We start from the raw sequence: 144,179 nt of genomic DNA, 5'->3' as shown, positions 1-144,179 counted from the left end.
TTGCCACTTTACGTCATCATAACAAGTTAGTCGTTAACTGGAATGACGTTAAACTAGCGTAATTTAACCACAAGGGACAGCTGTTTAATATATGTATAATGAGTATTAACAATTATAAAGTTTATTATTATTCTTTGTTAATTATAAATTGTTGCTAAGTTAACTTGAATAAATCAGGCTTGATGACATATGCAGCCTGCATATGGGACCTCCGGTGGGTAACAGGGAAATGTAAAGCTATATTCACAGTCATTGTTCATTACACTTTGTTTTATATAAGCCTGAGGCCCTATTTTGTTACACCTGTGGTGTTCACTGCCTTTTATGTATTTTTTTCTCTCACAGATCTCATGCCGGAGAACCGTCGGCGTTTGCCTTTGGAGGAACAGTTGCTGATCCTGCAGGCACGTTATGATGAAGTCATGTCAGGAAAGCACAGCATCGGTCAGTCCCGCCGAGCGAAAGCCTTGAAGAAGGAGATGACGGTTATTAAGCGGAAACTGGCCCAGGGTGTATGTGGTTTGGGCAACCACGAGTCAGGTGTGTCGCTGGAACGTAGCTCAGTCCTCGCTCATCACGCCTCTATGAGTGGCCGTCACGATGATGGAGAGAGCAGCAGTCACGAGATCAGTGGTAAAGGTCAGAAAAAAAATTTGCATTTTCAACTAAAGCCAACTGATTTGCTGTTATAAGCCCTAAATACAACAGATGAATGTGAAGGTGACACACACACACGCAGAGCAGTGGGCAGCCATCACTGAAGTTCCCGGGGAGCAGTTGGTGATAGGGTGCCCATGCTTTGCTGATGTAATTAAAGAGACATACAGAAAATTGATGTTATAAATATAAAAAACTGACACTCATTACAGAGCACAGGCTGCAAGATTAAAAAAAATTAATATTGTTGATTATAGCCCTTAAATTGTAAACATGATTTAAAAGGTTTTGCACACCGTAGCCTCACAGTCTGCACAATAATACAAACTCTGAGAAGGATTCATGAATGACTTTACTGCTATTCAAACTGGGAATTAATAGTATAATAATAAAATTATTTAGTAATAGTACAAATATCAGATTAATAAATTAATAATAGTCACATTCTTGGCTTTGTCATTATCATAATTTTTAAATAAAAATGTGATTTTTTTTTTTCTTGCTTTTCTTTGTAGATCTTAGTGTGTCCTCTTCTGCGCTGGCCCCTGAAGTTGGTCGTCGTACATCTGTCCTCTTCTCGAAGAAAAATCCCAAAGCCGCGGGGCCTCCTAAGCGTCCAGGCCGACCACCTAAGAACCGAGACTTGTTACATGGACCGGGGGTGCTGAGCTCCAATCAAGTGGGTCCACCTCAGCTGCCCTCCCTCACCCAATCACGCAAGAGACCCCACAGCCCACAGTCCAGCTCCAGCTCGGAGTCTGACAGTGAACATGATCACCTCATACTGGGTACGTTTTTAACTAAAGTCTGCAAGTAGGAAAGCTGCATTAATAAAATAGTAAAAAAAAAAAAAAAAACGTTTTCAGTGCAGTTTGATGCAGTGAGCACATTTGAGATATGAATAATCATTGGATTTGTCAAAGTTTGCCTGGATATTGACTATTCAAAGAAATGACCAATTGCTTAAGAAAACGTGACACTATAAATTTTTATATAGTCAAGTTAGTTTTGCATCAAATACAGTGTGATTTTTGGTCATGCATGTGGCAACAACAGCACATTTTGGCAACAGTAATAATGATTCATAGGAATAAAGCCCAAGTACCAAAGCTATTGTAAGCCACTTGTGCGATCTCTTCATAATACGGACACATTTGCAGGAAATTACAATGGTTTAGCAAATAAATATTTTACGGACACTTATATATGTATTCCCAAAATCCACTTAATGGCTTGGGTATGCAAAGCAGTTTAAATGGGCTGCATGCCCCTTTTCCTTAAAAAAAATTGTCTGTCCAAAAGATGTTTGCTCTCCTAATGTATATGATCGTGACGGATGAAGATTTAGGTTTTATTCTTGTAATATCTTCCACAAGCTATTTTTCATTTTTTTTCAAAAAGTGGTGGGGATATGTCTCACCTGCAAATTACACCCATGTTGACAACAGAAGAGTCTTTATGCCACCATTTAAGAGGATTTACTAGATTTAGCAGTGCTTATCTTATCTAAATAGTGTCTAAACTTGGTGTGTATGGCAATACTAAACTTAATTGTTTAGCATTTGTACATGCTAACAAGTTTACATTTATAATTCTTTGGAATAATATTTGTCTTATTTGTTTCTAACTCTTCATTTAATAAAGAACTAGATTTTAGTCAAGGTTTCTATTATCAGTATATATATCATAGGCACTCATTGGTTATGATTCAGCATGGGAACTTACACATGTTTGAAAGCTTGAAAATCCCTACCAGTGTCAGATGATAGGTGATACGTTATAGCTGTACTTTGTAGAAGTCAATCTCAGATTGTTGGTTTACTCTATTGTGAAGTGTTGTGGTGTTCTTCTTTCAGATCTACACAGTAATGGTTTTGGTGAAAGCAGTCGGCCGGTGACTGAGAGTTTTCTGGTGTACCGGAATGAACGCAGTCTGCCGCGCTCCAGCTCCGACTCTGAATCCACCAGCAGTAGCAGCAGCAGTGCTGCATCTGACAGGACCAGGTACGCATTTCACTGAGAAGTATAAGGTTATAAAGTCAAATACAGTCAGAATCTGGAATATAATAATCAAAGCATGTACAGAAGGATAAATATATGTAACTCTGCCTGAAAAAAACCCATTCTGTGAAACTTAATCTTGATATCTTTAATACTGACCGAAACCCCATTCATACAGAACGTTGATCCCAGACAATTCCCCAAAAATTGCCAGGGTGGATTCTGTGTGAAACCAAACACGTCCCGTAATTGATTTCGAGATCTCTTCCATGAAGGGGACCTAGTAACATTCCTATAACATTTACAGAACGCATTCTGTGTTAACAAAAAGCAGAAATAATTTAGAGAGATTCAAGTGTTATGTGATTGTGTTGCTTTTTCTATTGCAGTACTACTCCCTCTAAACAGGGCCGTGGAAAAGCCTCATTCTCCCGCTCAACATTTCAGGAGGACAGCAGCGAGGAGACGTCTGGGACAGAAAATGACTCTTACTCCATGGGTGGAGCCAGAGGGGTTTCTCACTGTAAGTACAGTAGACACACATCAAATGACCTGGCCTGTGTGTAAACTCTTCATAGACTGATGTGATGTGTGTGTGTTTGTATGCAGTGGTTCGAGGCAGAAGCCGCTCGGGATGCTGGATGAGTTCTGATGAGTACAATGCTCTAGACGCTCTTGTTCTGGTGTGGGCCAAATGCAGAGGATACCCCTCTTATCCTGCACTGGTGAGTTACACCTTGTACTACTTGTACCTTGCATTAAGTATTAACATATCAAATAGGGTAGTTGTGGTTACTTTAAAAGTTTGTTTTATGTAATACACTAGTTTCACTTAACTGACTTAGTTAAGTAAAATGACAGTTATGAGTTATTTGTGTGTGTGTTACTCTCTTTGACCAGCAGAGGGCTGCTTCAGTCCATGTCTAACTAACTAATCTGCATATATTCCCCCAGATCATTGATCCTAAAATGCCACGAGAAGGAGTGTTTCACCGGGGTGTCCCGATCCCTGTCCCACCTCTAGAGGTGCTAAAACTAGGAGAGCAGATGACCCAGGAGGCACGGGAACATCTATTCCTAGTGCTGTTCTTTGACAACAAGAGAACCTGGTTAGTCATGCACATGCACTTATGTTTTCTTTTTTTATTTATTTACACATTCTTATGCACTCGGCATATTAAAAGTGATTTAGTTTTAAATATCCCTGCATATTTGTGATAAACATGCACATTTATGGCAGTGATGTGACTGATTTCATGTTGACAAAAGGAAGCTGATCCTGATTGGTGCTCTTGTGTGCATTCAGAACGTGCTAATTAGCTCACAAATATATTATTATTACTTATTATACCGCAGGCCTGTTGAATAAATAATGAACCATTGGTGTTTATTATTTTTCTGTAAACCGCACACCTAACCTGTCAAATTTCTTAAAAATAGGCACCAGAGCAATGTTTGTGGTAACCGTGGTATAAAACCATGGAATAATTGACTCCGGTCCTTTGAATTATTTGAAAATATCATTTGACGCTTATTGATTATTTGATGCTTCGCGTCGTGCCGCATTATCACCTTGGGTGTGCATTATTTTCTAAGAATTCAATAGCTTGTCGACAATTATTCCTTACTAAAAACCAAGTTAGTGTTCGACTACTGTAGATTAAACCTTCTTGATTAAACTTAAAAATTTCAGTTTCCCAAAATGTTCCCAGGGTTTAGATTTATCCCGGACTAGACATTTAAGTAGTTTTTACAAACTTCCAAGATCACCATCTGGCAACACATTTGAAGTCATGGTCTTTTTGTTCCTTAACAACAATAAGTCCTAAGAATAATTTTTGTGGTACAATGCTAAGAATTTGTATCTTACATATTTATCAGACATCCTAGACAAAATTTTTACAACTTTAGCCTTTTTCTTGCTGGGCAATTCCAGTTTTTACCTAAAGTTTTTAACCATACTGATATCTTAAATATCAGTTGTATATGGTTTTAAATATGTTTTAAATACCCATGCAAAGTTTCTGTTAAAGATTTTTAAGCATTTTTTGTTGTTTGGTTTTCCATATTTAAATAAATGCTAATTGTCGCGCCCATAACGGAGAAATGTCTTTTCCTCATAAATGCACATACACAAATTAAATTAAAATAAATAATACATGTACTTTGAAGATCCCTCACTTCTCCATTTGTAGGGTATTATTGCATTTTAATTCTCAGAATGTATGTTGTCTCCCAGAAACTTTTGTCCTTTTTTGTCACATTTTTTGTGCGTGTTTTCCTCATCTTAAATATAAAACATGGATATAGACTGATTTTTTTTTACTGATGTCTGGACTTTCATCATGGGTTTAGGAAAATATTTACAAGTGGTTCAATATATTGGTAATAAAAGTTTTGACTGCAAATGTCAATTGCTCAGCTGTCTTTGATTCGAATAGTCAGCATCCTTCACTCTAGTAAAAATTAGTAAAAAATTTTAAAACCTTTATTTCATTAAAAAGTCATTTTGATCTAATGGCTTACATATAAATGCTTAAAATGAGTTTTATAGATAAATATAAATTCTTTAGGTAAGAACTTTTTGAACGGATAACGTGTAGTAGATGAAAGTCGATGACAAGCTTAAATAGTAATACAAAAACTGCAAATTTGTGACTATATTTAAGATTTGGCTAATCTATCACAAGCCTATAAAAGAAAAAATGGACATTTGAAAATGTGTAAAATGTGTTATTTAATTCTAGAAAAATACTTTTTGCCTGAAATGTGAAAAATGCTTTGATCAGTTTTAATTCTAATGATCCTAGTAACTTCTTTGAAGTTTTTGACTGGTTTAAATGTTCGTCTGGTTGTGTACAATAACACATCAGACGTTAACATTTGGTATTACAATTCCAAATTAAAAGGTACCTGTACATGTTTTTGTACATGCCTATGGCCATTTTTGCACACTTTAATTACCTGTATGATTACACTTTGCAATATGTAAAAGGTTTTGATGATGTTCAAAGATGCTGACATCTCATTCTTCTTAAACTCAAGTGGGTCATGAGCGTTTGAGAACAATGGGTTTTGGAGCTGTCAGCATCTTTGAACGTCCTCATCCTGTGCTTGCAAACACCAAGAAATAGGCCAGAGGAAATGAAAATGCTTTTAAGAGCTGAAATGATGTCTGCATGGAAAAAAGAGGGCATTGTGTAAAACAAAAAAAAACATTAGTGTGTTTGTTTGTTCACAGGCAGTGGCTGCCACGCTCCAAACTGGTTCCTCTCGGTGTCAATCAGGATCTAGATAAGGAGAAGATGTTGGAAGGGAGAAAGTCAAACATCAGGAAGTCCGTTCAGGTGGCGTACCACCGTGCCATGCAGCACCGCAATAAAGTCCAAGGCGACCCAAGCAGCGATACTAGTGACAGCGACTGAACACATGCACACACATGAACCCATTTAATGTCCCAAACAGAAAGGACTGCGATGCTTCTGAATTGAAAACACACTTTAATACTTTCTCTACTCTGGTGCTAAACTATCGGATGGTCATGGACACGGGATGGTTGTTTTTACGTGTACACAGAAGATGTATGTGATGTTTTTCAGGTACAGCCACAAATGTAGGACAAATATGTGGTCCATTTACCTCACACTACAGCCAGTATTGTGTATATCATGAACACACTTTTGATGCTCGCATCAAATGCGATTTTAAAATCAACCACACAATTTAGCTATACCATGTGTACTGCTGACTGTATGTGTGTGTGGTGGTTGTGTGAGAGAGAGAATTCATGTAAATGTTGATAAATGAGCTTAAAACGGAAAGCATGCTGTGCTTTCATACAGAGGACCCACGCTTAATAGCGAAAATGTATTTATTATGTTCTTCCAAATGACACAAACTCCCATCTGCCCATAAATGCATTCATACACAGTCTTAACTCGCGAGTCTGTGTGTCTGTCTATGTTTGTTGTGTATATTTCTCTTACACTTGTGTTGTTTATTATGAATGAATGAATACATTGATGACTAACTGTAACGTCTGCCCGTGTGACGGTTCTAGCACTGTAGAACATACAGGCCATAGACTTTAATAAAAAATGTTTGAGATTTTGTACATGTTTCTCCAGTTTTTCTTTGTTTTGAGTGGTGAATTTGCAAGCATTAAGATGGTTGTCCCTGTTGCATAACCAAGTCAACAAGCTAATAAGTCAGAGGTAAACAAATAAACAGCAGCTCTGAGGCACGAAGCATTGATTTGACAAGTTGGCAATTGGTTTTTTCTAAGGAATCTGATACCATAATGTCAGGTCTTGCAGTTCCTGTATATTGTGGGGTAGCGGAAACCCGTTCAAATTTGATTCATGTCAGGTGAATTTGAAATTCACCATTGTTTTCTCCATCATAACGAGGTTCAGATACCTAACAGCTATCTGGGATGGTGCAGTTGTGATAATAACCTTTATTTAACCAGGAGATAAAAACTCACTGAGATTAAAATCTCTTTTGCGGGAGTGTCCTGGCCAGTTTACATAGACAGTTTTAGTTACAACTTACAAAGTTACAAATAAAAAACATACAACACCATTACATACATATGAAAAACATTTACACTCCATTAATTTGCTCTGATATTTGTTTAGTAAATAGTCAAATTGACCATAAGATATTAGGTTAATTAATTTCATCTCAGTCTGCAGAAAGTTCCAATTCAAGGCTGCAGCATATTTAAACAACATTTTACCCATCTCTGTTCTGGCATAAGGCACACGCAGACTGTAGGTCATTTCAGAGCGCAATAAATAGCGTCAGGGCAATTTGTGTTCAATAAGATAAGAAAGATAAGGGGGGCAAATAACCCAATATAGTTTTGCAAATTAAAAGATACCAGTGCTTTTTCCTTCTAACATTCAACGAAGACCATCCGACCATTCTGTATAACTTGCAATGGTGTATTGAAAGTCTACAGCTAGTTATGAATCTCAAATCACCGTGATACAAAGCATCTAGAGAGACAAGAAGATAAGAGGGTGCGTGTTGGTACACTACGTCCCCATAGTCAAGAACTGACAAAAAAAGTAGCGGACACTAGTTTCTTCTTCGAATTAAATGAAAAACATGATTTGTTTAAAAAAATGAAAATCCTATTCTTTTCTTACGTTTTTGCCTCAGATATTTGATATGTGAACCAAAACGTGATCTGCTATCAACAATAACACCAAGATATTTGTACTCCGATACTGATGTAATCAGACTACCTTGAAAAGTGTGAAGAGAAATTGTATTTTCAGTAGAGAATTTAGTGTTTGAAAACAACATGCATTTAGTTTTCTTCTCATTTAAAACCAATTTCAAGGCACAAAACCGATTTTGGATTATATCGAAAGCAGATTGTAAATAAACTACAGACTGGCAATATATAATAGTGTCATCAGCATAAAAATGAAACTTTGTATTTTCAATATTAAAATCTAAACAGTTTATATATATACTGAACAATGGCGGTCCTAACACAGATCCTTGAGGGACTCCCCCTTACAACCTCCAGTGAATCGAATTGAGTACCTTTCACCTGGACACATTGAGATCTTCCCTTTAAATAAGAACTAAACCATAAAATAACATTTTCTGATAAACCTACTGATCGAAGCCTTTTCAGTAACATTTCGTGATCCACTGTGTCAAAGGCCTTTGAAAAGACAACAAAAAGGCATGCACAGTGTTTCTTGTTTTCTATTGACTCCACTATAACAGCCTAAAGTGTCCCATAAAAAGCCTGTGTCCGTCCAACAGTTCATCCAGGTGCTATAGCCTCTGTTGGTAAGCACTGTATCTGCGCTTGACCATCAATGTGATGTACCATGTCACTTTCTTTCAACCATCCACACCCAATCAAAATGATCGGGCCCTCCCTAACTCCCACATTAATAAGTTTCAGATGACACACAAGCTGCGATTTGGTCATCCGTGCACCACTTTTGATATGTGCTCACTACAGTGGCATGCAAACAACCCAAAAGGTGCGCCATTTATGAGATTGAAGTTATTAATCAAATATTAGTTTTTTATGCTTTCATTGATTTAACCTTAATCTGTAATGTGTAATACAGCTGTTGGAGATCTGCAAAGTTACAAAGTCCAGGCAAAAGTAAATTATTGCATCTAACAGAAAATATACAGCTAACACCCCACATTAGTCCTGTAGTCATTTCTGTGACAAAGCTACTTACTGTAGACATGTCAAACATCTACCCGAAAAGATTTAGATTTTGCTTTAATCTCATTTACTTTTAATAAAAATGTCTCCCATTTGTCCAGACCTAAAAGATTGAAAAGAAAGAAAGAATTGTAAAAATGACTACTTTAAATCCAAAACGCAATAGATGTCCAATTCAAGAACGATCTGACTATTTTCAACGAACCTGAATCGTTTCTAAAGACAAAAAGGTTTTTTTGCACACTTTAATTATCAGTAACTTCAATTGAGATTTTAGTATTTTTAGGACCAGATTTACTAAAAAGGACGTGAGAGCTCAATTCCAAACAAGCGCCGAATGGAGTGGAAAATCTGCGTGTGATTTACAACAAAGGTGCAAATAAACTAAAACGGGCACAAAAATGACATAAGCACATTTCCATAATGACCACTGCAATCTACTAAGAGCAGCGCAAATTAGTACAGGGTCGCAAGTAAGCAGAGCTGATGCTCCTTGGCAGGACATTGCAATGTGCGGATTGTAAAATTCCAGCTAACAAAGTAAAAAGTGGCCTACACTAAGAAGAACTGGAGGACGAAAGATGAAGGGTTAAAAGAAGTTTTGGAAGCTGATTTGACTTCTCCTTGTGACTTATTCACCTCTTTTCTCCAGCAAAATAACAATAGCATGCTTGGCAAACTATATTTTTTTAAGAAGTATGTTTCTCTGGCAAACTAAATTTAAATACTCTCCTCTCATTAATGTTGCATCTGAAAGGAAAACTTCTACAAATGCATATGCAATAAGGCCGCAAAAATGACACTTTTTCAGAGCTAAATATCCACTTTGTGTCCTTTTCAATTCAATTCAATTTTATTTATATAGCGCTTTTCACAATTGTTAATTGTTGCAAAGCAGCTTTACATGAGTAGATGTAGAGGAGAACATTGAAAATCAATACATAGTATAAGAAGTAGAATATAGCGGCTAAGGATAAAAAACCGTGTAAGCGAGCATATTAATAATGTAACGTATACAGTAAAGTGCTAAGTTAAGCCAAAGTTGGCTGACTCTCCCTGGGACTAAAAAACCCCCTAGGAGAAAACCCAATGGGAAAAAATCCTAGAAGGACAAAAAACCCTAGGGAGAAATTAATATTTATATATTAGTAAGTTCAGTCTGTTGTAAGCATTCCCAGAGTTCGTATGTGAATTTTTGTCTCAAAACACCCCACAGATAATTAATTTTTGCATGTTAAAATTGCCATGTTGTAGGCCTGAGAAAAAATGTGCAGTTTTTGGGTCTGTGTTTTAAAATGCAAATGAGCTGATGAAATGCAAACACTGAATGCAATGATGCTGGTTTGTTTGAAATTGAAACTCAACTGTGCTGTCAATTATCTTTTCTCTCTTTATTAAGGGGCGGTAATATTGTAATTGGACTTGCTACCTACGTCACAAAACAGGCGAAATCTGAAAGACCTATTTTTTGACATGTTTGCAGAGAATGGTTTACCAAATCAAAGTTACTGGGTTGTTCTTTTTCACATTTTCTGGGTTGATAGAAGCAATGGGGACCCAATTATAGCAATTAAACATGGAAAAATCTGATTTTCATGCTATAACCCCTTAAATGTGTTGATAGTGTGACAAAGTTTTGGTGATAAAAGGTTTGCTTATTTGCAGATCAATGTATATTAAATGTCTGCATTCACTAATCTTTCCTCATAATAATGTCAGACTGAGCTCTAACCTAAGCTCTATTCCCTGGTTTAAAACCTCAAGACGAATAAACATGCTGTCCGTGCTTTTTAACTGGTTTAGTTTCGATACAGGGTACTTGAGCCTTACTGGCTGTGTGGGTACTTACAGTAGGGCTAAAAAGGTTGGGAACTACTGCTCCACCCTCAGAAAGTTCAGTATGTGCTTTTCTTATCTTGTGGAGACGATGTTTCTTTCACTGTAAAGTGCAAAATGACATTGTTTTGACTTTCACAATCAGTGGTTTTTGAAGTGCTTCTGGAACCAGATAAAGTTAAATGCTGGTTTTCCATTGTATACAACCTTTTTTACATTTATCTATCTGACAGACACATTTTATTGTCAGATTATATCTAAAGGTACTGCATGCTGTTACACTGAATGTAGACTGTTTGTGGTTTATACTGTCGTATATGATTTTAAATATTGAGATGGACATGTTTACAATCTGTTGTGTTACATCTGATAACTTGCTATGTAAACACAAGAGACGCACACATTAGTAAAGAACCACTCGCCATCTCTAATGTGTCCATCTGTCTATTTGGAAAAGGATGGGATCTCTTGCATCAATATGATGATATCTAATATTGACATAGACTGGGTCTGAGCAAACACTTCTCTACCTTGACAAAGACATCATTCTCCAGAAGCACACGCTAAATGTGTTTCTGGATGGATTGAGACAAGGTGTATCTGGACTGTTAAAAATGTCTGTAGATATTGCAGTAGTGCTGGCAGGTGTTTGCCAGTAACTAACTGTATAGATTTAATTCAATGTTATTTACTGGCAACAGGTTTGGATGGGTATTTCTGGTTCCCAGAATGCTTTGCATGAGGCTGTAATTTTACAGTTTTATTCTGTAAAGACAAAGACTTGTTAATGTTTAATGTTGTTAATGTTCATTTAACTTTAAACAAACTGTTGCCAGTAAATAACAAACACTGTAAAAAAAAATCTGTATAAATTACAGTATAACTGGCAACTAGCTGCCAGTAACTTACTGTAGATTTTACATTTCTCTTATTTACTGGTAACAATTTGTTCAAAGTTAAATGAACATTAACAATTTTCAGTCTTTATCTTCTACAGTAAGTTACTGGCAACCAGATGCATAATTGCAGCTAATTTTAACAGTGTGTTACGTACTTATCAGGGGTTTCCTGGTAACAACAATTCATTAAACATTGGTTAAAAGCAGTAAGCTATCCGTGGACATGATTTATAGTTATTTATGGCCAGGTTAATGGGGTCTTAATGTGTCTCATCATTACAACACAATCTGAGGTATAATTCTTCATTGCAGTATACACTAAAGTTTAATACTTGTTCAAATCAGATATCAAACAATTCTGAACAATTCTAATAATCTTGTCTTGGCAAACACTAGTATTAATAAAGCAATGTGTTTGTGCTACATCAAAAATCATCTTTTACAGGAGTGGTGATGGTGCAGTGGAGAAGACACACGCCTTCGGTGGGAGAGACCCGGGTTCGAATCCACTGTGACACACCATTGTGTCCCTGAGCAAGACACTTAACCCCTAGTTGCTCCAGAGGCGTGTGACCTCTGACATATATAGCAATTGTAAGTCGCTTTGGATAAAAGCGTCAGCTAACTGAATAAGTATTTGACATTTTTTACACTATTGTAACAGCATAATAACACAAATAACCGAACCCAGACACCCTCAGGCTACAAGGCATTTATGTAAACCAAGCCATCCATAGGAGTACATGTAGTTGCTCAGAGGTCGGCTGTCTGGTTTTCTGATATGTGGTTTGCTCTAAAACGCCAAAACAATTATGATAAACTTCCACAATAATTCAGTCCAAACTGCTCAATATACCTATTATAGCTAGATTTGTGCACATTTTACTTAAAAACTGAATTACATTTTTTATTCACGTGATCGAGTTTTCAGCATTAAAATGTCATTGACAATGATGACATCATCATAATAGTTACACATTTATTTTCTATCATGAGCCCGCTCCTTGATAGTGTTATTGTCTCCTGGTACACAGTCAGAGACGGAGCATGTATAATCATTTTATTACATTTAGATAAGGAGGAAATTGCAATTTGGCTTTGAGTTTCCAAACCACTTTCAAAATAAAATGTCAGGAGGAACCTACACAAGACAGTAAAATGATCATGCAAAACTATCATTCAAAAATGTATATGCTATTAGATAAATGGTATGAACAAATAGCAGTTATTAATTATGCCCTTAAATAAACATGCGGAGTAAACATGTTTGGTGTCTATATTATGTTATAAAGTATACTGTAACGTCAGTAGCAGAACTTCAGCCTAAACATTAGCGTATATATGTTTTCTGTCTTTTGCATGCATGAGGTTTACATAAAAATTAGGAAACAAACTGGTTTGAGGCTTACAATGACTGTGTCCCAATTTAAAGGCTGCAACCTTCTAAGGACGTATTTTAAGGCCGATTGCGTCACAGCAGCACAACTTGAGGCTGGTAAGGCCTTCCAAATTCAAAGGAAGCTTAGAATGAAGCCTCAAAATGTGTCCTAATTTCTCCGCGCTGTTAAAGATAGAACGAATGGATCCTTTACAGCCGAGGCTATCCCAAGATTCATTGCGCGCCTGCAACGGCTGGATTTTACGACTGGATATTCTAAAATAAACAATTAAAACCTTTATAAAATAAAAGTGTCTATTTATCAAAACATTTTTCTTGTCACTGTTTAAGTATTATAAGTTATGTTTTGTGTTTATATTATTCTTTTTATGTTGCGTATATTTCTAAGGTTGATTTATTTAATATGAATAGTTTAATCTACATCAATGTGTCATATTTTCTAAAATAAATGTATTCTGATTAATATTTTTCTGATTCCATATTTTAATAAGTCAGAAACGTTTCCGCTGTGACGCCAATAGGGGTGTCCGAAGGTTAGACCGTCTCATTTCAGTTCTCTTCGCGAACTTCTGAGGCTTCCACTTTGAAAGACCGAGTGCTCACCTTTAAGGTCCTATGCTTATGAGGTCGCAGCCCTTGAATTGGGACACAGCTTATGTCATAACCATGCAGGGTGGCCACTTGCAATTCTGGGCCCAATGAAAGAATATGGGGTTGGGCCACCTACCAGTCCCATTTTGCACCAAAAATACAAGCCTATCTTAAATCTTTGTCAGCAATGTAATAAGACACACCTTTAACATTTGCTATTGTTTAAGACCAGTATCAGTGTTTAGTCAGAAACCTAACATATCTGTAGCTATAAGATGATTTATTCTGCAAATGTAAATTTCATAGAAAAATAAAGTACAGTAATCAAATATTCAGAGACAATGCAACATTCTGCCATACTGCTTATCACTATTGGGAGGCACGAGTAATACAGTTTTTAAGCCAACCATAAGTTGAAGCAACCCAGCATTGCATATCAGCATATTATTTATTAACCCAACATGTGTTCTGTCCTATATTTATCCTGCATCAGGTTAAAAACAACCCAGAGTTTACCTTGAGCTAAGAGAGAAAAACACCTGAACAAGTGGCCAGTCTCAATAAGTTTTATTACTGGGACTAACAGACCCAGCTCCGGCTGCCGTGAGGTCATCACACCACTGATCTACTGGCCTTCCTTCAACTTGATGCCCACCCAGCTGATGTCGGACCAACGACCACTAGCCGCCCCCATCTAATCTACTTATCTGTGTATATATACATATATAAACATTAACAAAAAATGTAAGAATCGTACCTATTATATAACATATCCTCAATAGAATCAGCTATGTCTGGCTCTCTCCCAAGGGTTTTTTTCCCCCCTAGGACTTTTTCTCCCACAGGGTTTTTTTCAACCCCTGAGGAGTCTGCTGACATTGGCTTAACTTAGCACTCTCTTACATACGTTACATATGCTTGCTAGTATGGTAATCTTAACCGCAGTATTCTGCTGTTTATGTTTTAAGATTTTTCTGTGATTTTTCCTGCATCTATAAAGCTGCTTTGAAACAAACAATTGTAAAAAGCGCTAAATAAAATTGAATTGAATAAAAATATGGCAGGGGCTACTTATAAGTGACAATATCAGCATTTTTAGCTATATGCTATTTACTATTTAATAAATAAAATCTATTTAATAAATTAAATTCTCAAAAATTCAATAACTGTAAGTAGTAATTCGATGCTATCTATATTGGCAGATACTATTTGCACCTAAGTATGTTTGTACATTAACAGGATCCAATAATCGGATTCGAACCTGCATCAAAATCTAATCCCACAAGCCATACACTTCACAGCCTGCCCCACTGAAGCAGTCAATTTCAGCACCCCTTTTTTATTTAGTGCTTCAACCAGACATTGGTGGGTGAAACGTGTTAGTAGCATTTGCAAAGAAGATATTTTGATACATGATGGTAAGCACACAGCTTATTGAAACCATTCTCTTCCTTAGTAGTCAAAAACAAAACAAATCTTATGGAATTGAATGGTTACCATCACCTGTGTGTTTACCATCATTTATCAGAATATCTTCCTTTGTGTTCATCAGAATAAAGAAATTGCATTACAGGTTTAGAACAACATGAGGGTGAAAAAATGATGACAGAATTTTTATTTTTGGGTGATTTCAATTTGAAAGTGATTTATCTGATTCACTTCAAACCTTTGCTAACACTTTATTACAAGCAGTTGTTGGTCCTGGTTTGAAATTATTTTCACACAACACACACTGAAAATGTTTTCTGTGACCTTTGTTTAACAAGAAAAACTAAGAAATCTTCATGTTTGTTGCCTTTTAGCACGAGTACATAATCTGATAATCTTTTCAAACATCTAAGCCTACATCTTTAGATCAAAGGTTTTAAAGATCATGAGAAACATCTGAGGGAAGTGACTCTAAACTTTTGACCTGTGCTGTTTGTATACAGACACCACTCATTGTAGAGAGAGTTTTTCTCACATGCTTCTTTAAAATGCAGAAACTCTTTTCCTGACCTATCTGGAGCATACAAGTGATTAAAGCTGCCTTTGTACGCACATTTATTTTGAGGGATTGATACAACAGGTGACTTTGAATATTTCTAAATCCAAAACTTGAGTTATGGGAAAACTTTTCATCGAAGTCAGTGATAAAATCTAATGGTCTAACCAATATTACATACAGGCAGTAGTATTTTGTCATGCTGTAGCTGTGGTGAGATTATCACTCCTGGTGCATTGTTGGTCTGTTATCTAGTTTTCGTGTAGTACAGTGTCGTTGTACAACATTAATAGTGCAAGCTACTGTGTGTGAGCGTGGTGCACCTGCTACCTCAAAAAGATCAGAGATAAACTGCACAAAACATTCCGCTTGCAGCATAAACCTTTTTCCTGTGGTAGACTTTGATGTTTTAATGCATACTGTAACTTCAGATTTGCTAACTATGAGAACTAATACTGTTTCTGAGAAACATGTATGTCACTGCACATTTTACAAATAGTTATACAGGCATAGAATAAGGAAAGCAAACTGCAAAATACAATTTTATTTGATACATTTTTTTTGTTTGTTTGTTTGTTTTGGTGGTGTGGTCTTGTTTAAGTCAATTCTCAAAGTCAAAGTTATGAAAACTCTTTTATCCCTCACTTTTTAGTCCTATTCCAATTTTAGACTTGTGTAGATGATCATATACAAAATGCAAAATACAATGTAATTTACAATTTACGTTACATTTATGATGATCTTGTTTGCAGTTTTCTTGATGATGGATTTAACTTTAAATCGTTTTACTCTATTAAACTTTTTAACATATTAATTGTAGCACGTGTCACATGTCTCTCATGTGTACTTGGTTAAGTGGGCTCATTACATGGATGAATAATATCACAGTCATATCATTACAAACCTTCAGCAGGAAATGTGTCACTTACAACATACATGCTCCTCTATTATTTAACTGCTTAAATGCATGTGCCCACATTCACTGTTTTCTACTGCCATCTTGTAACAATGATGGATTAGTGCTTAGACCCATCTTTGTTGCTTGCAGCTATAATTAGTGTTTTTTCATCTTTACTGCTTGTTATATTAAACCTGGATCCTTATCACTAGTGTGTATGACATTTATTCCATCACAGCATGAAACCATATTAAAAATGTTGAGAGGATTTTCCCAAGGAACACACTCTGGCATCTTTACACTGGCTACCAGTTAAATATCGCATACAATTTAAAATATTACTAATCACCTACAAAGCCTTAAATGGCCTAGCGCCCTCGTATATAAAAGAACTACTATCAGAATACAATCCACCACGTAAACTGCGATCACAAAATTCGGGTTACTTAATTATCCCTAGAATATCAAAAGTGTCTAAAGGTGGTAGATCCTTTTCCTACTTAGCCCCTAAGCTCTGGAATGATTTACCAAATAATGTTCGAGTATCAGACACAGTCGAACAATTTAAATCTAAACTTAAGACATTCTTCTTTAACAAAGCATTCACATAGAATGTCCAGTAAATGTACTTTTCCCGCAGTAGTTATTTTGTCTAGAACAAAGCACTCACATACCTCATACGGGTAATTTACTCTTGCCGCAATAGTTAGCCTGTCTGGAACCGAGCTGAATTAAACCACTATAATGTATGACACTTGCATTACATGCGAACGGCCCCTACGCTAATAGAATTCTGTTTTTGTCTCCCTGTCTCGTCCTCGACTCTGAGGACAATGAGACAAACAGACCCAGTTCCTGTTGCTGTGAAGGTCATCGCACCACTAATCAACTGGCTGTCCTTCAACGTGACGCCCAACCGATGCACGACCAACGGCCACCGGCTGAACCAGTTTAATCCGCTTACACGCTTCCTATCCCTACCGTGTCTATATATTATAAATATAAATATTAATCTCTCCCTAGGGTTTTTTGTCCTTCTAGGATTTTTTCCCATTGGGTTTTCTCCTAGGGGGTTTTTTAGTCCCAGGGAGAGTCAGCCAACTTTGGCTTAACTTAGCACTTTACTGTATATGTTACATTATTAATATGCTCGCTTACACGGTTTTTTATCCTTAGCCGCTATATTCTACTTCTTATACTATGTATTGATTTTCAATGTTCTCCTCTACATCTACTCATGTAAAGCTGCTTTGCAACAATTAACAATTGTGAAAAGCGCTATATAAATAAAATTGAATTGAATTGAATAAAAATGTATACCTTGACACACTATAAGTTAGCATCTGTCAAGTGCGATAACGTGAATGCAGTGTAAATACTTGAAATGTAAGTACACAATATTTATTAACTTGTATAAACATGGAAAGGATTATTTTTTTTAAATGAAGATTTTTATGTTACAATATGAAGTAATTGCACAATGATTATGCTAAAGACACATTTGGCACTGAGGGATTCATCATTTTAGTTCATGTTTAAAAATCATTTTAGTTCATGTGCTGGAATAGGTGCCACTTAATAAAAAACATAAGCTGGTGAGCTGGTTTTTGCTGGTCTCCCAGCTTGGTTTAAGCTGGTGTAGCAAGCTAGTTTAGCTGTGCTTTTGTCACTTTTTCAGCTGGACTTAGCTGGTCTGGCTGGAAGACCAGCTGACCAACCAGCTTAACCGACTTTACCAGGCTGGGAGGACCAGCTTTAACCAGCTACATGCCACCTTTAACCTGCCATCATTTTTTAGTAGGGTTTGCGTACGTTTTTTCCTTTCTGTCAAACAAAATATTTGTTATTTAATACCAACTTTTTAAACACTAAACAAGTTGATTAAATTCCTGTTGGGTGGCTTCAATACTATGTTGATACAGTCCAGTACAATTCTCTGATGTGAATGACGCTGCACTTCTGTATAATTACATTTTTAAAGCTTTATTTCAGAAACATGATTATGATCACATTGCCTACTCCAGGCTTTCAACGTTTGGCACAACAATTCCCTTAGTTCCATTAGTGTCATTCTATAGGCTAGATCAATTTACTATTATTCTTTACCAGGGGCGGTTCTAGGATTTAATTTTTAGGGGGGCTTAGCCCTCAGTGATAATGTGACAAGAGCTTTGTGTAAACTGGTTGCAAATAACCGTCACAAGCCACAAGTTCTGTTCAATATGTTTAGTAATATTACAAATCCTCGTAAATCCTTTCCTGTTACACCTACGCTGGATCTTTGTAATTCTTTTTTAGAATTTTTTGTTGAGAAGGTTTCTGTTCTTCGATCTTCTGTAACCATATCTTGTGATCCTGATCCCTCTGCTCCTCCTGTATGCCTTGCGCTACTAGATCAGTTTGAGCCCATATCAATCCTATCCCTATCTGAGGTGGTGCATAGACTACGGGCTACAAATTGTCCCTCAGATAGCATCCCCTCTCATTTGATTAGAGAAGTCTTTGATAATGTTGGACCGTGTATTTTATTATTGATAAATACTTGTCTTGTCTCTGGTCAGGTTCCGTCTGCTTTTAATTATGCTTTTGTGCAACCGCAGCTAAAAAAGGAAAATCTTAATCCCGCTGTTCTTTCTAATTTCAGGCCCATTTCAAAACCGTCCTTCCTTTCTAAAGTCTTGGAGAAAGTAGTTTCTATGCAGCTGCAAACTTTTTTTAATTAGTAATAATATTTATGAGAAGTTCCAGTCTGGCTTTAGATCCCGTCATAGTACTCAAACGGCATTGTTGAGAGTTTTTAATGATTTGATTTTAACTGTTGATTCAGGAGCCTCTGCTGTCTTAGTGCTTTTAGACCTTACTGCGGCCTTTGACAACGTGGATCACTCAATTCTCCTGGCACGTTTGGAGAGTTGTGTGGGAATCAAAGGTGAGGTGGTTTCAATCTTATAACTGACAGGAGCTTCTCTGTCCAACTCTGTGATTTTTTATCTGAGACGGCTCCATTTATCTGCGGTGTTCCTCAAGGTTCCGTCTTAGGCCCTATTTTACTTTCTTTGTATATGCTGCCCCTGGCCTCCATTTTTGAAAGGTACGAGGTCTCCTTTCACTGTTATGCAGATGACATTCAAATGTATTTGCCCTTGAACGTAAAAAATCTGCAGCCCCTGTTTGATTGTATGAAAGACATAAAAACATGGATGAATTTAAACTTTCTCAATTTAAATGGAGACAAGACAGAGATTATAGTATTTGGAAACCCTAAACCTCTTGATTTAAATTATCTTGGCCCCTTGGGCCAAGATAATTTAAATCAAGATCATTCAACTGTGAGGAGTCTTGGCGTTGTATCTGATGCGTTAGTGCATTTAAGTTTGATAAACAAATATGATCACTGTCAGATCATGTTTTTTCCAGTTGAGAACTATAGCCAAGGTAAAGGCATATCTCCATCCTAAAGATCTGGAAAGGGTGATAAATGCCCTTATAACCTCTCGCCTTGACTACTGTAACTCGTTGTACGTGGGATTAGATAAGTCATCGATTCAGCGTCTACAGTTAGTCCAGAATGCGGCTGCTCGTCTCTTGACAGAAACGAGGAAGAGGGACCATATTACACCTGTGTTGCGTCACCTCCATTGGCTTCCTGTTCATTATAGGATCGATTTTAAAATTTTATTACTGACTTTTAAATGCTTAAATGGCCTGGCTCCATTATATTTAACAGTCTGTACGCTCATATCCCGGCTAGAGCGCTAAGATCCGCTAATCTTGCCCTCTTGGATGTACTGAGAACCAGAGGTGATCGAGCCTTCAGTGTAGCTGCCCCTAATTTGTGGAACATCTTGCCAGTCCATATCAGAACTTGCCAAAGTCTGGAATCCTTTAAATCATTGTTAAAAACTCATTACTTTTCTTTGGCATTTTCTTCGAGTTAGGCTTTGTTAATTTCCTGGTAATTTTTTACTTTTAATTTTATTTTATTTTAAATACACTATATCTTACGTATGTTTTATTGTTGTAAATGTATGAGTAGTAATTTGTTGTTGTTTTAACCTGTGAAGCACCTTGGTCAACCATGGTTGTTTTTAAGTGTGCTATATATAAATAAATTGATTGATTGATTGATTGATTTTTACTTTTCAATTAAAACTTAAAGGAATAGTCTACCCTTTTGCCATATTAAACTATGTTATTACCTCAACTTAGACGAATTAATACATACCTATCTTTTTTCAATGCGTGCACTGTACACCGTGTTATGAATGTGTTAGCATTTAGCCTAGCCCCATTCATTCCTATGGTACCAAACAGGGAAGCCATCAAACACTTCCATGTTTTCCCTATTTAAAGACTGTTACATGAGGAGTTATACTAGTAAGTATGGTGCCACAAAATAAAACTTTTTTTTGGTACCATAGGAATGAATGGGGCTAGGCTAAATGCTAACACATTCATAACACGCTGTACAGTGCACGCATTGAAAAAAGATAGGTATGTATTAATTCGTCTAGGTTGAGGTAATAACATAGTTTAATATGGCAAAAGAGTAGACTATTCCTTTAACATACTGTAGCATGCATAGCCCGAGACATAAATGAACATCAACCTACACTGATTCTAAATATGACTGAAATAAATCATACAGGACTTCTTTAGTTCCTCATAGGAAAATTAAAAGCTGTTATGTTTTGGAGCAACATAAGAGTAAGTAAATAATGTAATGATGTTTATTTTAGGGGCTAATAACCTGTATGACTATGAAACTGCTAAATGCACTTTATTCATCATCTCTTAGCTGTCTCTCACCCAGGCCTAGATATGAGATGAAAGGTGGGCCGAGTGATTTTCCTGGTGGACCGGTCGGATGGGGGTGTCTGTTATGCTTTAACCTCACATGTCTATAGTTTTAATATCATATATTTAAGACAATTGTTAGGGTTGTTTGTTATTGTTGTGTTTTCTTATTTTTTATATTTTTTGGAATTATTTAGTAATATATACATACATATACTTATATGTATGTATGTATGTATGTATATAGGTTACTAAATAATTCCAAAATATGTACAAAAAATATAAAAAATTAAGAAAACACATTTTTTTATATTTTTTGTTTATATTATTCACAGTCACTCAGTATTAATGTTAACTCGAAAAGGGCCTTAAAAATATAGACCTTTTACTCCAAAATGTGTCATTTATGGCGGTAAACTGAAATGCATTTGTTTCAGTCTGCAAAGCATGAGCAAGCAGCCTAATCTTGATCATAAACGGTGAATAACTTTATAAACTTATTTAAGATTGCACATTTTCTTATATTTTGCAGACATTAATGTATTCATCTAGGCTAGCAAACGAAGTAAAACATCCGCGAAAATATCTTCTATGAGCTTCTACGCTGGATATTTTATATGAAACAATGATTTGGAGTTTAAAGCTGCCTCCGGGTGACGCGCAGCACGCGTTCTACTGCACTCTCCAATCTACAATCTACTTTACTTCACTGGCAGCTACCACGCATGAGACTGCGGTCAAGCCAGCCGCCACTCCGAAAAAGACGGTCAAACTAGCCCCCCGTTTTTTTCTGTGTGCAGATAAATGAGACATTACGGTAAACGCACGAGAGGAATGATTTCAAAATAAAAGTTTCTCACTTAATCTGCTGATATTTCTGTTGAATTATGTGTCTCTTTTAAGTCATTGCTAGGGTATTATGGGTGGTTGCTAGGCTGTTTCTCTTGCATTCTGTGTGGTTGCTAGGGTTCTATAAATGGTTGCTAGGCTGTTTTTGTTGCATACTTGCATTATGTGTCTGTTTTAAGTCATTGCTAGGGTATTACGGGTGGTTGCTAGGCTGTTTCTCTTGCATTCTGTGTGGTTGCTAGGGTTCTATAAATGGTTGCTAGGCTGTTTTTGTTGCATTATGTGTCTGTTTTAAGTAATTGCTAGGGTATTATGGGTGGTTGCTAGGCTGTTTCTCTTGCATTCTGTGTGGTTGCTAGGGTTCTATAAATGGTTGCTAGGCTGTTTTTGTTGCATTATGTGTCTGTTTTAAGTAATTGCTAGGGTATTATGGGTGGTTGCCAGGCTGTTTCTCTTGCATTCTGTGTGGTTGCTAGGGTTCTATAAATGGTTGCTAGGCTGTTTTTGTTGCATTATGTGTCTGTTTTAAGTAATTGCTAGGGTATTATGGGTGGTTGCTAGGCTGTTTCTCTTGCATTCTGTGTGGTTGCTAGGGTTCTATAAGTGGTTGCTAGGGTGTTTCTGTTGCATTCTGTTTGGTTGCTAGGCTGTTTCTGTTGCATTCTGTGTCTGTTTTAAGTCATTGCTAGGGTGTTATGGGTGGTTGCTAGGCGGTCTCTCTTGCATTCTGTGTGGTTGTTAGGCTGTTGCTAAGGTTCTTTAAGTTGTTGCTAGGGTATTATGGGTGGTTGCTAGGTTGCTTCTCTTGCATTCTGTGTGGTTGCTAGGTTGTTATTGTTGCATTCTGGTTGATGCTGTGCTATTGTTAGGGCTTTTTAAGTGGTTGCTAGGGTATAGCTTTGGTTTTCTATGCGATTGCTAGACTGTTGCTAGGGTATTATGGGTGGTTGCTAGGCTGTTTCTATTGCATTCTGTGTGGTTGCTAGGGTTCTATAAGTGGTTGCTAGGCTGTTTCTGTTGCATTATGTGTCTGTTTTAAGTCATTGCCAGGGTATTATGGGTGGTTGCTAGGCGGTTTCTCTTGCATTCTATGTGGTTGCTAGGGTTCTATAAGTGGTTGCTAGGCTGTTTCTGTAGCATTCTGTTTGGTTGCTAGGCTTTTTCTGTTGCATTCTGTGTCTGTTTTAAGTCATTGCTAGGGTATTATGGGTGGTTGCTAGGCGGTCTCTCTTGCATTCTGTGTGGTTGCTAGGCTGTTGCTAGGGTTCTTTAAATTGTTGCTAGGGTATTATGGGTGGTTGCTAGGTTGTTTCTCTTGCATTCTGTGTGGTTGCTAGGCTGTTACTAGGGTTTTATGCGTGGTTGCTAGGTTGTTTTTGTTGCATTCTGGTTGATGCTGTGCTATTGTTAGGGCTTTTTAAGTGGTTGCTAGGGTATAGCTTTGGTTTTCTATATGATTGCTAGACTGTTGCTAGGGTATATGGGTGGTTGCTAGTCTGTTTTTGTTGCATTCTGTGTCTGTTTAAGTCGTTGCTAGGGTATTATTGGTGGCTGCTAGGCTGTTTCTATTGCATTCTGTGTCTGTTAAAAGTCATTGCTAGGGTATTATGGGTGGTTGCAGGGCTTTATCTGTTGCATTTTGCATGGTTGCTAGGCTGTTTCTATTGCATTCTGGGTCTGTTTTAATTCATTGCTAGGGTATTATGGGTGGTTGCTAGGCTATTCTGTTGCATTATGTGTCTGTTTAAGCCGTTGCTAGGGTATTATGGGTGGTTGCTATGATGTTTCTGTTACATTCTGTGTCTGTTTTAAATCATTGCTAGGCTATTTCTATTGCATTCTAAGTCGTTGCTAGGGTATTGTGGGTGGTTGCTAGGCTGTTTCTATTGCATTCTGTGTCAGTTTAAAGTCATTGCTAGGGTATTATAGGTGGTTGCTAGGCTGTTTCTATTGCATTCTGTGTCTGTTTTAAATCGTAGCTAGGGATTTATGGGTGGTTGCTAGGCTGTTTCTGTTGCATTCTGTGTCTCTTTTAAATCATTGCTAGGGTATTGTGGTTGTTTGCTAGGCTATTTCTATTGCATTATGTGTGGTTGCTAGGCTGTTACTAAGGTTTTTTTAAATGGTTTTCTCTGTGATTGCTAGACTGTTGTTAGGCTATATGGGTGGTTGCTAGGCTGCTGTTCTGGCATTCTTTCTGGTTTCTAGGTTGTTGTCGTGGAATTCTGGTTGGTTGCTATGCTATTGCTCTTGTTTTCTGGGTGATTGCTAGACTGTTGATAGGGTTTTATTGGTTATTGATAGGCTGTTGTTGAGATATTATGGTGGATTACTATAAAGTTGCTAGCATATTAAGGGTGGTTGTTAGGCTGTTGCTGTGACATTCTATGTGATTGCTGGGCTGTTGCTAGGCTACGGTATTTAAATTGGTTGCTAGGATATTATGTTTTCTTGGTGATTGCGACGTTGAGGCTGTGTCTTTCTAAATGATTGATAGGCCTTTGCTAGGGTATTTTAGGTGGTTTATTAAATTGCTAGGCTGTTCAGGGTAGTTAACACAGAACTGTTATGCATATAATAGAGAGTCAGTGAGTGAATGATTGGTAGTTGATACAGCATTATGGGTGGCTGTTAGTGTTACTAGATGCTGGGTTGTTCAGGGGATTGACAGAGCATTGCTATATAGTTGATAGGGTATTTAAATGAGAAGGCTCTAAAATATCCAACACATGCTGTATTATTTTTATATATTTAGTTAGATGTTAAAGGAACTACATGTTTCCAAAGAATCATTCCATCTCTGAATGATGGTACACCATCTCAGGTTGTCACTCATGCAGTATCAACACAGTCTGATATGCTGTTTTTAAAATAGACACCTCTAAGATGTCCTATACACTCTGTATTTTCTGTACATTCAGTTAGATATTAAAAGAAAACTACCTGTTTCCACAGAATCATTCTACTTCTGAATGATAGTACACCATCTCAGGTTGTCACCCCTGCAGTATCATCACAGTCTGATATGCTGTTTTTAAAATAGAGAGTTCGAAAATGTCCTATACATTCAGTTAGACGTTTAAGGGAAACCACCTGTTTGCGCAGAATAATTTCACCTCAGAGTGACAGTATCCTACCTCAAGGTGTCACAGACAACATATCAGACCAATCTGATATGGAGTTTGTAAAATATAGCTCTCCAACATAACCTAAATACATATTTATTTCTATAAGATCAAATACATGTTTATTTCTATAAGATCAAATACATGTGCAAAGGAAACTACCTGTTGGCACAGAATGATTTTACTTCAGAGTGACAGTGTACCACCCCAAGGTGTCACTCACAACATATCAGGCCAATCTGATATGGAGTTTGTAAAATACAGCTCTCTGAAATAACCTAAATACATGTTTATTTCTATTAAATCAAATAGATGTTTAAAGGAAACTATCTGTTTGCACAAAATAATTTCACTTCAGAGTGACAGTATACCACCTCAATATGTCACTCACACCGTATCAGGCCAATCTGATATGGAGTTTGTAAAATATAGCTCTCCAAAATAACCCAAATACACATTTATTTTTATAAGATCAAATAGATGTTTGAAGGAAACTACCTGTTTGCACAGAATAATTTCACTTCAGAGTGACAGTATACCACCTCATTGTGTCACTCACACTGTATCAGGCCAATCTGATATAGAGTTTGTAAAATACAGCTCTCCAAAATAGCATAAATACTTGATTGTTTCTATAAGATAAAAGAGGTGCTTAAAGGAAACTACCTGTTTGCACAGAATTATTTTACCTCAGAGTGACAGTATACCACCTCAATGTGTCACTTACATTGTATCAGGCCAATCTGATATAGAGTTTGTAAAATATAGCTCTCCAAAAAACCCAAATACACGTTTATTTTTATAAGATCAAATAGATGTTTAAAGGAAACTATCTGTTTGCACAAAATAATTTCACTTCAGAGTGACAGTATACCACCTCAATATGTCACTAACACCGTATCAGGCCAATCTGATATGGAGTTTGTAAAATATAGCTCTCCAAAATAACCCAAATACACATTTATTTTTATAAGATCAAATAGATGTTTAACTCTTTCCCCGCCATTGACGAGATATCTCGTCAATTAAGAGAAAACGCTTCCCCGCCAATGACGAGATTTTCCGTCTTTCCGCAATACCGCTATTATCCACCAGGTGGTGCCCTTCCGCAACTTTTTAAAACCGGAAGTATTGCCCTATGGCAAGCTGCTGCATGTCCGTGTCTGTTTTAAAGATCGCTCTGAATATGATCTCTATGAAAAGTCCGTCATAAAAATGGAATTATCTCTGCTTTTTGCTCAAAATATGGTGTTTTTGCAAAAACCTACCCATATTCAAAAGCTGATTGCAAAAGAACCACTAAAGGTAGGATGAAACGTTTTTTTTTGTTTGAAAGCAGAGGGTCTGTTCTTTCATTTGGTATATTGTATGTTTATATATTTAAAGAAGAACATTTTCTGGAAGGCATTAAACTTTGGTGAAAATCATGAAAAACGCTGGCGCTGGCTGGCAACTTTTTTTAAAAATGCTGGCGGTGAAAGAGTTAAAGGAAACTACCTGTTTGCACAGAATAATTTCACTTCAGAGTGACAGTATACCACCTCATTGTGTCACTCACACTGTATCAGGCCAATCTGATATAGAGTTTGTAAAATACAGCTCTCCAAAATAGCATAAATACTTGATTGTTTCTATAAGATAAAAGAGGTGCTTAAAGGAAACTACCTGTTTGCACAGAATTATTTTACCTCAGAGTGACAGTATACCACCTCAATGTGTCACTTACATTGTATCAGGCCAATCTGATATAGAGTTTGTAAAGTATAGCTCTCCAAAATAACCCAAATACACATTTATTTTTATAAGATCAAATAGATGTTTAAAGGAAACTACCTGTTTGCACAGAATAATTTCACTTCAGAGTGACAGTATACCACCTCAATGTGTCACTCACACTGTATCAGGCCAATCTGATATAGAGTTTGTAAAATACAGCTCTCCAAAATAGCATAAATACTTGATTGTTTCTATAAGATAAAAGAGGTGCTTAAAGGAAACTACCTGTTTGCACAGAATTATTTTACCTCAGAGTGACAGTATACCACCTCAATATGTCACTCACACTGTATCAGGCCAATCTGATATAGAGTTTGTAAAATATAGCTCTCCAAAATAACCCAAATACACATTTATTTTTATAAGATCAAATAGATGTTTAAAGGAAACTACCTGTTTGCACAAAATAATTTCACTTCAGAGTGACAGTATACCACCTCAATATGTCACTCACACTGTATCAGGCCAATCTGATATAGAGTTTGTAAAATATAGCTCTCCAAAATAACCCAAATACACATTTATTTTTATAAGATCAAATAGATGTTTAAAGGAAACTACCTGTTTGCACAGAATAATTTCACTTCAGAGTGACAGTATACCACCTCATCGTGTCACTCACACTGTATCAGGCCAATCTGATATAGAGTTTGTAAAATACAGCTCTCCAAAATAGCATAAATACTTGATTGTTTCTATAAGATAAAAGAGGTGCTTAAAGGAAACTACCTGTTTGCACAGAATTATTTTACCTCAGAGTGACAGTATACCATCTGAGGGTGTCACTTACATTGTATAAGGGCAATCTGAAATAGAGTTTGTAAAATATAGCTTCCAAAATACCCAAATACACGTTTATTTTTATGAGATCAAATAGATGTTTAAAGGAAACTACCTGTTTGCACAAAATAATTTCACTTCAGAGTGACAGTACACCACCTCAATGTGTCACTCACACTGTATCAGGCCAATCTGATATAGAGTTTGTAAAATACAGCTCTCCAAAATAGCATAAATACACGTTTATTTTTATAAGATCAAATAGATGTTTAAATGAAACTACCTGTTTGCACAGAATAATTTCACTTCAGAGGGACAGTATCCCATCTCAGGGTATCAGTCACAACATATCAGGACAATCTGATATAGAGTTTTTAAAATACAGCTCTCCAAAATATCATAAATACTTGATTATTTCTATAAGATCAAATAGGTGCTTAAAGGAAACTACCTGTTTGCACAGAATGATTTTACCTCAGAGTGACAGTATACCATCTGAGGGTGTCACTTACACCGTATCAGGCCAATCTGATATGCACTTTGTAAAATATAGCTCTCCAAAATAATCTAAATACACGTTTATTTCTATAAGATCAAATAGGTGCTTAAAGGAAACTACCTGTTTGCACAGAATGATTTTACCTCAGAGTGACAGTATACCATCTGAGGGTGTCACTCACACCGTATCAGGCCAATCTCATATGGAGTTTGTAAAATACAGCTCTCCAAAATATCATAAATACTTGATTGTTTCTATAAGATCAAATAGGTGCCTAATGGAAACTACCTGTTTGCACAGAATGATTTTACCTCAGAGTGACAGTATACCACCTTAATGTGTCACTCACACCGTATCAGGCCAATCTGATATGGAGTTTGTAAAATACAGCTCTCCAAAATAACCTAAATACACGTTTATTTCTATAAGATCAAATACCTGTTTAATGGAAACTACCTGTTTGCACAAAATAATTTCACTTCAGAGTGACAGTATACCACCTTAATGTGTCACTCACACCGTATCAGGCCAATGCAATATGGGGTTTGTAAAATACAGCTCTCCAAAATATCATAAATACTTGATTGTTTCTATAAGATCAAATAGGTGCCTAATGGAAACTACCTGTTTGCACAGAATGATTTTACCTCAGAGTGACAGTATACCATCTGAGGGTGTCACTTACACCGTATCAGGCCAATCTGATATGCACTTTGTAAAATATAGCTCTCCAAAATAACCCAAATACACGTTTATTTTTATAAGATCAAATAGGTGCTTAAAGGAAACTACCTGTTTGCACAGAATGATTTTACCTCAGAGTGACAGTATACCATCGGAGGGTGTCACTTACACCGTATCAGGCCAATCTGATATGGAATTTGTAAAATATAGCTCTCCAAAATAACCCAAATACACGTTTATTTTTATAAGATCAAATAGGTGCTTAAAGGAAACTACCTGTTTGCACAGAATGATTTTACCCCAGAGTGACAGTATACCATCGGAGGGTGTCACTTACACCGTATCAGGCCAATCTGATATGGAGTTTGTAAAATATAGCTCTCCAAAATAACCTAAATACATGTTTATTTCTATGAGATCATATAGGTGCTTAAAGGAAACTACCTGTTTGCACAGAATAATTTCACTTCAGAGGGACAGTATCCCATCTCAGGGTATCAGTCACAACATATCAGGACAAACTGATATAGAGTTTGTAAAATACAGCTCTCCAAAATATCATAAATACTTGATTATTTCTATAAGATCAAATAGGTGCTTAAAGGAAACTACCTGTTTGCACAGAATGGTTTTACCTCAGAGTGACAGTATACCATCTGAGGGTGTCACCTACACCGTATCAGGCCAATCTGATATGCACTTTATAAAATATAGCTCTCCAAAATAACCTAAATACACGTTTATTTCTATAAGATCAAATACCTGTTTAAAGGAAACTACCAGTTTGCATAAAATAATTTCACTTCAGAGTGACAGTATACCACCTCAATGTGTCACTCACACTGTATCAGGCCAATCTGATATAAAGTTTGTAAAATACAGCTCTCCAAAATAACCTAAATACATGTTTATTTCTATGAGATCAAATAGGTGCTTATAGGAAATACCTGTTTGCACAGAATAATTTCACTTCAGAGGGACAGTATCCAATCTCAGGGTATCAGTCACAACATATCAGGACAATCTGATATAGATTTTGTAAAATACAGCTCTCCAAATAACCTAAAAACATGTTTATTTCTATAAGATCAGATAGGTGCTTAAAGAAAACTACCTGTTTGCACAGAATGATTTTACCTCAGAGTGACAGTATACCATCTGAGGGTGTCACTTACACCGTATCAGGCCAATCTGATATGGAGTTTGTAAAATATAGCTCTCCAAAATAGCATAATATTCAATTATTTCTATAAGATCAAATAGATGCTTAAAGGAAACTACCTGTTTGCACATAATAATTTCACTTTAGAGTGACAGTATATCACCTCAAGGTGTCACTCACACAATATCAAGACAATCTGATATGGAGTTAGTAAAATACAGCTCTCCAAAATAACCTAAATACATGTTTATTTCTATAAGATCAAATAGATTTTTAAAGGAAACTACCTGTTTGCAGAGAATAATTTCACTTCAGAATGACAGTATACCACCTCAAGGTGTCACTCACACAATATCAAGTCAATCTGATGCAGAGTTTTTAAAATAAAATGTGTATTTAAATTATTTTGAACAGCTGTATTTTACAAACTCCATATCAGATTGTCCTGATATGTTGTGAGTGATACCCTGAGATGGGATACTGTCCCTCTGAAGTGAAATTATTCTGTGCAAACAGGTAGTTTTCTTTAAGCATCTATTTAATCTTATAGAAATAATTAAAAATTATGCTATTTTGGAGAGCTGTAATTTACAAACTCCATATCAGATTGGCCTGATATGTTGTGAGTAACACCTTGAGGTGGTATACTGTCACTCTGAAGTGAAATCATTCTGTGCAAACAGGTAGTTTCCTTTAAGCACCTATTTTATCTATAGAAACAATCAAGTATTTATGATATTTTGGAGAGCTGTAATTTATAAACTCCATATAAGATTGGCCTGATATTTTGTGAGTGACACCTTGAGGTGGTATACTGTCACTCTGAAGTGAAATTATTCTGTGCAAACAGGTAGTTTCCTTTAAACAGGCATTTGATCTTTTAAAAATAAACATGTATTTAGGTTATTTCGGAGAGCTATATTTTACAAACTCCATATCAGATTGGCCTGATACGGTGTAAGTGACAACCTCAGATGGTATACTGTCACTCTGGGGTAAAATCATTCTGTGCAAACAGGTAGTTTCCTTTAAGCACCTATTTGATCTTTTAAAAATAAACATGTATTTAGGTTATTTTGGAGAGCTGTATCTTACAAACTCCATATCAGATTGGCCTGATACGGTGTGAGTGACACATTAAGGTGGTATACTGTCACTCTGAAGTGAAATTATTTTGTGCAAACAGGTAGTTTCCTTTAAACAGGTATTTGTTCTTATAGAAATAAACATGTATTTAGGTTATTTTGGAGAGCTATAATTTACAAACTCCATATCAGATTGGCCTGATACAGTGTAAGTGACACCTTCAGATGGTTTACTGTCACTCTGAGGTAAAATCATTCTGTGCAAACTAGTAGTTTCCTTTAAACAGGTATTTGTTTTTATAGAAATAAACATGTATTTAGGTTATTTTGGAGAGCTATATTTTACAAACTCCATATCAGATTGGCCTGATACAGTGTAAGTGACACCTTCAGATGGTTTACTGTCACTCTGAGGTAAAATCATTCTGTGCAAACAGGTAGTTTCCATTAAGCACCTATTTGATCTTATAGAAACAATCAAGTATTTATGATATTTTGGAGAGCTGTATTTTACAAACTCCATATCAGATTGACTTGATATTGTGTGAGTTACACATTGAGGTGGTATACTGTCACTCTGAAGTGAAATTATTCTGTGCAAACAGGTAGTTTCCTTTAAACAGGCATTTGTTCTAATAGAAATAAACATGTATTTAGGTTGTTTTGGAGAGCTATATTTTACAAACTCCATATCAGATTGGCCTGATATGGTGTAAGTGACACCCTCAGATGGTATACTGTCACTCTGGGGTAAAATCATTCTGTGCAAACAGGTAGTTTCCTTTAAGCACCTATTTGATCTTATAAAAATAAACGTGTATTTGGGTTATTTTGGAGAACTGTATTTTACAAACTCCATATCAGATTGGCCTGATACAATGTGAGTGACACATTGAGGTGGTATACTGTCACTCTGAGGTAAAATCATTCTGTGCAAACAGGTAGTTTCCTTTAAGCACCTATTTTATCTTATAGAAACAATCAAGTATTTATGATATTTTGGAGAGCTGTAATTTATAAACTCCATATCAGATTGGCCTGATATGTTGTGAGTGACACCTTGAGGTGGTATACTGTCACTCTGAGGTGAAATTATTCTGTGCAAACAGGTAGTTTCCTTTAAACAGGTATTTGTTCTTATAGAAATAAACATGTATTTAGGTTATTTTGGAGAGCTGTATTTTACAAACTCCATATCAGATTGGCCTGATATTTTGTGAGTGACACCTTGAGGTGGTATACTGTCACTCTGAAGTGAAATTATTCTGTGCAAACAGGTAGTTTCCTTTAAACAGGCATTTGTTCTTATAGAAATAAACATGTATTTAGGTTATTTTGGAGAGCTATATTTTACAAACTCCTTATCAGATTGGCCTGATACGGTGTGAGTGACACATTGAGTTGGTATACTGTCACTCTGAAGTGAAATTATTTTGTGCAAACAGGTAGTTTACTTTAAACATCTATTTGATTTTATAGAAATAAACATGTATTTAGGTTATTTTGGAGAGCTATATTTTACAAACTCCATATCAGATTGGCCTGATACGGTGTAAGTGACACCCTCAGATGGTATACTGTCACTCTGGGGTAAAATCATTCTGTGCAAACAGGTAGTTTCCTTTAAGCACCTATTTGATCTTATAAAAATAAACGTGTATTTGGGTTATTTTGGAGAACTGTATTTTACAAACTCCATATCAGATTGGCCTGATATGTTGTGAGTGACACATTGAGGTGGTATACTGTCACTCTGAGGTAAAATCATTCTGTGCAAACAGGTAGTTTCCTTTAAGCACCTTTTTTATCTTATAGAAACAATCAAGTATTTATGATATTTTGGAGAGCTGTAATTTATAAACTCCATATCAGATTGGCCTGATATTTTGTGAGTGACACCTTGAGGTGGTATACTGTCACTCTGAAGTGAAATTATTCTGTGCAAACAGGTAGTTTCCTTTAAACAGGTATTTGTTCTTATAGAAATAAACATGTATTTAGGTTATTTTGGAGAGCTGTATTTTACAAACTCCATATCAGATTGGCCTGATACGGTGTGAGTGACACATTGAGTTGGTATACTGTCACTCTGAAGTGAAATTATTTTGTGCAAACAGGTAGTTTCCTTTAAACATCTATTTGATTTTATAGAAATAAACATGTATTTAGGTTATTTTGGAGAGCTATATTTTACAAACTCCATATCAGATTGGCCTGATACGGTGTAAGTGACACCCTCCGATGGTATACTGTCACTCTGGGGTAAAATCATTCTGTGCAAACAGGTAGTTTCCTTTAAGCACCTATTTGATCTTATAAAAATAAACGTGTATTTGGGTTATTTTGGAGAGCTATATTTTACAAACTCCATATCAGATTGGCCTGATACGGTGTAAGTGACACCCTCCGATGGTATACTGTCACTCTGAGGTAAAATCATTCTGTGCAAACAGGTAGTTTCCTTTAAGCACCTATTTGATCTTATAAAAATAAACGTGTATTTGGGTTATTTTGGAGAGCTATATTTTACAAAGTGCATATCAGATTGGCCTGATACGGTGTAAGTGACACCCTCAGATGGTATACTGTCACTCTGGGGTAAAATCATTCTGTGCAAACAGGTAGTTTCCTTTAAGCACCTATTTGATCTTATAAAAATAAACGTGTATTTGGGTTATTTTTGAGAGCTATATTTTACAAACTCCATATCAGATTGGCCTGATACGCTGTAAGTGACATCCTCGGATGGTATACTGTCACTCTGAGGTAAAATCATTCTGTGCAAACAGGTAGTTTTCTTTTAATATCTAACTAAATGTATAGAAAATACAGAGTGTATAGGACATCTTAGAGGTCTCTATTTTAAAAACAGCATATCAGACTGTGATGATACTGCATGAGTGACAACCTGAGATGGTGTACCATCTTTCAGAGATGGAATGATTCTTTGGAAACAGGTAGTTCCTTTAACATCTAACTAAATATATAAAAATACAGCATGTGTTGGATATTTTAGAACCTTCTCATTTAAATACCCTATCAACTATATAGCAATGCTCTGTCAATCCCCTGAAAAACCCAGCAACTAGTAACACTAACAGCCACCCATAATGCTGTAGCAACTACCTATCATTCACTCACTGACTCTCTATTATACGCATAACAGTTCTGTGTTAACTACCCTGAACAGCCTAGCAATTTTATAAACCACCTAAAATACCCTAGCAAAGGTCAACTTCGCAATCACCAAGAAAATATAACAATATCCTAGCAACCAATTTAAATACCGTAGCCTAGCAACAGCCCAGCAATCACATAGAATGTCACAGCAACAGCCTAACAACCACCCTTAATATGCTAGCAACTTCATAGTCATCCACCATAATATCTCAACAGAAGAGAAACAACCTAGAAACCACCCATAATACCCTAGCAATGACTTAAAACAGACACAGAATGCAACAGAAACAGCCTAGCAACCAAACAGAATGCAACAGAAACAGCCTAGCATCCACCCATATACCCTAGCAACAGTCTAGCAATCACATAGAAAACCAAAGATATACCCTAGCAACCACTTTAAAAGCCCTAGCAATAGCATAGCAAGCAACCAGAATGCAACAAAAACAACCTAGCAACCACGCATAAAACCCTAGTAACAGCCTAGCAACCACACAGAATGCAAGATAAACAGCCTAGCAGCCACCAATAATACCCTAGCAACGATTTAAACAGACACAGAATGCAAGAGAAACAGACTAGCAACCACCCATATACCCTAGCAACAGTCTAGCAATTGCATACAAAACCAAAGCTATACCCTAGCAACCACTTAAAAAGCCCTAGCAATACCATAGCAAGTAACCAGAATGCAACAAAAACAACCTAGCAACAACGCATACAACCCTAGTATCAGCCTAGCAACCACACAGAATGCAAGAGAGACCGCCTCGCAAGCACTCATAATACCCTAGCAATGACTTTAAACAGACACAGAATGCAACAGAATCAGCCTAGCAACCAAACAGAATGCAACAGAAACAGCCTAGCATCCAAACAGAATGCAACAGAAACAGCCTAGCAACCACTTATAGAACCCTAGCAACCACACAGAATGCAAGAGAAACAGCCTAGCAACCACCCATAATACCCTAGCAATTACTTAAAACAGACACATAATGCAACAGAAACAGCCTAGCAACCATTTATAGAACCCTAGCAACCACACAGAATGCAAGAGAAACAGCCTGGCAACCACCCATAATACCCTAGCAATTACTTAAAGGAACACGCCCATATTTTGGGAATTTAGCTTATTCACCGTATCCCCCAGAGTTAGATAAGTCCATACATACCTTTCTCATATCCGTGCGTGCTGTAACTCTGTCTGACGCAGCCCCCGCTAGCTTAGCTTAGCACAAAGACTGGAAGTGAATGGCTTCAGCTAGCAAACTGCTCCCAATAAGTGACAAAATAAAAATCGAAACATTTCCTATTTATGTGTTGTGATTTGTATAGTCACATTGTGTACAAATAACAAGGTCATATGAGACAGAGCCATCTTTCAAAAGTAAACATACTGGGAACTATATTCTCAGAAGGTGAAGCTCTGCTACTTAGGCGGAGTGATTGGCTTGCAGCACCCAAGAAGCCCCCTGGTGATGAGCAGAGAGTTCGATCAAATCAAGTAGCAGTGCTTTGCCTTCTGAGAATATAGTTCATGTTATTTTGTCACTTATTGGGAGCAGTATGCTAGCTGAAGCCATTCACTTCCAGTCTTTGTGCTAAGCTAAGCTAGCGGGGGGTGCGTAAGACAGAGTTACAGCATGCACGGAGATGAGAAGGTATGTATGGACTTATCTAACTCTGGGGGATACGGTGAATAAGCTAAATTCCCAAAATGTGGGCGTGTTCCTTTAAAACAGACACATAATGCAACATAAACAGCCAAACAACCAAACATAATGCAACAGAAACAGCCTAGCAACCACTTATAGAACCCTAGCAACCACACAGAATGCAAGAGAAACAGCCTAGCAACCACCCATAATACCCTAGCAATTACTTAAAACAGACACATAATGCAACATAAACAGCCTAACAACCAAACAGAATGCAACAGAAACAGCCTAGCAACCACTTATAGAACCCTAGCAACCACACAGAATGCAAGAGAAACAGCCTAGCAACCACCCATAATACCCTATCAATTACTTAAAACAGACACATAATGCAACATAAACAGCCTAACAACCAAACAGAATGCAACAGAAACAGCCTAGCAACCACTTATAGAACCCTAGCAACCACACAGAATGCAAGAGAAACAGCCTAGCAACCAACCATAATACCCTAGCAATGCCTTATAACAGACACATAATGCAACAGAAATATCAGCAGATTTAGTGAGAAACTTTTATTTTGAAATCATTCCTCTCGTGCATTTACCGTAATGTCTCATTTATGTGCACACAGAAAAAAAACGGGGGGCTAGTTTGACCGTCTTTTTCGGAGTGGCGGCTGGCTTGACTGCAGTCGCATGAGCATGAGAACACCATCATGAACTCGTTATTTTTCTCATCGAAATGTCTTGCATTTTGCGTTATTTTCATTATTATTTTAGATAAAATTATTTTCGAAAAAAAAAAAACGTCTGAACATTATTTTTAATAAGTTGATAGGCTTACTAAATTTTGATAGGCTTACTAAGAACAATGGCTGTTCTTTAGGGCTTTTTACGGAGGCTTCAGCCACTTTGTTTTCCCGTTCTTTCTTATACAAGTTACCACGTTTTGTTATTGACCTTTTAGTTGTTACGTTAGTGTTTCAGTGAAGTTTAGGAATCCCGTCAGAGGGCCGGAAGTGCGGTGACAGGCGGAGCTCGTGTGTCATTTTACACAACGCCCCCAGCTCGCGAGCGAGCGCATACTGCGATTGTCATGAACTTTTCTCTTTAACTTAACTTTGCTTCTTTCTTGCTACTGTTTTACTTCGACTTATACGATCATGTATCGCTAAATGTTACTTCGTTTTAGCCATGTACAGATCGTTATGTATCGTCTTTGTGATGGTTAATTTTTCATTTTGTATAAAGATCACCCGACAGGACATTATCAAAGCCAGAGAGGTAAGCGTGATTTACACATCTTTATATACAGTAACTTTACTTAAATCAGGTCTTATCATTTGAACAAGTTAAGATCTTTTGCTATACTGTTTAGTGTTAAATGACAATGTGGTAAAACTGGATGTGTTTACAGGTAAATCTCACACCCTGAACGCATGGGAATGAATCATTAAAAACTGTAATACACAGCACTTATTCTGAACAACAGATGATCCTCCTAATGCCTAAAAGTTTTTGTTTTATTTACAACACATAGCCTCCTTTATCTTACACTCTTATATCTTATAAACATCATATTTAGTTACATTCTTGTATTGTAAAGGTGTACATTTATATCTTAAACTGAACTTATAATAAATACATGTTGATCTCCAGTAATATCCTATTATTCTACTATATTTACACTTTTGCAAACATTTAGTAAATCCAATGAAAATTGATTGTTAAATGTTAATGCTTGTGTTAAACTTAAACCTAAAACATCAAAGTGCTTCACTGATGTCCTCTGTTCTTAACTATGATGATTTAAACACAGCGATTCTACGTAAATATCAAAGCTGATGGTTAAATTCACAAATAAAGAGAAAGTGTAGGAAGAAAAGAGTAAGTCTCAGAGGGAAAATAAAGGGGGAGGTTTTGGTCTTTTTTAAAACTTCCCCTCGATTTCGTCTTTTTTATTATTAAATAGAACTAAACAGTGTTTCCTGTTTTTGGTGTCTTTAAGCATAAAAACACAAGAACATAATTTTTTTCCAAAGATAATTTACACTATGTGACCAACCACATTTTAGTAACAGACAAATTTCGTTAGGATCAAACTAAATGTTACTACTAAAATACTACCAAGTCTGCATCTTAACCCTCAGGATTTTTTTTTCCTGATAGGTAAAGACAAATGGACAAATGCAAATTGTCAGTAATGTTTTATGTTAGATTAAGAACTGTATTCATTTAGTATAGTCTGTTGTTTTTGCTTCTGTTGTTGTTTTTAAAAGTATCTCAACAGTTAAAGATCATCATTGAATCATTGAAGTTAGGTTCTGTATGCAATAGTGACCCTTGCTAAAGTACCCTTATAAGGGTTAGATCATAAAAGTGAGATTATTGAAATTGAAAAGTGAAATTATTTTAACATAAAAAACATATGTGTGGTTTTCTTAACATTTTATCACCTTAACTAAAAGAGATTATTTGATATACAAATATGAGGTGATTAAAATAAAAAAAATTAACAGCACTTAAAATACACATAATACATTATCCTTATACATCCTTATACAGTTATAAATCCCAACCTAAAATCTAAGTGTCATTTGAACAAAAAAAAAGATAAATATTGTTATATATTTTTATTTTCACTATACAGTTTGCTACAGAGATATTTGACACTGACAAAGAAATGCTTTGGATTTAAATTGATAACATTGATTTGGTTTTAAAAAAAGCTACATTTTAGCACACTGGATGTATTTTAAGCAAAGTTGATGCACATTTGAGTTATTTGTGATTTGTTTGTGTAAAAAAATATATATATTTTAAACAATAAACAATATGCAATGCATGATAGGTTTATGAACATTCATACCAACATTTATTCCAAGTATACAAAAAATCTGTATTTTAAACCACGCTTACTTAATAATCATATTCTAGAAACAGTTACTTGAATATATATAATAATATATAATACATTTATAGATTATTTCTATTTTAGATTTTCTATTATTTCTACACATAAAGATCTGCATAATGAGAAGTCCAAATAACAGTCAATTGATCTAGGCTGGCTGTTATTATAGGTACAGATGAGTGTCTATGATAAAAACATATTAACAGCCTTTATTTTGACATCTCATGCTTCTGCTTTACCTGTACCTGTTATGCCTGTGGACACATTTGAACTGAACACATTTCTGGGTTCCACCACATACATCAGGGCTGTCAATCTCAGTTTCTAGAGCTCCAGTATCATGCAAAATGTAGGTCCAACCTTAAAGTTTAGGTCCACCTGTCCACCGTTTTTTTTTTTAATAGGGCTGAGCCTCAGTGAGGATGTGTAGAGAGCATTGTGATGCTATTTTGTAAATTGGGGCCATTATTACTATATTAACAGAATTTATTTACATATATTACCACACAGTTCCAAACCCTTGTGACTTTTGATTTATCTTCAGTCAAAGAATAAAACAATAAATCAATTGTAGTTATGGTAACCAAAACTCACAGCATATAAACTGAAGGTTTGAAAGTTACTCATGTGACAAAGTTTGCTGTAGGAATACTAACAACAAATACTAACCAAATGACAACATACTGTCCTTTCATTATACATTATATAAATAACCTTATACTTTCCAAAATAGCATGCATAGCCCAATTCATAAACTAACATTAACCTGCACTGATTCTAAACATGAATGACATAAGAGAAGAGACAGTTCACCAAAAATGAAAATCCTGTCATCATTTACTGATATATTTTTATAAATGATGGTAAGCACACAGTTCTGGTACCCATTGACTTCCATAGTAGGAAAAACAAATAATATGGAAGTTAATGGGTAACGTAGTTGTGTGATTTTGAGTTAGCCACAGCCGCTCATGCTCTATTACTCCACTGGCAACGCATGTTTGACACACATGTGCAAAACCTGCATGTCCTGCATTTTTGCCTATAAGATATATAAATATATATATAAATATATAATGTATTTTTAAAATAAAATTACTCTTCTAAAATATATTTTGATAGAGTTGCTAGTTTTAGGGGTAAGGTGACGGACTAAAAGGGGTCTAGAAACTTCGATGCAGGTGTGTTGGAGTTAACTCTGCAGGACAGTGGCTCTCTAGGAGCTGAGTTTGACACCTGTGACATACAGCAAATCATCCTCAAGCAAAAGCTCTTTTGCTTTCGTGACACACACATCTCTTTAATTTTTTCCGAATACAAGTCCTGTGTTGAGGAATGCCATTATATAGAGCTGTTTTATGCTAATTGCCAACCTTAGGCATGCGGGCACTCATACCTCAAATTCATCAACATTAGAACAAGGTTAAGAAGAAATTCATGACAGGTGTTGTTGTTTAGACTAAAAGTTTTTGTGAAAAGCTTACATTTGAATGTAAGCAATTATTAGCAAAAAGAGGTAGTAAAATAGGATCACTAGCTGTTTCCATGCTGAGGAAGGCTTCTTAGGTGGCAGGCCTTGGAGAACTGGCCTACTGCCGAGGATGCTGGTGTCAAGTACCGTTCAAGTTATAATGATAACTATAAAAACATATTTAAAAAATAATTCTATATTAAATAGAATGGCAGAGTTCACACCACAACTGTAACGATAAAGATCCAATGAACAATATCATTGGGATCACTTTCTGATCACTTTTCTTTTTTCTACTGATAAACTATTGACAGCCAGTCAAATATATTTGAACTTCAAGTGCACACGCATTTAAAATGACAGATGGCACGGTGGAGAAACTCATTACTAAAGTCCTTAACATCAATGACCTTAGGTATCCATAGCTGATGCTGTTGCTGGGAAATTGACTACGTAAAGCTTTTAATTCTACTATACACTGACTTCGCCAAAATGTAAACTACTAAATTCACTGTTTAGAGTTACACAAAACGCTGGGTGTTGAGGAAATCTGCTGGTTATCCGCTGTACATGCAACAAGAACAGCATTTTAATGATTTTGTTCTGTGTCTCCCTAGTCTTGTCTCTTTTTTTGAAGTTCTGTTCTGTCTGCCTCGTTTTGTAGTTCTGTTTAGTTCTTTTGTTCCATTGGTCCTTGTTCTTGATTGTTCCCCAGGTGTTTCTTGTTATTTTGTTTACCCTGTGTAGCCCTTCCGTTGTCCTTAGTCAGTCTTTGTTGATGTTGGTTTCTGTGTCCTGTTCCGTTAACCTGGATTACCTTGTTTCATGTTTTGGTTTTAATAAATACTGCACTTGGATCCGCTGCCTCTGCCTGCCTTCCTACCTACCCAACGTTACAAGCATATTTATACATTTAATGACAATTACAAGCGTTTTTATTAAAGGAAATATGCAGTATTAGTTAATGCCTTTGAAGGTAAATGATTTGAGCCTCGTCAGTGAAGTAGCATAAAGTTTATTGTTATTGTCCAGTGGTGTGAAACCCTAATATAGTTATTTTTATAGTTAACATTATAGTTATCATTATAATGTGAACTGCCCTTTAAGGTCTGTCAGAGGACCAATGAAGCAGGATTATAAGTGGTAGCCAATGCAGTATCTTGAAAGAGATCCCATTGGATGGCATTGATGAATGCAGAAAATTAATGGATTGTTTTAAGATGGTTGAAAATGAGATCTGGAGTATGGAACATGAAGAGCATCAGACTTGTTGTTCTTGGAACCAGGGGCCTTATGTATAAAGCGTGCGTACGCACAAAATGGGGCTGGAAACGTGCGTACGCCAGTTCACACGCAAAGGTTGTGATTTATAAAAAAACAAACTTGATGGGAGAATGGGCTTGCAGGGTGGGATATTAGGATGATTCATGTATGCACACTTGCAGGTGATCTGTGATGTATAAAGGGAACATTGCTATGTTTTAGAAGTCTTCATAATTTTTGGTGTATGGCATTTTTGGCTTTTGTGCGTACGTAGACTTTTAGTAAGGATCCTACGTAGGGCCCTATAAAATCCGTTTTATTTTTTCCCAAATTCCGTTTTATTTTTTCCCAAATTCCGTTTTGTCCGTTTTAATATTTGGCAATATTTTTTTTTACCCTTTCCTGTTATTTTAGTCATAAAAGTGTGTGCCTTTAATGTTAATGATTAAAATGAACACAAATACAATAGGAATGACCTTAATTTATTGAGGTAACATTTTTTTACATTCCCTGTTTGAAACGCACACACACACAAACATTTTATTCAATTCAATGCATTGTTTAGTGTCGTTGCACAAGGCTACACGTGTCAAAGTAGTGGTGCCTTCAGAAGTGCCTTAAACACATTGGTCCAGCGCAACGCGATCCATATTTTAAACACAGTCGCTTGAAATGCATATAACTTTACAAACATACACAGGGTTATTACTTACTGATCTGACTTCAGACAGCATGAACGCGCAGCTCTCTGCACGTGCGAGCGAAAGAGAGACAGAGAGCGTTCTTGATGTAGATAATTATATATTTTAAACGCAAGGAATAGTTTGCCTTAGCTCGCTTGAAACGCATAAAACTGAACAAATACATGAGGATTTGTGTTCGGACTTCAGACAGATGTGATAGCGCGTGCACGTGAGAGATGTGCAGCGAGAGAGACGTGGATGAGAGAGTGCATGTATATTCGCGCTCCCAGTCAATGGAATGTTGACAAAACTTACAAAATAACAGTTCTCCGGTCACATAAAAGTCGCGTGAGAGCTGCTCGCAACTGAGGGCTTAGCGTAGAGTCGTGGTATCCATAGGGAATGAGATAAAGTATTTTTGGCATGCTCTTCTAGAGTACTCCCCCCTCTTAAACTGGGATAGATGTACTAGCTGAGAGTGAGGGGATGGGGTGGAGGAGGGATGCTGCAAAAACTGTCACAGGAAGGAGGTGAGGGGTGGCTATTTAAAGGCACCTCTTCATGCTGATTAGTTGGATCACAGGACCATGCTCCTCCCGGACTTACTACCTTGAAAAACTTCATTAAGTGACATTAACTTCTCTTTCACCATTGTTGGTAATGGCAAAGCACCAGTGTTGGGAAAGTTACTTCCAAAGTGTAATACATTATATATTACAAATTACTGGCATTTGAAAGTAATTAGTTACATTACATTATTACTGTCCCTGAACTGTAATGAGTTACACTACTTTTGCATTACTTTTGAGGTACTTTCATGAAAATAACAGAAGTATTATAAAATGTTAAAATGTAGTTTATTGGTGTTTATAAATCTAGAAGTTATGTGTTGGCCCTCGAGCTTTGAATAGGCACCGTGGAGACTTATGGCAAAATACAGTAGCAATCACTGACAGAATCATAAACATGATCTGGTAAATTATGGTACACATATCAAACACAATATAGCTAGAGCTCACTATAATGCAACCTATAGCCTAATAACATGGCAAGACACGCAACCCTTTCCATTTCTATTCTTTAATTCACTTTTAATTCAGATTCACAGCACAAACCTGGGATGCACTGGATTGACACAACTTATCAAAAAGTGCTATTGGAGGATCAGGCCTCAAGGAATACAGCTCATTTCAGTACAATAAGGATTACATGCAGACTAACATATAATTGCTTAACAAAACACAGACAAACAGAGGAACACTGCTTTTTGCCAAACAATGAAAATAGGCTACCATACAAAGGCTGGTAAACACTTTAAACAGTGATGTTTAAATGTACTAAATTATATTTAGATAACCATGTTTAAGTCTACATTAATGTTACGTTGTAGTTTAGGTTGCTGTCTGTAATAAAACTGTAGATAGCATAGGAATAGCCTAGCAATCTATTATGTATATGGACTGTAACCATAGCAACGTTAGCTTACCTTGTCCTTGGTGTTGATATGGATTTTACTGACAGTCTTTCTAAAAGTCTCTTTATTCTGAGGTTCAAGCAGCATGGGAGACCGATAGAAACTTTCTATTGCTTTTACTTAGTGCTCTCATTTGCAGAATTTACCTGATTGCAGTCACTTTAGTCAATACTTATACAGCCGCGGACTTCCCAGAAGCGGCTCTTTAAAATACACGTCTATATTTGACGCGCACCGTGTCCAAATTGCAGTTCAACTACAGAATTAAAGTAAAAATGAACATGCTGCATACAGCACCCAGAAACAGACACGTTACTATTTTACCCGCAGCTTTTTCCTGTGTGGATGCTGGTCGCGCTGCAATGGTCAAAAATAAAACGGTCTAATTTTAAAATGTATTGTTGTAACGTGCATTACTAAGACTGTACCGAGTACAATATTACCAAAATTTCATTAGTCAGTGTTTCCCATACATTGATTTATTTGTGGTGGCCCACCACGGAATCAACACTGGCCCCCACAAATAGAATTTTCATGATTCCCATTTACATTTTTATTTCACTATTTAAAACAGCTTAATTTGTCAGCTTAAAATATAATTTGATATATAATACAGATCAAATACAGATACAGATCAAAGAGTAGAAGTGAAACATATTTCAGGTGCCAACACTAGATCAAACGCAAACACGACATGATGACGTCACATATATGCTAATTAGCGGGTGACCTCATCACCACTACAGTCTCCTCAAAATCCTGTGGGAAACACTGATTAGTAATGCGTTATATTACTGCGTTACAGCAAAAACTAATATATTACTGTAATATACACTGCCAAGCACTGATTGCATTAGGCTTTGTCAAATCCATATTTACCGCTAGTGAACAAATTAAGTATTCAAGAAAGAAGACAGAGTTCTGATGTACGGTTCATGGTTAGCCTTAAGATCGAGATGATGGTGTTGGAGGCACAACAAGACCTTTTTGTGATGCACATGCTCAGTGAGGGCAGTATAGCAGACAAGGATATTTTCCATGAACATTAAACTCCCACAGCACCTTACACATGGGAGACTTTTAAAAGTAGGGGCTGTGGGGACTGGTTGAAGTAAAAATTATATAAATAATGTCACAGTTTAAAGAAAACTCAATTATCAACTCTTTCTCTCTCTCTCTCCATCACTCTCTCTATCTGTCTATCTATCTAAAGGAACAATGCTGTTGTGGTGCTGGTAAGTGATTCATATTTTAAAGCATAAAACGTTAATAAAATTCTACACACGATTTTGTTTTAAAATCAATATGAAATTAAAATTGATCCTCTCTCCTTTAAAACACTTTGCTGGTTTTATTCTGAACCATTTGTCAGTGCACATTATTTCAAATAATATGAAAATGTTTGTCTTTATAATCTTTCACCAAAATGTAATACATTTTAATGGAATACCTTTTATATGTTTCTTGTGTGTTTGCATATAAAGAGCGATGTGTGTCTCATCTCAGACTCCATACAGCGCCAAACCAAAAGGATGTATGTGTCCGTGTTCGGCTTTGTGCAGTTCTTCCATGTATGTACAAGATTACAACAAATTATGCAATATAAGATAGTAAATCATGCAATTATTTGTGTGGTAACTTACTTTCTTTATAGTGGGTAATGAAACACTGAAGATAAACTTCAGAAATTTAGAAGCTGCTGACGCCTACACGGTTCTCATCTGGAAACGAAACCATTCTATTTTGGTATGTAAGCCCACTACTGTCATCTGTAGTCCAGTTTTAGTTTTAAACATGATGATGAAAAGAAGAACACTTCATGGGTCTTTAAAGTTCTTTCACAATTTTAAATACTCATTGAATGATTCGAATTGTTTAGGCCAACTATCCTTGTAGTTTCTGAATACATTTTTTATTCAACATTTATCTTTCATGATTTACACACCCTTAAGCCAGTGGTTCTAAAACTTTTTCGGGATGCGGCCCCTCCTTGTGTACAGTGCATCTCTTCACGTCCCCCTAAAGAAAATTACATGAAACATTCTAAAACCTACAATTTTAAATAACATATTGATGTTGGTTAGTAGCCTTATTTTTCTGAGGCATAATTACACAGAATTTATAATAAGTGAATGTATTTTATAAAACCGGGGCTCGCCTGGCACCATCTCACGGCCCCCGGTTTGAGAACCACTGCCTTAAACTATAAAAACTTATACTTATATTTACTACTAAAAGAAGATATGAGGAAATCTGAGCTTTTTCCATTCTATAAAAATTAATGGCATGGAACAACAACTTAAACATAATGACAGCGGAAAGGTCATTCATATGGATGTTGTTCAAAAAATACTGAAGCATTATGACCAACAAAGTTCATATAATGTTGCCATATTTAATTGGGGTCTGTTTATGAGTTGATCAATGATTTGGTTTAAGTTAAGAGTAATAACTTTCAGTCTGCTTATATGAAAGAATTTTAACTGGACCTGTTATTGGACCTTCATATGGTACATAAAACTTAAGTGTTCACAGTTTACTGATGTTTAATGGGCACATGATATGCAGATTAAAAATGTATCATCTCACATTCGTTTTTGCTTGTTTTAAAACTGTTGCATCACTAAGGGTCAGTTTTCCAGACAGGGTTTAAATGAATCCAGGAATAGCCTTAGTTATTTTTCGGCCATTTAAGTAGTTTTTGCAAACACACCTTACAATATTTTAAAATATATTTTTTCAATGAAGACAAGTCAAACAAGCATTTTAGTCGTGGACTAGACTTAAGCCCTGTCCGGGAAAGCGCCTCTAAGAGTTTCTGGCACACGACTCGAATCATGAGTGACTTTCAGATGCCTTGTTTCTGCAATTTACTTTGACTTTGATTATATTCATAGTGGAACAGCACAAATGATGAGCAGTTCTGTCAGCCTCATAAGGTGAAAATTCAGATACGTTATAAAACAGCCAGTCAGAGCTGTGTAAGTATATGTCTTTTTAATATATTATATGTTAAATAAATCTTTCTGTACTGTGCTTGACTGTAACATTGTTGTCCTGTAGTGGATTCTGCGCTATGTTTCCGGTTTCCTGACCCAGCCCGGCCAGAAGGTCGACGTGTCTGTTTACAGACAGAATGAGATGCTCACAAGTGCCGAGCACATTACCCCAGGTATTTCTCTTTCTCGCTCTTACAGATAAAGTAAAAAATGTAATAGCTCCAAATGTACATTTGCTGTTTTTCTACGTGTGTATTGAAGATCCAGTGCCTAAAGCCAACATAACTGTGGATAACCTTGCTAAACACTTCACTGTCCGGCTCAAAGCAGACAAAACTTTAAAGATCAGCCTGTGCTACAATCATTCAAACCCAGAGTGTGAGGAGTTAACCTATTTTGGGCTCGTAAGTAAATATAAGCTCACTGATTATTATATATTTGATTATAAAAATGATAACAGACTTTCTGTAATACCTTTTTTTTGGGGGGGGGGGGTTTGGCTATTATTGATTGTCAGGATTCAGGAATAATCCCCGAAACTTTCACATGATTTTTATAGATTAATAATTGATTAATTATATGTGTTTTATGTGTACATAGATCGACCCACAGGTGAATCAGACAGTCAATCTGAGCTTCCCCTACCTGTTGCCATGTGTTTGTGTACAGGTGTGTTTCTCTTCCAAACCCTTTTTTAAAATAAACGCGTTTAAAATTGCATAGCTTGCATCATTATATATGCAGTATTTTGTTTTCACAGTTGTGGTATACAGGAATTGACACCAAAAGAAACACACAGTGTCCCTTAAAAGATACAACACTGCCACGTAAGTGATTGCTATTTTGTGGTTGTGATTGCTATGAGGTATCTGTTATTCATTTGGACATACATGTGTTTGTTGTCATCAATATCTGAAACCCTCCACTATGTTAATTTAGTCTAGGAGTTGGCATATATTTCATGGAAACGATATGTAGGGGAGAGTGGGACACAAAGTAACAGTTTTTGACTTTGGCTCTATCTTAAAAACAATTAGGTTAGATTAATCATTTCTTACATAATCAACACACACATCTAACAAGACAGTGATCAAAGGCGGGATGTGCGATTTTTGAAAAATACTTTGGAAAAGGGAGTTGGGCCGAGTACCAAAACACACTTGTAGCCAATCAGCAGTAAGGGGCGTGTCTACTAACCAACATCGTTGCCTGTGTTGCGTATGGGTGGGGCGGGTCTATCAATGTTTGTTTAGGTGATTTCAAATGTCAGCATTGGCTTTCAGAGATCATAAACCTCACCTTTAAGATGAAGAAATTTACTTTCATGCCTCCAAAACACTCTTTGTTCAGTATCTTAACCAAAACACATCAAAACTTTTAAATGGAAAAAGACCAAAAGCACAGATTCCTCGGCCTTGTATAAATATGTAAAGTAGCTGTGTTACAATTAACCCCGCGTTAGTTTGAGCCCCGTTTACCCCTACCATGGTGTAGTTATTTAGGTAGAGGTATTCCACTACATTCAAGACTATATTTCAGACCATAGCCTTCATTTTGGTCTTTTTTAGAACGGCCTGATTTTAAATGTATATGTTGTGTTCTTGTGTGGCTGAATAACACCATAATCTTTGTGTTGTTCTTGCAGGTGGAGGTGATATCTTGTCCTCTAGCTCAGCAAGAGTACTCAGCTCTGTTCTGCATTGGGAACCTGTCTGCCGCTCTGACCACTCAAATCCTACTGTGTCTCTATGCTGGCTTATCCATGAGAAGAGCACTCAGTGTGTCCCTGCCTCCAATGCTGCCCTCCTTGGGACAAACCGGGTGAGTTGTCATATCAAAATTGGTTCATTTTATTTATTTATTTCCCATAATCACGCTGCACAAGTTGAATTGTTCTGTTATATGGGCCTACTTCACATTCAGTCTGGATACTACATGCGGCAGAAATAGTAATAATTTGTCAGTGTGTTAATCGGAAACATAGCCTTTCTTTTAAAATCATAACTCTCCTTCTTTAAACAGAAATATAATGTATCTGCTGTGGATAAACACCCTCAGATGTGTGTAAAGGTAAAACTCACTCAACAGCCTCTTAAAAAAATTTTCTGTCATATGCATCTGGGATTTTCATGTGTATATGATTATTTTCATTGTAGTTTTCCCTAAATGGCAGCTATAAAATCTTCTGTCCGTTCGAGTCAGGTAAGAGGATGTGGACATGAGTGTGACAGAGTAATGTTGTGCTGTACTGGTGTCTTTTTCACATACTGTATTTAATCTCATTCTCTTAGAGGATGGATCTGAATGGAGTGCCACGGTTGTCCCTGGATCTCTGCATTTGCACGTACAGCTGACATCTAACATTGCGGCTTCTTTCGCTGCTCAACTGTGTGTCACAGAGAGAGGGACGTGTGTGCCTCAGGGAGATGTCCTCACACATCACGTAGTTAGTAAAGATTTTCCTATTCTGCTGTGTTTGTATATTATTTTTCATAAGCACATCTGATACATACAGAACACAGAGGCATTGAATATGCCGGGAAATCCAGATCCCTGTAATGCAAGTCATGTTAAGACAGCTAGTTTTAGTTGTACAAGCAAAGTTAAAAAGACTATTTTGTTGGTCTGGTCAATGATTTACGTTTAAAACATATTTCAATTCAGGGATAAAGTCTGACAGCAATGGTAAAATAAACTCTGCATCTTTCTGAAAAGTAACAGCTGTAGTACCTTAAAAGTATACTACAGTAGATACCAGTAATACTTAAACAGATATTAAGTGAATTGAAATAAATGGTGTCTCAGAATAGCACAGTTCAGTACACCTTAGATGTTCTTAATTTTATCTTAAAGCAGACATATCATGCTTTTAAATCTGTCCTTTTTACATATAAATCATCTATTTGTGGTCTATGTAAAGCGAAACTGCAATGCTTGGGTCTGAATTCCTCATTATTATAGCCCCACAGGCCCCCTTTCTACCCCTTTTCTGATGTGCATCTGAGAGCAACTCGTTTTGGTACTGTCTTTTTAAATGCACGTCATACCCTGCCCCCTCTCCAGGTTGCAGAGGTGACACTCGGTTAAACTCCACCCCGTTCGGCCATTTTTGTAGTTTTATAGCAGAGATACGATTATCTAGCTGCACAGAAACTTTTTATTTACTCGTTATTCACAAAATGTCAACAACGGAAGACTTGTCCATCCAGCCTTATATGTTCGCGCCAGAGTCGGAAACGGAGCGAGATGAAAATGAAGACGACGAACCTGCAGAACAACGTCTTCATATGGAGGTATCGCAATGGTGTGAGGCTGCAGCCTCCGGAGGTCGCATATCTAGGCTGCATACGTCATCAAGACGGTCTTATTTCAGAATATTAACAATTATAAAGTTTACTATTATTCTTAGTTAATCGTAAGTTGTTGTAATATGCTCATGACTTGCAAATGTGATGCTCAGTTAACTTAAACCAGGCTTGATGCCCAAAAGCGATCTCCGCAGGCTGCAGCCTTCGGAGTGAGAAACAGCACTGCTAAACCATGACCACCGTGTACTTTACTTTTTTACTTTAAGTTATAAACTGCTTACCGAAGTGCTCTGCTCGTCGTCTCCAAAGAAAGAAGTAATTGACCCCTCAATCAGACGAAGTCTATCGGCAAATCCTTCTTTATACTGGCGGAGATTGGTGAAGTAGTTATCCTTAAAGTGCCTCGGGCACACAAAAATGACTTTACCCACAGATGTGAGTACATTTCTTACGCTCTCGTAACTTCTGCATCCTTGAGCTTGGACTACAATATCGCAGCGAGAAATATAAAATGGCGGATTGCTCGTAGTGTTGGGCTGGAAGTCGATGTCCTTATTTAGCAGTTCCGCTGCAAATACTGTGACGTAATTGTTCAAAAAACGTAATAGATAATAGAAAAATCAGAACCGGTTGGAAAATATGTCCAAAACAGAATATAAAGATATCAACAAAGCACCTGAAGAGACTAATTTCAACTTTTATGTACTTATAAACACTACAAATATACAACAAAATGCATTTAAGAGCCAAGAAAGTGGATTTAGCATGATATGTCTCCTTTAAGAAGTACTAAATACTAGTCTTTGTAAGACAGTTTCATCGGACGTGCGTTGTTGCGTTTAAGAGGCTGATCCGAAGTGAACTTCTGGTCTGTATTTATTTATCGATCTGGCTAAGGACTAAACTGATCTCGGAAACAAATATCTTGTCTAAAATAAAATGTTTTGGATGATAAAGACGAGTGGAGATGACAAGCATGAATCACAACTGTGTGGAGAGGTTTGAGAGGCAAAAATTTAATGACCTGCAGCTAACATTGTATAAATTAAACGATTACTCCACTTTCATATTTTTTTATAATTTACCCACCCACATTTCATCAGATGTTTATGGTTTTTTTTTAGGCCGAAAAAATATTTCCCCATATAGTGGACTTTAGTGAACCTCAACAGTTTAAAGTTTCAGTGCAGCTTCAAAGGGCTCTAAATAATCCCAACCGAGGCATAAGGGTCTTATCTAGAGTACTATCCTAATTTTTTGCAAGAAACTTAAAACTGTTACAGTTTTAAACTGCATTGAAACTGTAAACTGTCCACTAAAGTCCACAGTCCCTGAAATGTTTTTCTCAACAACAACAAAACGTAATTTCTTTTCGACTGAACAAAGAAAGACATAAACATTTTGGATGACACCGGGGTGAGTAAATTATGGGGATTTTTTACGAAAGTGGAGAGTGAATGTTAGCACAGTGTAATTCGCGTTAGATATGATATCTGAACAAAGTAATTTACTTGTTATTTATTCTCCTTGTTATAAGAAATAAACCAAAAAAAAGACTCATTGTTATTGATTCTATGTGGAAGTCTACCGGAAGTTGTGTTTAGTCCATGAAATTAAAGCATGAAAATACTACTTAACAGCATGCATTTGGGTAACAGAAAGTGGTATAACTCTAAAAGTTTACTGTAAGAAATGTTTTAGGTTTTGGCTTCATGATAAATGATCAGAATTAAACCTAGCAATAATTATTATTACTAGACTTTAAAAATTTTGATTTTTTTTTCTTCCTGCTTTTGCTTAATGTCAACAAAAACAATTGTTGTAAGTTTTTTTTTCTTCTATCCATTTCAAATGTATACCTATATAATTCTTTTCTTTAGGATGGTGATGGCAGAAAGGCTGAACTGAGCGTGCCGTTTTCTTTCCTCTCATCAGGACTGTGTGTGCAGGTTAGGCTTTAAAACATGTATTAAATGTTTATCATTTATATACTGGAAAGCAGAATATAAGCAAGTGGTATATGATCTTAACCTGTACTCTTTGCAGGTGTGGCACTTAGATCTCCAGGGAAGACGAATAATTTGCCCTGATTGTAAGTGAAAAGATCTAGAATCACTGAAATATACCTGTAGATGAACATAAAGCCACTCATATTAATCTGTGTTAACTCTTTACAGACACACACAGACGATGGGGTCTCATCATTGGCACTGTATTGTCTCTTCTGGCAGTAACGACGCTACTATTCTGCACTGCATGCTATGTGGTCAAAAGAACAATGTCAGGTTAGTCTACAAATGTTTCATTGCTAAACACTGATATAATTCATCTCTTACTTAGTATTTCTGTCATGTTTTCCAGTATAAATGTCCAAAAATTCTTAAGGGGACAGAGAATGAAAACCCATTTTTACCTTGTCTTTGTTGAATAATGGTAGTCTACCCACATTCACAAACATACAAAAAGTCCTAAACATCTCAGTCTCATAGAAATTCCTCTTTCATAAATGTCAGCCAGAAAACGGCCCAATCTGAAAAACTGATGCTTATGACATCACAGGCATCTCCCTGCCCCTCCACTTTAAAATAATTGGCTAAATTTTTTGAGTGGCAGCAAAGTCAGCCAATCAGTAATGAGATTGCAAGTTAAGCCAGTAGGGGGAGCCAAATAGGTGCAAAACCACTTGTTTAAAATTCCCCACCCTAATAGAGCTATCTGAGAGAGGTTTTTAGGAAGCTTCTAAGGCATTACAGACCCAAACAAAAACATTTTTTTCTACATGTCACATCACAGAACAAGGATAAATACCCTGTTCAATCATTCTATGTCACCTTTAAATCAAGATATTTTAAAGGTTCTCTAAGCGAATTCACGCGTTTTACACATAAAACATTTTTTGTTACATACAGCAAACATCTCCTCACTATCTGCTTGCTTCCTGTCCGCTGATCAAACTGTAAAAAAACGCGATCTCTGTAGACAGCCAAGCCTCCACAAACTGCAATAATAACAACTGGCCAAACCTACACCAGAAACCATAACAAAGTATTCTAACCAATAAACGCCAAGAAGGATTTGGGGGTTGGGTTTGGGCGCGTTCATGAAAGCACGGAAGGGAGGGGGAGGAGTTAACTACGCTCAGTTTGTTTGAAAACACATTTCAAAAATCAACACACAGATTCGCTTAGAACGCCTTTAAGTCAAAACAGCTTGATAAAAACAAAAAAGTAATTTAACCTTTTGTCACAAAAACTACTGATCATCAATAACTCTTTCCCCGCCAGCGTTTAAAAAAAAGGTGCCAGCATTTTTTAAGATTTTCACAAAACTTTCATTCCATCCAGAAAATGTTCTTTAAATATATAAACATACAATATGTTAAATGAAAGAACAGACCCTCTGCTTTAAAAAAAAAACACTTTTCCAGGAGAGAATCTTGGGGCGCTTCTTGCTGAAAGGACCTCAGTTTAAGAGTCCCAGAAGGTGCTCTCTGGTTGGGTTCAAGCTAGTATCTAATACATAAGGATCCAAGGCACTACTTCCGGTTCCAAAATATTAAAAAGCCTTTATTCAAACATGGCTTACTTTAGAAACATTAAAAGAACAACTAACACACTGCACACTACACTGTAAACTATCTTCACCTCTCAAATATGGGTAGGTTTCTTTAAAAATACCACATTTTATGCAAAAAGCTGAGATAATTGCATTTTTGTAAAGGACTTTTGTTAGAGATCAGATTCAGAATGATGTAGGGATGCACCGAATCCAGGATTCGGATTTGGCCGAATACTGGGCTTTTTGAAGGGGTTCGGCCGAATCCTAGATTTTTTTCCACCTAACCGAATCCTAGGCTTGCGAATCCTAGGCTTGCTGGTCGACGTCACGCGGCCGTTGATTACACACATCGGGTGCTGACGTGGAGATAAGCTTTTTCTTTCGGTGAGCCTTAGGGGGTTCACATTTTGCGGACACACCTGTAAAAACGGGAGTCTCGCAACGCATCGCTTTCATTATGCATAGGCTTATGGTAATTGTTAAAATAGTTTTTCCCACTTGTCATCTTGGGATAATGTTGCCTATCCATTTTTTTACAGTTAAAATTAAATAAAATGAAAAATACACTGCTGTGGACGTTGTTTACTTCATTAATGTGTTTTACTGTGTTAATGGAATAAGGATGCGAGTAGGATTCGGTATTCGGTTTAGGCCGAATCTTAAACAGTGGATTCGGTATTCGGCCGAACCCAAAAAATCTGGATTCGGTGCATCCCTAGAACGATGATCAGAACATACACAGAGTTTTAACTGTTTTTGGTTTAGTGGATGCTTCAGTGTTTTATAGGTTGCGTAAGTAGATAAAAGCGGAAATATGGATTGCGGAAAAAACTTGTCAATGGCAGGGAAAGAGTTAAAAATGGTTTATTAACTAAATTGAGGGGGTGTTTGCATGACAAGGATTTCAACTGTAAACCGCAAAGGTTTTATGCGGTTTGGACGTTATGGGGTCCTGACTTTTGAAGATGAGTTTCAATGTGCACATTTTTTATAATGTTGCCTTGTGTAAACTATGTAAACGCAAATGTCGAAATGCCCCAGTGTTAATTCAGTCTATACACTAGGCCTGTGCAAGTATAACAAATACAACAAAGTGGCCTACAGAATTGTGTTTGTGCTGCTCAAGATTATCAATGCTTCTCCACAAAATTTTGGTACTTAAAGTCGACGGTAATAAACCACCTCATTGTCGTCTAAACAAAACTGCTCAATGCTTTTTCCATCTTAATTGTTTGTATTTTTCCGCTCTGTAGACGTGTGTTTGGGCAAGGTGGTAGTGTTTTTTTCTACAAGGTTACATCGCCATTGCCGATCTTGTGTTGTTGTGTGTGTTTGAAATTTTCATTAATAGGAAGGACAAACTTTTCTGTTTTTCACTACATCATTCGCGTAAATGTGGCCTAAAGGTGGCCGCTTTTGAAAACGGCATAGCTGCTTGAGCATGATACTGGAATATGTACTTAAGTTTGCAGCCTTGCAACTTTCAGTCAGAAAAAATGAATCAGAGATAATGTTGCTTTATATATTTTTATTTTGCAGCGTGGCGCTGTGCTAAAAGAAGACCCCTTCTGCTCGTGTGCTCATCTGATGATACAGCCCACATTACCGCTGTGTGCTCCTTGGCATTCGGCCTGCAGGAGGAGCTCTCCGTGGACATCAGGCTGGCACAGTGGGCGCATTGTCGCTCTCAGTCCTCTCTGACTCAGCTGGGACCCCAGCCGTGGCTATACGGTCAGTGTCGGGCTGTGCAGAAGGCTGGGGGCATCGTCCTGATCGCATGGAGTCTTGACGCTTACCATGCTTATCTGAGATGGAAGAAGAGCCATTCAATCATAAAGAGTAAATGGACTTCAAAGGTCTTTAATACCGGGATTTATCGTGAAGTTGAGGGTTGGTGCGAAGACAAAGAGAAGATGTGCTATGATGAAGAATGGCTGAAAAAGCTAAGAAGTTCATCTTCTATCACAGCTCCTGTTTTAAATGCCGCCCTCTCCTGTCTGTGGACAGGAATACACAGCGATTCTCATGGTCAAGGGTTTGGTTTGGTTTGCTTTCAGGGTCTTAACAGCAGCAGTCACATCCCAAAACACCTCAGTTGTGTTCAAAAGTACCATCTCCCCAGAGACCTGTCCTCTTTAATACATGACCTGGATGGCTCAAGGGATGGCATTGATAAAAGCATGGGAAACGGGCGGTGCTGGCCACGTTTTCTTTCGAAAGGTCTGTCTTTCTTTGCGTCACGTCAGCTAGCGTCGAGACTGGAGGTAAAGCTTCCTGTGTCAGACGGGTACAACTCGAAAAACCTTCCACAGAAAAAAAAGCGAAAGAAGTTCAAACAAAAGAAGTGTGAAATAAAAGTTGTGGCATCGATACTGTCTACAAAGAAGTCTTTGAAGAAAAGTGGTGCAGCAGAGCTACTGGGAGCACATCTATGACACTGACAAACGGACACGTGTTGAGTCCTGTGAGTCATGTAAATGCTGTATACCCCTGGCCGTGAACAGTAGTTACAGTGTTGGTCCAACAGGAGGCAGCAACATCCCATTACATTCAGGGTTTTTAACCTGAAATATTACCACTGTGCTCAATGTGGGCTCTGGACATTTGATTGCTGAATGCAATGATCATATCAATCAGAAGATTTATATGCTGTATGTAAATATATAATATTTTTGTATAAAGAACTGCATCAGTGGACCATGTACTGTATAACAGAATTGACAAAACAGTTACTTAAGGGACACCAGGAGACTATTTTATGACTTTGAAGTTCAGATACTTCTCAGCCATAAACAATACCTTACAAAAGTATTCACTGTTTACACTCACTTGTCTTATAGACACTTTACCAGTGGCAGCCAGTGACTTCTTTTTGGAGGGCACACGATTCAAAGCTGGTCAAAACGCGTATTGAGCCTGTCATGTGTGTGGCTCGTCGTGTCAAAATATATCTCCGTTGCGTCATGTGAACCTATGTGCATCACGCGGCTTGTCAAAATATGTGCCTGCTGCACACGCGTCTAAAGGGTTTATGATAAAAGAGACACTCATGTTTGAGATACTTGCTTAATCACATGTGTAATCCGAGTTTAGTGATACGTTTGTGTCTTTGGAGTATTTTGTGAATGTAAGCGCCTCTTTTATCATTAACCCTTTTGACACGTGTGCAGCAGGCATGTATTTTGACATGACGCATGATGCACATAGTTCACATTACGCAACTAACACATATTTTGAATTCGCGCCCCTCAGAAGGAAATCACCAACAAACATTTTTTTACAGTTTTGTATAATATAGATTGTATGAAAGATTAAATAGACATGCTTACTTATTAGCTCTGTGAGTATAAGTCAGGTTGTAATATATACAATTACTTTTTAGAGGTAGTATTGCTTATATACATCATAAATTTGAAATGCTTTTTTAATGATTATAAATAATTGCCTCATTGCCTACAGAAATGTAATTTTACAGTCAGTATAATTAATGCAGATCATTTGTGATGTATCTACTGACTTTACTGCAATATATTAACTGTAAAGCTGCTTTGCAGCAATGCAAAACTGTGAAAAGTGCTATAAAATAACTGAATACACCTCACGGTAAGAATGGATTGAAAAAATCAATAAAAGTAAGTATGCCAAACAGCATGAAGCAAACTCACTGAACAGAAAAAGAATACAAAAAACTGGCATTCATGTTTGGTGCTGTCACGAATCCAAAGTCACCAGCAAGCAATTTTGAAATACAGGAGTTGTAACCAATCAAATAAAAGAAGGCGGGAGTTTCTGTTCACGGAAGCCAAGCATAAATTCCCCTAACACATAATCCCTGCATCCGAAATGTCTAGGCAGGAAGGCATCAAGGCTCATTCCAATCCAATGTTTGCTTTACTTTCTGACCTCTAAGATACTTTCATCGTCTTGTCCCACAATTCTATGCATGTCTGTGCACAGAGAATGTGATTGGTCGAGCCTGGTCGAGTTCTAAAAAATAAAATGGCGGCCAAGAAAGCGACTGGAGCACAAATTGAATGTAAATAAAATTATATTTTCACCTTTACATCTTTTGATTGCATTTCTAGAGAGAAATTATTATTGCAGTTTTCAAATTTGGAAATAGTTATCACAAAGGCGCTCTCTGTTTATATTTCTAACAGAATTCTATTACCCTGCATATGAAGGCTGTCTGAATGCGTTTCCCCGATCTGCCTTCCTGCCCCTAAAGTCATTGCCTCATGAGGCAGCAAAGCAACAAGTCAGCTGCGTTAGGTTTCGGACGCAGCCATGGTGAAAGTAAAAGAAGCTTATCAAGTAAGATTCCAAGCATGAATTCCAGCCAATCAAATTACATAGCAGAGCAGGAATTGTAACCAATCAAATGAAAGGAGACAAGAGTTTCTTTTCAAAATGCATATTGTTTAAAGCAGGGGTGTCAAACTCAGTTCCTGGAGGGCCTGTGTCCTACAGAATTTAGCTTCAAGCAGCTCCAACACACCTGTTTGGAAGTTTCTAGTAATCCTGAAGACCTTGATTAAACGCATCAGGGGACTCATTTATAATATGCTGCGTAAAAACCACCCAACATTTGATCTTCCGATCATTTATCAAAAATGCGTACATGTGATTCATAAACCAAACTTATGGGCAGAAAACGGATGTACCCCTATCAAATCTATAAATTGCAAATGAACTTGAACTTATGCGCAGCCGAGCAGTTTCAGATCTTCGCCTTTAAATGCTGGCAAATTAAGACCCTGACGTGGTGCTAAGCACTTCTCCACGTCAAAGAAAGTTTTTATAAATATGGACTTTACCGTGGATTTTTGCCTACGCACACTTTACGATCAAATCTGTGCGTACGCACGCATTATAAATGAGGCCCAAGGTGTTTTTGATTAGGGCTGGATCTAAACTCTACAGGGACACTGGCCCTCCAGGAATTGAGTTTTACACCCCTGGTTTAAAGCATCTTTACAGAAAATTCATGCTTATATCAGAGAATACTAGCCTAGAAATCTAGACGCACCCTAGCGGCCGCAAAATATATTTGCTGCCAGGGTTTAGTCTAGGCACTCACAATACACTTAACAGCTCCAAAAACCAAAATTTGGTCAGGCCAATCACATCGTGTGTAGCGTCTGTGGGGCGGGCTTAACATGATGACGACAGAGCTGCAACGGTTCCTACTTGAAAACAAAGAATGGCTGCTGCTGCTGGCGAACAGCTTTCTTTTGAAGCGGCTTTGGCCGCGACTCTGGAGGACTTAGACTTATGTTTTTCTTTGAGAGAAGAGCAAATAACCCTACTGAAGTCCTTTTTAAGCAAGAAAGATGTGTTTGGAGTTTTGCCGACTGGTTACGGTAACTACGTCACCTTCTTCGTTGCTCTGATTGGTCATAGCGCTATCCTATTGCGTGCAGAGGCATTTTGAGGGACAACCTTATATCCCGTCCCTTGCATTGAGCCGTTTGTGTGAAGAGTTGCCAGACCTTACATCTTGATGTAGGTCTGGCTAACCAGGCTAAGAGAATACGGCATTGATGGGGTGATCAAAGCAGTTATTATACATTTGAAATGTTTACCTCTCCAAATCTCACTGCAGCTACAAAGCCAAAGTTGACAACCCTGTTTAATGAATGCATATTACTTCCAAACTCTATTTTACCTCACTATTAAAAAAAGGAACCAGATTTATTGCCCTGGAAATACTGTATCATCCCTTCGATAGTCTTCTTTCTCTTCTTAGTCATCTTTGTCAAACAAATTAAAAGCATTTTTACTGGGTCGATCACTATAATGTTATTTTTTCCTTTACTTTTTTCTGTTATAAAATAGGGAACTATCTTAGACCGACAGTAAAATGTATGTAAATTTCTGTATGCAATAGGATATTTGTGCGTGTGTTTCATAAAACTACAACAACAACAAAGTTGTTGAAGCTGTTCCACATGATTGGTATTTACTCTTCCAACTGGGAGAAAGGTAGTTTTACTTTATGTTGCAATCAGAATGGAACTCCTATGTTAGTGACATATGATCAGACAAGTTTTCTCAATGAGCTGATGTGCTTTCAGGTGTCTTGCGTGTTTACTGAAGATTATGGCACCTGTCCAACCTTTTGAACGGTAACATGGATAACAAAAAGCTGGAAGTTATGCAAAATATCTCAAAACCTACTGTAGATTTTATCAACTGCATTCATCCACTCACACACGCACATACGTCAAATCAACCCAGACTGTAAACACACAAATGTATGCTTTAAAACTGCTAAAAGGTCAATTATCTCATTGGCTTACAATATTTGGATAGACACATACCAATGACATAATAAATAGGCCAGTCAATCAATATCAATAACTGTTTCTCAAACCTTAAAATTTGGTACCCTCAGCCTTGAATATTTAACAAATTACTGTTACTATGACAAGATTTAATTTAGAGCACTAATAATATTCACTTACATTTTATAGTGTTTACTAAATGTTTGCAAACATAAAGCCAGTATGTAATTATAAGGTTTATCGCATTAACTTAAGTTAATGCATTAGGAATCCTGAACTAAAAAATCTGCAAAATAAAAAAAATTGTTTCTATTTCACATTGTCAATTTATATTAATTTACCTTATTACTCCCCGCCAGCATTTAAAAAAAGTTATCTGCGGCAGCATGTTGATCAAATTTACAAAATTGTCAGGGCCCCCAGAATATTCTGTTATGTAAACATTTAATATTGTATATCAAAAGGTCCTACTTTAAGAAAAAACTTTTATTCAATTTTTATCAAGACTTAAATGTGGCCAACTACAACATTTTAAACCAAAAGCTAAGAATTATTTTTTTTTTGTCCCAGGACAATCAATACTTTGTCCCAGATGGATTAAGAATGATGATAAAAACATAGAGGCAGTTAACTCCTGTTAGCATTGCAGTTTGACTGAATCTTTCAAACATGGTAAGGAGCATTTTCGGATGACATCAGAGGTATTGAAAGGCAGTGAAATCTGGAGCAACAAAAATGTATATAAAATAATGTGTTTCTAAACCATAAACCACCAGTTTAACACATTGTATTATATCAAATACACAAAATAACATTATTTTTTAGCAATGAAGTAGGTGCACTTTAAATATGATTTTTAGTGTAAGGTCATGCCAGCTTCCAAAACTCTGGTTTAATGAGTACCGTAAATAGCATTGTGTTTTTTTAGAAGTCGCATTTTCCAGTCTGTGTCACAAACCCTTCTTCCATTTTAGAACATTTTCAGAATTATGACACATGTTTTGTGCTTTTAACAAGTAACTTATTTGTGCATTGATGAACTCCCAAACAGATTACTATAATTCACTGCTGGATGGATGTCCTGCAGCAGTATTGAATAGGCTTCAGCACAGTGACTTTTGTCACTGCAATTGCTGCCAGTTAAATTATCACATGTGGACAACATGAATTTCACATGTGAAAACATACGAACACCTTTGTGTTCTGTCCCATGTAAATTCAAAAGTCATTGGTTCACATGTAAAACCCATCTCATCTGCAAAATGTGTTGTATGTTTGATTTACTCGTTTGGACATGTGGGATTTCTTTTATAGCAATGTACATGGGATTCATGTGGTTATTTGTAATTATCATTTGAATGATTTTTAATTCAATTTATTTCAAATTTATTTATATTGAACAATTTACACTGTTACAAAGTAGCTTTATGGAAGACACCATGGAAAATGTGTATAAAACACAGACAAATCAAAAATACAGTTTATAGTTCAGAGCTGGCATCGTCTGAAGTCCTTGCTTGAGCAAGCGTCATCTTTCCACCACTGTTGGGTCATGTGACTTGTCATCTAGATGGATGCTTTGGGAATGTCATGCAAACAACTCAAAAGATTAAATCCTTCAGCTGATTATGTCTGATTACGTCCTCTTGTTAAAAAACAAGAAAGCTGGAACTGGGAAGAGTCTGCCTAAAAAAAAGAGCACGACAGAGCAGAGCTTGTGCTTTTCAACATTTGAAGGGATAAAAGACTAGTGATGACTTTTTCTGCAAAACAGGTTAGACGTCAGTAAAAGGATTTTTTGCTCAGAAGTTGTTACAGTTTTAATACACAAACATAAGGTAACATCTTAATTTACTAACATTGCTTTGACCAACAGCAGCCATAATTAATTTTAAGTGTTTTCAAGCCTACTACTATTATAGTCAAGTCTATTACACACATTGTACAGATGTAACATCTTTAATGAGAGCCTTCAGCAAACACAACCTTGTGTTACCAAATAGTGACAAAAATCATGGACTGCACCAGTCAGGTAGTAATGTGAGTCTGTGACAATGACAACTTGCACCTCTTCCATTGTGTCCCTTCACATGTGTCGTTTTTTATATTGGATAACAGACAGACCCTCTGGGGCTAGAAGCTCCGCCTCATGTCACAAAAAATACGTTTTATGCACCAGTATATTGGGATGTGAAAACATTTTGAGATCTTGTGGATAACTGTTTAACTTTTTATGGGTGTAAAATCATTCAATAAAAAATAACGAGTACATTCACTCCACACCTCATACCACAGCCATCTGTTAGGTAAGTAGTTTTAATTTTTGAACACAATGTAAACTATATATTGTCTTCTGTTTCTGTGGCAGTTAATTATTACATTTAATATTTCAACTATTTTAATCACATTTCATTTCAACATCAATCCTTTGGATGTTATTGTTTTTACATTGTAGTATTCAGCATGGACAGTAGTTGTGTACAGTGCAGATATATTTGTGATGATCATGTAAATTGCATCTTGTTTATAAAGTACTGCCCGGCCTTTTAATTTTACGTAACAGGTATTTACAGACATTTCACAGGACAAAAATAACACAATTTACACAAATGACCCTGTTTAAAGTTTATATCTCTTTGGTTTTATTATAGTGCATAGTTTTTTTTCAAATTCAATGACTTTTAAAAGTAATTATTCTTAATGTTCCCGGTATAGCCACCTGCACATTGTTTGATTTTCCAGCTTATTTCACACATTTGCACGTTGTAAATTGTCTACCTCACAGGATATGATCTTGGGATGCAGCTTTTCACACTTAAGAACTTGGCGAATAAGAAACTCATTTATAGCTATTTCAGAAAGTGTGAACATTTACTGATGCTCAAGAATGCAGTACACTACATTAAGAACCGAAGGGATGTAAACATTATGGGCATTTACATCATATCTGTTATTGATATCACTTTGAATAAAAATTATATTTAGCTATTGAAGTATTATACTACTAAACAATATTTCTTACTTCATTTGTATGTGCACGTAAGTTCTGAAAGGGGTTTATAAGCTGTGAAGAAACAGGGAATGCAAACATATCACTCAATCACTTCTGTTCATTTTTACGTTTGAACACACCAACTTCAGGATTTTATTTAATTTTACAAAAAAAGGTAAATTCCTCAAAAATCCTGAATAACACAAATGAACGTATAGAATTATATGGTGACCAAAAATGGTATACCTTCTCTCTCTCTCTCTCTCTCTCTCTCTCTCTCTCTCTCTCTCTCTCTCTCTCTCTCTCTCTCTCTCTCTCTCTCTCTCTCTCTCTCTCTCTCTCTCTCTCTCTCTCTCTCTCTCTCTCTCTCTCCCCTCCCATTCTAGGTGTATTCAGTTTCAGCGCTCTTACATGAGTTCATAGTCAGAGTTGTGTGAAGTAATGTGTTGCTTGTACTCTTATGTTTCCTCGGGATCAGGGGATGTATGTGTGTATATGGAGTCATGAGTCTTTGGAAGCTGCTGCTGTTCTCTATGCCACTGCATATCTTCACTGAGGCTCTAGAGAGAGTCATTCTCAACAACAAGGATGCTCTCACCTGTGGACAGGTAATGTGAAAACCACTTTACAAGCTAACGTTGAATACAAATATTGCTTATTTTGCTGGGTTACTCATTTTTAGTTGCTCAACTTTAAACCTTTCTCTAAATCCTGCTATCAGTTACAATAGTATAGTTTCAGGGTTCTACCTCAGGCAAGTTTCTACATGGATGTGTGTAATGTAGTTACAAGGAATTTAGCTGTTTGCATGCTGTGCTGTAGAAGGCTATAGGTGTGTCAGTTATAGAGTGGGTGTGTATGTTGTGATGGTTATCTCAGTGGCAGTTTTACCAAGTCGAAGCTTCAGAGAGTTGTGTGCATGTTTGTTTTCTTCCTTTTTTTACCCATGAATGCATGCATATGATCATGTTTAAAGCCTGAAGCGACTCAGCGCACCGTATGTTCACATGCAAAATCAACAGACTTTTATCTTAGAACAATCTATGCTGTATTTGCATTCACAAACAAGAAAAATGTGTACACTCGAAAAAATGATGTGTTTATTTTTTACACATGGTTTGTGTTATGCCATGAAACACAGTAGGTGTCATTCTGTGTTGATTTTGCTCAAACATATAAAAGAGACAACACAAGTTAAATGTAGCACAAAATGTGCTGCTTCAATAATGACACAGAAATGTGTCTAGTTTGGGACAACACATTTATGGGTGGTTTCCTGGACAGGGCTTATCCTAGACCCAAACTAAAATGCATGTTTGAACTGTTTAAAACATCTTATTTCAATGCCATTGTTTTGTCTCAAGATGGTTTTTGTTTGGTAAGGTATGTTTGTAAAAAAAAATATAACTAAGTCCTAGTCCTGATTTAATCTAACCCCTGTCTGGGAAACTGCTCCATATATGTGTTGTTCCTAAAATGAAACAGAGTGTGTTGCTTTTAACAAAACAGTTGTGTTTAAAAGTGTAGGCATATTTCAGCCTATCAATTTATCTGTCTATCTATTGCAGTCATGTTTGCAGAATACACATGAATAATCATTTAAAAAATACAAGTGATCATAAAAATGTGTATTTTGCTTAAGTACTGGCATGTCTAAGCTATTTCACATTTCATTTACATACAGTATAGCTCACCTGCCACAATAATGACAGAATTTACACAAATAAGCCAAAGTTTACATACAGTATGGTCATGTTGGATACGAAAAAAAGACCCACGAGGGAGTTAAAACAAAGTAACAACCGTGACAGGCAAGAAAAACCAAAACACTGAACTTGAAAAAATACTTCTTTAACCTCTTCACAAAACTGACAAGGGATTGCATTAAAACTAAGCAGCAAAGGACCGCAAAAACAAGGGCATTAAATAAGGGAACAAATTAAAAGGGGAACATGTGACATGAATGAGACAATGATAGGAGAAGATGAGGGGGTGAGGTCAGGAGGCGAGACAAGAACAATCAAATGGCCTAATTAAACACAAACCAAAGACATGCTTTCACACAAAACACATGGGCCTGTCATGATCCTGTCACAAAGAGCTAAAAAACTGTGACCTGAAGACAGGATCATGACAGTGATCATAAAACATGTCAAAAATGCAAATCAAATTGACGTCAAAAAATGGATGTCCATTTGACATCCACACACTGATATCTAATTTATGTTGAAAAGGAAGCATCAAATTGACATAAAACAAGTCAAAAATGCGAATCAAAGTGACATCAAACATCACACACACTGATTGTAAACATAGATCTATAGCTGTCTGTTCCTTTTTACCTTTTTGCGACAGAGAAAACCACCAACAATCAAGAATGCATGATTATATTGTGTCATGGTTTTGCAATCAAAAAATGTTGTCATAATGGAAGTCAATGGGGCAAACACAGCCACGAACAGTAAACCCATACAGTAACCCCATATCTGTCAGGAGAAGATCACAGACAGTTCTTTAACCTCCTAAGACCTGGATTTCCACATACAGTACGTAGACATCCCATTTTTTTGAACCATAAACATTTAATTCTGTGTAACTGGAACCTGTTTTACGCAAATGTGGACAGTTACACTGCTTCATGTTAAAAGAAAAATATTTGGTTATTATATTTATTGGTTCCTCCTAACCGCAAAATAGCTTGAAGAAATCTGAAAAAAGTCAAACCAAAGCTCGAGTCTTAGGATGTTAAAGGAAAACACCACAGTTTTTCAATATTTTACTATGTTCTCACCTCAACTTGAATGAATTGATACATACCTATCTTTTAATCAATGCGTACACTTAATCTTTGCACAGCGCGTCGTGAATGTGTTAGCATTTCGGCTAGCCCCATTCATTCCTTAGGATCCAAACAGGGATGAAAGTAGAAGCCATCAAACACTTCCATGTTTTCCCTAATTAAAGACTGTTACATGAGTAGTTACACAAGTAAGCATAGTGGCACAAAATAAAAGGTGGCGATTTTTTTAAGGCAAAAAAAAAAAATTAATTACTATATTGTATGGCGGAAGAGCACTTAGTTTGCAACACTTCCACCTCTGCCGCAGTAACATCATCACTCCTGATTACACCCCCTCTCGCTCAAGCCTCCAAAGTCAGGATTGATGATGTTACTGGGCCAGATGAAGTTCATGCATTGAAAAAACGATAGGTATGTACAGTAATTTGTCCAAGTTGAGGTAAGAGCATAGTAAAATATATTGAAAAATGGTGGTGTTTTCCTTTAAGTTTCTTGATGTCAACCTGAATGGATAAGATTGAGCAACTTGTGTCACTTGTTTTAAGACATTATAAACTACAGCATCAATAGCATGTATTTTAGCCATAATAACATAGAAATCCACAAAATCAATAAAGTGCTTTAATTCAATTCAATTCAATTTTATTTATATAGCGCTTTTCACAAAAGTCAATTGTTTCAAAGCAGCTTTACATAAATAGAAGCAGTGAAAAGCACAGAAAACGACAGATAGCACAACAGAATACATGATAGCATGAGCAGTTAAATTTGCTGCGGCTATGACTCAATATTATAATTGCACGTATTACTAAAGCAACGTATAGAAGAGGAAGCTAGGTAAAGCCCAAAAAGGCTGCCTCCCCGGGGTGAAAAACCCCCTAGGAGAAAAAAAAACCCCGGGCTTTTATCCGAGGAAAAATAAGTCCTAGGAGGGAAAAACCCTTGGGAGAACGGAAATGGAGATTTAGCGGAGATTAAGCGGTTCTGCCGGTGATCGTTGGTCAGGTATCAGCTGGGCATAACGTTGAAGGACGGCCAGTAGATCAGAGGTGTGCCGACTTTCACATCTACCGGGACTGGGACCGGGTCGAGGACGAGACAGGGAGAGAAAAACAAAATCGTATTAGCGTAGCAGCCGTTCATATGTATTGAAGTGTCACACAGTGATGTGGTTTAACTCAGCTTAGTTCCAGACAGACTAAATATTGCGGCATAATTATGTTATCCACAGTTGAGGATTTAGCAAATTGGGGGCCCAATGCGAGGGTATATATGGTAAATAAGGGTCACCTTCCGATCTTTAAGAGAAAATGAAACCTGACGACCCGTTTGACTAAGGCCTAAAGCCCCACTGTCGTCGTTAATGCAGGTTCAGTGGCAAACGGGTCTATATTGTATACCATTTACAGGACCAGGAGAAGACGCCAAAAACATCGCAACCCGACCATACGTGTTAACCCGTTTGACTAAGGCCGGAAGCCCCACTGTCGTCGTTAATGCAGGTTCAGTGGCAAACGGGTCTGTATGGCATACTATTCATAAGACTTACGATAGCTTTACCCTTTACCCTGCTGAAAAAGCAATAGAAACCATCAGAGAAATTCTGTTGGTTTCCATTTAAATACCATTAGGAACCATTAGCTTTTACCATTAAAACCACTACATAATTCATGTAGAGTGTTTGGGACATACTCAAGTAGGATTTAATGGTCCCACCAATAGATCCCAACACATACCAGTAGACACCCACAGTGACTATTATAGTTTACATTAAAACCAATACATTTCCCATTAAAACCATTCAATCTAATATAATTTGTAATATGCTTATGACTTGCGAATGCAATGCTCAGTTAACTGAAATAAACCAGGTTTGATGACGTATGCAACCTGCAAATGTGAACTCCGGAGGATTCAGCCTTCTGTTTGAGAAAAGGCCTAAGAGACAGAACAATCACTGGACACAGTTTTCTTCTTCTTGAATGTTTTATGGTGGTTAGCAAACCCGCAATAGGTAATATACCACCACTTGCTAAGATGGGGTGTGGAGCACTGATGTTAAAGAAATAATAGATTTGCAGATTTGGACATCAAGTTTTTGCTGTCAGTTTGATTTGAATATTTGACCTGTTTTTTGAAAACAAGGTTTCATCTCATTTTTACATCTTTTGAACATCAGTTGGCCACTGGGACAAAGAAGATGTGGCAAAGAAAAAAATGCGACTTAAAGGGATAGTTCACCCAAACATGAACATTTTGTCTTAAAGGCGCAAAAAAGGATGTTTCCGCCGACTGAGAATCCAAAGACCGTTACTGAGTTTTTTAAATAAGCGCATGCGTAAGAACAGCCTCCCTCCTTCACAGCTCATTTCTAGGGAACGCCTTCCAAAACTCGTGCACGAGTATTTGAACGAGTGTTTGTTTACCACTGGCATATGCTGTGTCGCGTCAGTGGATTCATTATGTGAAATGATAAGATAATAAACACATAAGACGTAAAGTTAGATCATTCGATGCTACTCCCATTTCAACTAGCATTTAGCAGACTTGTCACTGCCTTACAACTACAGTACAAGAACAACGTCGATATACCTGAATAACAGTACAACAATAATTATTCCCCAAAGAAAGAATAATCACTGTTACCTGTCGAGAAGAATTTTTGTGAACTGCGCGTCTGTCTTGACACCTCTCTGTTCCTTCATTGCTCTCCAGTGTTGAAATGTTTCTCCAATAACGACTCTGGTTAGATTACGTTCCCTTTCAGTCGGTCACTACGACGTCACGTCGTGACCGACGAATTGGGAACTCGCTTAGAGGGACCAATCTGCTTCGTATACTACTAAAACGCCAATGAACTTGGCATTGAGATATTTGCATAATGCTGGCGCCGCCCCGCCAGGTGCCTTTATAAGCAGCAGGTGCAAATATGGAAATTAGCTTTTTCGCTTCGAAAGCAGGCATTATCTGCTACTGAGAAGCTACTTGCTCTTCTGGGAACGGTTGCTGAAGTTGATTGACAAGCAGTACTAACTAGTGATGGCGAAGTGAAGCTTTCTTGAAACAGTGAAGCTTTCAACCCAATTGTATCGGAAAAAGGTTCATTACTCGAAGCTTTTCAAATCAGAGCTCAATGAGGACCTCTGCTGGTGAAAGTGCTGTTTCACAACATGTTCCACAACCAAACAACGTATTAATTATAAAAGCAAAACTTAATGGATTAACAAATTAAGGATAGATTCATAAATAAATGTAACAATATATTAAATACATGACCAAAGCATGTTCCATTTCATGCGAATGGTACTCCAAACAAAAATAACAAATTAAGGATAGAACTTGTCTCAAAAGTATAAAGTGTGAACCAATTAAAAAATAAATCATGTTATTAAGTGGTGCAGAAAAGGCTTTTTACTATATATATATATCTCATAAACTCACTATACAGTAATCGATTCCGTGTAATGCAATACTCCAATACAACCCATGAGGGCGCGCCGCGCATCACACAATTCTAAACCTTTGAATCAGATAATGAAGCAGTCACGTGGGTGTGTGTGAAACAAAGCTTCGGACGTCATTGATCACGTGATTTTGCCAGAACGAATCAAGCTTCGATACAAAGCTTCAATGAAAATCGGTTCGTTTTTTTGACACACGCTTCGGAGCTTCGATGTCACTGGTAACATCACTAGTACTAACACAGCGGACGCTCGCAGTATTCCACTGCTCTGCATATTTTTTGTTTTGAGTTTTGTGTGTGCGTTGCCTCTCCCTGTGCGCATCATCAGCTGAGCACCTAAAGAGTGATTTCCCTAAAGAGTGATATGTGAGAGCTCTGTGTCTTTTTAAAGACAGCCTTTCTCTCGTATATTCGGAGATCAGCGTCCTTTTCAGGATTGCTTTTCGTCCGTGCGATCTTGGATGTGAGAGGTATAAGGGTTCCAGTGACGGTCACGAGCGCTGTCCTCGTGCTTAGGCATCAAGCCCTCCGAGGCTGCATTCGTGGAGAGTTTTTGTTCTCTCTGTGAGAGCATAACCCTCTTGGATTGCGGAGACGACTGACGTTTCTACGGGAATGCTGTCCGCGCCTTTGCAGTGCTGACGCCGACATGGTGCGGCTGTCAAGCGCTCGCAGGACGCTCTTCGCATCACTATGCTGAGTAGGACGGAGGATACGTCCTCCACCTACCGGCCTTCTCATCCTCAGCCAGTTGAGGCTCCGGTGGAGACTGCAGAGTCGTGTTCTACGATTTCTGCCGAATCCATTGGACCTCCTTCTGGTCCCGTCACTTCTGCAGCATCAGAGGGGTGTCCATTTTTTCCTCCGAGGCGGAGTCGTCCCGGAGATGGCGGCCGTGCCCGCTCGAGCGGCGGAAACGGTAGAGTTGGAGAGGTTAACCCCTCTCCACCCGAACCGTACTGCCCACCTGATTAGTACTTCGGAGCTGTTCGGGCCTCTCGGTCCTCTCCTCCTGTGCCTTTCTTTCCCGACGGCACAAAGAGCTGACGTGATTTGCGGCCGTCTCGGCCGTTCAGCTTTCACCCCTCACCTCCCTCACCAACGGAGCCGCTAAGGGCGGGGACCCCTTCAGTGGAGCGGAGGGTTGCGATGCAGCTGCGTTCCTGGAGGGACCACCCAACCCTTCCCTCCCGTGTTTGTAGACAGTCGTCCGGTTACGGGCGCTGCCCATCAGGCATGCGGAGAGGCGGCTTCAGCCCTGCACGGAATAACGTTGCTACAGGTTCAAAGACAATGATTTACGAGGGAGGCCGCGACCTTCAGTCGTGCGATGTCCACCACAGTGGTTCAAGATCGCCACCTTTGGCTGTGTCTGGCTGATGACGGACGCAGACGAGAACAACTTCTTGAATGGTCCTGTCTCACAGACCGGCCTCTTCGGCGAGCCCGTGGAGTCGTACAGCTCCGCTGCGCAGACTGAGGCGATCTCCTAGGTCATGCCCCGGCGAAAGAGAGCTGCCCTTGGTCCACCACGCCGGCTCCTTAGTCTGCCTCTCGCCGTCGGCGTCCTGCGGCGGCCACCTCCGTTCCCCTTCTCGGACCCCGTCTCGGCAGCGCAGGGGAACCGGTCATCAGCAGCTCACCCCGCCCGCTTAGCCGCTTCCCGTGAAGATCGGGAGTTTAAGTGGCCAGTGACGGGCGACCCGGATTGGCAGAGGATCACTCTTCAGGAGACGGTGATTCGCTCCTTCCCCCCGGTAGAGGGTTGGGTGGAAAATTCTTGGTTTGCATGTGTTCCACCGGCTGTTCAGCCGATACCCACTTAACCACACATAAGAGTGCATTCCTCTTCCCTCTCCAGGTCTCCGGAGGATCGAGAGAGCTGTGAGCGGCACTCCAGTTCACCCTACCTCTCCTCTATCGCCAGCGGGTGTCCTGAGGAGTCCGAGCTCTCCACTGAGGAGACCGCACCACCAGCACCCTCATCGGAGTCTGCGCTCTCCGCAGAGGAGACCAGACGACCGTCACCCTCAGCGGGCTCAGGTCAGTGTCACACACACATACTGTAGATGTTTATGCTGTCACAGCAGACGCATCGGCAGTCCCACCTGTCTCGCTTCGCTGCCCCACCGCGGGTACTTCGGTAGTGTCGTTAATTCTCCTCGTACGGTGCCTGGGTGCTTGGCTTCAGCTCCCAGCTCGTTTCGTTGGGTTTTACGCACGATCCGCCTCGGTTATGAAATACAATTACCGGCACACCCCCAAAATTCTCGGGCTTTCGTTTCACTACAGTGAAAGCGTCCGATGCACATGTACTGCATGCAAAAGTCGATGTCCTGCTGGCGAAGGATGTTTCGAGCCGGTCCCTCTTACCGAGATGATGATAGGGTTTTTCCAGCCTTTATCTCATAGTACCCAAAATATGCGGCGGGTTACGATCAATTTGATTTACGCACCGGCTCTACAAAGGTGATCCTTTAGGATGATAACGCTGAGGCTCGTATTTCAATATTCAGACCGGTTTGCAGCCTTAGACCTGTAAGACGTGTACTTCATGTGTCCATCTCCCCTTGCCTTAGACCGTTTTTCGCTCTGCGTCGTGGGGTGGGCATATTAATATTAAGTACACCATTCGAGCTGTCTCTCTCTCCCCGTGTCTCCATGAAAGTGCTAGTCACGGCATTAAAATCTCAGAGAGAGAGCGTTGTTCGCATTCTGCTTATATTTACGTTGACTTATAATAGCCCGTTCTTGGCAGACGTGCGCGAACACAGAGAGTTAATGCTTCGGCATCTCGCTCGTTTAAGTCATCAGGTCAACTGGGAAAGAGCAACTTTGCCCCGTGCAGAGGATCCTTTTTCTCAGTATGGAAATGGACTCGATCGACTAATTGGCGTGTTTTACAAGAGCGCGCAACCAGTCAGTTCTGACTTGCCTCGGTTTAATTCGAGGGAAGTACGCGGTCCCTCTGAAACAATTTCAGAAGCTCCTGGACATATGGCAGTAGCTGCAGCGATGACACTGCTCGAGCTGCTTCATATGAGACCGCTTCAGCGTTGGCTTTACGATCGAGTCTCGAGGAGAGCGTGGCGCACCGGCATGTACCGTGTAAAAATTACACCTGCGTGTCATTTAAATTTTACCCCGTAGTAGACCCAGCATTCGAGCGGTGCGCTGTATATCTGGGACTTGTACGCTCCGCTATGGAGATGCGAGGGAAGGATGTATTAGCCGACACCGACAACATTGCGACTGTTGTGTTATTTACTGTTAAGGCGGTTTTGCGCTCTCGTCACCTGTCGCATCTCGCTCGTCATCTCCTCCTTTGGAGTCAGAAGCATCTGAGGTCCCTTCGTGCCATTTACATCCCGGGTACGCTCAATACAGCGGCAGACACGCTTTCCCGAGCTGCGCGCCCCGGCGAATGGCGACTCCACCCCCAGACGGTCCAGCTAATTTGGAAGAAGTTCGGTCGTGCGTAGATAGATCTGTTTGCGTCGCCGGACGATACCCACTGTCGCCTATTTTATTCACTAACCGAGGGCAGCCTCGGCGTGGATGCGTGGGCACACAGCTGGCCGCGGGGGATGCGCAAGAACGCATTACTTCCAGTGAGCTTAATCGCACAGACACTGTGCAAAGTCAGGCAGGACGAGGATAGCCCTTTATTAATCGTCCGTACTGGACGACCAGGAATTGGGTTTCATAGTTAATACTCCTCACGACAGCCCTCCCTGGCGGATTCCCCTGAGGAAGGACTTTCTTTCTTAGGAAGAGGCACATTTGGCACTCGCGCCCCGACCTGTGGGATCTCCATGTATGCGCGCGCAAGGTTTAGGTGATTTATCGCAGCCGGTATCTAACACCATCGACGCGGTTCGAGCACCGTCCACAAGACGGGCTTACGCGCTTAATGAAACCTTTTCGTCCCGGTGCTCTTCGCAACGCGAGGACCCCAGAGAATGCCCATTAACATTGTGCTTTTATATCTTCTACATAGGTTAGATGGTAGGCTGTCCCTCCGCCATTAAAGTTGATATCGCCGCTATTTCTGCTCATCACTCACTTATCAACGGCAGATCAGTTGGCCAGCATGATTTGGTTATTACATTTTTAAGAGGCGCTCGCAGGCTAAACCCCTCGCGCCCTCCCTCTTTCATCCTGAGACCTGTCCTTGGTGCTGAAGCCTACAGGTCCCCCATTTGAGCCTTTGCAGCCTGCGAGTCTGAAGTTTTTTTATCAATGAAAACTCTGACCCTGCTAGCATTGGCCCCCATGAAGAGAGTAGGGGATTTACATGCATTCTCTGTTGACGATTCGTGCCTTTAGTTTGGTCCTGCTGCCTCGAGTGTAACATTGAGGCCCAGACCAGGCTACGTGCCCAAAGTTCCCACCACTCCCTTCAGAGATCAGGTGGTGAGCTTGCAAGCGCTGCCCCCGGAGGAGGCAGACCCAACCATGGCTTTGTTGTGCCCCGTACACGCACTGCGACTCTACGTGGCTCGCACGCAAAGCCTCAGGACCTCAGACCAGCTCTTTGTTTGTTACGGTGATCAGCAGAGAGGGAAGGCTGTCACTAAGCAGAGGATGTCTCTTTGGATAGTTGTTACTATCGCCCTGGCTTATAATCTGCAGGGTATTCTTGTCCCTTTAATTTGAGAGCGCACTCCACACGGAGTGTTGCCTCATCTTGGGCTATCGCTCGTGGTTCCTCGCTAACAGACATCTGCAGAGCTGCTGGTTGGGCAACACCTAATACGTTCATTAGATTTTCAGTGTTCGTATCGAGCCTGTATCCTCTCGTGTTTTTTCCTCACCAGGGAGAGCACGGAGAGCAGACTCGCAAGTCGGCTTGCAGCCTCCGACTGGTGCTCTAAATTGAGTTTCAGTATGGAAGGCCATCAGAGAAAAAATGCGTAATGGTTTGAATGGCTCTTCCTCCGCTGCCTTGGCAGCCTTTGTTGCGGAGCATTGGCTGTCAGCCTTTCACTAGCTGTATACTCGCGAACCTACGTGTCTGGCTCTGGCTCCACATTGCGTCCCACCGGGTTCCTTTGTGAGTATTTTTCCGTGGGGTTAATCCTACTAGCCCACGTTTCCCTCAGCAGAGCACTGCTTTGCTTACACAGCCACGGCTGTCATTTATACCTCAACTACGGTTGACTTTCGCCCACCAATAGCCCTTAACGGGGCAGTGGCTTCCACAGCGTTCCTATGCCGCTCAAATAGGGCGCTTCCCAGTCGCTGGCACTACTGTGGGGTTAAAGGAACATCTAGTGCCCGGCCCTTTGCCTTAAAACCTATTCTCCTTTTCCTTAAGTGGAACCGGAGGGCTTTACGCAGACACTGGAAGAGGTCAGCCCTCAGTGGCGTTTTGGTAGGGATTCCCAATTCGTCGGTCACGACGTGACGTCGTAGTGACCGACTGAAAGGGAACGTCTCGGTTACAGATGTAACCCTCGTTCCCTGAAGGAGGGAACGGAGACGTCACGTCCCGTCGCCACAGGGCTGCTCCCTGCTGTTTATCAACCGGTCACTTTCTCCCGGCTTTCTCAGGGAAAAGAAGCTAATTTCCATATTTGCACCTGCTGCTTATAAAGGCACCTGGCGGGGCGGCGCCAGCATTATGCAAATATCTCAATGCCAAGTTCATTGGCGTTTTAGTAGTATACGAAGCAGATTGGTCTCTCTAAGCGAGTTCCCAATTCGTCGGTCACGACGTGACGTCTCCGTTTCCTCCTTCAGGGAACGAGGGTTACATCCGTAACCGAGACGTTATTCTGACAATTTTTTCATCTTCTCAGCGAATTCTTTCTTTTATGTCCTCCTTCGGGTTTCTTCTCTTCCATGGTGCAAATTCGAGGAGGAAAGCAGGAGCGACAATGAAAACAAAACGAAACTAAAGACGGAGTTTCATGCGTTATGTGCATGCGTCACTCGTGTAAAGTTACTGGAGCGTGCACATCTCTCACAAGGAACGTAATGGCAGTGGGCCAAAGGGCCAATCGCTCATGCGATGATTACGTGGCTGATGTTTTTAAGGCCCTACCTTATATGACATATTAAATTTATTACTTTCAGTGCACCTAATAAATAGTCTTTTATCATTTAGTAAAGACAGTTTCAAGTAATATTGCAAAAATGTATTAAACAAACATCCTCTTTTCCACCTTTAATTCTCTCATCTTCATGTTGATGAATTTCTTTATTCTAATGAACACAAAAAATAAATGATGGTAAGCACACAGCTGATGGTACACATTGAATTCCATCTTATTTGTTTTTCTACTTTGAAAGTCAATAGTTACAATAATCTGTTTGCTTACCATATCTAAATATCTCCTTTTGTGGTCATCAAAAAAAAAAAAATCATACAGGATGAGAAAATTATGACAGAATTTTCATTTTGGGGTGAACTATGCCTTTAAACTTAATCAGGCTAACAAAGAATTCATATTATGCAGGAAAAAACAAGGGCGTCTATACAATGACAATGATTTGATGTAAACTAAATGGCAAACATATTGGCCTGCATATACATTAAATCAACTTTAATGTGCACTCACAGTATTTAGGCAATATGGCATTTCTAACGTATAATGCACATATAGCTTTGCAAAATCCTTATATGATAAATAACACTATAAAAAACAATCAGGACATTTACAGTCTACTACATATGCATTTGACAAACGCTTTTATGCAAAGCGGCTTACCTGTATACAGTGTAATACAAGTAATATAATATCAATACAGTATTTGTGTTCCTGCATGGGATCAAACCCACATCCTTTCACACTGCTAAAACAATGATATAGTTAAATATTCTTAACTACTGACATTGCATTAATGCATCTTATGAGTGGTCTCTTATAAAGTAAAGTGACAAAGTCTTCTTTTAAACATCCAAAAGGCTTTATAATGGCAGCTAAAATATATGTCTTCAAAAATTAGATGAGACATGTTCAAGAGGTGCTGGAATTTGATGATCTCTGGGGAAAATGTTGTGATATGTAAGGGTACTGCTTTCCATTTGCAGGTCTAAATTAAAACTAAGCTTTTAGCTTCAGATTCAATGTCAAAATATGAGAACTATGGTAACTATAAATCGTCATATGAAAGTTATAAGCACAAATAGATAAGTATATAATGCGCTGTAACTGTTGTTATGATTATTAATCAGACGATACAACATATAAAAAGGTTTTTCAGGCATTCTGCCTGTATTATAATGCATTATGAATGTTATGAAATGTTTTTGTGTTGAACCCATTTTCACATTAACAAATGTTTCTGTTAATTTTTTTCTGTAGGGTATAATTGACTGTGAAGCTAAACCAGGTAAGAAAATCTAAATCACTATATGAAAAACAACTTTCAAAAACTTAATAAAAAAATAACTTTACTTCTGAAACTTTTTTAACCCTTGTGCATTTACTACAGTGAAATTTAAATCAATGACACCACTTATGAACTTGGCAATTAAAGAGTTAAAATCATGAAATTTATGTAACCATTTGGTAGTTTTGATCAGTACTGAGGTTGATTAACAGATTTATGCAAAAAAAATATGCATACATTTTTACAGCCGTTTAATTTAGTGGATAGGGTAGTCAATTTGCCCACGGTGAGTTTTTGAAAATTTTCCTCAAAATATGTGTCAATACAAGTTTTGTCACCAAAAATCATTCCATTTGCTGAAACACAGAGAAAGTTGTGGCCAAATTAAGTCTCAAAAAAGACACATAATGGAAAAAAACATCCCCAAGATTACATAAGGTTTCATTTCTATTTTTCAATCCTTATTGTTAATTGTAAACAGAACAGCAGTGATTCAGTTTGTATTTTTCTTTAAGTGTTAGGACCTTGCATTGGTAATGATGAGAATGTATATGTGAGCAGCCTAAATGCTTACATTGTGCTGTGCCAAACCCAGGAGAACTGGAGTCTGTGTCTGAAAATCTTGGTGAACGTAACAGTCAGAGGTATTTCATCAGCACACTTTGTGGGGCTTTTCATTTCTCCAGTCTGAATACTATGATTATTTAATGAGGCGTATTGATACTCTATGCTGTAGATCAGTCTATGGATGTTGAACTTGCAGGAGATGCCAGTGGTGATGAAGTGGCAGAGGATATCAATGAGGAAGCATCCACAAGTGTTCTCCAGGATGACAAAGAAAACATGACTGCCGCTGCGCTCCGACTGTGTTACACAAGTCCTTCATTGTCAGATTCAAGAATTCTCCGCTTCACATTTCCCACTTCAGCATTTAATGGGGGCAATACAATGCAGGTAAGACATATTTCTACATGATTTAAATGTATACATAACATACATTTAATGTACGGTACTGTAACTTGCATTTCTCAAAATCCCTCAGCTAAGATCAACATTTCTAAAAGTAACTCCTCATAGATCTTTTAAGCTCTATAGCAACTCTTTTCTAACCACCTTAAAGACCTTGTCAACTGTTAAATAATCACATAGTTTTTTGCACATTTTCCAAGCTAACCTTTCGGATTTCAAGGCTTTTAAAACTTAAAATTAAGACCTTTGTCAAGCTGACATTAAGAGTTTATTCATTTTTAATTAAAAATATGCATCATAATAAATCTGCACATTTCATCAGCTGGTTGCTTAAAGTGTCATTTGTGTTGTAGGTGTGGATGTCTTTAGTAGTTGTAATAAGGGACACAGACCTCGGCAGCCCTGTGCTAGTCTATTCTTCATGCACAAACTCTATTAAATTAAGTCTAGATACGTTTTCAAAAGAAAAGGGTAAAAAACTCAAACATTCAGATTTTTTACTTTTTTACTTTAAATGTTATGGCTTAATAATCACTGATAAAAGCAATCCTCTGTTTCTCTTTCAGTCTGTTACATGGGTTTAGATGTTGACTTCTGTAAAGGTAAGTTTACATGTGGACATATGTAAAAATGTTCATAATTTTAATGAAAAAAAAAAGCTTTGGTAAAAACCTGTAAATTGGTGTAAAAACTTGACATATAAAGATAAATTAAACAAAAGAATACATTTAATTTTACAGTAAAATAAAGTCAAACATACATTTTTGATGGCATTTATCATGGTCACTAAAAAATGAAAATTTTCTCATCATTTAGCCTCACTTGACATCCTAATAAAGAAGACGAAATTAAAAATGAAGTAATGTATTAGTTTGATGGGATGTAATTGACAGAACAGTGTATAACATTTAAAGCGTTTAACAAATTTTAAAATTGATAAGTAATTATAAAGGCCCTTTACAACCTCGCAACCTTCTGATTCACTGGATGATGAGTTAATAAATCTAACGGTGAATAAATAACTAGAAACTTTTATTGAACTCCACATAGATCGTAAACCATTTCAATCTTTTCTAAAATGTAAAGATTATTGTACTTTTAATCCAGAACTAGATCTGGATTCAGATCAGTCATATTCTATAACTTTCTCTTATTTGCTACTTCACATTTTAGGTGGGCCCAGGCTGCATTGGAAAACTGATCCCGTGACAGGAGCAATAAAACTGTACATGCATGATGCAGATAAAGAGAGATTTCAAACATTTGAGGCATGCCAAAAAAGAGAACAAGACTGTATGAAGGTGGAATGGGTATGTCTTCAAAACAACTTTACAAATAGGCTAATATATTAATTTGATTAGTTTAGTGACAATCAACTAATTTTCTGTATCTTTATCAACATCAAGAATGACTCACAGCACGAGTTTGAAATTCCACGCAGCTCTGTCGCACCCTGTCTGTGCTTTGAGGTAAGGTTGAACAAATTAGATATGAATTTTTTAACACTTAAGCCGTATTTAACACATAACCACATTTAAGTTACACAAACATGCAAAAATAAAAAGGTTGTAGTTTCTTTAAAAAGTATATTAATTCAAGTTACACTGCTTAAAACAACTCAGCCAAAAAGATACAGATTATAAAAGTTGTATATGTTTTGTTGAACTAATACATTTGCTTTTTGCCGTTGCATAGATTTGGGGAGATTTTCCTCGAAAAGGGTATTGTCCATTTTCAAACGAATCTGGTACGGCATTTACTTCTTACTTGTTCTGACTATTGACATAGCATAGATGACTATTCTCATGACCTGGTGACAATAACACTTCCATAATTTACTTAAACTGCTCTATTTTCATGCACTGATTTTGTACTTGATATACTGAAATTTTGTATGTCTAAAGATAAACCTCTATTTCTTAATGATATTTCACATTGCCCCATAGACTTACAATTGTAAGTGTAGTAGTCAACATGATATTTGATGAGTCAATGATGTAGGGCTGCATACCAACTAATCATTTGCAGAATAAAAGTTTTTGTTTAAACAATATGTATGTGTATTGTGTATAATAATTATGTTTATATTAATACACACACATGCATGTAAGAAATATTTACATGTGTATATACATTTTTATATTTATATAGAATATGCAGCCCTAAAATGATGTTTCTAGTAATCTACAGCATGCCACAGACGCTGTCCATAGACATTTAAGAATTGTACAGGGCATCAATTGTGCAATCAATGCACTCATTTCTGATTTTATCTGTACTGTATGACAGCGTGTGTTATAGTTTTACTGTCATTGGTAGTTTCAAAATCCAGTGTGTCAGTGTCTGTGTCAGCAACTGAAATGTCAATGGAAAGTGACCTAACAGCACTGATCTGGAGTCTCACTGCTCCCTGCCGGCTAGAGACTGAACTGTGGCTTTGCAGGAAAGGCTCCTGGCCTGGCAGCAGCTGTCAGAAAATAAGCACCAAGCATCATGTACACAAATTCCAGAATAGCACGTGGTTTAAAACTGACCTCGGACAATGGGTACGAATCTCTCATTAAGCATTTACTAAAGATAGAATGCCATAGGCACAATTACATAAATAATTATGTTAATGTGGGCCTATTGTAAATTACAAAATTGCAATCAATAAAACATTAATAAATATATCTCACACCCTACCTAATGGTGCTTACCTTTCATTATATTTACAATTTTAGCATGTTGCCATGTGACTCCTAGGGTGTTCAAGGTGACACTAAAAAGAGTCCATCTTTTAGTTTTTATGATGTTTTGGTCTTGGGTCAATTTTCAGTCCAGAAGCTATAAGTTTTTTTTATTTTTGACTTTGCATCAGGTTGCATATTTAATAAAAGCAAAACAGATATTTTTCCTTGTTTTTATCTTTTGCAGCAATTACAAGGAGAGTTTTCAGAAATAGAACGTTATTCTTCATTGTGTGTCCAGGTAGTGATTTTTTTCCATATGATTTTCGATCTCTGATGTTTGACTGTCGGTTTTGGGAATTTGACAGGGTTATCTGTTCTCTAGGTAAAAGTGATGGGAATGGATGGTTATCTAGGTCCAGTGTGCCCGTTTGAAGGTAAGAACTCATACACATTATTTCTCATTATTGAGCCGTTTTATTTAATCCATCTAAAGTGCCATAATAATTTAGCATCAAAGCAGATGCAGTTCAGACTGTGGTTTATTTTACTAACAGCATCATGTTCTGTCTCACTTTTGCAGTGGAGAGGTCACACTGGAGTTTTCTGTTACTGGTGTGTGTGCTGCTCTTCTGCCTGTCTGTGCTGGGAGCCTATGCATTTCAGAGTGCACTTAAAAGTAATTATAAAATACACATACCTGGAAATAACAATAAGGTTTTTCCTGACCATGGGTGGACTGGCCATCTGGCATACCGGGCATTTTTCTGGTGGGCCGCGGAGCTATTTGGGCCAAAAGTCTCGAGTCTGACACTTTTTGAATGTATATGGGGTGGTTTCCCAGACAGGGATTAGTTTAATGCCAGGACTAGGCCTTAGTTTAATTAGGACATATAACTAGTTTTAACAAACATGCCTTACGAAAAACATTACTGGCGTGCATTTTAAGGCAATATAAAAAGAATTGATGTATTTTAAGATATGTCAGTGCAAGTTGTTTTCAGTTTGGACAGCTCTTACATTTATTTTACTCTAGGACTTTTCCCTTTCCGGGAAACCGCCCCTATAGACTGTTTCAGCAGTAACAACATAAACAAGCGCCTGTCGCGGTCCGCACGTAACTTCCGGTAAACTCTGCTAAGAATAACTAACAATACATAGATTACCTAGAAACCAAAACATTTGTTATTTTCGACGAGGCATTTCTTCAAGAGATCAGTTTAGCAACTAGTCAGACCATTAAAAAAACAAAACCGTAAGTAAAGTTCAGATCCAGACGTGTACCACGTGCGTCCGATGAAACCGTCCATATGTTTCTGACCGGCCCATAAATCCAGACAGTTGATCAGTGGCCCGGTTGACATTGGGCTTTCTCAATCACATCGTTAAGCACCAACCCCTTTCACTTTGGTCCTGCCGGTGTAATGCATTAAAAATGTATAATAATAAATAGGGCAAAAGTAACCACCTGCCATTGACACACGCTCTGCGGCCTATTGGCTATTGTCTTTATCATCTTTTTTTTGGACTTGAAGGTCGTGGACTATGGGTGGACCCCGTAACATTACATTTAATCAACTGAAAGATCTAAAACATTTTCTAAAATATCCGAAAATGTGTTTGTCTGAAAAACGATGGACATATGCAACTCGGGACAGCTTGGGGATGAGTAAATCATGGGTTTAATAACATTTTTGGCCGAACTATCCCTTAAAATGGATTTTATGATATTTTTTTAATGATTTTTTTTCTTTTAATTTTGTATTGAATTTTTTGTGCCCTCAGGCTAAAATGTTAATAAACTTATTTTTCTTACAATAGGTTTGGTTTTGAGATGGCTTAAGGTGGACAATTTGAACAGTGAGTTTTTGCTTAATCTGTTAATCATTATCTTACCTAATATTCTTCTCTCTTACATGTTGCAGTGGTAGAGAGAGAAATATTGGTTACTAAGCATGAATGTATGTGTTTACAGCAGCAGGTGCAGCAGGAAGTGTTGAGGTACTTTTGGTGTTACCACCCAATGCAGATCACAGGGTTACTGAGCTGGTCTGTCATCTGAGCTCCAGTCTGTCCACTCTCGGTTTCAATGTGTCTCTGGACCTGTGGAGTCGGTCAGAGATAAACGCTTTAGGTCCCATTCCCTGGCTACATTCCCGCCTTGACCAGGTACAAATTAGCGGTGGTAGGGCAGTGCTGGTTCTGACCCAGAACACTTGTGAACGGGCCAATGAATGGGGATGTCGAGGAGAAGGTGGAAACTACGAACAGAAAGAAGACAAAGATTTGTGCATAAATGCAGACTTTCAATCATCAACTTGCTTGGATCTTTTCAATGCATCGTTGAGTTGCATTCTTGCTGATTATCTACAGGGTCATGTTGGCAAGCGATTTATGCTGGTCCAGTTTGAAGGACAACTGCCTGGGTCCCATGGACAAGTGACCTTGCCAGAGTTCTTTCATGGGCTGCCGTTGTTTAGCTTGCCCTCTCAGAGTCTTGGCCTCCTAATGGAACTCACACATGGGGTCCATAATGTACAAGTCATGGCAAAATGGTGGATACGACCCATGTCATTGAAATCAGCAGCACGGACATTATCAAGGGGATTCTCTGGGCTCACAGGAAGTACATTACATGGGTCTGGAACAGAGGATGACTTGGAAAGTGTCCTATTACAGCAAAATCAAACCCCAGAAAACCAACTTTACTCACACAAGAACAATAAGTTGGGTTTAAATTAAATTGCTCTTGCAATTGATCTCTTTAAACTTATCTTTGATAAACAGAATGACATAGTCAAACATTTTGTCATGGGAAAATAATTTCATTATGCCTTAAAATAGCTTGAATTTAACTCTACACCCTTGCTTCATGTAGTATATGGAGATCCATGAATATGCAAATTATCAGCTTGGACTACCTGATCCACTCAGTCAACATGCACTCTAAAAATGTCTGGGTTATTTTTCACCCATAATGGGTAAATATTGGACAGAACACATGCTGGGTTTAAAATGACTCAATGCTATGTTTTTAAACCCAACTGCTGGGATATTATACCCAATGGTAGCATTGGGTCATTTTTAACCCAGCATGTGTTCTGTTCAATATTTACCCATTATGGGTCAAAAATAACCCAGGCATTTTTAGAGTGTGCATGTGACAAAGAAAACAATGAGTTTCAAACTTTGTTTCCTAAGACTCCTTGTTAAACTGTAGTTTTAAGGGGAAAAACTCAGCAACTGTGCTGACTGGTAAATTTTTTACATGGTTGGTCTTTTTAAAAAAACATATAAACAACGTTAAAAAAAAAGCGTGATTTTCACCAAATGAGGACTTTAAATTTAATCAGTGTAGTGGACGAATGTAAATATTATATGTAAATATGCATGTTTTCATGCAGATAATGAAACAGGGAAACCCCCATAGTGAATAATGTAAAAGATGGCTAGTTATACACATTGTAAAAATTTCAGATGTAATTAAGTCAAAACTGCTTGGTCACTTATTTCCTTTAACAGGTGTTTAACTGAATTTCTATGTTATTTAGCATAAATAGATTTATTTGATCAGTAGTGTTTGTGTAATGTTATTTACTGGACCAAAGTTTGGTACATTTAAAGGTGTACTGTGTAACTTTTAGAAGGATCTCTTGACAGAAATGCAATATAATCTACATAATTATATTATCAGTGGTATATAAAGACCTTAAATAATGAACTGTACTGTTTTTATTAACTTAAAATGAGTTGTTTTTATTTACATACATCGCGGGTCCCCTTAAATGAAAGTTCCGTTTCTACAGAAGCCCTAAACAGACAAACGTAGTAAGTGACTTAAACTGAAATTGAAGGCTGCTAGAAGCTGGCTCCAAAAGGGAGTCAATTCCCATAGATCTCCATGTTAAAATGCCCAACTTTACAGTAGAAAATAATATGTTTACAGCCTTGTACAAAAAGTGATTTTGGTCTATATAGCTATTGCCCTTCATGACAACTGTAAGGGGGGTGAATTTCTCATTATTATATTAAGCCTAAAGTTTTGCATTATTAAGGGCGTGGCTATTTGAGTGACGGGTGAACTGCCACTGCTGGCACTACAGTCAAGCTTGGAGGGCGTGGTTTTAGCAACCAACCACCTCAGCTTCACCCACGTCTCGTCTCTATTTTCGGTTATCCTATGTCAACAGGCCTTTAATGATAAATTCAACAGTTCAGACGCTGAACAGATCGTGCATCGTAGCTCCGTCGAGTTCATCATCTAAAATCCTTTTTTTTACCATCTTATTCCTATTTATATAATATAACTTATTCGTTTTACATAGGAATACTTTACCGTGACGATTATTGAGCAGTACTACCACGTGAAACTATTTATCCCTAATAAACACCCAGTGTTAGCATATAGCCCGCTAGCATCCACAAACGGTGGAGGCTGAAGCTAGCATTTTCCGATCTAATGGCGGATTCATCTGATATATGCTTTTCTGACCTGTCCTCACCTGAGCGGAAAGCTGTGGAGGAGTTGTTTCCCAGTCTTAGCAGATCCAATGCGAGGTACAGCGCCCACTTCACCCTGCCTTCCGACGTCCACAAGCGAACGAGGCGCGCAACAAACGAGCATTCCATGCGATGCAGCTTCACGGACCGTGAGCGACTGAACGGAGACGCCATCGGCCAACATGAAAGCGATCGGGAAGCTGTGGAGGAACCGCTGCCCGGCCTTCGCAGATTCAGCAAGCCCCACATCACCCTGGCCCCAGACGTTCGCAGGCGACCGAGGCGTGTCACAACCGAACACCCCACGCGATGCAGCTCCGGGGACCGCGTTCGGGTAAACGAAGACGCCATCGCCCAGCATGAAAGCGGTAAGACCCATAAAGTTACGGCAATTTCTAACAGATTCGATCCCCTAAGGAGTACACCAGCTGAAACACCTTTTAAAAGTGCCCTGGTCATTGGAGATTCTACACTCAGGAACACTAACATTGAGGCACCAAACACCATAGTCGACTGTATATCGGGAGCTAGAACATCTGACATTAGATCCAAACTTAAAGTGCTGGCTAATGCTAAGCGGAAGTTTTCTAAGATTGTTATTCACGCCGGCACCAATGACACCAGGCTCCGCCAGTCGGAAATCACCAAAGATAATATTAAGGAGATGTGTGAAATTGCAAAAACAATGTCAGACAATGTAAAATGCTCTGGTCCCCTCCCCGCCTACCGGGGAGATGAAACACATAGTAGATTAGTGTCTCTCAATGGATGGATGTCAAAGTGGTGCCCTCAGCATAACGTATGGTTTATAGACAATTGGAAGCATTTCTGGGGAAGACCATTCCCCCTAACCCGAGATGGCCTTCATCCGTCATCGGAAGGAAGTGCTATACTCACTAGAAATCTGATCAATAGTCTTAATTCTGATATAGTCTGACTATCCAGGGCCCAGGTCAGGAAACAGACAGATCGGCTTAACCGTCCATCTGTTAGCTGCCGTGATATGTCAAGGCCACTTATAACCCAGCACTTCGAGTCAATCTTACCGAAATATCAGCACATTTCAACTGTATCTGTTCCCCGAACAAATAAATACAGGGCACCGCTTGTTACATCAGGTACAAATCTGATTAATATAAAATTAGAAAACAATACATTAACAGATAAATCTCGAATGTTAAAATTCGGCCTTCTTAACATTAGATCGCTTACCAATAAAGAACCTATTGTCAATTAAATAATTACAGACCAAAACTTAGATGCACTCTGTTTAACAGAAACCTGGCTTAAAGCAGACGACTACATTAGTTTAAATGAATCCACCCCACAAGACTATTATTATAAACACGAACCTCGATTAAAGGGGAGAGGGGGTGGTGTAGCTACAATATACAACACAATTTTTAAAGTAAACCAAAAATCTGAGCTAAAATTTAAATCATTTGAAGTAATGTTGTTAAATATGGAAATAACTGATCGTAACCACAAACAGCTTTCTTTTGCCTTAGCGACAATCTATAGACCACCGGGCCACCATGCAGATTTCCTTAAAGAAATAGCAGATTTCCTATCTGAGCTTGTAGTCACTGTAGATAAAGCTCTTATTGTTGGTGACTTTAATGTTCATGTGGATAACCCAAAAGACGCATTAGGACGTGCGTTTATAGATGTTCTAAATTCTCTCAATATTAGACAAAACGTGACAGGGCCAACGCATACTCGTAAGCACACATTAGACTTAAAGCTAGCGTAGGTAATCCTGTTCAGATACATTTTTTATTATACTGGGTGAAATGGTCCTTCTTTCCTGAGAGTAGTCAATACATTATGTGTTCAGAAAACGGAATGAAAACAATCAGACCTCTGTAGCAGCTGCAGGACAGTAAAAACTCCGACCAATCACTGCCATTCGGTGCGTGTGTAAAGAACCAATCAGATGCCTTCATGTCTCGTGGCCCAGCCCCACTGCGCGCGCTGCCCTGCGTGCACTAATCACGTCATCGTTCCCTGAAATATTCAGTCTCACTACACCGAGTAAGCAGGAGTTTGCAGCACCGGCACAATGGAAGATAAAAAGCAGCCAAAACTACCACTGCCAGCTTTGCTGGTAACTGCTCGCCCTAATAAAAAACCTAGAAAAAGAAAATCTGAGGCAGAAAAGGCTGCAACTAAACAGGTACTGGATAAAGCCAGAGGACAAACTCGCGTAAACATCGGTGGAGCATTTGAACGGTGGAGACAACTGAGGGAGCTGAAGGGCCTGAAAAGCGATACCGAGGTTGCGGTCTTTCTGCTGAACAGGTAATAATTTGTTTTGCTTCGGGTGGATTTGTTATTTCCATTATAAATGTTACGTTAGGCAACGTAGCTATTTTTGTAGCTAGTATTAGCCCAATGCTAACATTAGATTCTCTGTCGGTGTAAATCAGTTGAGTTACAGGTGAATGAGACATGAAGTCGTTTGGTTGATGCCTATAATGTGTTGAAATACTCGGTTTTCCTGTGACCTGCAGCTGACTCCGACTGTGGATGCGCGTTCATGTTTGTGGGGGCGTAGCTTTGGACGGAGTGCTAACGAGAGGCGGTGGAGCTTAGAAGAGGTGCCGTTTTCTAATTTTGCTAGCTCTCAAACATTACCTACCCTAGCTTTAATTCTTTCACTCGGACTCAATATTAATGACGTCGAAATATCACCTCAGAGTGATGCAGTTTCTGACCATTACCTTGTATCATACACTGTACTTCTAGATAGGATCACTCAATCCACAACATGCTACCGACTAGCCAGAACAATAATTTCCACCACTAAAGATAGCTTTATTAGCACTCTTCCAGACCTGTCCCAAATGAAACATGTAGCAGGTAACTGTGACGATCTAGATATTGAAATAGAAAACCTAAACAATGTCTGTTCTAACACATTGGATGCCGTTGCTCCCATTCGAAAAAAGAGATTCAAAGAAAAACCGCCAGCTCCAGCACCATCACACCGCAGCCCTTAAAAAGGCAGCTAGAAAAATGGAAAGAAATTATAGAAGCACAAAGTTAGAAGTATGGCGTGCAGCATGGAAACAGAGTGTTAAACACTACAGACAGGCTATTAAAACCGCCAGATCTACATATCTTAGCAAGCTTATAAATGAGAATCATAATAACCCTCGTTTCCTCTTTAGCACAGTTGCGAAACTGACTAGAAACAAAGAACAAACAGAAACCAATAGTAAACTTCAACACAATAGTAACGACTTCATGAACTTCTTTTCTAACAAAATTTCGGCTATTAGGGAAAACATCGTAGCTACCCAGGCAGCAACCACTCTACCCATTAGTTCACTTAACATTAGAATACCATACGAACATCTTGATTCATTTAAACCTACTACAATAGATGAGCTCTCTAAACTAGTCACATCATCCAAATCATCGTCCTGTATATTAGACCCCGTTCCCACAAAACTACTTAAAGAGGTATTCCCTGTAGTGTCAACCCCGGTTCTAAATATCTTTAACTCATCGCTAGAAATAGGATACGTTCCAACAGCTTTCAAACTAGCAGTTATTAAACCGCTGATTAAAAAACCATAGCTTGACCAAGGAGAACTTAATAACTTTAGACCAATCTCAAATCTCCCTTTTCTTTCGAAAATATTAGAAAAGGTAGTGGCAAGCCAGTTACGCACATTCTTGACAAATAATAGCACATATGAAAAGTTCCAATCAGGATTCAGGCCCCACCATAGCACAGAGACAGCGTTGCTTAGAGTTCAAATGACCTCCTATTAACATCCGATCGTGGTGAAATCTCAATTCTTATATTACTAGACCTTAGTGCAGCCTTTGACACAATAGATCACACAATCTTACTCAATAGACTAGAAAACTATGTTGGTATCAGTGGTCAGGCGCTAGCCTGGTTTAGGTCATATCTAACCAATCGCTATCACTTTGTTTATGTAAATGAGGAAAAGTCATATCACTCCCTGGTTAAATACGGTGTACCGCAGGGATCAGTTTTAGGTCCTATCCTGTTCTCGTTATACATGTTACCCCTAGGAGACATTATCAGGAAACATAACATAAGTTTTCACTGCTATGCGGATGATACCCAGCTTTACATCTCCTCGCATCCCAGTGAAACACACACGTTTTCTAAGCTAAAAGACTGCATTAGCGATGTTAGTGACTGGATGGCACATAACTTTCTTAAGCTCAACTCCAATAAGACAGAGATACTTATTATTGAACCAAATCGCTACAAACATAATATGTCAGATTAGAAATTGCACATAGATGGCTGTACTGTGGTGCCATCTTCCACGGTTAGGAACTTAGGTGTGATGTTCGACAGCAACTTATCCTTTGATAGTCATATCGCCAACGTCTGCCGCACAGCATTCTTCCATCTTAGAAATATCTCAAAAATACGCCATATACTGTCTACATCTGACGCAGAGAAGCTTATTCATGCTTTTATGACCTCTAGAATAGACTATTGTAACTCGCTACTCGGGGGATGCCATTCAAATCAGGTCAACAAGCTTCAGCTAGTTCAAAACGCTTCTGCAAGGGTACTTACTCGATCTAAGAAGTATGACCACATAAGCCCAATTCTGGCATCTTTACACTGGCTACCAGTTAAATATCGCATCCAATTTAAAATATCACTAATCACCTACAAAGCTTTAAATGGCTTAGCACCCTCATATCTTAGAGAATTACTATCAGAATACAATCCATCACGCACACTACGGTCGCAAAATTCTGGTCTATTGATTATCCCTAGACTATCAAAAGTGTCTAAAAGTGGAAGATCCTTTTCCTACTTGGCCCCTAAGCTCTGGAATGATTTACCAACCGATGTCCGAGAATCAGACACAGTCGATCATTTTAAATCTAGACTTAAAACTTTTCTCTTCAACAAAGCATTCGCATAATTTGTCTAGTAAAGGTTCTTAACTCGCAATAATTATTTTCACGGAACAAAGCACTCACGGTCATAACACAGACCAACCAAATAAATAAATAAAAACCTTTTCTGCATGAACACTTAAAATGAATTGCATTAAATAGTTTGCCACCGTTTGCCACTGAACCTGCATTAACGACGACAGTGGGGCTTCCGGCCTTAGTCAAACGGTTTGGCACGTATGGTTGGGTTGCGATTTTGGTGCTTTCGTGTGTCTTGTGAATAGTATGCCATACAGACCCGTTTGCCACTGAACCTGCATTAACGATGACAGTGGGGCCTCCAGCCTTAGTCAAACGGGTGGGTATGTATGGTCGGGTTGCGTTTTTCGCGCTTTCATGTGTCTTGTGAATAGTATGCCATACATACCCGTTTGCCACTGAACCTGCATTAACAACGACAGTGGGGCTTCCGGCCTTAGTCAAACGGGTTAGCACGTATGGTCGGGTTGCGATGTTTTTGGCGTTTTCTCCTGGTCCTGTAAATGGTATACAATATAGACCCGTTTGCCACTGAACCTGCATTAACGACGACAGTGGGGCTTTAGGCCTTAGTCAAACGGGTCGTCAGGTTTTTATTTTCTCTTAAAGATCGGAAGGTGACCCTTATTTACCATATATACCCTCGCATTGGGCCCCCAATTTGCTAAATCCTCAACTGTGGATAATATAATTATGCCGCAATAGTTAGTCTGTCTGGAACTAAGCTGAGTTAAACCACATCACTGTGTGACACTTCAATACATATGAACGGCCGCTACGCTGATACGATTTTGTTTTTCTCTCCCTGTCTCGTCCTCGACCCGAGGACAACGAGACAAACAGACCCAGTCCTGGTAGATGTGAAAGTCGGCACACCTCTGATCTACTGGCCGTCCTTCAACGTGATGCCCAGCTGATGCCTGACCAACGATCACCGGCAGAACCGCTTAATCTCCGCTAAATCTCCTTATCCGTTCTCCCAAGGGTTTTTCCCTCCTAGGACTTATTTTTCCTCGGATAAAAGCCCGAGGTTTTTTTTTAAAAGCCCGCGAAGGAAGGGTCGACCGGTCCTTCCAGGAGGCAGCGGGGGCCGGACACAGTTGCATCACAACCCCCCGCTCACCAAAAGGAAGCTGACATAACCCTTAGCGGCTCCATCAGCGAGGGAGGTGAGGGGTGAAGGCTGAACGGCCGAGAATTCCATATTCGAGTCAGCTCTTCGTGCCCACGGGAAAGGCACAGGAGGTGAGGACCGAGAGGCCCAAGCAGCTCCGAAGTACCAATCATGCAGGCGGGACGGTTCGGGCGGAGGGGGGTCAACCCCTCAAACTCTACCGCTTCCGCCGCTCGAGCGGGCACGGCCGCTATCTCCGGGATGACTCCGCCTTGGATGGAAAGGGGGCTCCCCTCTGATGCTGCTGAAGTGACGGGACCAGAAGGAGGTCCAATGGATTCGGCAGAAATCGTAGAACACGACTCTGTGGTCTCCATCGGGACCTCAACCGGAGGACGAGGAGGCTGGGAGGTGGAGGACGCATCCCCCGAACTGCTCAGCGTAGTGATGCGAAGAGCGTCCTGCGAGCGCCTCGCAGCCGCGCCATGGCGGCATCCAGCACTGCAAGGGCGTGGGTGTTGTTCCCGTAGAAACAACAGTTTCATAATCCAAGAGGATTATGCTCTCGCAGAGAGAACAAAAACCCTTCACGAACGCTGCATCAGGGTGCTCGATGCCCAAGCACGAAAACAGCGCTCGTGACCGTCTCTGGAACCCCTGTACTTCTGCATCCAAGATCACACGGAGGAAAAGCTATCCTGAAAAGGACGCTGATCTCCGAATATACAAGAGAGTGGCTGGCTTTAAAAAGACACAGAGCTCTCACGTATCCCTCTTTCAGGGAAATCACTCTATAGGTGCTCAGCTGGTGATGCGCACAGGGAGAGGCAACGCAACACACTGAAAATCAAAATAATAAAGAAGAGCAGTGGAACTGCGCCGTCCGCTGTGGACGAAACTGCTTGTCATACCAACTTCAGCAACCGTTCCCAGAAGTGCAGAAAGCAGCTTCTCAGTAGCAGATATGCCGGCTTTCGAAGCGAAAACGCTAATTTTCCTATTTGCACCTGCTGCTTATATACGCACCTGGCGGGGCGGCGCCAGCATTATGCAAATATCTCAATGCCAAGTTCATTGCCGTTTTATTAGTAAACTAAGCAGATTGGTCTTTCTAAGCGAGTTCCCAATTCGTCGGTCATGACGTGACGTCGTAGTGACCGACTGAAAGGGAACCATTTTTACCTTGTCTTTGTTGAATAATGGTAGTCTACCTGCATTCACGAACATACAAAAAGTGCTAAACATGCTAAACATCTCAGTCTCATAGAAATTCCTCTTTTAGAAATGTCAGCCAGAAAAAGGCCCAATCTGAAAACTGATGCTTATGACATCACAGGCATCTCACTGCCCCTCCACTGTAAAATAATTTGCTATATTTTTTGAGTGGCAGCAAAGTCAGCCAATCAGTAATGAGAATGCAAGTTAAGCCAGTAGGGGGAGCCAAATAGGTGCAAAACCACTTATTTAAAATCCCCCACCCTAATAGAGCTATCTGAGAGAGGTTTTAAGGAAGCTTCTAAGGCATTACAGACCCAAACAAAAACATTTTTGTCTACATGTCACATCACAGAACAAAGATAAATACCCCGTTTAATCATTCTATGTCACCTTTAATGTTAATGACATATTTTGCTTTACATACCAAGTCACTTAATGGACCCTTTATATAGACTTTGATGATGGGTTTCCACAGCTAATATCACAAATCTTGTTAAGTTTTAATATTTATTTTATTTTTATTGAACACAAATATTATTTAGTATGGTTATACTTTGTGTTGCATTTCCTTGCACTCTAAAAATGCTAAAAATGCTAGGTTGTTTCAATCCACAATTCTGGGCTGGGAAATATATGGACAAACCCAACTGTTGGTTGAAATTACCTAAAACGTCCATAATAAAGAACCCAAAGTGCTGTTTGCTCGATGGCGCACAAGGGTAAGCTAATTTTGCATTTAACAATGACGCTGGTAGTGACAATTCTCTCTGGTCAATCAGTGATTTGCAGTGTTTACACGTTAAGTTTTAGTTTTAGTACAGCTCACTTGGAACCTCAGCCAAGATGGTACTAAAAAGAGTAACTGTAAATCAGGTACTGTACACAGAGGAAACCCACCAAAACTGAGCAGAGCCGTACGATGCAATCGAAAAGCGCTAACTGTGGATTCATGCTAAAATTCCAAGTTCAATGCCCTCTCGGGCTGCACGCCAAATATGCTATCTTATCTGATTACATTGTAAACTGCTCGTTTTATTTTTTAACAATGATTTTATTTAAAAAGGGTATAAATCATACAGTTAGCTCGGCATGCCCGGAGTCACAAAACCTGCTTTCTAATAAGTACAAACAAACCTTACCAAAACATGAATGTGTGCAAGATAAAGTAATGGCACTGATATATTTTAAGATATGCTGTTTTCAGTTAGGGCAGATCAAACAAGGATTTTAGTAATGGACTAGAGTAGACTAAGCCCTATCCGGAAACTGCCCCTTTGTGTATTAGCGTTGCCACCCGTCCTGGGGTGTATTCCAGAAAGCAGGTTATGTGACTTACCCGGGTAAGTTTAGGAGTAAGTAAGCGGATAACCTCTGCTTTCGGTTCCAAAAACGGAGGTAACTTTCGGGTTATGTAAGTAACCATAGCAACTGACTCTCTGAAGATAACCTGCTCCAGAGCAGGTTATGTTGCAGGGTAAGTTCATTTTAGTTAATAAAACGAGGCTCCGGAGGATGTCTGCGTATACTTATGATGAGCGTGCAGTGGGTGTGGAAGCATATATTTTGCATAATATTACAATGTTAAAGCATTAATTTTATGCAAATATTTATTGCTGTCTTAAAAAATTTATGATATTTTCTTAAAAATTTTTTTTTTTTAATAACATGGATTGATATTTGTGATTGGACTAATTACTTTATATTTAATTATGTCCATTATTGATAAAAATGTATTCATATTTGTGTTCGGACTAAATACTATACATTTAATTATGTTCATTATTAATATATCTCCAAATATCAGTGGAGGTATGAAACACAATTCCATCAGTTAATTAATGTTAACAATAAAGTACATTTCCATATCAATTTTGTCAATTCATAAATAAGCTAATCTTTCACTTACTAGATAATTTGAGATGAATCTAAAATTATAATAAATGTGTGTGCAAATACATTGTAATTATTGAGCCAGAAATCTTTACGTATGTTACTTAAGTGACAATGTGGCTATGTTACAGTAAATGGGTATAACAAATAGAAACACATGATGCCTATCTTAATAAAAATTACTGAGGGACAGAAGTTACCCCTGCCTGCAGTGTATGATAGGCATGTGCATCTAACCTGACCCACAGAATGACACAGATTAAGCACAGACTTCATTAGATAAAACACCAATGAATCACAGACATGGCATAGTGGTCAGAGATTTTCTATCATCAGTTAGATCTTGTACATAATGAAATAAAATTATAAATATATATTTCATAGTAAAATATTTATTTCTTAAACATGCACTTCAGATCCTTAGCCCCCTCTCTACATTTGATCTATAGTTGGTCTTTTTCTAAATCACCTTTCTTTAAAATGGGCCTTTTGTAGCTGCTTTCCTGAGCTATCATTTTTGAGCCAAAGGGAAATTGAGATATTTGGTTATATTAGATGATACAAGACATATTAGACCATGTTACTATTGACACTAATGTAACATTTCTATTCTCCACTTCTGTCACAGCAGATCCTAATCGTCCAATGCAAATGAATGATATTTTTTGTGTAGTGTACTAAAAACCATTACACAGAATTATTGAAAATCTGTAAGGACTCACTGTAAGGAAGCTTTACAATTAAAAGAGGGTTCATTTATCAGCTAAGTAAATGTTAAAAAAGAAGGTGATACAGTGTCATACAATGGAAAGTCCAAAAACTAAACAGGGTCCCCCAAAGGAGCAGAAGTGAAATAAGTACAATATAGTGAATATTATCACAATACAATCATATCTAAAAAAAAAAACCCTGTAAATAAGCCTTATGACAGATTTATGCACATTATGTGCCACAACCCTTACAAAAATTTACCATGGTTTTATTGGTGTAAAGTTGGGGTGACCATGTTTTTTTGGTGCATTGATTACAATCAGCAAAACCATGGTTTTACTACACAAACCATGGTTTAACTATGGTTTTTGAAAATCATGGTTGTCAAAACCATGGTTGTCAAAACCATGGTTTTACTGTAACCATGTTTTTTTGTTTTAACTGTAGTAAAACCATTGTTAATTTTTGTAAGAGAAAAGATAATCTTAATTATGTCTAATTAGATATAATTAGATATAATTAATATATTTAAAATCATATATAGAATCTATGATTACTTTTACAGGCTTTTAAATAATATTTAAATAATATTATGTGTATTTTCGTTGAGACACATATAATATTGGACTTAAATGGGGTAAAATAGGTTCGTATTAATTAATTCATTAAGAAAGTATTGGTTTATAATTTTATTTCTCATTTAAAAACTTTTAAGTTCTCTAACATTTCCATGGAAACTCGTAAAATCTGTGATCCATTGACAATGCCTTTATATTGTTACCGTGAGCGCGCATTAACTCTGGGTTACTTTCAGCGGGTTGATTGAACTAACTCTTAAACTGTGTTTTGGAACCGACATACCCAGAGTAAGCAAGTTTGGGGTTGATCAACCCAAAGTTTAGGGTTAATCTGATGGTAAGTTAACCATGCTTTCTGGAATACACCCCTGGTTTTCCCAGGATTGTTCTCTTTTTTGAGTCACTGTCCCGGAAAATGTATATTCTTTCCCAGGACACGAATTGTCCCGGTTTTTTGTGAAAATGATCTTTTAAAGCAGAATTTCCTGGTTTCAAATAAAAGCGTTTCCTTCCACTGTTTCTGTGTTCATCCAATCCTGTGTCTGTAACCGGGTAAAATAGAACAGGTAACACAGTGGATTGGCCAGGCGTTTACTTTTATTTGATTGGAAGCTCAATTTATCGCCTAGCAACTACCTATGCTGTCGGTTGGTCGCACCATAGATATGTATATAAAGGCTAGATGGCTCGTCCGCGCTGATGGCCAATTGAGTGGAACGTCCGCATTTTGGCGGCCATCTTAGGACAGGGCGCTCGCTCACTCGTAGCATTGAGTTTTAATGATGCAGGTACTTTTAAATGACCATAACTTGCTTAATTTTTTACCGATTTTCAAACGGATTGGTTTGTTATAAACGTCAAAGATGTACCTATGACACTGAATACGTATACTAAAAATAAATAAAAAATTCATGAAACATGTTAAAGCATCCAGAATTATAGCCACGTTAATAACGTTTGTAAAAAACCAAACCGTTTGTAAATCCGTCAAGAATTCAGCAAGTTACGAGCATTTTAGTTGGCGTATGTCACTCACCTTCCGTCCACAGCAGCAGGGAGCAGCACTATGGCAGCACTGACCTAAGATGGCCGCCAAGTGACGACACAGCTGACTCCGCCTTGAGCCATCTAGCCTTTTATACATATCTATGGGTCGCACTGCGTCGCATCCACAGATTCCACACACACATCCTGGATGAAATAGTTTGAGTTAAGTTGCTAGTCAGCTTTTAAAACGATCAATGGGGTTGGTCAAAGCTGAATTTCAAGTTAGATTAAACTTAAAGGGGCGGTTTCCCGGACAGGGATTAGCTTAATCCAGGACTAGGCTTTAGTTTAATTAGGAAATATAATTAGTTTTAACAAACATGCCTTAGTAAAAACATTACCTGTGTGCAAAACAAAGGGAACTGGTGTATTTTAAGATGTGTCAGTTCAAGTTGTTTTCAGTTTGGACAGCTCTTAAAAATGTTTTAGTCTAGGACTAGTCTAATCCCAGTCCGGGAAACCGCCCCTAAATGATCATGCTTGGAGTTTAAAGCATTCATTGAGGGACAGCCAAGACTTCTGCAGGCAGCAAAAAGGGATGAGAAATACACATGGAAAAAGAGGTGAGAAATGTCAGTTTTAGGTTGCCCAAATTTACTAAGTTAACAAAAACAAAAAGTTGTTTATAATCTATTATAATACATGTAATCATGTTTTAATTGCTAAAGAATATATATATCCTATATTTGTACAAATGATTATATTTTATAATATAATATAATTATGCAGTATATGTTTACACAATATTTATACAAAAATGTATTTAATGTATGTATTTAAAGGTGCCCTTCCTCTGGCGTTTTTATTGTTTTATACTGTTGTCTGAGGTCTACTCATGATGTTTGCATGGTTTTTACATCCAAAAACATCAAAAGCAATAAGTAATAGGCTATTTTGTACCCTGATTTTGAGGCTGGTTAGAGAAGTGATCCGTTTTAATGGGCGGGCTGCATTGACGACTTGGAAGTAAACGCCCACTGCTATGATTGGATACCAGTTTTTCGTTCAAACTAACTTTCAATTTAATCTCATGTGTAATCAGTTTAATGTTAAGTGAGTGTCTTAAGACACAGTGTCTTTCTTACACACGCATATTTTATCATAAACCCTTTTGACACACACACGCCTGTCTTTTATCGTAAACCCACGCACAAAAACACACACACAAACACAAACGTACACGTGTCTTTTATCGTAAACCCTTTCGTTGTGCGTGTAGCAGCACACACGCACACGCGCACACACACACACAAACCCTTTTACATAAACCCTTCGACGCGTGTGTAACGAATGCACAAACACACACATGTGTTTTTTTATCACATTTAATAACTCACACAAACACGAGTGTCTTTTATCATAAACCCTTTCAAAGACTGTGCAGCATGAATTCGCGTCCCTCGGAAGAGAAAACACCGGCCACCACAGTGACACATAGTACTAAAGTGTTTTACTCCCACAAACACGCGTGTCTTTTATCATAAACCCTTTCAAAGAGTGTGCAGCATGAATTCGCGTCCCTCGGAAGAGAAAACACCGGCCACCACAGTGACACATAGTACTAAAGTGTTTTACTCACACAAACACGCGTGTCTTTTATCATAAACCCTTTCAAAGAGTGTGCAGCATGAATTCGCGTCCCTCGGAAGAGAAAACACCGGCCACCACAGTGACACATAGTACTAAAGCGTTTTACTCACATAAGCTGCGCCACCATTACGTCCGGATCCAATATTGATAGAGGAGCATTGCTTTTTAATCGCAGTCTCTCTTCAAATCCAGCGTTCTTCTGAACATCCAAACATGTAGCAACTGTTATGATTCCCTCGTTTAATAGGAATGATGTCTCTTGACGAAAAACAATGGCCCGAATATGGTACGGTTAACGTTTAGCCATCCTTTCAGTAACTTGTTATGAAAACTAACTCAACTACACGTAATATGTGGGCGCGGTCTCAAGTTGAAGAGCTCATGAATATTAATGACCTCGATCAGTTCCACGTCACACTGATAAGCTTTTTAAACTGACCTGATTTCTACACTTATTTCTTTTCAGTGGCTAGAGCTGACAGAGGAGGTGGAAGTTAATTTTCACATTCACGACACAACACAAACACATATGAACCTAACACATATCAAAAAATACAAGTAAAAACGGTTTTATGTGGAAGGGCCTCTTTAAAGTCGGAGTCCACGATGTTTGAAAAAAGCTTTGGAAAAGGAGTTGGGCCGACTACCAAAACACACTTATAGCCAATCAGCAGTAAGGAGCGTGTCTCCTAACCGACGTACTTGCCGGGTTGCGTATGTGTGGGGCGGGTCTATCAACAGAAGGTCCAGATTCTATTGGGGTATAGGGGCGTGTTTGTTTATGTAATTTCAAATATCAACATTGGCTTTCAAACATCATGGACTTCGCCTTTAATGTAGAAAGGAGTCCAGAGTAAGTGCATCTACATCAGGGAGTGCATCTACTTCAGGGAAAGCATCTACGTCAGGACAAATATAGGTTAGAGAGGGAATAGAGTCCTACAACTGTTAACATAGTATATTTGCAAATATTAGTTGATCCCCCCCCCCTCCAAAAAACAAAACAAAAATAAATTTCATCTGAGTGTCCCGGTTTTTCACAAATCAAAGGGGGCAACCCTATTGTGTATACATATTTGATTGTTTACGAATTTAAATGATAATATCATAACTAACTTTTTCTGGTTTGGTGATGACGCATTATTTCATTATTTAAGCAGCACTGCAATTTATGCAGTCTTTCTTCTTGTTTTCTATGTTCATATGCATTAAAAGTAAACCTATCCGGCCCTGTGCAGACTGATCAGCGCAAGACATCGAAGTTCCGCGATACTTTGACGTCATACGCCGATCAGTCTGCGCCGCGCCACATGAAGTCGAACACTGCCATACAGGGCCCGCCCAATCCGACCACAGTTCGTCTCATTGGTTAGTGGCAAAGTAATTCAAGTAATGACTTTGAGCCCTAAGCATGTTTTTCATTTTACTGGTCATCCCTTCATGGTCAGCAGACTTACTTACCTCTTTTGAAAGGCTTTTCATAATATGAGTGTACTCTGTAGAGGAGACAGTGTTGTATAATTTGTTTCCCAAAGGTAAGATAAACTGGGTAATTTTGGCACACGGCGGCGTGTGATTGGTGCATCAAATTCCTTTATTTAACGACATTGGTTGTTTTCACAAATGGGCGGGGCTTACGCGATGAACGGCAGGACACAATCAGAATGAACTAGAAGACTGAACGTACCGACGGACTCTGGTGGGAGATTCTGCTTTAAATGCAGCGGAAAAAAATGGTCCTGTAAAGACTTCACGAATAGGAAGAAGTGTTTTTGTCAAGAGAGACCGGAAGCTGTAACTGTCGCACTATTTTTAAGTGAGTATACGGAATGTAGCCTACAAATCACCGCTCGCCCATAAGGCACGTTTAGATCAAAGCAAGGTTTTTAATATTGTGATATGCAGACACAGGCTAGAAACATTGTTGCGGTCTATGAAGAACATTATCCTTTGAAGTGCTTTATATCAAATGTTGCATGAATACATTTACTCTAGGGTGAAATGTCCTTATTATCTAGCAGTCAGGTGCTTCCCTACATGCATGCTGCTTGGGAAGAGAATCTGATCTCAGATCAGTGTGGCCCATAAACAGTTATTAGACACGGAGATCTGGTTTATGTCACAAAATTCATCACAGCCTGGGCATAAGTGTTTTTATAGGCATCTAATGTACATCTAATATGTAAAATATACAAATGTAAATGTTATAGAAAGGCAGTAATTCCATGTAAGATCTGAAGGTTATCATGTAAATTAGGCCTGTCTTGCACATTCGTAGATTGTAACATGCCATACATTATTATGTATTCATAAATGTAAATGTACAAAAAGTAAAAGTAAACCCCACTTTTATGTCTTCAAATAAGAAAGCTATTAAAATATATGACATATTTTATATTCTGTATGCTATATGCTTAATATTTTATAAGCGTATGTCCTCCTTATGTATGATGTCTTACATGTATGATATCTTATGTATTAAACCACACTTTTTGTTATGCTACTTGAAAGACTTAATTTATTTTTTTATTGTATCTTACATTTGTTATTATTGAAATAAAAATACATAAATCATTACAATATCTTACCAAACAAATGCCATGCTATATCATTAAGTATGGTCCAAAAGTAAAAGTGAGAAAATTATATGAAATGTATAATTTCTTAGTATTTGGTATGCCTCTTTTTGTTTTTTATAAAAGCATTCAGTTAAAAGGAAATAAACAAGAACCTTGTAAAGTTTCATTTATTAAGGGTAAAAGTAAAATATGTATCTTTTAATAATGTATATTTTAAATACACCGTCCTTACAGTCATTTTTAAAATTGTAAGTACCATTTCTAAACTCATATAGGACATATTAAAGAAAACATTAGGACAAATGGGTTATATTTTGTTGGAGTGGTTGTATTTTGGGTAGTAACTCACTTCTCGATTTGATTTGCTGTGCAGGACGTTATGTGGTGGTCTTGGCCTCTCGTATCTGTTGTGGTACTATGCTCTCTCTTGTCAGTGGGTACTGTGCGGACCGCACCCTGCCAGACTTGTCAAAAACTTACGACCAGCTTCATCAAGGTGGGTGTCTGTTTTACACGTTTAACCATATTAAAATCCATTTTGGAGAGAAAATGAAGCAACATCTTTAGATGCAGTTCTAGGCTATTAGTAAGTGAAGCCTTCATGTATTTACAGACAACATTTCTCTATTTATAGCAAAGTCACTGCAGATATTTTAGAATTTAAGTAAGTAAAATTGAATATGAATATCTTTAATAGCATAATTAACTTTTAATTTTCTGTCAGTCTCAGTACACGCAGGGCCGCATTAACACTGTAAGGGGCCCCTGGGCTTTACCCTTTTGTGGGGCCCTTCATCCACCAGAATTACAGCCTACATTCACACAATCTTTATAAGTGCAAGTTGTCAGGCTTTTATTTTGCTGGAATAAATGCAATAACAAAATATTAAAACCATATCAGAATGCCCACAATATACACAAATATCACTGCATAACATATGCACATAGTCCTAGCTAGGGGTGACCCGAATAGTCTAAGATTCGATGCTTTGACAGGAGAAGCCTGATTCGACTACTGCACAGTCGAATCGTCACAGATGTGTTATAAAATGAGGATCATTTAATTTTGGCTGTATAAGAGTGCACATTATCTGATTTCACATATAACAGCTTTCTCCCAATATAAAAAATATACAGCCTATTATGATAATACTAAGAAATAATATGTGAAAAAGTAGCTTTCAATAAATATTTTTAAAGTCTGTTCATAGCCTAAATCCAGTGACAGGGCTACACGTCCATATCCAGAAACCATTGCAAAGTCTCTTTTTTTCTGCAATTTAAAAGAAAAAACAGGCAATTCTATACTTTCGTTATTTTAAAATTTATTTTAATATTTCTTTGTTTTTATTTAATTTATAGATTATTTAGTGTTATCTGATTAAACTATTTGTGGCTTGTTTTATTCCCCTGCGCATTTAGGCATTTTGCACCCATGTTCTGCACCTTATTGATTCTGACTTCATTTTGTTTTTATTTTTTATTAATTATAAAGGTAAATTCTGATCTAATTTAAGTTCTGTAAGTTTTGGATTGCTTTCCGTTGGGTTGATGTTACGCTGTTGCTTTGCTGTCACATTCAATTTAGCCGAACGTGCTAGGTGTTCTGCGTGATCATATTTAGGCGTTCATCAAACTAAACATCAAAAAACAGATTTTTTCGACAAGTATAAGTTTTAAAATGTATTTAAAAAGGTTGCTTAACTTGTCAAAAGTTGAGCTACAAAATAGGTGAGCCGTTTTTTTTTTCGGTGATGACACCGAATATAAATATCTCTACCGAATCTGACACAATTGTCTCTCTTGTGATTTAATAATATGGTCGGTGTTAACTTTCAAATGATAGAAAAGAGATTCCTGAAACAAATGTTATAAGAAACATCAGATGTTTCAAGTGAATACAGAGATGATCAAAGTGAAAGTAAGCAATCAGATATTTCTGTGCAAAATAATAAAGCGTATATAGTGTCTATGAAATTATTAATTTCAGTGTTTTCTTGTTATAAATAAACCGTTTAAGGAATTGTATATAAAGCTTGTTTATAATTTACAGTAACAAATTATGTGTAATTTCTCGTCTTTTTTTTCCTTGCCACGCTAAATTTCAAAATGAAATAAGATCGCTGAACTTAGCCGTGGCTTCCGAGGCAGAATCTAATTTGTTATTTATTAGATTTAGTTATCAAAAATGTTTTGTGTAATATCTTTGTGTGTTGTTCTGTACATCTTGGCTTTAAAATGTTACTAGGAATCATTTAATGAATGTTTACACGTTGTCTTTCATATTAAGATAAAAACGCGTCCTCAGTTTCGTCTTTGTTCATCAGAAATGCAATAATGAATATTTCAGACAGAAATGTAAAAAAGCTCACTAATGATTGCAGGGTAGCCTACAGTAGGCTAAGTGAGAGATTTTCTTGCGCAGGAACTGCATTCACGCATGGACATTCAAAGCAAAGCGATTAAGCATAATTTTAAAGGGAGTATCAACTTTTTATAAAATGCGGCTGTTATTTTTTTCCGGCATCTCGGGGCCCTTTCCAGCCCGAGGCCCTGGGCTTAAGCCCAGGTAAGCCTATGCATTAATGCGGCCCTGAGTACACGATGTAGAAGAGTCCATTTTTAAATAGGAAAAATATTGAAACTCTTTGTTTATTTTTTTGCATGATGCTAATGGTCTAATCAGATTCAATGGATTGTGCTAAGCTATGCTAAAAGTGCACCAGACCCAGAGATCAGCTAAATGGATTCCAAAACGAATAGAATCAAATGTTTAAGCCTAGGGGAGCTGGAAAATGAGCATAAGTCGAATGTCCCAATTAATCCATAGGTCTGAAAAACGAGTACTTGATTAATTGGGGGCGAGGCAATCAAAGGGGTGAGGGGTGTAAAAACACTCAAATAAAACTAATTTTGAAGAAAAATAAACACAAACTAGACTATTCATGAATTAAATGTTTTTTTAACAGAAACCTCTAACAGGAATAGCTGCATGATGTAGGGAAACTAAAAGGTTAATAAACACGAATTGATGCGCTTTCTATATGACACACACTATGTAATATTAAGCCTTTATACAACATAAATGTTTTATACAACATAAATGTATTATACAACGTTCATATATCTGCACAAAATACAATATTTCAACAAAGTTGTGTACTGGACAGAAAGTTTAACTCCCGTTGTGGATTTGCACCATAACAACGCCCTTCAAAACAAGTCCAGTCAAAGCACAAGCTTCATAACATTAAGCAGCTTTAAAGGAGCGGTGAATCAAATACTCAATTTTAACTTGATACTTTGTTATATAAGAGGTCATCATAGTTAAATCACCATCCTGCAAGTTTCAGAACTGAAAACGTCCGTGCTACTGAAATATAACAGTTTTTGGCACCAAGCCAGTTTTACAACCAAGTGTGGAATTCGGAAAAATATGACGTCAAAGTAGAATTGAAGCACCTCCCCATGGCCAAATACAACGATCACTTTTCTAGCCCCACCCACAGCTTCGCGTGACACACGTGTGTCTCAACAATCAGTAAACATGTCTTTAAAGATTGCAAAATGTAACCAAAATGACTTTTAAATACATTTTTTTCTGATAGACTTTTATTTTGACGTGGTGATCTGTTATGATAGAGTAACCATGGTAACGAAGTCTTGGGTTGTGGAAGAACGGCGTGGGAACAACACAGAAGCTGAATTCTTTAATTCGGAGGCTCGAAAAATAACATTAGGAATGCGTGGATAAAGGTTGTTTTTGAAGAGTTCCAGCTCGCGTGGGGAGTGTTTGATTACCTTGTGTACTGTGCGGATTCACTTGTAAAGAAGCAAGTCGATGCTGGATTTGCAGAGAGACTGTGATTAAAAGCACCACTAATATTGGATCTGAAGAAAATGACACAGCAAGTAAGACATTTTACTTTATTTAAGTTACTGCGTTTCACTATAATTGCTTTGTTAGAAGAGATCGCTTGATATGTCCTGTTGTAACATCCGTGTCTAAACAAGTATGTTTGACTGTTTTAATTTACTAAAAACATTAAACGATTAATAAAGGTGCAAGACTTAACAATACGATTGTAATTTAACGGTAGAAATATGCAAAGTTAGTGATAAGGAAGGACTTATCAGCCACAATTTAGATTATGATGCCCGCTTACTGTGTTGTATACGGTAATTTAGGCGAGTTGCGTTTATACGGTCAAACGCTCAACAAAGCTTTTTTATCATATAACTATGTAACGTTAATGTGTGAAACTAAGAGCAACCTCACAAGCACAATAGAAATATACAAAGTTATTGATAAGAGCTTATCAGCCGCAGTTTATAATCTGATGCGCGCTTACTGTGTTGTATACGGTAATTTAGTCAGGTCGAGTTTAAAGTTTTGTTTCTACTTTACTATACGTATTGTCATTAATGTGTATCATCTTTAGCACCCAGAATCTTTTGTAGGTCAAACATATGTGTTCAGCTGCTATTTTCACACATTAATGTTTTTATATCCAATCATAGCAGTGGGTGTTTACGTCCAGGTCTTCAATGCGGCCCGCCCCTTCAAACAAAGCTTTTCTCCAGAGAGCCACTAATCCATGTTACAAAATAGCGTATAACTTATTGTTTTTGATGTTTTTGAATGTAAAAACCACGCGAACATCATAAGTAGACCTCAGACAACAGTATAAAACAATAAAATCGACAAAATCACAGCCCCTGTAAGTCTTTTGCAATCTTTTTAGTGATTAGCTGTGTTGTGTCGTCCTCTCACCTGTTCTCAGTCTCTGGTATCTCTTGACATTTGATGTTTAAATAAGAGATGATAACCTATTGAACTGGTGACAGCGCTGTACATTTTGCACCTGACTGACTGTATTTTCGTTTTACCAAAAGTGAATCTGAAAGCCACCTCATCCTTTTAAACCATAGTGCCTCAGTGATGTGAGGTGTATTTGGCTTCACAGCGTTGCGCGGATTGGTGGGGATGCCGCGTCGCCGGTGCGCTTAGGAAGCGGACTTATTTGTTTGCTTTTGAATCATGCATGGTACTGATGTCATACCGGTCGGCAGTCAACATGACGTCAAACATGCATCCAGTCTTTACTTCCACAGGTGTTTGTAATGCTAACCAGACCTCTAAATGCCGCCATAACCACAAAAACTAAATATAAACTCAATCAATCATATTTTTGTGATCGATCATCGCTGCAATGTTCGAGTACTTGAGCAATTGAGTACTCGTGCCCATCCCTAGCTAGCATATAGCAGTGGTTCTCAACGTTATTCCTGGAGGCCCACTGCTCTGCACATTTTGTATGTCTCCCTTATTCATACCTGATTCAAATCATAGAGATCTCTACTAATGAGCTGATGAACTAAACTGATTGTGTCTGATTAGAGAAACATACAAAATGTGCAGAGCAGTGGGCCTCCAGAAATGGATTTGAAAACCACTTATATAGCATTAACTAGCATATAGTGCTAACTCAGCAGTCACAACATTGTACTTAATTTAATATGTCATTTAATGTTGGAGGCATACATCTCGACTGTAACGTCACAGTTGGGGATATGTTGAGATTGTCCGGTTTTCCAGCGGTCTTTTGAATGCACAAGGTTTACATAAGAAGAAGGAAACAATCGTGTTTGCGGCTAACAAAACCATATACAGAACTCGAAAATCTACAAAGTGTTGCTTTAAACTCCCTACCTAATTCAATTTATGAATTTCTCTTTTATTGTGATGGTTGATTCAGGGCTTGAAGCGAACAGCCAATAAGAATTTTGGGGGAGGAAATACTGCTTGGGAAGAAGAGAAATTAGCAAAATATGCACGCAGGTAAGAGATCTGAAGTAAACGCACCTATCTAGATCATTAGTTGTCTGTTTAACTTTTGAAACATTAATCGTTATTATAGAATGAAGATTTGGCATTGTCATAATTGTATTTGGCCTGCCACCTGCAAACTGTTCTTATATTGTCAGGGCTCCAGACTAACTTTTTTCACTAGGAGCATAGTGGCCCCCAACTGAAAATTTTAGGGGCGCAACCAAAAAATTTAGGGGCACACACCATAAATCAACATGCTATCTAAATCACATTTCTACAAATTTCCACTGTATTACTAATGCATCCTTTGATGACAGATGCAGAAAGTACAATGTGCTGTTTCAAAATAATTCACTGTCACATCAGAAAAAAAGATCAAATGTTTTGGTTGCACATGTGCGACTGGATGTAAAATTCAGTGGCACACTCTCAAATTTTGGTGGCAAAATGCCACCATTTGGGGGCAGTCTGGAGCCCTGATTGTGTTGTGTGTGTGCAGTGAAACTCGTCTGTTAGAGATCATAGAGACTGCATGTGACAAGTCAGACTTCGAATGCAACAGACTGCTGGAGCAGATCGAGGATCAGGTGGAGACCTGGTGGTTTCACAGGTGAGAGCTCAAGTCTAGACAACTATTGTAAAAATTTAAGTCTTATTTTAAACTATTACATTACATTTCAATGAAAATGAATCATTTTATATTAAAATGCTGTTATGCTATCTTCTTGTATGGGGCTTAGCATAGCCAGAGCCAGATATGACTGCACATTGATAAAAATTGAATGAGAAAATTCTCACTTTTAATGAGAAAATAAGGATGTGGCTCGTTCTTCCTTTGGAAATTGATGGAGAAGAGTAGGTGTTTTATTCAGTAAATGAGCTCACAGCAGACTGGTGGGCAATAGTCATAAGAGAACCAGTGCCAATCCATAGGACAAGCACATTTTCAGACTCAAGTTAAAGATTATGAATACAATATATTTTTTATGGATTGATTCTAGGGCTGGGATAAACGATTATTTTTTTAACGATTAATCTAGCGATTATTTTTTCGATGCATCGATTAATCTAACGATTCATTTTGTCAGTCCGATTCGACTTCGATTCGATTCGATTCTCGATTATCTCCCCATTAATTAACTAATAGCAAGTTATACATGTTGATTTACATATCTGAATGTAAACATTTCAATATATCTTTATTGCTCTTAAAATTTCAAAATAAAAAAAGACTATACAAGTGCAAAATAATGCATTCTTAGACAGAGGTAGCATTCAATAAAGCATTTGCAGTGCATACTGTGCAGTTAAGTAACCGTATAAAAATCTCAAGTTCAAATTACTTTATTTTACATGCATTTATGAGCAAAACCTCTTCAATGTGCCTTTTGATGGTCTGTGTAATTTTTATAACTAGATTTGTTTAATCCACATTGTTTTCGTGCTGTTCTAGTCCATTTAATGACAGATATAAACTTAAGATAGACTTAAGATAGACTTATTATAGACTTAAGAAGCACATATATTATTAAATCTCTTTCTCTTAAGTTTATTAAGATAGATTAGGACTCATTTACTGCTGGACAGAGAGTGAATGAAAGCGCAGTCTTCTGGCAACAGTGACATATTTCATTGCTTTCTGTTAAATTGCTCAAATGACTGTTTAAAACACACTTGGCATCACATTCATGATTTTATGGTAAAATGACACTTTTTCGCGTAAATCCACGAGCATTTAAACCATAAACAAAGCACTTTCACTTTAATTGAGCGTGAGCAGCGCAGCAGAACCACGCAGAAACGATTGCAGCACTGTTGCTACAGAGCCGCCCAAGTATTTGCAGCTGGCTCCGACCTCCGTTTATATCCGTTTCGAGCCGCGAGCTCGCGCTGCTCATGCGGCGGGGTGCATGCTTGTTAACATGGGCGCTGAAAAAAACACGCGCCGCGCGGCCGCAGGCACTGCTCACCCTTGCTGTGTGAAACCGGCGTGGACTGAAGCAACTCGCGTTGCTACTACTGCGCCGCCTTTTGGGTCTGACGAATCGACGCGCATATTTTGCGTCGACGTATTTTTTGCGTCGACGTCGTCGATTACGTCGACGCGTTGTCCCAGCCCTAATTGATTCACACAGATAATTGTGTTCACCACAAAGCTAGCGCGCTAACAAAAAGTAAAATGAACCCCATTTACTGTTTGTGGGCTTTATTATTTTGTGTGTGATTACCAGGCAACAGGAAGCACCAGACCTGTTTGAATGGCTGTGCATTGAAGAGCTCAGACTGTGCTGCCCACCGGGACGCTATGGACCTGAATGTGCAGGTGAACAAACACACACCATAACAATAATTCTCAATATCAGAATGACAACTTGGAAATGTATTTGTCACACTACTGGTACAATAGAGATTTTGCATATGATGCTGTTGTGTAACATGGTTTGAAAATAAAATAATTTGAATGGTCAATTTCACATAGGCCTGTCACGGTAGCTATGGTTCATAAGTCGGTTAATTGCCCCAGAAATAATAGTGATAATCGATATAGTATTGTCTTTTTAAGACCATTTTATGTCACTTATTATATATGACAATAAAAAAGCATAATAATGCAAGTACATTTAATAACTTTGTTATAAAGATGAAAAATATGAAAAATGTATGTGAAATGTAAGAAAAAATAGTCAAATATTTAAAACATACATAAATATTACAGGTAATAGTGATGTTGGAGTGGTTATTTTTGAGTGTGATACTAATGGTCTAATCAGATTCAATGGATTGTGCTTAGCTATGCTAAAAGTGGCACCGCCAGACCTGGAGATCAGCTGAATGGATTCCAAAACAGTAAAAGTCAAATGTTTAACTCTTGGGGAGGTGGAAAATGAGCACATTTTCAAAAATGCGGAGTATCCCTTTTAACAGATAAGTTGGATTCTCATACAACGTACCGGTATACTCTGAGTAATAACACAGCAGGTTCTCTTATCACAAATATGTCAAGTGTTAGTGAATAAGAATAATATAAGATCTGCTTACTGCAAGTGTTATAGTAGTGACAGCTTTTAATTTAATTTTTAATGCATATTTTTTCTATTTTTTATTGTATCTAGTCTAACTTAATAAAAATAATGGCCAGTTTACATTTGGCACTTTTTACTAAAACCTTTTCCATCTTTAAAACCTTAAACCTTTAAATAATTTAACCAGTGCATAATTAATATTTTTCAACTTTATTTTATCCCAAATGTCTATTTAAATTTGCCATGTTTACTTTGTATCACTTTGGCAGGTAGGTCCTTGTTGTATCATTTTTAAGGCAGATTTAAGGCATGTTTAATAGATTATGATATTCAGTTTTGTTAATGAAATGTATTTTATAATGTAATTATTATGTCTTTTCTTCAGTCATTGTCTTAATACTTTTTTTATATTAAAGGGGCAATGAAGCTGTTGGTTTTATTGTTTTATACTATTGTCTGAGGTCTACTTATGATGTTTGCGTGGTTTTTATATTCAAAAACTTCAAAAGCAACATGTAATAAGCTATTTTTTAACCTGGTTCTGAGGCTGTCTGGAGAAAAGCTCTGTTTTTATGATGTAAACGCCCACTGCTATGATTGGACACCTTCATTCCCTGTCATTACATGTGGGGAATTGTTTTTAAAAAACATTAATGTGTAAAAATAGCAGCTGAACACATATATGTTTGAGCCAACAAAGATTCTGGGCGCTAAAGATGATACACATAAATGACAATAGTAAAATAGAAATAAAACTTTAAACTCGACGTGACTAAATTACCGTATACAACACAGTAAGCGCGCATCAGAATCTAAACTGCGGCTGATAAGTCGTTATTAATAACTTTGTATATTTCTATTGTGCTTGTGAGGTTGCTCTTACATACACATAACGTTACATACCACAGTTATATGATAAAAAAGCATTGTTGAGTGTTGGACCTTTTAAACGCAACTTGCCTACATTACTGTATACAACACAGTAAGCGGGCATCAGAATCTAAATTGCGTCTGTTAAGTCCTTCCTTATGACTTACTTTGTATATTTCTATCGTTATATTACAGTTGTATTGTTATGTGTTTCTCCTTTATTAATGTTTTTAGTAAATTAAAACAGTCAAACACTGCATGTTTAAAAACAGATGTTAAACACAATCAGGACATATCAAGCGATCTGTAACAAAGCCATAGTGAAACTTAGTAACTTACTAAAATGTTTTATTCACATAAGACCGCTGTCAAACAATATTGATGGTACAATGTTGCTTTTTAATCACAGTCTCTCTGCAAATCCAGCATCGACTTGTGGCTTCTTTACAAATTAATCCACAGTACACAAAGTAAACAAACACTCTCCACGTGAGCTGTAACTTCTATTCTAATTCCTAATGTTAGGTTCCAAGGTTCATTTCATGATGTTCATTTAAGGATGATGACCTCTAATATAACAAAATATCAAGTTAAAAATTAGTTTTTGATTTACCGCTCCTTTAAATTATAAACGATAAATATTGTTATTGAATATGTAAGAAATTACAATGATTACATCTTTACCCAGCTTTGTGTTATCTCCAATATTTACCCAGCATGGATTAAAATCAAGCAAGTATCTTTATAGTGTATATCAGCATTGCTGTGATTCGGCGAGGCATAAGTCTGTGAAATGTGTCAAACATTTACATTGTCCGTTATTGTACTGCTTGTGATCACTGTGCTTGTTGTTCAGAGTGTCCGTCAGGTCCTGGAGGTGTGTGTGGTGGTCTTGGCCGCTGTGAAGGTGAGGGCACACGTCTGGGCGATGGAGAATGTGTCTGTGATCCTGGATACTCAGGCCCCCTGTGTCGGAACTGTGCTGATGGATACTACAGAGAAAAGAGCTCTAATCAGACACAACCACCCTGCTCGGGTAACCAATCGCACGCAGACGCCCTTATGAGAAATGGCTATAAACAACCACATATCTCTCCATGCCATCTGTGCTTATTTCATCTGAAATAAAATGATCAACATGCCAGGATTTTAAATGTGCAATTAAAATTCTTTCTTTTATTATATAGCTTGTTATCACTCCTGCAAAAAGTGCACTGGTCCGCAAGATAACCAATGTCAAGACTGTAAACCTGGATGGATCCTTCACAACAACAAGTGTGTTGGTTAGTGATGCCATTACAAATTCAAAATATAAGCAGTTGGAAAATTTCTTACATTTGTCTTTTTATTTATAGTACTTTTCACAATTGTTTATTGTTTCAAAGCAGTTTTACATCAAATAGAAACAAAGAAAAGCAAAGAACAACAAAAGCACGACTGTTTCTACATATAGTTTAGGATAAAGTCAGTAGGGTGACAAGGAGATGATCAGTGAGAGACAGAAAAAAACCCTAACATTTACAGTGTAACTCTTTTAATACACTTAATATCTTATCTGGTAAGTGTGCGACATCAAACTGTTTATTTCTGAATCGGTTTGAAATGTCATAATTGTAAATGTTAGTTTATAGTTATATAGTTAGGGAATTTTATAGGGCCTCATTCACACAGACTTTATTTGTTAATTTATACTAATGTTCATTTGTGATTTTATTATTCTTGAGGAGGTTTTCTGTTGATTTTTCAATGTTGGGGTATCCATTTAATAAAAACATAAAACTGTATTAAATCATTTTCTTTATATGTACGTTTTTGCAGATTTATAGAAATTGTAACGTGATTAGGACTGTTAAGAACTAGTACGCTTTCATTAAAAAAAATCCTAATAATTTTCTCACCCCATGTCATGCAAGATATTTATCTCTTTCTTTCTTTCTTAAGTCGTTTTTTTTGTTTTGTTTTTTGAGGAAAACATTCCTGGCTTCTTTTCCACTTAGTGGACCTCAATGGTTTGCAGTTTCAATGCAGTTTATAATTGCAATTTCAGGGCTTTAAATTATCCCAACCGATGCATAAAGGTATTATCAAGCAAGACAATTGTCATTTTCGGCAAAATAGCATTTAAACCACAACTTCTTGTCTTGCTCTAGCCGTGTGGCGTTACATATGTGAAACACACTTGCGGACCATTTTAAACAATATACAGACACAAAGACATTAATTAGTATCATGACACAGACACAACATCAGAATGGTTTTATCACACTTGTAAACACTGGTAGTTTCGCATATGTCATGTGTGACCTTTCACAATGCGTTACGTGGCTAGTGCAAGCTGAGAAGTTGTGGTACTTACTTTTTTCTCGAAAATGACGATCGACTTGCTAGATAACACTCTTGTGCCTCGATTGGGATCATTTAGAGCCCTTTGAAGCTGCATTGAAACTGTAAACTGTTGAGGTTCATTAAAGTCCACTATATAGAGAAAAATCCTGGAATGTTTTCCTCAAAAAACTTAATTTCTTCTCAACTGAACAAAGAAAGACATAAACATCTTAGATGAAATGGGGGTGAGTAAATTATAAGTTTTTAATGAAAGTGGAATATTAATTTAAGCTTTATAAGTATATAAATAATAAAAGAAGTCCAAACCATCATCATGTTATTTCAGAAGGACTGTAACTTACAAATGATATTGTCTACTTTTATGATTCTTTTATGGTTTGAAAATCACAGCCCATTTTCACTGTATGGAAAAAGTGTCTCAGACATTTTCTCAAATGAAAAAACATTATTTTTGGTGAACTAACCCTTTAAAATGCTATTACTGAGCTCTTTGTTATTATGTGTTTATTTCAGATGTGGATGAATGTGGGACTGAATTGGCTCGCTGTCCATCTAACACCTACTGCTTTAACACTGATGGTTCTTATGAATGCAGAGGTCTGTTTCAACAGTGCATTAATGTGTTGTGTGTGTGTGTTTGTTCACGTTTACACTAATGGGATTATGTGTAGGTTGTGATCAAGCATGCGTGGGCTGTATGGGGAGTGGACCTGCTCGCTGTAAGAAATGCTCTCGAGGGTTCAGGCTCATTGGCGCTAAGTGTCTTGGTAAGTGTGGTGGTTCTGAACCATCTACTGTTAAAGTACAAGAGCAGGTGCTTATGTTACCCTTCATACACTCAATGCTTGTACACCCCAAGGCTTGTTTTATGTCTGATGATCTTTCTGTATTTTTGTATTTCTCAGACATTGACGAGTGCTCTGAGAAAGCAATAGCTTGTCCTGGACTCAATGAAGCTTGTATTAATGAGGAGGGCTCGTTCCGCTGCGAGTGTGCCGAGGGATTTATTCGACGAGACAGCATTTGTGTGGAGAATCTACCACCTAGTGAGTAAAAACCTACCACCTGAAAATTGTCTGCCTGTTGCAAACATCTTCATTTTGCAGCATTAAAGGAAAGCAGAAATAGTAACTTAAACATCCTGTGAAGATGTCGGCAACAATGGCCTGGTGTGCTGGGCGCCAACATATTGCACAGTAGAGCTTTGGGTAACGGGATCATTCCCCTACTTTCCCTCTCTCTCTCACAATCCGTACAATTTCCTGTCATCTCTCAAAATAAAGCTGAAATGGGAAAAAAAAAATTTTTGCAATAAGGTTAAAATTGTTAATATTAGTTCAGACATTATAGTTAACCTAAACTAAAAATGAATCGAACTTCTACAGCATTTATTAATCTTAATTCCATGTTAATTTAAGCATTTACTAATAGACTTTTAAAATCAAAAGTTGACATTAGTTAATGCACAATAAACTGACATGAATATAATTTTTGGATATTAGCTTGTTGTCTAATTGCTGATTTCTCATGTTGTAAGCATGCTTACTTATTCTTAAAACACCAAAATAGTGCAACATTACAATATTTTATGATAACAACTTAGTATAAATATCCAGATTGTATAGATCATAAGAGTATGCCCCATGTGTTTTCTCCGCTATGTTCTTTTCTGAACATGAACATTGACTTCATAACATGTGATTGACTTGATAACAAGCTATACGGGATAGTTTGTTGTGCAGGTATTGTTAAAGGTAAAACCCCATATGAGCCCACAAAGTTGTGTACATATGTTATTTAGTTAGAAATGAATCCTGCTTCTGTTGATTCTGGTCAATGTGCTTTAATATATATTAACTTAATTATAGGACTATATTTGTTATTTAAAGAAAAGTAAACATGCTAACAACATTAAAAATTTGTGATTAGGCAACAGCACTTTTTCACACAGGGCCATGTGGGTTTGGATTTTGTTTTACCTTCATTATTAAAACCCTCCTTTTAAAAGAATGGCATGTAGTGTTTACTTGTGTTATCTTTATTTAACCCTTGTGTATTGTTGGGGTTGTTTTCATCCACTATGGGTTTTTTAGTCTTAATTTGGCCTTTTCAGTTTCTCAGCAAATGTAATGATTTTTGGTGACAAAGCTTATTTTGACACATAGTTTAAGAAATTGTTCAAAAACTCAATACACCGTGGACAAATTTACATCAACTTAATTAAACTGCTGTAGAAATGTATCAGATAAAAAAAAATTTTTTCAATTTTTTTGCATAAATTTGTTAATCTACCTCAGTCCTCATCAAAACTACCAAGTGTTTAAAAATATTCCAGAATTTTAACTCTTTAATTGCCCAAATTCCTAAATGATGTCACTGATTTGGGGAAAAACCACTGATCTATATAAATGACTGGATTGCGCATGACGTCACACTTGTGAAGCCACCGCGCCGCCATGTTGGTGTACCCAAACGTTCTATTAAATCAATGGACGTTATCAGATTTTAATGATAAAACATCACTTTACTCGTCTTCGTTTTTATATGTGAAGTTACCCTGTACATTATTACAACACAAACGTCCAAAGAATTTAAATAGGTATTTACTAAAAGTTGTACATTTTGCGTTTTAATCAGTTATTATACATTCATATTTATTACAGTATCAGATCAGCAGACAGACCGCAGCATGTTTAGTATTAATGACAATAAACGTGCTCATTCTGAAATCTAAATAAATATTCATGCTTTGTACCGTATGTGCATGCAATAATTTGCTAGTTTTGTAATTATGTTATCTAAACTTACAAGTTACCTAAACTTATTTAGAGAAATAACGCTGACCGTCACAGTGTAGCTGAATGTCAAAAATAAAAACCTTTATTTATACCCGTGTCATTAACAAATGCAACAGACACACTCACCTTAACGGTTTTTTATAAATCCATTATCCTGCCCGTGTAATTAACGTACACATATCCTAAAAAGTAACCTTGTGTAACTGATACGCTGTAAAGGGGGTACATTTTGATCATGATTTTGAATGGAAGTCAATGACGCTCTCTGCTGGTTGGGTATACCAAGATGGCGGCTCGAACTCTGCGTTGGCTTCACCTCACGCAGTTACGTCAAGCGTTCTATGCGCAATCCAGTCATTTATATAGGTCAGTGGGAAAAACACACAAAATTACTGATTTTCAATAAAAAGTGATTTGGGAACTGGATTTTTTTTTTACCTTTAATCACAGTCTTGGGCATAACAAAGATTAGTAAAATTATTGACCAATGTTAGTTTTTCTGCAGCATCAGAATTTTTTTCTCCCTCATTTGCGGTTTTTGGCTGTTTTTGCCTCATTGACTTCCATGACATTAAATTTTTTGATTGCAAAAACTGTTAAAAGGTAAAAAAATACATTATGAACTTGAACTTGTTTTATTAGTCAAAACCAATGTTTTTATTCATTAATATGTCCTCATTGGTGTCAAATGACCTCTGGCAATGATCTGACTTTTCTTTGTAAGCTTAGAATTTTTTATTTTTACTTACATTGAACGGGTAAGTCTAAGAAGGGTTTCATGTCATTCCGCCGTATTAAAAAATATAATAGCAGAGAGTTGCAACACGCATTTGGAAAAGCGATGCGCTAGAGAGCACTATTCGTTTGAATGCAAAATACAATTTCACCACTAGATGGGGGAAAATCCTACTTACTGTCCCTTCAGTTAAAGTTAAAGTCCTGGAATATTTGTAAACATTTAGTAGTTTTGATCAGGACTGAGGTTAATTTATGCAAAAAAAAAAAGAAATTATCTGATAAATTTTTACAGTAGTTTAATTTAGAAGATGTTTTCACCCCAAACACGGAAGGGTAGTGAATTTGAACAATGCACACAGGTAAATTTGTTTAATGATCTGAAACATTAAAGTGTGTCACACATGCAAAAAAAAAACTTTTTCACACCACTGTACTTTAGGAAATCAACAATATGTGAATTTAGAAGAAACCACAATCGTAAACATGCTGTGAAAATGTTCATTTGTGGACTTTTTATTTACTGTTATTCCCCTCTTTCATTTATAACTCCCCTTAACAGCGGATCCAGAAAAGGGTCTGTTTGATGACATCACTGACGACGAGGTCCTCGTCTTGCAGCAGATGTTTTTTGGTGTTGTGATCTGTGCCCTTGCTACTCTAGCAGCTAAAGGGGACATGGTCTTTACAGCCATCTTTATAGGAGGCGTGGCAGCGATGGCAGGATACTGGCTTTCCGAGAAAGGTGATCGTGTGCTGGACGGCATTCTTAAAGGACGCTAATGAATTAGACACTCATAACCTGTAATGTGGGTGACGCCACCAAAGTGCAAAGTTATTGGGCAATTCAGACTGGAAGGAAGGCAGTGAACTCTGCTTGTCAGCTGCGGCTATAGCAATGCATGTCAATCAGGGATGCTTAGGACTGGGATGAGTGGCAATAACAAAGCTACTGTTTAAAGCTCTGAATTAGTGGATTATGAAGTTTGTACAAGCTTATCTATAACACTGTGTTTCAACAGTTTCATTGCTGCTGTATTTATTGAAGGCTTTTGGTTATACTGCATTGAGAGGCAACAGATTCAGATAGAACTTCTGTATATACTGGCATGGACCTTAGAAAGTAACATTAGGTAATGTCATTTATTTATTACTTTTACATATACTGTATTTATTTCTATATGGTGCCCTAATATATACAACTTTTCCAAAAACATTTCAATATAGTTTACAGGCAGAGACATGAGCTTGTTGCTGTGCTTACGTGGTGTTTGAGATTAAACTTGAAACGCTCCAGTAGGATGGCAGGTAGTTACCTTGAGATGTACAGACCTCTTCTTGTACACACAAACATTCTCTGGATGAGTTATGTATGAATTATTTCCCTGTCAAAGATGATGTCCAGTGTGTTTTAGATTAAAACAGTGGGTGTATGTAATTTTGTTTAAAAGCCATGGCAAATTATTTGTGTAATTTTAATGGGGTGCCAACACATTTTCACCAATGAATTTTCATAACACAGTAACAGACCAGTTTGTTATTCATATAAACTCCACTACACAACCACTATAGTTTGCTAGTTGTACTCTACATGAGCAATATTTACCTGAAATTTTGTAAGCAGAACATAAAGAAAATTTGGATTTAGTTTGTATAATAAACCTCTTATTTCTGTGACTTGTTCTTTTAAGGCTTGGGAAACAATTTTGCAACTCCCTAATATTTCCAGGTTATTCCATGACACTGGAAATGCGGTTTATAAATATGCAATTGGAAAAATAAGATTGTGTGATCGTTAATTGCTTTTACATGTTGTTTAGCTGAATGTAGTGTTAATTTTAGCAAATAAGTGTGGCCTTCTGATCATTTGTTTTAAAATTTAAGTTCACAACAGCGAGAGTTACATTTTGCTATTTGAAAACACTGTAAAAGGCATGTATGCATTATAATTTGTATGCATTCATTGCTTTTATTTATTGTTTTTTCTGTTAATGAGTGTGAATCTGACTTCTAGCATCAAGAGACATCTCAATCAAGGGGCATGATTTTACAATTCTTGCTAGCCTTAATGTGAACTGTTTAAGGTTTTTTATCATCTCTTGTTGGGTGAGATTACAACATTTTTATTAAATTAATCTTAAATGACATCATAAATGCCTTGTTATTGGTTTATTTCTGCAGAAACTTTTATGATATTCAAGCAAAAACAGTGATTTAAGGACTAACTTTCAAAAAAATCTTATACCCACTATTAATGAAAGGTTTGTCTTGTGCTCAGATATTTCTGATTTTATTTCTGACATTTTCTAATAGATGCAGACGTCATAAATGCTGCTGACCCAGCAGTATCTGCTTGTATTGTCCTTAGTTTTGTTACACACACAAAATACAGGTTTAGAACAACATAAGGTATATGTTATGTACAAATGAAAAAAGTTCAATATAAAACATTTTCTGAATTTATTTAAAACTCTTATTTCTGTGATTTGTTTTCTTAAGGCTTGGGAAACTGATCAATGAAAATATGATTGTGGGCAAACTTTTTCGCTTCCACTTTGGCAGGTTCTGTGGTGAAACGAATGGACTCACATATGCTCGTCATGATGGGTTTATTAAAGTACATTTCAGTATCACTGAAATCAGATCCCTAATCTTTCCTGGTTTTCCCACAACCATGTGTGATAGTCATTAAGCTTATGATCATGTGGAGTAACCTACAACACAAAAAAACACAAAAGCTACAACAATTGCACTGCAACATATTAACTCTTAAATGGAGAACAGGCTGTTATGACTTTACCTCTTTCCACTCCTCCACACAGAAGATACGGTAAGAGTCGTTGCCGTATTTTCCAATGCCGTGTAGCTCAATAGGATACCGCCATGCTTTATTTAGATATTCATCTTGCGTATAAGAAGAAAATACAGACAGAAACATCTATTAAACACTATATCAAGGGCAACTTTGCATAAACAAACTTTTATTGCAGTAGTAGTGGGAACCCTATGAACCTGTTATTCTGCATTGATTACAATTGAATATGGTCTGAGATAAGTGACAATAATAAACACAATTTCTCTATAAAACAAACACTTATACTTTACTGTAAATAATTACTCAAAATACAGCTGTAAAGGCAGGAAAAAACAAGCAAAGCTCTGTTAATAACTTTAATTCAAACACCTGAATCCAATTAGCTTTTGCTGATGCCACCATGCCGCTTAAATAAAGGCACACATTTGGAATTTGGACAATGTTCACACTGTCAGTTTAAATCAGATTTGTATCGGCGATCTCACAAGCTGACGATAGGACGATCTCAAAATGGGGCATATCACCCAACACTATACTTGAGTTCATGCGTCTTTGTGCAGACTGATCGGCCTGTGACATCAAATGATGTCATATGACACTCTGCTGGTGCAGTGTAACATGAATTCAAACACTAAAAGTGTGTTTTACAATACAATAATGTGTAGCCATGGTTCTGGACAACTGTCTCCAATGAAGCAGCGGCAAAAACATAGGCTGGCACGCATGGTTTCATTCCTTGCTGCCAGCTTAATTCGCACATTAACAATAACACAACAACCTTGCTTCTAACGTAACAATGTCTGACATGCTTACGTATTACGTGGTGTGAGAAATTAAAATATGTTAAAAGCTATGCCAGATCCGATCAGAGTCTTCCGAACTAAGACGGATTTTACAGAAATGCCACTTGATCAGATTTCAATCAAATTTGTACAAAAATCAGATCTGGACTGACAGTGTGAACAGGGTATAGGTATCCCTTTGCTCTTCTTTCTTTAAAAGGGGAAAGCCCTCAAGTAAGCTCCTTGAAGAGTGGCAGGCCTTACTGTTTCACGGATCGCAAAGGGAGTCACTTCTTCAAGGTGATCATGGCATGTACCCTTTACTAACACACTTCTGGACGCACCCTACACTTTCCTGTTTTTAGTTGACAGGCTTGGCACTGTGTGCTGTCTTTGCTATGTGGTTATTTGAGCTACTGCTAGTTTATTGATAGCTTATATCTTAGCTTAAATCTGACCATTTTCACCTAGAAACCTAATTGGATATTATTAATTTTTCCTGACCATTCTTAATATTTGTGTTAAAACCAAATGAACAGGGGTGGCCACCAAGTAAATATTTCAGGTTTCAAGCAGGTGTGAAACAATTTACAAGTATTCATCATTATAAACAAACAATGTACCGGAAAATCGGATGAGTGTTTTTGCTCTGAGTTTACTGAGACCCAGAGGCTGCATCAAGTCAGACAGCTCCCTCCAGTCAGCTGCTCGAGTCACCTCTGCGCTTGGGTACCGTTCAAAAAACTGCCACAGTGTAGGAATTGCCATCTTCCCTGTACATATCCAATTAAAACAAAGACAGTATACTCAATTATGGACATTGACAATGAAGTTAATTGTTGGAAAGAGCAGATTAAGATATGCTATTGTTACCGCTGGTCTTGTTGAGGAATATTGTGGCCACTAAAAGCTTCCATGGGTCATGAAACAGGATCTCCTGAACAAGGTTGTACGGTGAGTGTGGTGGGGTCCACTTCCTGAAGGCTTTACGCTTTGGCGGACTTAGATCTGAGAAAGGTTTTAAATATTTTTAAGGATTGTGAAACACTAAACATGTTTTTTGATATTGACAAATATGCATGTACTGCACTATGGAAAATTGTACTCAATATCCTTAAATTTTGTTCTTACCAAAATAATACAAAATAAGGTCATCACTAAATATGTCATTTATTAAATGTTATAAACGTAAAGGTTTATAATTTTATTTTTGAGGTGTTGATTTAATGTTTATAAAAACTTCATATTTAATTACTGTACATTAATACAGCAGGTCTTTTGGTCAGCTGACCAATTCTGTTATGTTTGGAGAACCACAAATTCATGCACAGAGCAATGTTGTGGTCACACGGGACTTGAGAATGCAAAAATTCTATGCAGACCTCTTCTTATATGGGGAGCAACTAGATACACTGGGGCAAAAAAGTATTTAGTCAGCCACCAATTGTGCAAGTTCTCCCACTTAAAAAGATGAGAGGGGCCTGTAATTTTCATCATAGATACACGTCAACTAGGAGAGACAAAATGAGAAAAAAATCCAGAAAATCACATTATCTAATTTTTTAAGAATTTATTTGCAATTTATTGTGGAAAATAAGTATTTGGTCAATAACAAAAAAGCAAGATTTCTGGCTTTCACAGACCTGTAACTTCTTCTTTAAGAGGATCCTCTGTCCTCCACTTGTTACCTGTATTAATGACACCTGTTTGAACTTGTTAGCAGTATAAAAGACACCTGTCCACAACCTCAAACAGTCAGACTCCAAACTCAACTATGGCCAAGACCAAAGAGCTGTCAAAGGACACCAGAAACAAAATTGTAGACCTGCACCAGGCTGGGAAGACTAAATCTGCAATAGGTAAGAAATCAACTGTGAGAGCAATAATTAGAAAATGTAAGACATACAAGAACACTGATAATCTCCCCTTGATCTGGGGCTCCACGCAAGATCTCATCCCATGGGGTAAAAATGATCACCAGAATGGTGAGCAAAAATCCCAGAACCACATGGGAGGACCTAGTGTATGACCTGCAGAGAGCTGGGACCAAAGTAACAAAGGCTACCATCAGTGACACACTACGCAGCCAGGGATTCAAATCCTACAGTGCCAGACGTGTCCGCCTGCTTTAGCCAGTACATGTCTGGACCCGTCTGAAGTTTGCTAGAGAGCATTTGGATGATCCAGAAGAATATTGGGAGAATGTCATATAGTCAGATGAAACCAAAACTTCTTGTGTTTGGAGGAGAAAGAATGCTGAGTTGCATCTAAAGAACACCATACCTACTGTGAAGCATTGGTGTGGAAACATCATGCTTTGAGGCTGTTTTTCTGACGACTGATCTGCGTCTCCAGATCTAAACCCCATAGAAAATCTTTGGAGGGAGTTAAAAATCCGTGTTGACCAGCGACAGCCCTAAAACATCACTGCTCTAGAGAGATCTGCATGGAGGAATGGGCCAAACTACCAGCAACCGTGTGTGTAAACCTTGTGGAGACTTACAGAAAACGTTTGATCTCTGTCATTGCCAACAAAGGGTATATAACAAAGTATTGACATTAACTTTTGTTATTGACCAAATACTTATTTTTCACCATAATTTACAAATAAATTCTTAAAAAATCAGACAATGTGATTTTCTGAGTTTTTTTTTCTCATTTTGTCTCTCCTAGTTGACGTGTACCTTTGAAAATTACAGGCCTCCCTCATTTTTTTTTAAGTGGGAGAACTTGCACAATTGGTGGCTGACAAAATACTTTTTTGCCCCACTGTATATACCATGGTAAAGTGTTGTTGTTGCTTTTATTATAACTGTACAAAAAAAAAACTAAGAACAACACACATGGACACAAGTGTCTGCCACATGCATAAATGTCATTTAAATGTAAATAAGTAGAAACTTATGAGTTGTGAAAAATACAGCATTGAACTCTATATGGTTTGTTGCAAGAATGCAGAAGGCATTAAGGTTTGTCGTTGTTGTTGTACTAAAGAGCTGCTTCAAAAATAAATTGTATTTACGGGTTATTAAATTCCACCATCTTTGGAAGTCAATGTAATTTTGCACATGCATTTGATAAACATAAAGGGGCGGTTTCCCAGACAGGGATTAGACTAGTCCTAGACTAAAATAAATGTAAGAACTGTTCAAACTGAAAAACAATTTGCACTGACATATCATTAAATACATTAGTGCCCTTTCTCTTTTAGTAAGGCATGTTGGTTAAAACTAGTTATATTTGAAGAGTTTGTTTCCAAAACGCAATCAGAACTGTATCGGGTCAGTATTTATTCTTAATTTTACACATAATCTAATATCCCGCGTGTTATTCTGTCATCTTTTCTCCCTTTTGTCCCAAAATGCAATAAACGCCACCCCTCCTTTTCTGCAGGATGCAATAAATCCGCGCCATTCCACACACTGTAAACAACAATGGCGGCATGTTGAATACACAAAATCCTAGTTTTCCTCATCTTGTACTTCGGGAACAACAAACAAACAAAAACAAAATAATACTTTGATGGCATTGATAACATGAAATGACAGAATCAAGACAGAAATGCCGGTTTCTTTGTTCTCCCGACAGCATCAAGCTTCTGTTAACAAATTGACCCAAGGGGGTCTTATGAAAAACTTTACATTATTTTACGCAAAGCCAATGAAAATCGTGCAGGACCTAAACATTTTATAGCTGATCGCTGTGAAAAACGTTCTGCGACGATGTCCCAAGTAACAGTAGCAATGACAGTGTTCTTAATATGACAAAGTGTTTTGATTAATTCCATTAGTTTTTTTATCAGTGTATACCACTAGTCAACTAAATGAATATAACATGGTAAAGATAAATGCACATTTATATATTGATTCAGTAGATTTATAGCATTTTGAAAAAAAATACTTTTTATAATAAAGTTTTTATAATAAATCTTTGAAAATCAAATTATGGATTTGATTTTTTTTATGTTTTTATAACCTAAAGATGCTATGTGAAAGTTTGTAATTAAAAAATAATGATTTTCATCTTGTCACTTTCTTGGAATAGAAAACACATTTTTACAGAAATTAGTCAAAATGAATTTATTGCGTTTTGGAACAAAACTCTTCATTTCCTTATTAAACCAAAGCCTAGTCCTGGCTTACAGTAAGCTAATCCATGTCCGTGAAACCACCCCAAAATGTTTAACATAACTTAGCTGTTATTTGAGGGTGGCTAAATTGGTCAGTGCACAAAAGGCTATATTACACAATGAAAGAAAAATGAAATCAAAACAATACAATACTGTAAAGAAATTTATCAAGATAAGGATAAATCATATAAATGGATCACTCCAACCTAAAAGTATTAGTTTAAAAATGCATGTACCTCATTTATAAAAAAATCTTTGTGGTTACCTACCATCATTCCTTCCACTGAAGTATGGACTAGTTTTCCGTTTCTCCACCAATACATTTAACCCTAAAAATACATTGATAAGAAAGTATTTGTAAAAAAAAGCTTTACGAAACATTTGTAGTAAGCCACATGCCGTAATTTGCTTGAGAAGTAGAGTGCCCTTCACTAATATTGGCACCCTCTGTAAATGTTTTTATTGTTAAAACTTCTTATCATTTGCTCAAAATATTAAAATAAAAACTTTGCTCTTATTGAAAACAAACAATTGCAAACAACACAGTCTTATTTAAAAAAAAAATTCTTTGTAAAATATATGGTTGCCACAATTAATGGATCTGGGCCTGGTTCCCTGAAAGATATATCTTACCAAAGTTGTTTATGTTGATGGTGCATTACGGCGTTAAGAAAGACAACACGTTCTATGCAGATGAAACATTCCTCAAATTATTCCATATATAACATTTATTTTAACATAGTTTGTATGCACATTTTCATTAAAAATACTTAATCATCAACAAGATTGTATGTCATTCTGTCATCCTTAATGAGTCAACAACTGATTCTCTATTGCCATTGGAAACCTACAGTATGCACAAAATCTTGCTCTCTATATGATATACCTTATTTATCCAATTAAGCAGGGTCAATCTAAGTGCAAATTCAGATATAAAGGCTCTCTTGAAGAGGCTGCATAAAGACATTAGTTTGAAATGTGCTTGGCGCAGAAGGGCGTTGCTGACAGTGTGGACGCACCCCCACACTGAGGTCTTGCTTAGGCCTTAGCCCTCTCCCATGACCTAGATGAAGCTCCCTGTAGCAAATAACCCAACTTCAGGGCTTAGAAAAGGCTAAGAAAGAGCTAACGAATGGTCCAGACCAACCTTATGAAAGTGTGACTTACAGAAGATATACTTAGCAACGTGTCGGGAATCGTCCCATAACGTTAAGAGAGAGGTTAAGGAATAGGTTAAGAACTACTTAGCGATAAGAACGTTTTGGGGAACCAGGCCCTGGGCATTTCCATACATGGCATTATGGACTCAAATTTCAACAAATAGGACAATGACGGGAAAATTCTCAAAATAAACACAAATATGGTTTACTGACCAAAAAAATCACAGTCTTGTCCTGGCAATCCCAGTCCCCTGACTTGAATATCATAGAATGTGGGGTGAACTAAAGAGGAGAGTCCACCAGAGTGGATGTCGAAATTTGAAGGATCTGGACTGAAGATGCTGTATGGAGGAATGGTCTCAGATCCTTTGTCATATATTCTCCAACCTCATCAGGCAATGTGGAAGAAGACTCAAAGCTATCATCTTGGCAAAGGAAGGCAGCACAAAGAATTGCCTAAAACTTTTATCAAACTGTTGTTGATAAAACTGTGTTGTGTTTGCAATAGTGTTTTTCCAATGAGAGTAGGTTTTTTTTTTTCATTTTGAGCAAAAGATCAAAAGCAAATGAAACAAATAATGGATGTAGTTATGTGATTACAAAATATAATTAAATAAGTTCAATATAGAATATATTAAAAGACACTCACTGTTTTCTGTGTTTCTAAAAGATGTCTCAGATTCCATGTATCCTGAAGTCATCTCTTTATCTCCTTCAAATGTCTCGTCACTTTCCTCTGTATTCTCTAAAGGACACTGTTCTTGACTCTTCGAAACAGATGGCAGGCTTGCTTCAAAAGTCACTGTATGTTTATCTTGGGTTTGATCTGAATTATTTACTTTCAGGCCATTTTTTTCTCCAACCACTTCCTGACCATCCATTTCTTCTCCATGTCCTGTCATGCTAATACTAAGAGAAGAATCTACTAAAATGCTGGACTTTATTTCCTGTTTTCTTTCCTTTTTCTGTTTGCCGTTTTGTTTAGCTTGAGTCACTCTCCTTTGGTCACTGGATGCTGTGAAGTCAAAGTCACTAAGCTGCAGGTTGATGTCTTTTTCTGAGAGCAGATAATTGTGGAGTTGAGTCTTGGATCTGAAGCTCCTGCCCTCAGGACTACAATATCAAACATACTGTGAATAATAGTACAGCACAAAAACTATCACACATTCGATTTAGAATCCAAACTGACGTGTTTATTTACACAAATGAATATATTAAAAGCTATGCAGAGTTACCAGACATAGACACTGAAATGGTCCATCATCCATCCCTCATCTAACCAGACGTCTATTATGGTTTTATACATATAGATTTTATATTAATAGTATGTGATATTGGCAAATAAACAGGGTTTCTGTTACAGTATGTATAAGAATGAGATGCCAACTTGTACTTGTGTAAACAAATCTCATTATCAGCCTGGTAATAACTGTGAGTGGTGCACTCACGCAATGCAAGCTGCTACAATGTTTAGCCATGTTAAAGGAATAGTCTACCCTTTTGCTATATTAAACTATGTTATTACCTCAACTTAGACCAATTAATACATATCTATCTTTTTTCAATGCGTGCACTTGTACAGCGCGTCGTGAATGTGTTAGCCTTTAGCCTAGACCCATTAATTCCTATGGTACCAAACAGGGAAGCCACCAAACATTTCAGTGTTTTCCCTATTTAAAGACTGTTACATGAGGAGTTATACCAGTAAGTATGGTGCCACAAAAAAAAACTTTTTTTGGTACCATAGGAATGAATGGGGCTAGGCTAAAGGCTAACACATTCACAACGCACTGTACAGTGCACGCATTGAAAAAAGATAGATATGTATTAATTCGTCTAAGTTGAGGTAATAACATAGTTTAATATGGCAAAAGAGTAGACTATTCCTTTAAAGGTTGCTATATTCTAACTTCTGATTGCACCACTTAATATCAATGAATTCATCTGAAGCGGTAAGTCAATAACTGAACAGTAAGTCAATAACTGAGTGCTTTTAAACAACCAGTTGCATGTGAAATTACGTCATACACGCAGTTGTATTTCACTGATGACCAACCTGATGATGTAGACATCGACTTTTCCGGCTGTCCTGCCTCTCTGTCTCTCTTTCATCTCTCTCCTCCAGCCTGCAGGCACACCACCTGCAGTAGCTGATGCAGCCGTCTGCTCCTCGCTGCTTATGCGCAGCTCTGCGTCCGCGCCTTTACCCACTGACATTTTCCGTCACGGGTTGTTGGTGCACATCGAATAACAGAAAATACTTCAGTTGTTATGACGTTATAATGTGACGTTCAACTGTTTCGTACTTGTTCAAAATAGGCGATTTTTCTGTGCTCCATGGTACTTTCAACAGTAGATGTACTGTTAGGTGAACAAAACTCTGCTTTCTTTCAGCAAACCACGATTTCAACTTTACGACTTTTACATGATCAAGAACGGTTTACACTGTATTCAAGAATCGATTAAAGAATAACATTAATACCTTTACCGTTATTGTGTGTTCGTTCGGACCATACGGAAGCCTCATATTGTTATGAGTAACTTTGACACGCATTTGCTTTCTATCGACACCTAGCGCTTCGGAGCCACGCAATGAGGCTTTAAGTTTAATAATGTAATTATCTTCTGCATAATAACAAAGGCGCATTTAAAATACTGTCTTAAGTTAAGAATACGCCTTTACTCTAATTTCTCTTGAAAGATTTCCAGTACTAAGCCTAATATATTTACAGGACATGATTTAGGGCGGATTTCGGGTAGCTCTCGCGATACTTGATGTCACACGCCGCTTGTGCTGCGCAGCGTTGCATGAAATCGAACTGACGTCTGTGGGTACAAATCAGGAACGTTGCCATGTGATGTCACGTACTTCGGGGAAAGCCCCGCTGGAGGGCGAGAGAGCGCTATCAGCCGTTGTATGCAGGTGAACAAGCGAGTAATTTCTTTTGTTTAGACTAAATACTAAATAGTTGTTGTGAAATGCACTTACCGAAGAGACAAGCCCAGAAAGTAGCAATTTGAGAATTTTGTGCCATGTTATTGCTGGCGTAGCAAGCTGGTCTAGCTGTGATTTGGTCACTTTTTAAGCTGGTCTAGCTGTGTTTTAGGTGAAAGACGAGCTGACCCACCAGTTTTGCCGGCTGGGAGGACCAGCTTAGACCAGCTACTGCCACCTTAAATTAGCTAAAACCAGCTACCAGCTCATGCTGGGCTTTGCTGGGGTGCCTTTGTCCCCAATGAGGGAAACAAATGACAGCCATCCCTTACGAAAATTAACCATGGTTTTACTAAAAAAAAAAAAAAAAAACATGGTTACTGTAGAAAACCATGGTAACCACAAAATAACCATGGTTTTGACCACCATGGTTTTCAAAAACCATAGTTAAACCATGGTTAGTGTAGTAAAACCATAGTTTTGCTGATAGTAATGCACCAAAAAACATAGTTACTACACTTTTACCACAATAAAACCATGGTTAATTTTCGTAAGGGATGATATATATATTTACAGTGACCACTTCATCAATGGTAAACCTACGTAAAAATAGATATCATTACATTTTTGGCAGAGCCATAGAGAAAACAGAGTTGCGCCAACGAAAGTCCAAAATGCTCGGCCCTCACGTGATCCATGTAGACCACTAATAGTAGTGATGGCGAAGTGAAGCTTTCTTGAAGCAGTGAAGCTTTCAATCCAATTGTATCGGAAAAAGGTTCATTACTCGAAGCTTTTCAAATCAGAGCTCAATGAGGACCTCTGCTGGTGAAAGTGCTGTTTCACAACATGTTCCACAACCAAACAACGTATTAATTATAAAAGCAAAACTTAATGGATTGACTAATTAAGGATAGATTCATAAATAAATGTAACAATATATTAAATACATGACCAAAGCATGTTCCATTTCATGCAAATGGTACTCCAAACAAAAATAACAAATTAAGTATAGACCTTGAATCAAAAGTATAAAGTGTGAACCAATTAAAAAATATATCATGGTATTAAGTGGTGCAGAAAAGGCTTTTTACTACTATATATATATATATATATATATATATATATATAATAAACTCACTATACAGTAATCGATTCCGTGTAATGCAATACTCCAATACAACCCATGAGGGCGCGCCGCGCGTCGCACAATTCTAAACCTTTGAATCAGATAACGAAGCAGTCACGTGGGTGTGTGTGAAACGAAGCTTCGGACGTCATTGGTCACGTGATTTTGCCAGAACGAATCAAGCTTCGATACAAAGCTTCAATGAAAATCGGTTCGTTTTTTTGATACACGCTTCGGAGCTTTGGTGTCACTGGTAACATCACTAACTAATAGTTCCTTGAAGCGCTTGGGGGGCCATTCAAATACTTACAGTATGAGGGGAAAACATGCGATTTCTGGTAGTAATTAGGTTATAAATGCATTAAATTACAATATTTGTGTAATATACCGATATGTCTACGTAATTAATGTAATTAGTTCAATTATTACTATTATTATTTTTAAATATAAAATCCACTAATATTTAGGAAATTTTGTTTTCAAATGTAATCCTGGTTTTGTCAGGAAAAACTTCGGAGTCAAGTGCAAGTTAACAATATTTATTTAGAAAATAGAATGAGAGATCTGGAGAGCAAAGTCACTGGTAGATCCACACACGGCACACACCCTTAGACTCACTCTGGATGAGAACACTACTGTGGGAATGAAGCACTCCCACAGTAGGAGAGAGTGAGTCGGCGCTACACGATAGTCCAGTACAGATCCGAAGGGAGAGAGAGAGAGCCACCCACGCACTCCGTCGAGAACACCAGCAGTCACCACACGCAACAGAGGGATGATACACGCCGCCCTGAAGGTGGATGACAGGCGGAGACGGAAGGTGGAAAATCCAAGTTCTCAGACGGGTAATCCACTGTGAAATCCTGATGTAGATGAAGCCGGAAACAACTGGTCACCGCCTAAAAACGAAGCGAACCAGCGGTTCCGAGAAACAACAGTCATTAGAGTCAATGTAATCCACAAAGGTAAAAAGGTGTACTCCACTCACGGGTGATGATGCAAACCGATGGGAAACAGAGACAGCTGGTGTACCGCCTAGAAACGAAGCGAACCAGCTGTTCCGAGAGACAAACAAAGTCAATAAGATCCAGTAATCCACAAGCGAGCGGTCCGGGCGAAGACGAGTCCCCGGATGCCGAAAACCAAACCTGGGGTAACAAGAGGAAGAGACAGAAAGCGACTGACAAGACAAGGCAGGGCAGCAGGACTGTGATAAAACAATGAGCGCGCAACGAAGGACAGGACTACGTGCAATATAAAGGAAAAGGTAAACGAGACACCACCGGTGAACAATTACCGAAACAAGGGGGCGGAGTTAGTGAACACACGAGGAACCGGCACCACAGGTAAACAACACACACAGATCACACAGCCATCGATCACCCAGCAGTCATGACAGGTTTAAGAAGGTTCTTATGCTCGTACGTTATTCAATGGAAAACATGTTAACATTCATTGTGTTTTGCTATGGTACCTGAGGGCTGTCAGAATCTTGTCTTGTTTTAATGTCTAGTTCTATTTGACAGGATTCTAACAGTACCATGTTCTATGTGGGAACACGTGGTGTGTTGATATCAGGCCACGTGTTTTCCTTGTCTTGTCTCTTTTACCCCGCTTCCCTTGTCATTCTCATTGGTTTGATTGTTTGATCCCTATCACCTGTTCCCCTCTTGATTTACTCCCTTATTTAAAGCCCTTGTGTTTCTTGTCCTTATTGCTATTGTAGTCTAGTGGTCTATCCAGTGTTAAGTCTAGTTGTGTGTTTATATCCTGTTTACTGTTGTTTGCCCCCTGAGGGCTTTTGTTTTGTTATTTATTAAAGTATTTTCTGTTCACCCCCCGACGTCTTTTGCTTTTGGGTTTATCTGTCCTCTGTTCTTGGCAAGGGCCTAAGTAATCTTATGACCAATGTCATTCTTAATGTCACATTTTATTTGTGTGCCCCCCTTGCTGAACTTATTAAAATAAACATAATAGAATGGGCCAGATTTCAAGACAGGGTTTAGTTTATAAATCCTAGTCCTGGATTAGGGACATTAAGGTAGTTTTTACAAATATTCCTTACAAAAAAATAAAACAATACTGGTGTGCATCTTGAGACAAAACAAAAGCAGTGATATATGTTAAGATATCATTACAGGGTGTTCTGAAATTAAGGCAGCTCAAACATGCATTTTAGTTTGGGACTAGGATAAGCCCGGTCTGGGAAACTGCCCCCAAATATTATAAAGAAAACAAGTAAAAACATTGTATGTGCAATCATACAATTTTTATATTTTAATTTAATACTTTTTGCCATGCTCTCATTAAAACAGTTGACTTATAAAATACATTTAATAAATGTTAACAATAAACATTTGCATTTCAAACAATTTGTCTGTGTCCTTTTCTTCATGTTATCCTTTAATAGTCTTCATCATGGTTTGCTGTGCTGCATGGGGATGCTCTAACCATTCAGAGAGAGGAGTAGTTATGTATGGTTTCTCCACTGATACTGAGAGGAGGAAAAATGGCTCAGGTGAGGAGCAACCTACATGTAAACTAAACATTACAACAACAAAAAATCTGTGATGTTGTCATACTCAAGTTTATTTTCTCTTTTCCACAAAGACTACACCATCAGGAATTTTGATGATAGCTTTATTTAAAATAAAGAAAAGGTTCACAAAACCTAGGGAAGGGATATGCACATTAGCAAAAGGGGGTTGTGTGTAGGAAGTAAATCCAGTTCACTCTGCAGGCACATTTTGAGGCAGATCAGTTTATCAGGACCACAAATGGTAAGACTAGGCTGAAACCAGATGCTATTCCCACCATCTTTCTGCATTGTCCGGTGGTCAAAAAGAGGAGGGCCCCTGTACCAACATGGAGCATGTAGCTGTTGATCACAGTTATAGTACCACACATGACATGGGTATAATAAGTATTACTCTTAAACCGGATTTATAGTCGTGTGTAAGCTCTACGCCGTAAGCCCGATTTATAGTCGTGCATAAGTCCTACACCGTAGCTACGGCGTAGGCTATCCGTAGCCTGTGCGTAGTTCTGCGTAGCCTGACGTGCACCTCACAAAATTTTAGGTAGGTTGAGGGCTTCTTATAGTTGTGTGTAGGTCCGCGACGGCGTAGGTTCCGCGTCGGTTTTCATTTATACTTTTGCGTCGCTGTCCACGTCGACATGCAAACACACGCGCAGACCGCTGGTAGGCAGTATCCATGCGTGTAACAGTAGCAGCACGACCGTCAAAGAGGAAGAAGCTTGGCAGGTTAACCCACAAACGAAGAAGAAACAGCAACTTCTTGTAAATGTTTTGAGATGACCAGCAGTGATGAAAGTAAATAAACAGCAGCTTTTGTTGAAGTTTGAGTTAAATCACTCCTCAGCTTGACTCATCTTTGTATTTCCGTTTGTGACGGTAAAAACAAAGATATAAATGAAAACCGATTCAGATCCTACGCCGTCGCGGCTACGCCGTAGGACCTACACACAACTATAACGAGCCCTTTACGCACAACTATTAATCGGGCTTCATCCATTGCTTCTGCTTAGCCTGACGTGCACCTCACAAAAATTTTAACAGCGCGTCTGTTCTACGTGGACCACAAGCGCTGTGATTGGTCCACCAGAACCCCTCCTGTCAGGTAAAAAAACTGTGTCATAGGTATTTCCGTTTGCAACGGTGAAAACTACACCGTAGGACCTATGCACAACTATAACGAGCCCTTTAGGGGCAGTTTCCCAGACAGGGTTTAGCTTAATCCAGAACTACGCCTTAGTTATTCTAGGGCATTTAAGTAGTTTTTACAAACATTGCTGTGACACAATCAAGAAGGCATTAAAAATTGGTGTAATAATCAAGGACTTTGCTGATGTAACATGGCTGCAACAGGCTTAATGATATTACACACTGCACGAAAATAGTCCCCTGCTAATGAAAGTAACCAAGGGGACTATTTTTGAGCAGTGCGTAATATCACTGCGCCTGCTGCAGCCATGTTACAGCAGCAAAGTCACTGATTATTACCCCAGAATGAGAGTATAGTTCCTAGCCATATCTGCCTAGAAAATCACAGCTTTTAATTTTCCATTGGTTTTAGTACCTGATGTAACTACAGAAGAGTCAAGTTTTAAATAAGGAAAATATTAAAACTCTATGGTCTAACAGATTCAATGGAGTGTGCTGCTAAGCTATGTTAAAAGTGCTAGCGCCAGACCCGGAGATCAGCTAAATGGATTCCAAAACGGTAAGATTCAAATGTTTAACTCTAGGGGAGCTGGAAAATGAGCATATTTTCAAAAAAGTGGAATATCTCTTTAAGGTAGGTAAAATTGAGGGTCTCATTTGGGAGTGGACCCCATGAGACACTTTCAAAGTGTTGAAATTAACTCTTATAGAGTTGTTTTATGTTTTCATATTTTGCTGTAGCAGGAGTGTGGTATTACCGCAAAATAAATATGTCAAGATAAGATAGAGTTTTGATGTTAAATGGAGCATGTTGCACATTCACCAGGACTTTTAGATTTCTGTCTATCACCCGGCTTAGCAAGTTGTGTGATCGTGACTAAAGTAACTATTTTTATGAGCAAGCATGGGGCGGCTAGACTTTATATACTCTATAAATATACTCTTATCTGTCATCCCATTCCTCTATTTAGCAGTGGATGGTATGAGCACTGTCCGTATGCAAGTTCACATTTAGATGAATTAATTTGTTTTGGTCTTATCAGCTCACACTTGCTTCTCTGATCCCAATTACCACAAAGCACAATAGTTATCCTAAAGTATTTTTTAATGGTACAAAAGGATTTACTGAACGACTTTTGAATTGATCCAAAACCTCAAAAATGAGGCAAATATATTACAGAACGATGTCAGTGTTAAACAGTAGGTTATTTGACATGCGGCTGGTGGTAGACAAACATTCTGGATTCATGAAGGTAACCCCTGTAAATGTCGAAAATACCTTATGTCCCCATGAGAAACAATTACTATCTGAGTACACAAAGCTAAGTTTGTAAGTACTGTATGTTGCCTAACGAATTTAGAAGAGAAATTATTTATTAGTATAGTGTAATAGAGTTTTACTATGTTAACAAGTTAAAAAGATTTAAACAATAGTGGGATAGAGATTAAGGATGTTTACATGTTTAACATTTCCTTTTTTTGTATTATTTAATGATGAGGTAAGTTTGTGCAAAAGAGTTGAAGGAAAAGGATTGAAACACATCCACCCACACCAAAGGGAGCAGGCAAATGAGATGTCTATGTGACCTGCTTGGATTTCACAGAGTTATGGCTAATTAATGGACACCCCATGGGCTGCCGTTTCCTTGAAGCTATGATCAGTGAGTTTATGATATCATATGCAGTACATCACACTGTGACTAATGCCCAATGGCCAGTAAACGGTTGTTCAGAACACATGGGAGATACTGTATTCAACCTATCGTTTTTTTTAATTAGCCTATTTTTGTGAATGAAATATTTCTAGCATAAAAGCTATTTGTGTAATAGCTTTCAGGTTTTCATGGCAGGAATGGACGCATTCCTCGACTTATTTAAACTTGATATTTAGAAATAATGTAAAGTAGTCCTTCTACACAGTTTTACTTTTCACCTCTTTGACTCTTTGATGCAAAAGCAGACATCGGCATCGAAAGCATTTTATTGTACAACATAATTGTAATTTATATGCTCTATATCAATAGAACAAAATAATGAAAATGTACAGGTTGCAAATTCTTCATGCAAGAATACTGTAGAAAAATATTTCGGCAAGGAATGTTCATTTAAAATGTACATTTCACACAATAAAGTAATTTAGAAATCTCATTTAAGTTCTTTTTTGACCACATGCATTAATGTGCCTTATTTGAAATGTTACTGAGACCTCAAAAGATGAACTTTAAGCAGAATACGATCTGGTTCGCTCAATTAGTACATCTCATTTGCAACATAGCTTTAATACCAGCACAGTTGCAGTGCAGGGATTAAAATCTGTACGTATAACGTTAATGTGCAACATATAACAACGTCTGACTTCAGAGACATGGGCATTACGAATACAGAAACAACTCAGCATTTCACGGAGAAATTAACAGTAACGCATCTGCACATTTTAAAATAAGACTTTGTTTGGTCTTTTGCTTTAATGAAATGTTAAAAAACTTAAAAGCGACCGGTTAAACATATGACGCATTGAGACAGACGCATTTCCCATTAATATGATATTTTGAAAATAATCATTATTATTATTCATCGGACTCATCACATTTTACACGCTCCTCTAAAATTAATCCTGTTCCGTGGCATCTTCCTCTGTATCAAACCGTTTCCCGGGATGTTGTCTCTTCTCCTCCGCGCGACTTTTACTTGCGTTGTCCAGAATCTCGAGCAGGATACTGGCTGGATCACAGTCCCCAATATCCCAATCCTCGCATGGACCGGTCTTCGCTTTCCACAGTCTCTTTCCAGGATGTTGACGTTTTTCCACATCCAACAGGTCTCCTGTGGTCCCGCTCTCGTATAATTCGCGCCTGCCGGGATGCTGTCTTTTCTGAAGCAGCATCAGGTACCGTTTTCCCGGGTGCTGGCGTTTGGACAGCCAGCTCTGAGCGCTCGGATTCTCCGCCATCATTTGCTCCAGAGACAGACGCTTTCCGGGATGCTGTCTTTTAATCATCATGCTTTCCTCCTCTCGTTTCCCAGGATGTTGTCGCTTCTGGAGGGATGTGTCGTCTTCGTAGTCCACATCCTCGCGTTTACCAGGATGTTGCCGTTTGCCCGGGTGTTGCCTCTTCTCCATCAACTCCGACTGGGACAGAAACTCTTCTTCTGGTGGCGGAAAATGAGAATCTATGAATTACTGGTGACGATTAGTATAAATTATGATGTTTAAATCTCTATTCTCTGTAATCCCAAAATGACAGAGGACACCGATTTAGCAATATTTCATCTGACTATAAACTTTGTTTGAGGCAGGCTACTACTCTTATTTAATCGTGCATTTAACAGTCAGGTAAGATCAGGTGCCAATGAGTTTTTACTTATGTATTTGTTTTCCAGTATTTTAAATTACACAAATGATCGCATATCATTTGCCCACCTGCCACTTGCAATAAATTGTATAGAGTGATAACTAAAGAGCTCAGATGCAAAACACTCAAAGTGTGTTCTTTTAAAACTGAATTTTTTTTCAGACCTCTTTTAAATTCTATCAACAAACAGGTATTTTTGAACGGCTTTAGGCAAGGATTGAGCGGATTTTAAGCGAATTTAGGCTACTTGACGAACGTAAATGCCATGTGCTGCGAGTAGCCCCATTATGTTTGACAGAGGTGACGTTTAGATGCTTTTGCATGGTTTTACATTCTGGTTTTCCTACTTAATCTGTTCAAATCTTTAATATAGGAACTAGCCATAAACCATTTAGTAGCTCTCCAATAGTAGGCTAAATTAATGATTTGCTATTATACAACTGTGACAAAAATTAAAGGATCATAAATCTGTAACATCAAATATTTAATTAATTTCCCAATTAATTCCGGTCATCCCAATTCCTACATAACTATGTCTTATTCGGTGTATATACGTTTCCCTTCTGGTAATCTGCGATAGACACTCAATAGTTTATATGTATATTTTATAAAAGTGGATTTTAAGTAGTTAAGTGATGCAAGTAAACGTGAATGTAGCCAGACCGTTGGCGTTCTTCTCGTCCTCCATCTGTGTGAGAATAGAGCTGATGAGTAGACTTTCAGCACGCTGGAAAAGCTCACTAAGTGACGGGTCTTCCTCAGCCGGCAGACTTTGACACTCAGTCATGGGTGACATAGAAACCGACAGAGAGGCCAGGATGATCATACACATCGCCCTCATGGCAACCTCTGTCCTGCTCAACAAAGCAAGTAAAAAAATTCAGATAATAGCATCTCAAAGACTGACATTTTAATTACTTCGGAAATTGTAGTTATTTAATAAATATTACTCTAGAACTACCGTGTAAATTCAAATACATTATATTCAAGTAGACTACAAAATATTGCATCTTGAATAAACTGTCATTGTCTTACCTTATTGGATGGTTTACTGATGGTAAAGCCTCGCAAAATCTGTTGATGATGATTACGGAAGATATATCAAGAGCTCTGGTAAAAATGCAGCTGTTCTCGAAATTTGGGGCAGGCCGATGTTAGTGGTGTGAAGTGTGAATGTTCCTTGAACTTTTTTATATAGGCGTTCTCCGCCCCCGTCACAGCGACCCTCTGACGTTATCTCTGAAAACTTCATCACTTTGATGTCATCCTCGCAGTACAGATTTAAACCTGAAGGGGGCAGCATGCTACTGCTACGCATGCTGAATGTATACTTAGGTTGTTTTCATTCATTAAAATTCGTTATTAAATGACGCAAATCATCATTCATGAATCTGTCAATCTGTCAATGTCAGTTAAGCTCAATGTCTTGGTCTGGATCTGGGTTTTTATTACTCTGTATTAGTTGGTCTTGGGGATGAGCTGATATGCCAAAGTCTGACATTTTCACAAGATTTTCGGGTTAGTCTAAAATTATCAGCTAGAAAAATAATCAGTCAGTGTTACCCACTGATCTAATTTGGCAAGAAAAACTGTTTGACCCTTACTGTATGACAGCAAAAGAAATATTGACCGTTAGACCTTAATCTTCTTCTTCCTTTATTTCTTTACGCCATTCCAGCCTCTACGGCTATATTTATGGCGAGAACCAGTTAATCCATATACAAGTTTTATTCAGGTTGGAGGAAGTACATTTTGGCATCTGCAATTTGCCTAACTCGCATGTTTTTTGCATGTGGGAGGAAACCCACGCTGACACAGTAAGAACATGCAAACTCCACTCAGAAAGGCCACCTGCCCTAGCTGAGGCTCAAACCAGGGCCCTTTTTGTGCAGGGGCACAAGTGGCACACACAGTGACTTCAGACTTGACTTGAGACTCGTCCTCAAAGACTTCAGGCTCGACTCGTACTCGAGCTGCGGGATTCGTGAACAATGTTTATTTTTAGGAAACGTCTGATGAGCTCGCAGTTATTCCCCTCCCTCCGTTACCTATAACCTGCCCACGACGTTAACACGTGACGTACTACGTATCTGCTCTGCGCGCGTGGCCACACATTAGCGAACATACATGTCAACTGCACCGGCCGCTCATCGGAAGCTTTGGGCACTGTAAGCCCGTACAGGTTGATTGAACTTAAAACATTTATGGAAACTCTTTGCCCTAAAAAAGTTGATTTTGCCTGGTTGAAATAACAATTAATTTTCAGTTTTATGTACTTAATGTTTTAATTTCTTCCAATATTCCTGCACTCTTAACCCAGTTTAGATGACATTACTAGAAATGAGTGAGGAAACCTGTTGCATATAACTTTAGGTTTTATCACTTTGTATTACTTTTGATGTTATAAATGGTATTATAACAAAATTTAATGACTGATTTTAAGTCAATCATTGAATAAACGTGATACATACATGATACAATGATACATACATTGTAAGTACAGTGGAGAGAAATACAATAAAATGTTTTGAACAGGGTTCATGTACGGATACACTGATCACCTGAACGGTGACTTCACAAAATTATACTTAACAACAAAACAACATCAATAATATAAGAGCTTGAACCTATATGACATTTTATTAACAAATATTTGAATAGAGAAAGTTCTTATCAGTTTTTAATTTGTGAAAAAGCAGAAAATAATCAAAATTTTCAAGCGCAAAGGATTATGGGTATTCCTCACAACATGAACTAATAATTAAGTTCATTTTACTTGAATGTTTTAGTTTAATAGATTTTGTAAGGTTAACAGTTAAATCAACAAATCAATTTAAGCTTTGGCTTCAAAACAGAAAATATTAATGATTTTTCCTTGATTGTTTGAGTAAAGACAATTTCTGGGTTAGTGCTGTATCGGACCCGCGGTTCGGCTCGCATGCGATTCGCAGATTAATATGCAATTTAAATAGGGAAAGTTTATCATTAACGTGTTTCTAAGGCTTGCAAATGTTAACATTCAAGTGATTTAAAACAATTTAACCGCAAAAAGGCGCTAAAGTGAGCAGACTTCTGTACGCACATGTGGTTAAATGTGTCCAGGTCCAGAGTTCGACCACAACCTACTGTGTCTCATACTACAGTCCATTAACATACATTTGCTGCATAGAGCAATGAAAAACAACGTAACGTTTTTATGTAAAGCGACTGTTTATGCTGCATCTTCTTCCTGAAGCGCTGTTTGGAATTCGCCCTCCGCCTGTGTGTGAGCATGCGTTTAAGTGCCCTCAGTAGTGCACATGGAGAGAAGCGTTTCAAAAAGTAGGCCAACATAAAATCTTTCTGTTCTTGACAGGGCACATACACACAAAATGAACTCACTTTATTATTTTCTAATAAAAACATTTGTTTATGTCTTAAGTGAATTATAGTCAGAAACCTGACTATATGTCTGCTTATTTGTTCTTAAAGAGAGTTACCTCAATTAACCTACTTAAGTCTGTGTCATTAATGTTAATCAAACAACCCAAGACAATAAAGACAGTGTTATTATTAATTTAATTCAATTTCTGTACCTAATGCTAATCTTAGACCTTACTTAATGTGTAACTTTGTTCTTTTTTTATAAATGTTTGTAATTTCTTTATTTGTTATTAAAGTTTTATTTGTTACAACGAAACTTGAGACTTGAATTGGACTCAAGCTCAAAGACTTGAGACTTGACTTGGACTCGAGCTCAGAGACTTGTGAGTATCTCTGGTAATCTCACACAGTACAGTAGCTCTTTAGGTCGGCTTTAGTCCTCTGAAATTTCTGCCCAGCCCAACTAAAGATTGTAATTTATTTACCAATCTGTTCACGAATTCGCGATCGCTTAGTTTTAAGCTCATTAAATTCATTCAGATTCCGTAGCCACTAGACAGAGCAGAGCAAACGTCAAGTACAAGTTAAAGTGTACATTAACTGATAGATGACATCTGTGTAGTTAATTAATATAAAAACTGTTTACATAATGTAATGCAGGAGCAAAACAAGACACTTTACCATCCACTATAAAAAGTCAAGTATTTACCCCTTGTTTATCTCCAGGAAGAGTTTTTAACACCCATGAATGCATTATTTAAAAAAAAACATATTCTGTTTCATCTCGTCGTATTATGATAATTTGAATACTATGTGTTTTTATTTTAAAATATTGTGAATGTTATACCATTTTTTTATACCATGGGGTACTGCAGTAAGGTTAGGCATAAGTTGGGGCCCCATTAAATGAATTCGCCTTGGAGCCCCAAATCACTAAATCCGCCCCTGTCTGTGTTCTTCCAGTAATAGTATATTTATTATAATGCAATGCTTATCAACATAGCCTATAGCACTGTGCAGAATACAAAAAAAAGTGTATTTTCTGTTTCATTTTGCAATCCGAAGACACATCAACTCACATATGGTTATATAAAACTTCTGTTATAAAGTAAGTTTGGAGCAAAAACATGATTTTAACCCCACTACACTGTAAAAAATAAAAAGTTGACTTAACTTACATTTTCAAGGCAACTTGCTGCACAGCTTTTTTGAGTTTACTCAACTTTTGGATGATGTAGTTCACCTAACTCAATTTACTGAGCAATGACAACTTACACCAAAAGTTGAACCAACTTAAACTGATTAGGCTATTAGCAAATTTCTAAGTTTACTCAACTAGTGACTTAAGTCCTCTCAACTATAACAACTGTATTCCAGCATCTATCCATAAAGTTAATACACATACAAGTTGGGTAAAGGACAGTTCTTGTGTTCTTGTGTAGCTCAGTGGTAGAACATTGTGTTTGCAGCGCAAAAGGTCATGGGTTCAAACCCAGGGAAAACAAGTACTGATAAAAATGTCTAGCTTTTAATGCAGTGTAAGTCGCTTTGGATAAAAGCATCTGCATGTTTTGGACTGTGGGAGTGAGCCCACAATGTCACAGAGAGAACATGCATACTCCACAAAAGAAAGGTCTCCTTAACAAAGTCTTTGTCTGACTTAGTCCTTTTTTTAAACAGAGACCTTTTTTTGCTGTGAGGCAACAGTGATGCGCGCTAACTCATTGTGCTGCCCTCTACACTGAACACACACTTCTCAATCATGGTAACAATGAACAAACATAATTCTTTAAAAAATACTCTAAATACAACATATAACTAACATTAACAACATAACAACATAAATAAATCCAGCAAACATTAAAACAGTCATCTTTTTTAGTAAATATTAACCAAAGAAGTGAACATGTCGCAATGCATGCTGGGAACCATTCCGACCATTGTTTTTTTTTAAATTGCTTGTTCAGATTACTCAGGTTGGCAAGTTGGGTGAACGAATTGGACAAAAACTTTTTCATCTAAGTCCAGTCAACAAAATTATATTTGTTAGCTGAATGATTATGCTCTTTTCATTCAGTGAACACAAAATAATCAACTGACGCCCTTCATCAAATAAATCTTTGTTCAAGTTACTTAATGTTCTTTGTTGAATGAACATTTTAAAGTTGGATTTTTTACAGTGTATTGGTCGTTTTTTGATGGTGTGTGTCACGGAGTGACTAGACAGGGCGGAACCAAAAGGAGAGTGAAGAGGTTCCGCCCGGACCAGTTTGTACAGACACCGCAATCGCCGAAACAAGGCACAGCTGTGTGAGCGACGTGGCGAACGATGATTGGGGGAGCCACGCCGCGGAGGAGGATATTAAGAGAGAAAGTAAAAGTTACTTTCAGGAGTTCGGTTGCGTTGGACGGACGCTGTGAGTGCCTGCCGGGTGGAGTTGTTGTATGCTGGATTACGCCACTGTTGACACATTCTGGGATCTGTGGAGAGAGAGAGAACAGTTCAAAGTCAAGTAAGAGTGAGCATTGTAGTAGAACGAACACATTGTCACCTTTGTTGTTGTTGTGTCTGCATGAAGGACTGGGTGAGCCGCATCGAAGACGTTGTTTACATTGGAGTTAGTCCTGGAAAAGGAGGAAATAAGGAGAGAGAGATCGATTAGAGACCTTCCAGCCGTGAGTAACAGCAAATCAGTGATGAATGTTGAATGCTTACAATGTTAAAGGAGAGTGTAACTTGTTTATAAGCGGCCCCACCAGGTGTGTGGTAGGTGGGCGAGCCGAAAGACGTGCATTGCGCTGACGCTGGACAGCGAGGGTTTCGGACGCGGTCGAGACACTGCACGACGTAGCGAAGTACGATCCCACTCCCCGATTTAGGCATAGTCCCGCCAGGAGAGGAGTACGGACCCTAACCTATTCACTGGAGTGTGTGCTGTGCAACGTGTGAGTGACCTATTTGACGTGAGTACACAAAGCTTTTGTAGTGTTGTGCCGTGTCCTTGTTGTTTGTATTCATCTCAGGAGGGATTGAACCCCTGTGGATGCCATCGGGAGCCGCTACTACGGTGCATGTCCAGCCAAACAAATTACGCCCTATAACTGTGTCCAGCAGGAGCTCGACGGAAACGCCAAATAAGGTACTGTGAGGAGTCCTGTAGCTACGTCGGCCCGCCTAGCAGCAGAAGAAGGATTTAGGATCTTCGCCTGCCTTAGGGAAGAGGACGTGTGGTCATTGGCCGCCTGGAACACATCCCACGGGACGTTGATGTATTCGCCCCAGCCGAGTGCCAGACAAGTCCCCTCCCCTGCCTCCTGCTGCATTAGATGGTGACGGTGACGTATGGGTTTTCAGTTTCGATTGTACTCCTGTGCCTATTTGAACGTTTGCTTATATAACATAATAAGCAAACGTATTACTAATGTAACGTATAGAATGTATAGTTAAGCCCAAAATGGCTGCCTCCCCGGGTTGAAAAACCCCCTAGGAGAAAAACCCCCCCGGATTTTAAGCCGGGGAAGTAAAAAAAAGTCCTAGGAGGAAAAAACCCTTGGGAGATATATATATATATATTTAAAGTTATATATATATATATATATATATATATATATATATATATATATACACATTGAAACGGAAGGAGATTAAGCGGAGATTAAGCGGGTTCTGCCGGTGGTCATTGGTCAGGCATCAGCTGGACATCACGTTGAAGATACTCCAATCAATGCTTTCAATTTCAGCTGTCCATTTACATCATCAAGAAGATAAGACTTTTTTATCCCAAGCTGGAGAAATTCACTTTCAGCAGCTCCAGATATAAACACAGCATTCAACCAAATAACGAGTCGCGCTGTCGGTAAGCGCTCACCTGCCTTCATAACGTCATGTTTGCCCATTATAGTTTAAAATTATTATTATGCTATTATTATCATCACCAACACACAGTGCCTGCTTCTCCTTGAACGAGAAATAATGCGCCTGGCTCGGACTCCTTGCACATGAACTTGCATTGCACTGACATTTCCTTGCAGAGATGATGTTATTCGCGCAGGGGTTTAAAACCAGGGAGTGAGTCGGTACCGTTCAAGAAATCAGAGCACCTGTGCATGACACGCTTCATGTTTAAGAAGGTTGCGGCCGTGACATCACCGCAGCTGGCATCTCACGTGCGGTGATGCGGTAACACGTTATCGTCACAGCCCTTATGTGCTTGCTTCAGCTATGGTCAGAACTGTATGTTGTGTCCAGTGCAGTGTACAGGGTAGACCCTGAAAGACTTGCATTTCACAGAGGACGCAAGTCCTGATACGATACTTGTAAAGACAACACATAGGCTGAATAAACAGATAATGTTCATATAAAAGTAAGTGACTGGTCGGTGTATGTCTTCAGCTCGTTAAACTGACGCCTCACTGGATCAGATGTGTGAAAATACACACATACATAACAGCGGACCAGACACTTTTAGTGTTTGAAATGTAAACAATGCATGTGAATCTCATCCACGCGTCAGTTCGTACCGTCTAAATTGTTCACTGCTCAGAAAATGCACAGAGGGTAGACGCCAGGCACACATTTCACCGTGACAGCGCCACCCAGCACTTGTGGGCCGGGACAAGCGACACAGTAGCCTATATGTACAGATATGAAGCTAAGATTCATCCAAACAGTCGCTAAGTTTGTCTAAATGGGTCTAAAAGTCGCTAGTTGTAGCAATAAGGTCGCTAAGTTGGGAAGCAACACAGTCGCTGAGTTGGCAACACTGCTTCAGCCAATCC

At 37.9% G+C, this 144,179-nt stretch overlaps 6 protein-coding genes across 13 annotated transcripts in view; 4 read left to right on the top strand and 2 right to left on the bottom strand.

The window, feature by feature from the left end:
- The window catches only part of brpf1 (bromodomain and PHD finger containing, 1), a 26,263-nt gene extending 19,491 nt beyond the window's left edge, over nt 1-6,772 (top strand). The window contains exons 10-16 of the mRNA XM_065271301.1: nt 346-639; nt 1,173-1,445; nt 2,514-2,661; nt 3,048-3,181; nt 3,268-3,383; nt 3,613-3,767; nt 5,900-6,772. Coding sequence (XP_065127373.1) covers nt 346-639; nt 1,173-1,445; nt 2,514-2,661; nt 3,048-3,181; nt 3,268-3,383; nt 3,613-3,767; nt 5,900-6,083 — 1,304 coding nt within the window. The 3' untranslated portion in view covers nt 6,084-6,772. The remainder of the gene's footprint in view (nt 1-345; nt 640-1,172; nt 1,446-2,513; nt 2,662-3,047; nt 3,182-3,267; nt 3,384-3,612; nt 3,768-5,899) is intronic.
- A 30,088-nt stretch (nt 6,773-36,860) lies between these two features.
- Nucleotides 36,861-57,345, top strand: LOC135753282 (interleukin-17 receptor C). Of its 2 annotated transcripts, none has more exons than XM_065271317.2 (17): nt 36,861-37,363; nt 45,098-45,119; nt 45,369-45,455; nt 45,539-45,630; nt 46,782-46,865; nt 46,948-47,056; nt 47,145-47,287; nt 47,484-47,552; nt 47,644-47,710; nt 48,529-48,704; nt 48,906-48,953; nt 49,040-49,085; nt 49,175-49,329; nt 52,072-52,140; nt 52,238-52,283; nt 52,369-52,476; nt 55,289-57,345. In XM_065271317.2, the coding sequence occupies exons 1-17, from the start codon at nt 37,274-37,276 to the stop codon at nt 56,182-56,184; spliced, it is 2,307 nt and encodes a 768-aa protein (XP_065127389.1). In that variant the 5' UTR covers nt 36,861-37,273; the 3' UTR covers nt 56,185-57,345. The 2 variants fall into 2 exon arrangements, with proteins under 2 accessions (XP_065127389.1, XP_073672385.1); XM_073816284.1 differs by having other exon boundaries at nt 37,245-37,363; nt 45,369-45,418.
- Nucleotides 57,346-63,429: 6,084 nt separating this feature from the next.
- On the top strand, nt 63,430-84,443 carry LOC135753302 (interleukin-17 receptor C). 4 transcript variants are annotated; one of them, XM_065271347.2, is made up of 15 exons: nt 63,430-63,636; nt 76,605-76,632; nt 77,228-77,276; nt 77,369-77,586; nt 77,955-78,072; nt 78,168-78,203; nt 78,775-78,911; nt 79,008-79,070; nt 79,297-79,348; nt 79,921-80,147; nt 80,518-80,571; nt 80,656-80,707; nt 80,854-80,949; nt 82,092-82,130; nt 82,246-84,443. In XM_065271347.2, the coding sequence occupies exons 4-15, from the start codon at nt 77,377-77,379 to the stop codon at nt 83,010-83,012; spliced, it is 1,851 nt and encodes a 616-aa protein (XP_065127419.1). In that variant the 5' UTR covers nt 63,430-63,636; nt 76,605-76,632; nt 77,228-77,276; nt 77,369-77,376; the 3' UTR covers nt 83,013-84,443. The 4 variants fall into 4 exon arrangements, with proteins under 4 accessions (XP_065127419.1, XP_065127418.1, XP_065127417.1 ...); XM_065271346.2 differs by having other exon boundaries at nt 77,148-77,276; nt 77,396-77,586; XM_065271345.2 differs by having other exon boundaries at nt 77,148-77,276; nt 82,249-84,443.
- Nucleotides 84,444-99,488: 15,045 nt separating this feature from the next.
- creld1b (cysteine-rich with EGF-like domains 1b) lies at nt 99,489-118,203 on the top strand. The gene is made up of 11 exons (XM_065271384.1): nt 99,489-99,681; nt 100,818-100,940; nt 106,204-106,286; nt 106,777-106,887; nt 108,509-108,600; nt 111,027-111,206; nt 111,358-111,453; nt 113,030-113,113; nt 113,188-113,283; nt 113,422-113,562; nt 116,612-118,203. Exons 2-11 carry the CDS (start codon nt 100,824-100,826, stop codon nt 116,830-116,832), a joined length of 1,221 nt encoding a protein of 406 aa, XP_065127456.1. The 5' UTR covers nt 99,489-99,681; nt 100,818-100,823; the 3' UTR covers nt 116,833-118,203.
- Nucleotides 118,204-118,641: 438 nt separating this feature from the next.
- Nucleotides 118,642-127,644, bottom strand: mbd4 (methyl-CpG binding domain protein 4). 4 transcript variants are annotated; one of them, XM_065271386.2, is made up of 8 exons: nt 127,418-127,643; nt 126,992-127,145; nt 125,585-126,048; nt 124,045-124,104; nt 120,520-120,654; nt 120,270-120,419; nt 118,850-118,953; nt 118,642-118,763 (listed from the first exon to the last, which is right to left on the bottom strand). In XM_065271386.2, the coding sequence occupies exons 2-8, from the start codon at nt 127,045-127,047 to the stop codon at nt 118,689-118,691; spliced, it is 1,044 nt and encodes a 347-aa protein (XP_065127458.1). In that variant the 5' UTR covers nt 127,048-127,145; nt 127,418-127,643; the 3' UTR covers nt 118,642-118,688. The 4 variants fall into 4 exon arrangements, with proteins under 4 accessions (XP_065127458.1, XP_065127459.1, XP_065127457.1 ...); XM_065271387.2 differs by having other exon boundaries at nt 127,424-127,643; XM_065271385.2 differs by having other exon boundaries at nt 126,992-127,644.
- Nucleotides 127,645-134,647: 7,003 nt separating this feature from the next.
- Nucleotides 134,648-137,210, bottom strand: trh (thyrotropin-releasing hormone). Its single transcript, XM_065271316.1, has 3 exons — nt 137,073-137,210; nt 136,701-136,891; nt 134,648-135,834 (listed from the first exon to the last, which is right to left on the bottom strand). Exons 2-3 carry the CDS (start codon nt 136,876-136,878, stop codon nt 135,293-135,295), a joined length of 720 nt encoding a protein of 239 aa, XP_065127388.1. The 5' UTR covers nt 136,879-136,891; nt 137,073-137,210; the 3' UTR covers nt 134,648-135,292.
- Between the last annotated feature and the right edge of the window lie 6,969 nt (nt 137,211-144,179).

This window comes from Paramisgurnus dabryanus, chromosome 11, assembly GCF_030506205.2.
Source record: "Paramisgurnus dabryanus chromosome 11, PD_genome_1.1, whole genome shotgun sequence".
In the NCBI taxonomy this organism is placed as follows: Eukaryota; Metazoa; Chordata; class Actinopteri; order Cypriniformes; family Cobitidae; genus Paramisgurnus; species Paramisgurnus dabryanus.
The sequence above is the reverse complement of the archived record's forward strand: the minus strand, read 5'-3'. Positions and strand labels throughout refer to the sequence as shown.

Coding starts and splice junctions, on each gene's coding strand:
- mbd4 (XM_065271385.2), bottom strand. CDS start 127,152: ATGTCAGTGGGTAAAGGCGCGGACGCAGAGCTGCGCATAAGCAGCGAG. Junction 120,420..120,519: donor ATTCCTCAACAAGACCAGCG/GTAACAATAGCA, acceptor GGATATGTACAG/GGAAGATGGCAATTCCTACA. Junction 118,954..120,269: donor AACACTCATCCGATTTTCCG/GTACATTGTTTG, acceptor CTTATACGCAAG/ATGAATATCTAAATAAAGCA.
- trh (XM_065271316.1), bottom strand. CDS start 136,878: ATGAGGGCGATGTGTATGATCATCCTGGCCTCTCTGTCGGTTTCTATG. Junction 135,835..136,700: donor GGACGAGAAGAACGCCAACG/GTCTGGCTACAT, acceptor TTCCGCCACCAG/AAGAAGAGTTTCTGTCCCAG.
- creld1b (XM_065271384.1), top strand. CDS start 100,824: ATGTGGTGGTCTTGGCCTCTCGTATCTGTTGTGGTACTATGCTCTCTC. Junction 106,287..106,776: donor TTAGCAAAATATGCACGCAG/GTAAGAGATCTG, acceptor GTGTGTGTGCAG/TGAAACTCGTCTGTTAGAGA. Junction 111,207..111,357: donor GACACAACCACCCTGCTCGG/GTAACCAATCGC, acceptor TTTATTATATAG/CTTGTTATCACTCCTGCAAA.
- LOC135753302 (XM_065271344.2), top strand. CDS start 63,514: ATGTGTGTATATGGAGTCATGAGTCTTTGGAAGCTGCTGCTGTTCTCT. Junction 77,587..77,954: donor ATGGGGGCAATACAATGCAG/GTAAGACATATT, acceptor TTTGTGTTGTAG/GTGTGGATGTCTTTAGTAGT. Junction 80,148..80,517: donor AAACTGACCTCGGACAATGG/GTACGAATCTCT, acceptor TATCTTTTGCAG/CAATTACAAGGAGAGTTTTC.
- LOC135753282 (XM_065271317.2), top strand. CDS start 37,274: ATGTACAGATCGTTATGTATCGTCTTTGTGATGGTTAATTTTTCATTT. Junction 47,057..47,144: donor TGCCGAGCACATTACCCCAG/GTATTTCTCTTT, acceptor TGTGTATTGAAG/ATCCAGTGCCTAAAGCCAAC. Junction 49,330..52,071: donor ATGTCCTCACACATCACGTA/GTTAGTAAAGAT, acceptor TCTTTTCTTTAG/GATGGTGATGGCAGAAAGGC.